The following is a 144179-nucleotide window of genomic DNA, read 5'->3' as shown; positions in this document are numbered from 1 at the left end:
CTGGCAGCTCGCGCCAGGTCTAGACAAGTGAAAGTTGCCTGATTGTGACGTATGGCGGAATTTACATGACACATAAATTAGCATTATAGTCTGCAATAGATACAGTGTCAAAAAGAAGATAAGAGGATAAAGACAGAGGTAAAGTGATGTAATTAATGAACAGTTTATCTAATTGCATAGTAGTAAGATACTATAATTTAATGGCAGTTATTTTTACCTTAAACTTTATGCTAGCAGTTGTTCTGAGTTCTCCAGAGGCCGCAGACAGAGTGATTTATATATATATGCAAAATAATCATGAACACAATGACGGGGTGAAATGGGCTGTGATGCATGGGGCACCAGGTAAAATCTTGCCTAGGGCAGCAAATTGGTCAGGGCCGGCCCTGCCTTTTTAAATGGTCTACGCTTAAAGGGTTACTTCAGGATTTAGCATTAAGCTTTGTATTAGTAGAAAACCTGTAGTATTTTCGAATTACCGTGCTTTCCACCCTCATATCCCCCTGAGACAAGAGATTTATGTATTTTTTGTCTGGAAAAAATCCTCCGATGACGCAAAAATCGTCATTTTGCGTCATCGGAGGATTTTCTGGTCAGAGGCTAAAGACTACAGCCAGTAGATGGCGTTGTTCCGCATGTTTTCAGCCCGCCCATAGAGGGTGGGATCTCACTCACAGAATGTACACAGTGTCAGCCGTCTTTCTTTGGAAGCTAAGCTAGTAGGCTCTTGTTCTGTGGAGAAAGCTGAGTAGTAGGAGAAAGCTGAGTAAGTAGGGGTAAACAACAACATCCTCCTTTTCCCGGACTTGCCCGGCGGGCGAGATCGTTCAAAATGTACGGGATTCAGCTTTTGCGTTCTGCAGTCGCCATTCCTTGTTTACATGCACATGCACCTTTTGTTTCAATCTAACTGAATTCATTCCGATTGGTGAATCTGAATGTAGTGTTTACATGAACGCTAAACAAGTGATCGGTTGACGTGCGTTTTACCATTGCTAAGAAAATTCCCGCTCCTCCGTGAGAGATGAGATACCCGGCGCGTCTCAGTAATGACGCCATCGGTCTCGCGCCGTTCTCCCGCGGCCGTCAGCCTCGTCCTGCTCGCCACAGTAAACATGATGAATGGCGACTGTAGAACGCAAAAGCCGAATCCCGGACATTTTGGCCCATCTCTAAATCACTGGCAAACTCATCACGTTGGCTAGCCTTGTTGTTTTCAACTACGCACTCTTACCGGTGGGCGTGGCCTCCTAAGGCAGCGAAGCAAGTGCATTCTGGGAGTTGTTGTCTTTCATCCACATAAGCCAAAAATGCATTTTCTGGCTTTTCTCAGTCTAGAAAGCTCCAAATTCAAAAATTTCTTCACATTTCTTCTACTTAAATGACCTATTTTAAATACACATTCATCTTCCCAGAGGTGAAGTATCCCTTTAACTGATGCTGTCTTTATTCTCACATAACAGTTCTAAAATTAGTTTAGAGCTTTTTTATACATCCACTTTATTTTCCAAGACAAGATTCTGACCATGAAATCAAAACAGACTTGTGATTTTATGACATTAATTTTAATTTATTCAGTTGTGTATTTTGTAATTTATTTCATTGATACAGAAGTAACATTAATTATTTGTGCATTTTACGTTTCTTTTTTGTCGGCATTGGAAACTCCAACAGCCTACCTTCATTTGAAAGACGCCCCATTTTTATTTTTGATAAGCTGCAGATTTTCTGCAGATAAGCTATTTTTCTCATCCATTTCAAATGAAGCCTTATTATAATATACATAATCAAATTTTGGGCCTTGCCTCATGCAGAAGTATAACAAGACAAATATTCTTGCCTGTAACACTAGAAAAGATATATACTGTGGCTGGTAGGATCTCCTCACTGTGATTCAGTATCCCTGGGAAGTAACAGATAAGATATGTTAGTACACAAGACACTCATTATCAGGTTTAATTTTACTAACAAGAACCACACACCATACAGACTATTTTTATTGAAAAAGAGAAAAACAATAAAGCATGTTGTGATTGAATAATATTTCCTATATCTATTTAAAGGAGAACTCCGGTCAATTTTAACATTGAGCTTGTAATAGCAATTTTTTAACCTTACTGAAAAACAGCATCAATAGGTGTAAGAAACATTCAAGAGGCAAAATTGTAATAAAGAGAAAAGGCTTTATTCTCTGAGGATTCTTTTCACAGACCGCAGCCACCCAGCCATGAAAAACAGACAATCCTAAAAACATAATAAAACTGAGACATTTTATACAGGTTTCTAACATCTTGACCACACCTACTTAGTTTTCTGTAACTTTCCAAAAGATACCCCCTATCTTCAACTGGCCTGGACTGGTTTTCTACCCCCCTGAGCAGGTCACACTGTTCTTTGTCCCTGAGAAGCCAAAAGGCCTTCATTTATGACCTAAATTACCTCCTGCTTCCCTCAGTTGCTAGAAACCCTCACAGAAACACATGATTAAATGGAATTAACAGTTTGGAAACAAATGAATATAAGAAATACTGAATTTTTCCACAACAAATTCCTCCTCTTTATCATTCTCTGATAAACAATACATAAAAATTCAGCCTTGTTTTCTAATTTAATCAAACCCATTTTACTATTAAACCCCCAAGAATATAATTACTTCAAGTCTTTACATCACAGTTATACCCTTCATATTTGATTTTCGTATACCTGATCACTCTTCTTTAAACTTGTAGGAAAAGAAAGGATTAAAAATGAAATAAGCTTACGCTGTTTTTGTAAGGATAGGCCCTTAATTTTGTAGCAAGCAAGTAAAGGTTTATATAAGGCCGGGCTAGGTGAACAAGCACTGTTATTGCACCCCCAACACTATAGATCGGATCCTCAGTCACCTCAATATAAACAAGAAATAGTGTAGTTATATTTAGTAGGAAAACAACACATCAGTTCAACACATATCAATTTCAGCAAACTATTACACAAAGAAAAAGAAAAAAGTAGATAAAAAATATCCCTCAATTCAAACCCTGTCCTTGTATGCCACCTCGTAACACGGATGGCTACTGTTTTTAACCCTCTTTACACATTATCATCGTCCTTAGAAAGAAAGAATTTAGAAAGTAAGAAAATCGGAAAATGAAAAAACACCCCCCAATTTACCACGTTACTGTAGCTTCCGCTACTTCCACCGTCTGCCTAATTTTGTCCATCCTTGGGATAAATTGAACAGACATTCCAGTACTCGTATTCACCCATGAATAACAAAATTATCAGAATAACACATACAATCATAACTCCTATACATTCAGCCCTTTCCATTAATCCACACCCATCTACATATTTCCTAACCGTATTTTGTTAACTTTTAATTCAATCGGGCAATGGTTTTACTTAGTAAGCTCTATTTAATACCCTATTTAATCAAATCTAACCAGAAGAGTTTTATGATTTTATCCATTCTACCCAATTTGGTTGTTAAAAAAAAATTAACTCTTACTTTTCCATTACAGACCGACTGTCTTTTTTTTTTTTTTTTATGACCGTACTTCACATCATTGAATAGATTTTATACTTTTCCTGAAAACATTTGCACCAATCAAATCATTAGATCTATATCAATACTAAGCCCTAGTTTGATTTAATCAAATAAAATCATCAACATCATCACAAAACAAATTATTCTGCTAAACTTAAACCATTAGTTGGTCCACATCCTCCTCCAGGTGTGTTGACCATCTCGTTCGCCCCATGGACATTCCGTCTTCACCAATATGACACTTTGCGTGCCGTAGAGAGGATTTACCATCGCTGGCAAGGGAGGGTACGTTACTAGCACGTCCTTGACCCCTCACTGTCCTTCGCGTCGGCGTGTGGGGTTGCTGAGGTTGGTTGGTGTAGTCTAAGGTCAGAGGCGTGGACCCAGGTGTCACCCTCTCCAACCATTTTCTGATCATTACAAGATTTTTCCTTATCCCGACCGCACCTCTACTGGAATTAACCATTTCCTGCCCGCTGTCACCTGTGAATGCAGACCCTAGCTATTTTGTTATTGACCGCTTGTCTAGCCGGTCGTCCCTTTTGGTGTGACCTGTTGAATCAACAGCCTGAAACATATTGTCACCAGATAATTTTGCTCACTGAATGGCACTGAAAAACCTGAAAGGAAAAAAAAACACTCAACCCACTTTGCTCATGTTAACAAAACAATATTTATACATTTGGAACAGAATCAGTTCTGTTCGACACAATCCATCCTGACATCCTGCAAAAGGAAAGTTTTAAGTTATGCGCTGCGCAAGGTGTGGCACCTCTCTGCCACAATAATAACCCAGTTTACTGGGCACAGTCTGCCCTCTATCAAAAGTCTGCATCCTCTGTAAAGAAAAACAAACGTCGAGGTTATTGTCAGATAGTAAAGTACACAGTTTCTTTTGTCTGCTGTGCTGCCGCATCCTTCGCTGCCGAATCTGCACACTTACAGACAGCAATTTTGTTACGGAGAAAAATGACTTCTTACAGGGCTTTTACCCAGTTAAACGCAGGGTCCTCCCAACATTTATTGTCCCACCTGTACGATGGCTTTCAGCAAATTTGAACCCCTTGGTATGGCAATTGTTACCATCCCCCTTTTGATGCATGATACACAACTCATGCATCAATTTAACAATGGTGTTTGGGTAAACAAAGTTTTCAACACTAACCCAAATGTTGTCCTTCAGCCAAATTTCCCCCAGACATCTTTCTCTGCCTCTGAAACAAAACATTACGTAAGCCACAATCTCATCTTCTTATCTAATAATTTGAAGGGCACAGGTCCTGAGTCTCACTGCTTTTCAGGCCTGTTATTTGGTCTCTTAAGTCAGTCATCTACAAACATTTTCCAATGTCAAAGTCATCAATTGTTTCTATCAGGTCAGGTCGTCGTGTACAGACTTGGTCAGTATCAGTCAAACAACATTCTCTCTCTGTTCACAATAATCTACAGAGCTTGATGACCAAATTTCTTTCAAATTTGTCATTTGCCTTAACCCATCTGTAATGATAAAACTCATTCCAGAGGTTAATGACACAATATACACACTATGGGGACAGAATAGCTTCCCTAAACTAACACATACCAAACATGAATCAACACTCATAAAACATACAATGCTGTCACCATCCAACACACACACATACCTGACTATGAACCGCTCATATTCTCATATTCATATCTTTGATTTTAACTCTAAACATATTTAAATAAGATTTTAAACTTCTCATTTTCCTGTAGCTTTTATCTAATTTTACATGGTCTCTTTACCAGTTTCAAAGACCGTTTGTTCATTATTCATTTTCTCTTAGAAAAGTCAGCTGGGTTGTTTTGGTTCATTATCATTATTTTGCTTCAGCTTGCTTTAGCATGCCGATAACAGAAAGACTGACAGAATACCATCCGTTCCTTCACTCAAGCAGTCTCTCTCACTATCATTAATAATCTTTTCAACAGCCTCCTAAGACTGTAATTTAGACAAAACATAATAATAAATTCATTACAATAACCTTTGACCATTAACCTTTATCCAGACTTTTCTTGAATCTACAAAAGCTGTCTTCACCTTTAGCCACCACCATGTCTAACGACCTTCAGGAGTTAAAACCATCTTATTGGCATATTATTTCAATATCAACACTTCCATAATTTTTTCCCTTGCCCATAAGGCAACCAGCATCATGTTCCTGATATAAATTAAGTTTTGTTACTGTCTCCACAACAAATAATGACAATCACCTCACGGTCTCAGCTGGCTCTTGAAAGCCCATTCCCATCAGCTCTTTATCTATAATCTCCATCAGGGTGTTGTCCCCTGGCATAGTTTCAAACACTTGTCAATATGAAAAACAAGCCATACAATGAATGCGGTTTCTGTTGAAGTGGTATAGAGTAACTCACATTTTCTGGGTCAGACTGCTGTAACCTCACAGCTCCATCTCCCCTTAATGATCTGCTGATGCTGGTGGCCTCTCCCAGTCATTCAGCGCCACTCTCATACCCAACTCACATAAAACACCGCCATTCTGCAGATACCCAGTGTCGGCGTGACCCTCTGTCTTAGGTTGACCTCTGGCCCTAGAGAATCTTACCCGTCTTTGAGTGATATCACTTCGTGCACACTGGTAACCGCTCTTCCCCATAACAGAATCTTTGACCATTTTCTTCAACATAATCAGTTCTGGAGCTTAGGAAAGGCACACTCAAGAGTCACCAGAGCCATTCGGACTGCCTAATAGTGTTAACACAGGGAGACAGGTTAATAACAGCAGTATTTAATCACCTAAAATCTTTTAAACATCTTCAAATCGGCAAAATCGCAATACTGAGATTATACTCAGTGAATTTAGTCATCACAACCGTCTATTCAGTGTACTGTTACATCTGTAGCCGGAGCCATCAGCCCTGTTTCATGGTGGAGGCTAAAATCAGACAAAGAAGTTACTGGTCCTAAACTAGTCAAAAATGTCACTTCTATCGTTTAAGACTTCTTTAAAGTCATTCAGTTTTACTTTTAAAACATTTACAAATTTCCCTTTAAATGTATGAAATCTGAACTGCCTTGTAGCATGATTTCTTTTAACATCCATGTCTATGGTTTTCAACTAAAACAATGTGCCTTGCACAGGCTCAGACAACAGCTTTCAGCTGACATTGAATGAGAGAGACTCTGAGGCATTCAGGACTGGTACACTGTACTCTCATAAACTTCTAAATCAAACTTTATCTACCATCTTTTAACTTTAGCCCAGCTTAAGGCACCTTTGCCAGAATTTACATGTATTTTCAAACAACCATATTTTACATTTGTCTTTTGCCCACATCAGGGAATTTAGACATTACATTACAAATTTCCTCTCAGATCGTGTCTCTGTCGCACTGGACGTCTCAGCCTCAGCGTCTCAGCTCCTAGTTCTTTCATGGTCAATACTATTCCTCCACGTTCAAAACACTAACAAACTGTTTGTTTAATCAGACACACATTTTACATTTAGCAACTGTTAATCCAGTAATACTGCTTCTACTTATTTGATCACATTTCATCTCAATTTTAGTTGTCAAGTTCTCAATTACTTTATTGTTTTGTTTGTTTTTTTCCCTAGGAGTTTATCAATCTCCAATTAGGATTCACACTAACTTTTGAGGCTGCTAGCACTCTCCGCTTTTGATACATTTTTTGCATTTATCATTGTAAATAATCTGTCAGATTAGTCTCTCTATATCATCTAAACCCTTTCAAAGTATTCCATTAAAAACACAATCATCCTTTTAGTTATCGGTACTTTTAAAATATTTTGCAACTCATTTGTTGGAGTCATTATTATCTGTAATTTTACATCAACCTGTATTCATCAATTCACTAGCTCTTTCCTTCAAAAGGATTCCCTTAAGACTTAAATCTTTCAACCTTCATTTAATCTTCAATCTTCAATCTTCTTACGACTTCCATCTATTAACTTTCCTTTAACTTTCTTTTCTCCCTTGCACGTTCTTTTCACTTTCTTTAGCACTGCGTTCACATTCTTAGTTCTTTCTCAGACGAAAACTTTAATATCGTCATTTAAATACTGTTCTACTTTCAAAAACCCACAGCCAATCACATCACTTTCTTTTCTGAGTGTCCATTTACAATTACGGGCTAAATGGCCCTGCTGACCACAATTAAAACACTCTCTTTACCTATAGTTTGATCATTGAGCTTGTAAACAGCTCCAACTTACTGCACACCCTTGAAGCAGTGCGTCCCAATCAGGAATGTAAACAGAGCCACTGATAAGCAGTTCTCTGTATTCTTTTACAGTCCACCAGTGTGGATTCAATCACAATAGCCAAATCATAATCTTCATCATTATTATTGGCAGCACATTAATTTTCATAAGTTGCAAAGAAAATCACTCAACATATTCTAAGGGGTTTTCACTAAACATTTTCTTTTTTTAACTTCACATTTCTTTGAAGTCAAAGCTTCAGAGCACAGCAGCTTACAGCGTTTGCTCTCTTCTGTCCTACTGTTTGTTTCAGGACTCTTCATAAAGTATAAACATTTGTACTATATGCCATCAATTTCATTAAAACTGTGTTGAAACATTATTCCTCTATCAAATGGTTAGGCTGCAGATTCAACTTAACGTTATCAATATTTTCTCAGTCCCACTTATCTCTGCTGTTTCACAAAAACCAAAATATCATATTACTCATCTCTCAATCCCTAAATCGCACAGGCAGCCATTATAGCTGCTTGCTCCTTCAACTCTTGTTATGAAAATTCTCTAGACATCACTATTTTACCATTCTGCTTAATAAAACTTTTGTTCATCTTTATATCATGTTAATCCCTGTTAATCATACTCAATGCCTTATTTTTATCTAAAAACTCACTTTTCATACCATTTTTAACTTAATTTGACTTAACAGGCGTTCATAAATTGTTCCATGAACTCTATCTTCCCCTACATGCTAGTTCCTTCTGCATCTGTTCTCTTTTATCTGCAATCCAACAATTCTCTGTTTATAATTTCCATCAGGAAAAACATTCTATCTTTCCCTATCTTCTTCAGTTCAACAAACTACTGTCTGTTCACAGTTTTACACACATGCTGAACACGACTACAACAACCTTTTTGTTAAACAATTATCCGTTTCTCAATTTCTTGCCTGCATTTCTGGCCGTAATTTTTCATTTGACACAAAATAGGTGTGTAAAAATGATCTAATTTACTGTTAGATGACCCCATTTTGGCTGAATCTCCTTTCTGGATTTCACTCTTTCGACACGTGTCTTACAGTATCTGTCAAACGTCTTCAACAGACCCGATTTTTCCTTCACCCAAAATCGGTCGGGTTTCAGCAAATATGCTGTGCTTTTGTAATTATGTTTTACTCAAAATCTTCCCATGAGCACTTTCTAGCGCTCGATTAATTCTGATTCACCTAATTAATCTGGCGTGGCTCTTACGTCCACCTTTACAAGATTTCCTCGGGCAAAACTAATTAATCAGCAACTGTGATTATCTGAATCACCTGTGGCACTCTTGTCCACCAACGAGCTAAGTGTGGTAGAAACCGGTCTGAATCTGTCAGATCAATTTCTCCCTCAAAAATTGTGATTATCTGAATCACCTCTCGCTCGTACCAAAAGCAAACTCAGCCAATATGGTTCACGTTTACTCACAATTATCATATTACACTCAACTTCAATAAAACAATTTGCCGTTTCTTACCCAGAGATGCTTTTCTGTTTTTCCCGCAATTGCCACGGATTCTTTTGACCCTGGTGGGAGTTCTTCCACTGGCCCTGAATGCGGGTATTGGCTCTCTCTCCCGTAACCTGTTGAGTTTCTATCTCAAACCGTCGAGGTATGAGACGGCCGCCTGGTGCTGCCGGGATTGCGCAATTTCCGTCAAACCCGCTCTCAGGACCAGGAGAAGAAGAGTCCGCACAGGATCCCACTTTCTGACACCAGTTGTAATAGCAATTTTTTAACCTTACTGAAAAACAGCATCAACAGGTGTAAGAAACATTCAAGAGGCAAAATTGTAATAAAGAGAAAAGGCTTTATTCTCTGAGGATTCTTTTCACAGACCGCAGCCACCCAGCCATGAAAAACAGACAATCCTAAAAACATAATAAAACTGAGACATTTTATACAGGTTTCTAACATCTTGACCACACCTACTTAGTTTTCTGTAACTTTCCAAAAGATACCCCCTATCTTCAACTGGCCTGGACTGGTTTTCTACCCCCCTGAGCAGGTCACACTGTTCTTTGTCCCTGAGAAGCCAAAAGGCCTTCATTTATGACCTAAATTACCTCCTGCTTCCCTCAGTTGCTAGAAACCCTCACAGAAACACATGATTAAATGGAATTAACAGTTTGGAAACAAATGAATATAAGAAATACTGAATTTTTCCACAACAAGCTCATTTTTTTTGTACATTTGGAGTGCTGTCAATACAGAGAACAACGGCAAAAATCGGTGTTGCCTACACCGTGTTATCCTCTTTTTAATATTTGCACCCTGTTGACTTCAATAGGGCAAGTTTTAAAACTGCTTTTAGCCTCTTAACATCCTTGATGTGTCATTACAAGTGCACAGGTCATGTGAGTGATTCCTTCAGAGTGAACACGGTGAATCTGACTGCAGTAGATATGAAAGATATGAATAAAAATGATGTTAATTCAGCCAGCGCTCATACCTGTATTTACATCCTGTTTTCGGTCGAAGTCCATAGTAGTCGATTGTCGAGTTCACGCGCATTGGTTTAGTTACCTATGATCACGTGCGTGAACTCGACAATCGATTACTATGGATATCGATTTTTATCGAAATTTTAAAAAGAGGATAACACGGTGTAGGCAACACCGATTTTTATCGTTGTTCTCTGTATTGACAGCACTCCAAATGTACAAAAAAATGAGCTCAATGTTAAAATTGACCGGAGTTCTCCTTTAATGATAAGCAATGTTAAAGGCAGTTGACAATGAAACATTCTGGTAACTTTACATTTCTTTTTCATTTTTCTAGCTTTACCTTTGTTTGTGGCTTATTTAGTGGATTTGTATAATTCTCTAAAAACATAGACTTAAACACAAATAACTATTGGTTGTTGGGATAAAACCACCAATGAATCATTTACATAGTTCAGTGCCACATTGACCAGTGTAGAGTCTTGGTTACAGGTGGCTTTGCAGGCAAATGCTGAGATACAGATGGAGATGATGAACTGAGGAATGGTGAACACCAGCATTATTCCAACGATCCGCAAACTAAAATACTACAAAACATTCAACAAAATGTATTGAGAAGCATGCATAATTTGACTTAATTATGAGAGTCCCACCAATCAGGATATATATTTAAGCAATAAGAAAAATAAAGCAATTAAGAAAAACATCTGCCATTATTCCAAACCTATATACACCTTTCTTTCTTCTGTGAACAGGACAAATTTTGAAGACTGTTTTACACACATTTACAATAAATGATAACTGAGGCATTCAAGCTTAAAAAAAGAAAAGACACAAACCAATAGATTTATTCTGAAGTTTAGGTTCCCTATCGATACGGTTCACTTGTATTGCATCACTAGAAAATGGGAAAACTCCTTTGCACTACTGTGCTCACAAGTCGGTTTTCTGAGGAAAACGGCTCCGCCCCTCGTTCTCCACTGTTCTCTCGCTCTCAGAGCCTGAGAGCCAGAAGCAATGGAGTCATGTGGTTGGGCTTACGGGACTAAGTGATGCTCACTCCGTTGATATCCCGAGTGACTCATTCTCCCTGCAGCAAGAGGATTCCCCAGTGCTTTCCTCCCGTGATAACCAGAACCCAGCCAATTCATTGGTAGCTTTAAATACAGAGGAGTGATCGGGCTCCATGTAGGACTCCGAATCTCTACCACCCCAGGAGCCACGTGATGTTAAGGGCCTGGCTTGAACATGTCGCTCAGTTTGGAGTGGTCGGCCCTGGAAATGGCAGCCCACAGCCGCTCAACGAATGATTTCCTGCAGACCCCCCCACCAGGAATCCACCCCAGCCGGTCATGATGCACGATAACGAGTTATGATCAATATATATATATGCCCAGTTCACATGTGTAACTTCCACACGATGCCACCCTACGGACAGAATGTGGCTTCTGCAGCATTCCCTTTCCACTGAAAGGGCACGCTTTCCAAGTGTTATCCAATTCTGTCTGAATGGGTCATTCGGAACAGCAGTTAAGACTTCCCTGGCCTAAGACCTGTCCCATCTTCCGCCCCAAGTTGCCCCAAGGTTAAGAAGGCTTGTGCTGGGCACTGGAATGTGGCAGCAATACGTCAAACATGACCGACTGAAAGGGAACGTCTCGGTTACGTATGTAAACCTCTTTCCCTGAAGGAGGGAACAGAGATGTACAGCTCTGAATAACCCACAACAACCACCACAAATTTCTCCTCCATCATTGCAGTCTCCGAAAGTTCCAAGCAAATGTAAACAGGAAGGGCCACCTCTCCAGTCAATCTGATTGGACAGTGGAAAAAAACGTGATCACATCGAGTTGATTTTTATTCAACTTTAGGCGCTCAGAGAGCTCCTACAAAAACGCGAGGTGCAGCAGGCGGCTAAAGTGTGAGGTGCTCGGGGCGCTGCCAATAGAAAACAATTAAAAAAGGCGCTCACTGCAAAATATGCGTTCTGCCTGATCGGGGCCAGAAAAAAGTCTTACTAGCATATGACAGTGAGTAAATGATGACAGAATTAAAAAAAAAAAAAAAAATTAAAAACAGATAAAAACACATTACACATGAATACAAAATATGAACTGTAATACCTCAGCATATAAACTTGGATCCATCATTGATATTATTCCTAATTGTAAGGACATCAGAAGAATGGCGAGTCCTGCAGTTATGGCACTGAACACATTCATTCCAAGAGAGGCTTTGACCTATACAAAGACAGAATGTACAAGTTTGAGACACTGAGGGTGTATATAATTTTTACACAAACAACAGATCATTAAAAAAGCTTGCAGAAACTCATAATTACTTTTAAGGAGGGTGTTACGTCCCAGGGTGTTCTAATATCATTTGTTGTGAGAGCCTGCTTGTGTTCCCTGTGTTGGGCTTTCCGTTTCTCTCCTTTATTCTCTTTCACTCAGTCATCAGCTGCAACTCGTGAGCATGCTTGAGACTGAGACGTGTGTGTGTGTGTGTGTGTGTGTGTGTGTGTGTGTGTGTGTGTGTGTGCCCTTGTTTATATTACATTGTGGGGACCAAATGTCCCCATAAGAATAGTAAAACCTGAGACCACCTACATTGTGGGGACCAGCCAGCGGTCCCCACTTTTCAAAAGGCTTATAAATCACACAGGATGAGTTGTTTTGAGAAAGTAAAAATGCAGAATGTTTCCTGTGATGGGTAGGTTTAGGGGCAGGGGCAGTGTAAGGGGATAGAATGTACAGTTTGTACGGTATAAAAACCATTACGTCTATGGAGAGTCCCCACAAAGATAGTGAACCAGACGTGTGTGTGTGTGTGTGTGTGTGTGTGTGTGTGTGTGTGTGTGTGTGTGGCCTATAACTTTGAGTTTGGAGTGGGACCTATATTTATTAGTTGTGTGTGTCACGGATGCATCAGCGTCAGCACCAGACCTCTACTCTCCGCCCACTCGTTCAGCATCCCCTGAGTTCTGATCACCTGCACCTGTCATCATCACCTGCCGTCAAACTCCTGTCACTGCACTCACTGTTTAAATACACCACCAGTTCCCTCATTCAGTTGTCAGGTCTCGTTGAGACAACATCAACATTCTGACTCACTCAAACTGAGACGAAGACTAAACCACTTCATCGAATCTTCAGTCTTCATCTGCCAGCCTTCTTCAGCCCGACTAACTTCTTCCGTATAACTTTCATCTACCAACCTGTAACAGATAAGAGACTTTGTCAGATTTAGTTCATCCATTGACTCATCCCTATTTATCCACTACTCGTCAACTTACCTGCCGTGACTGTTCCTTTGTGCAAATAAACACCCTTGCAAACTTTACCTGTTTGTGTTGTTCTGATTCCTAACAGAAGACCTGACCAACATGCACGAACCAACAGATCACGGCGAAGAGGAAGCTTCAGCCCCGATCCCGTTTGCCGATGTCTCTCACGCCATTCCAACACCATCCGCCATAAATTTTTCTTCATCTGCCTCTGTCAGTCCTATGGCCCGGCCAGCGCACTTCTCAGGCGAGGAGGGGGAGTGCAGTGGATTTCTCCTGCAATTCGAGCTCTACATGGAGATGAATGCTTCGCAATTTGTCTCAGAGAGAGCGAAGGTCGCTTTTTTCATCTCCCTTCTCACTGGACGTGCCCTACTCTGGGCGCGGGCGCTTTGGGATGCAAAAGGTATAGTAACTCAAACCCTCAATAATTTCATCGGCCATTTCCGGGAAGTGTTTTCTCCCGTCTCCAATTCACTGTCTATCCATGATCAATTATTTCGCTTACGACAAGGCAAAACCTCGGTTTCCTCGTATGCATTACAATTTCGCACCCTGGCAGCTTCCAGCGGATGGAATGAGCCGGCTCTGATTACGGCTTACCGTCAAGGTTTAGAGCCCGAGATTTGCTTACAGCTAACCATTCATGATGACATCATTGGTTTAGAAAATCTCATTCAACGTTCCATCCGTGTGGACCAACGCCGCACCGCTTGTCAGCTCGATCATCCTGCACTGCCTCCTCCTCGCCCTTCGACCATGGTCAGCCCTTCAGCACCTGAATCCATGCATATCAGCTCAATGCATATATCTTCTGTTGAACACCAGCGCCGTATTAACAACAACTTGTGTCTCTACTGTGGATCTGCTGGTCACCAGCTCATCTCCTGTCCAGTACGTCCCCCACGACCGGCGGTGAGTACAGTACGTCTTCATTCACCTATTTCACAAATAAAATACACTACTGTTCAGATCACTTACCTCCAACGATCTCTTTCAGCGCAAGCGTTAATTGACTCTGGGTCCGCTGGTAATTTTATCTCTCTCTCCACTCTTCAAAAACTTCAAACCTGCCGAAGACCCATTCCACAGACTCTTCTAGTTCAGTCCATCCTCGGTAAACCGCTCGCTCGTGGGAAGATTTGTCACAGCAGTCCCTCCATAACCATGAAAATCAGTTGTCTCCATCAAGAGGAATTGTCGTTTCTGGTGCTGGAGGGCTCTACGGCAGATATCATCCTGGGACGCCCGTGGCTGGAATTACATTCCCCGAACATCAGCTGGTCTACGGGAGAGGTTTGTCAATGGGGAAGTGACTGCTTTTCACACTGTCTGTCTCAGGTCAAGAAAATTCTTCACTCTTCTTCAGTCCCAGTCCAGGAAGTTCCTATGTGCTCTACCTCCATCGAAAGTCCAGCCACTGACAAACACCATGAAATCCCTGCCATCTACCGGGTGTTCCAGGATGTCTTCAATAAACAGCTGGCCACCAAACTTCCACCACATCGGCCATGGGACTGCGCGATCGACCTGCTGCCTGGGGCGGTCCTACCGCGTGTTAGATATATCCACTGTCCATCCCGGAACAGAAGGCCATGGAGGAGTATATTGAGGAGGCTCTCCGTCAAGACTACATCCGTCCATCTATGTCCCCTGCCGCTTCCAGTTTCTTTTTTGTAGGCAAGAAGGACGGAGGCTTGCGCCCCTGTATTGACTACTGGACCCTCAATAACTCCACGGTTAAATATCGGTATCCCCTTCATCTGGTTCCAGCCGCCCTGGAGCAACTCCGTGGTGCTCAGATCTTCACAAAATTGGATCTCTGCAGTGCCTACAATTTGGTAAGGATCAGAAAAGGAGACAAGTGGAAGACTGGGTTCATCACCCCTGCAGGCCACTACGAATATAGGGTCATGCCCTTCGGGTTGTCCAACGCTCCTGCAGTATTTCAGGGGTTCATGAACGAGATCTTCAGAGACTTCCTGCACCAATTTGTCATCATCTATATAGACGATATTCTCATATACTCTACCAACCTGTCTGAGCACCACCATCATGTCCAGTCTGTCCTTCAACGGCTACGTGAACACCAGCTGTATCTGAAACTGGAGAAATGTGAGTTTCATCAAAGAACTATCCACTTCCTGGGGTATGTGATCACTCCTCATGGGATCACCATGGACCAGAGGAAGGTGGATGTCGTCACCAACTGGCCACTACCCTCCAACATAAAGGAACTTCAACGTTTCTTCGCGAACTTCTACCGAAGATTCATTCAAGGTTACAGTTAGATCAGTGCACCCATCACCTCTCTTCTGAAAAAAGGGGCCAAGTCTCTGTCCTGGACCACCGAAGCCATCCACGCGTTTGAGAAACTGAAACTATCTTTTGGCTCCGCTCCTACCCTCGTCCATCCCAACCCTGATCTTCCATTTCTCGTCGAGGTGGACGCATCCTGCACCAGGGAAGGAGCGGTCCTATCACAGCGGCAGGGGAAGCCTCCTCGACTCCATCCATGTGCCTTCTTCTCCAAGAAGATGTCCCCGGTGGAGCAGAATTATGACATCGGCAACCGGGAACTTCTAGCGATCAAACTCGCGCTTGAGGAATGGAGACACTGGCTGGAGGGAGCTAAGCATCTTTTTGATGTCATTACCGATCACCGCAACCTGGAATACCTCCGTGATGCCAAAAGACTCAACACTCGTCAAGCACGCTGGTCACTCTTCTTCACAAGATTCAATTTCAAAGTAACTTATCGTCCTGGGGACAAGAATGTCAAAGCCAACTCCCTGTCTCGTCTGTACCAACTTGATACCATCACCTACACTCCGGAATCCATACTCCCTCCAGCCGTGATTGTCAGTCCTATCCAGTGGAGCATAGACGATCACATTACCGATGCCACCCGGACAGAACCTGCTCCGCCGGGAGGTCCTGAGGGACGGACTTACGTGCCCACTCGTCTGCATCTGTCCCTCATGGACTCTATCCATACATCTCCGGGCTCTGGACACCCAGGCAGCCAACAGACCCTCTCGCTTGTACAACAACGGTACTGGTGGCCCAATATGACCCAGGATGTCTCCCGGTATGTGAAGAGCTGCTCAGTCCATGGCCAAAGTCCCTCGACGCCTCCCAGAAGGTAAACTGGTACCACTCCCCATACCTACCAGGCCTTGGTCCCATCTGGGAGTAGATTTTTATCATGGACCTTCCTCCCTCTGACTCTCACACGTGTGTTCTGGTCGTCATTGATCGCTTTTCTAAAGTTTACAAGCTCATTCCTCTGCCAGGTCTTGCTACAGCCTTCGAGACAGCTGAAGCTCTATTCACTCAGATATTTCAACATTTCGGAATACCAGAAGATATTGTATCTGACCGGGGTCCACAATTCATCTCCAGGGAATGGAAAGCATTCTTCAACCTTCTGGGAGTCTCAGTCAGCCTAACGTTTGGATATCACCCCCAGTCCAACGGCCAGACTGAGCGGAAAATACAAGAGATCGGGAGATACCTGTGGTCATATTGCCATGATCATCAAGACTGCTGGAGCAGGTATCTACCCTGGGCCAAGTATGCACAAAACTCGCTTCAACAGTCCACCACGGGTCTCATGCCCTTTCAGTGCATACTCGGCTTCCAACCGTCCGTTTCCTTGGTCAGGTGAGCCATCCGATGTTCCAGCAGTCCACCATTGGTTCCAGGAAAGCGAGAGAGTCTGGGACTCAGCACACGTCCATCTGCAAAGGGCTGTTCGGAGACATAAGAGCCTGGCCGACGCAAGAAGATCTGCAACCCCGTTATACCAACCTGGGCAAAAGGTCTGGCTCTCAACCAGGGATATCCGTCTCCGACAGTCCTGCCGCAAGCTGAGTCCCAAGTACATCGGTCCGTTCGCGATACAGAGGCAGATCAACGAAGTTACCTGCCGGTTATCACTCCCCTCACACTATCGCATCTCACCTTCATTCCATGTCTCTCTGCTCAAACCTTACATTGATCCTCTCTTTCCTCCTTCCACAGGGTCTGGTGCTGATGACGTACCTCCTCCTCCTGTGGACCCTGCAGACGAGAACATCTATCGTGTCCTGGACATTCTCGACTCCCGACGACGGGGCAGCCAACTAGAATATCTTGTGGACTGGGAAGGTTTTGGCCCCGAGGAGAGATGCTGGGTTCACCGTGATGACATACTCGATCCTACACTCTTACAGGACTTTCACTCAGCTCATCCCAGTCGTCCGACGTCGAGAGGTCGTGGTCGTCCCCGTCGTCGGTCATTTCCGCCCTCAGGAGCTGGCCGTGGAGGAGGGGGTACTGTCACGGATGCATCAGCGTCAGCACCAGACCTCTACTCTCCGCCCACTCGTTCAGCATCCCCTGAGTTCTGATCACCTGCACCTGTCATCATCACCTGCCGTCAATCTCCTGTCACTGCACTCACTGTTTAAATACACCACCAGTTCCCTCATTCAGTTTTCAGGTCTCATTGAGACAACATCAACATTCTGACTCACCCAAACTGAGACAAAGACTAACTCGACACTACTCGTCAACTTACCTGCCGTGACTGTTCCTTTGTGCAAATAAACACCCTTGCAAACTTTACCTGTTTGTGTTGTTCTGATTCCTGACAGTGTGCCAGTAAAGGGTCCTAGTTTTGCTCACCAGTTTATCCTTTTGTGGGTAACTAAAAGATATTGTGTCATCCAGTATTAACTTTATTTTCTATTTTAACTTTACTTGTGGGTAATTAAAAGGTATTGTTTCACTTACAAAATTCAATTCAGTCAGGACCACTTCGCCAAGTATATAAATTTATTGCAATTATAGCATACATTTAGAGTTGGCGGTATGGTTCTGTTCTGGGCAAAACTCCTACACCTGTGCATGCAGCTATGCCTGGATAGAGCGGGGAGAGCAAGTCGAACCTCCCTGGGGTACAGAACAGAACTAGCATATGCTTACATAATTACAATTCTCAATTACATGAGTTGTGAAAATACAAAAACATGATAGAAAAGCTTGCAATGTATTGAACTGTGCAGGAAAAACAAAATAGGCAGAATGATTAAAGGTTCGGTTGGGTGGAGTTGGGGTTGGAGGAGGGAGTTTAAATGCGAGCAGTGATGCTATGGTGGAAATGCTGAAGGAATGGGAGTTTATATGTGCCGCAGTGATAGATGTCAACACTGGATTTGAACATGTCATGAACAGCTGGCTATCAGCTGATGCCAGCTTGGCTGACGTGGCCTGCCTGAACTAACGCAATGCTTGATTTCAGTCAGGGCCACATGGACATGTCATCATCATTATCAGCTCATCTACATCACCTGTGTTATGATAATCGGTGTTCATCTGTGTTAGTATTTAAGTTCCTTCAGTTCAGTCAGTCTTGGTCCGTTCTCTGTTGTATTTGGTCTGTCAACCTTCTGCCTGTCTGTGCCAGTTTGAGTTATATTATTGTAAGTAAACATTTTACACTGAAACTTTTTGACTCCTCATCTTCTTCTGCCTGCACCGCACCCTGACAGAAGAACGGACCACCCAAAATGGACGATAGGGTCAGAATGATCGTCCTAGCTCAGGAGAGCCTAAACTTTTTTTACTTTTGCCCTGGATTTTTGCAGCCTTGCCGTCACCAGCTCCCTCGACGACGAGAGCCTGTGCAGCTTGTTCATGATCGGGGCCACATTTAACCATCAAATCAACCTCCCAGACACCACCGGACTGGACTGGAGGGAGACTGTCATCCGGTGTCTGGAGAGCGTCGTGCCTCGATCTGGAACACAGCTAGACCCAGGGAATCCTGACGTCATGCCTGACCAGCCTGAGCCTGTTCACATCATGCCTGCCAAACCAGTGTCTCGTCCCGCCGAGACCGCCCGTCCAGAGTCTCGTCCTGTCGTCTTCATGTCTACCGAGCCTGAGCTTCTTCACATGTCCATCGAGCCTGAGCTTTACTTCACTTCATGTCTACCGAGCCTGAGTTTCGAGCCAGAGACAGAGACCAAGCCGAACTCGAATCTTCTGTCCCTGAACCTGAGTCTTCTGTCCGTGATTCTGTCTCCAAAAATCCCACCCAGCCTCCCTCTCCCACCTCCTCCCATCTACCACCTCTCAACCCTTCTTCCACCACTGCCTGTCAGCCCCTCAAGTCCTCTAACCACCTTCAGGGAGGTGGAGTCGCCATGGGTCTGTCGGCCTACAGCACCAGCCTGGTCGGACTCCTCGGGCTTCGCCTCGTCCCTTCGTCCCCCCAGCTCCGTTGGACTCCTCACTCCCGTCAGTTCCTCCTTGGTCCTCACTCCCTCTTTATCCACCGTACTCTTCTGTGTCCCCGCCTACACCTCAGTTGCCAGAGCCGGCGGCCCCGCCATATCCTGCCGGATCCTTAGCGTCGCCTGGACTCGTCGGCTCTCCGGCTCCACCCTGGTTTCCTCTCCCACCTGCTGCACACTCATCAGTCGGCCCCCTGGAGTCATCAGTCCTGCCTCCTCCATGGCTCCTCCCTCCGTCGTCTCTGCCCTGGCCGCCTGCAAAGCCTGCTCTACCCTGGTCTGCTCTTCGTCCTCCTCCTGAGTCCCCTCCCTCCCTCCGCAGTTGGTATATCTCTGACGCGAGGACGCGTTTACCGGGAGGGGGGAGTAATGTCACAGTTGTGTTCAGTTTAGTTTGTTTTCTTTGGAATTGTCTGCCTGTCTTCATATCACGTGTCATCATCATTATCAGCTCATCTACATCACCTGTGTTCTGTTAATCAGTGTTCATCTGTGTTAGTATTTAAGTTCCTTCAGTTCAGTCAGTCTTGGTTCATTCTCTGTTGTATTTGGTGTGTCAACCTTCTGCCTATCTGTACCAGTTTGAGTTATATTATTGTAAGAAAACATTTTGCATTGGAACTTTTTGACTCCTCATCTTGTTCTGCCTGCACCGCTCCCTGACAAAATCGTTATAAAAAAAAAGAGAGGTATACCTAGTGAATTAAAAGTTTCTTTCAGAATATTAATACATTGCTAGAGTTTAGATTTTGGATAGTCCACAAACAAGAAATCGTCTAACAAATGAAGCACGAAAGGCAGCTTATATTTATTTAAAAGAATCAAACAGAGCGCTTCCGATAAAGTATCGAAAATACGAAAATTTTACGCCATTGAACTCCGAAGAGGTGCCACTGAGATGGGTGAAGCAGCATGATTTAATGTGATTTTATTTTATGTTTTAATGAACTGAATGGCATGATCTACTGAAGCATAAAACAAAGAAAAATTGGGAAGAGGAATCAAATTGTTAATGCTAGGTACATGAATTTTGTCATGAGGAGCAGACAGATCTATTAGTAAACGTTTTTTCCCGGAATATTTCCTTGTAGCTACACCTAAAGGATTAATGCGAAAAACTGGAAAGTGGGAACTATTGAAAGGACCAATCAAATAACCTTTGTTTACCTCTTTTGCCAATTAACTATCAACTACTTCGGGCTCTTTAATGGTTGACTGAAGATTATTACAAAAGAACGATGTTTTTGGGAGAAGTGTTAAACCAGCCAAAAAAAACCTTGAATAAGTCCAGTTATCAAATACTGCACAAAACAGCGATTGGGATGCTTTCTCAAAGCTTTGTCAAGTTCAGGAACATTGACAGGTGTAGAAGGCTTTATTTTCTCTTTTTTGATATGTGCGTTCTTCGAGGACACACGGACTTGGGATGTCCGTCTCCGCAATAACTGCAAGTGTGAATAAATTTACAATTAGAAAACCTACACACAATTTTTGTTAAAGTTATGACACATTGGAGTATGAATCTCTGGGGTAACCTTTTCTGCTGCTTCATCTTTAGGTAAACGGCCTGCCGGAGTTTTAGCACTTATCGGGCACAGAGAAGGAGTATGCACAAAAGAACCACACAAGGAGCAAGACAAAGCACGATGACCGGTAAAATGTCTGCTTATCAAAGCCAAATCTACTACAGACCAGTCCATTCTTTGGTTGAACCGTTGAATGTACATAGCTGCCTTAACCACAGCCATTGGTCATTATCTTTTAACATGACAGATATGTCTCCGCTAACCCTAACCCTTTATCTTGGCTCTCTGAGCACAGCAGGGTTATTACCAGATTAATATCGTTACCTGCGAGGATCTGGGTGCGCAGCTGAGAAGAGATAGCAGCGGCTGGTGGAAAAACAGGGGCTCCGGTGGTGGACGCTGGGAGAACCGTGGCTAAGGATCTGCGCGGTAGAAGGTCAGCAGGTCCCATGATGAATGATGTGGAGGGAGCAGCATCTGCAGCAGCAACGGGAGCCATGGGAGCAGGCGGCGACGAAGTTGAGTGGAAAGAAAGCTGATTTTCCTTGGCTTGGATCCTAGCGTCTAAGCTGGTTAGGGAAAATGTAATGTTCTGAAGGGCTGACAGCACAGGATCCTCTGTAGACTCGAGTTGTGTGATGTTGTGAGAGCGCAAATGATTACTGATCGCTGATCGATTGCTCCTGTCTGCCTCGCTGCCTGCTGTGAGTGTGTTTGTTTGCTTCGGTGCTGTAAGCTCCGTCTTAGCCTTATATTTCTTTGTTTTGAACCATCATTTTACTACCATTTCTAGTTGTTTATACTACTACATTTTACCCAACATCTCAGATTAACCTGACATCGCTAGCTTTTGTTATTAGTACTACTAGCACAAAACGCTAGTAATTCGCTAGCCTGTTGACGCGCCACCCGTGCGCTCAGCTATTTTTATTTATTTATTTTTCTCTCGCGCGTCCGCGCTTTTGAGTTCATAAAAAGCTCAGGTGAGTAAGAATCAGTCAACAAACACGGTGAGTAATGTCTTGTCCTGTTATTGTCACCTGCACTTCATGTCACATGTTTAGTATAGCCTTCTCTGTCGGCAATATAGGATTTATATGTGATAAATGTAAGGAGACAGTTAGGTTGACAGAGAAGATTTCAGAATTAGAAACATGCATCCAAACTTTAATTGAGGATAGTAAGAGTGCTAGTGCTTTAGATGTTTTGGATGCGCATAGCATAGTGAACACTTTACATGAGTCGGTTCCGGCTGAAGTAGAGCCCGCACAGCCGGGCAAATGGGTGACGGTGAGGGATCGCTCTAGTCGCGGATCTAAAAACCACTCTTCCGTTCCGATTACCATAACAAATCGATTTGCCCCGCTCAGTGAAACACCCACTGAGAATGATTGTGCCCTAGTTATTGGCGATTCTATCACACGGAACGTGAAAATAGAGACACCAGCCACCATAGTCACATGTTTGCCGGGAGCCAGAGCGCCTGACATCAAAGCAAATTTAAAAGTGCTGGCTAATGCTAATCGTAAATTCTCTAAGATCATTATTCATGTCGGCACTAATGATGTTCGACTCCGCCAGACGGAGATCAGCAAAATTAATATTAAAGAGGTGTGTGAACTTGCAAGTACGATGTCAAGCACTGTAATTTGCTCTGGCTCCCTTCCTGTTCGCAGGAGTGATGAGATAGTTAGTAGATTGTGTTCGCTTAACGGTTGGCTGTCTAAGTGGTGTCCGCTTAATAATATAGAATTCATAGACAATTGGAAAAGTTTTTGGGGCAAACCTGACCTGTTGAAAAGAGATGGTATTCATCCCTCCTGGGATGGTGCTGCTCTTCTCTCTAGTAATATGGCTCATGGTCTTAGAGCTCAAACATGACAATCTGGGGCTCAGGTCAGGAAGCAGACAGACTGGCTAAACCGACCGTCTGCTAGCGGCCTCGTGTCACCAAGGTCAGATAAATCACATCACATAGAGCCTCTTTCACCTAGCTATCATCATATAGAGACTGTGTCTGTTCCCCGAACTTGGAAATCCAAAAAACGTTTAAACCCATCTAAGGTTAAAAATTTAATTGATGTTCAACAAATAAAAAACAGCTATAATACAGATGAGCAAATGCTAAAGCTTGGGTTGCTGAATATTCGATCGCTTACTTCAAAAGCATTCGTTGTTAACGATATGATTTCAGATAATAACCTAGATGTGCTGTGTTTGACAGAAACCTGGCTAAAACCAAACGATTACATTACTTTAAATGAATCAACCCCGCAAGATTACTGTTATAAACATGAGCCTCGTCTGAAACGCAAAGGGGGAGGAGTTGCTGTAATTTATAGTAATAGTTTCAAAACCACTAAGAAATCAAGTTTTAAATATAATTATTTTGAAGCATTGGTGCTTAATGTAAAAATATATAGTGTAAACGATAAATCACGTTTGAGATTTGTGCTGGCTACTGTATACAGGCCACCAGGGCACCATACAGACTTTATCAAAGAATTTGCGGACTTTCTATCAGAATTAATATTGACTGCAGATAAAGTACTAATTGTTGGTGATTTTAATATACAAATCGATAATGAAAAAGATGCATTGGGATTGGCATTTAAAGACATTGTAAATTCAATTGGAGTTAGACAACACGTGTCAGGACCTACTCATCGTCGTAATCATACTCTAGATCTAATATTATCACATGGAATAGATGTTGATGCCGTTGAAATTCTGCAGCAGAGCGATGACATCTCAGATCATTATCTAGTCTCGTGTAATTTGCATTTAGCCAAGGCTGCAAAGCCGACTCCGTGTTTCAAATATGTGAGACCTATCACTTCTGCCACTAAAGATTGCTTTATTAATAATCTTCCTGATCAGTTTCATCATCTCAGCATCCCGGATAGCTTAGAAGAACTCGATATTACAACAGAAACTTTTAACTCTCTCTTTTCCAGCACTTTAGACACAGTTGCTCCGTTGCGCTTAAAGAAGATTAAAGAAAATAGTCCAACGCCGTGGTACAACGAGCACACTCAGGCCCTTAAGAGAGCAGCCAGAAAAATGGAGCACAACTGGAAGAAAACAAAACTAGAGGTATTTCGCATTTCATGGAAGGAGAGCTCGATTGCTTACAGAGAGGCTTTAAAAGCTGCTAGATCTGCTTATTTTTCAACCCTATTAGAAGAAAATAAACATAATCCTAAGTATTTATTTGAAACGGTGGCTAAACTAACGAAAAATAAAGCTTCAAGCACCGAAGTTTCCAAGCAGCACAGCAGTAATGATTTTATGAACTTCTTCACTTATAAGATTGATAATATCAGGGACAAAATTATAACTATGCAACCGTCTACTACAGTATCGCATCAGGCAGTGCATTGTAGTCTCCCTGAGGAAAAATTTGATTCATTCGTTGCTATAGGAGAGGAAGAATTTACTAAACTCATTAAATCATCTAAATCTACAACATGTATGTTAGACCCTATACCAACTAAGCTACTGAAAGAGATGGTCATAGATCCTCTTCTTACTATCATTAATTCATCTTTGTCTCTAGGATACGTACCAAAAAACTTTAAGCTGGCTATGATTAAACCGCTTGTTAAAAAAACGCAACTTGATCCTGCAGAATTAGTCAATTACAGGCCGATCTCGAATCTACCTTTTCTGTCAAAGATATTAGAAAAGGCAGTATCTTCACAACTGTGTTCCTTTCTTGAAAGAAATGATATCTGTGAGGATTTCCAGTCCGGATTTAGACCGTACCATAGTACCGAGACAGCTCTCATTAGAGTCACAAATGATCTGCTCTTATCATCCGATCGTGGTTGTATCTCGCTATTAGTGTTACTCGATCTCAGTGCTGCATTTGACACTATTGACCACAACGTTCTTTTAAATAGATTAGAACATTATGTTGGCATTACGGGAAATGCACTAGCATGGTTTAAATCATACTTATCTGACCGTTATCAGTTTGTAGCAGTAAATTAAGAGATGTCTCATCGATCACAAGTTCAGTATGGCGTACCACAAGGCTCAGTACTAGGACCGCTGCTGTTCACTCTGTACATGCTACCATTAGGAGATATCATTAGGAAACATGGCATTAGCTTTCACTGTTATGCTGATGATACTCAGCTCTATATTTCTTCAAAACCTAACGAAACTTATCAATTCACAAAATTAACAGAATGCATAGCTGATATAAAAAATTGGATGACTCGTAATTTCCTACTTCTAAATTCTGAAAAAACAGAGTTTCTAATTATTGGACAAAAAACTTCCTCACGTAATAACCTAGAATACTGTCTAACACTTGACGGCTGCTCTGTTAAGTCTTCGTCGTCGGTTAGGAACCTGGGTGTGCTCTTTGATACCAATCTTTCATTTGAAAGTCACGTGTCTAGTATCTGTAAAACTGCATTTTTCCATCTTAAAAATATATCTAAATTACGCCATATGCTCTCATTGACAAATGCGGAACAATTAGTTCATGCGTTCATGACCTCAAGGCTAGATTATTGTAATGCCCTACTGGGTGGTTGCCCTGCACGCTTAATAAACAAACTACAGCTAGTTCAAAATGCAGCAGCTCGAGTTCTTACCAGAACCAGGAAGTATGACCATATTAGCCCAGTTCTGTCAAAACTGCACTGGCTCCCTATTAAACATCGCATCAATTTTAAAATATTGCTGATCACTTACAAAGCACTAAATGGTTTAGCTCCGCAGTACTTGAGCGAGCTCTTAAAGCATTATAGTCCTTCACGTCTATTGCGATCTCAAAATTCCGGCCAGTTATTAATACCTAGAATATTTAAGTCGACTGCTGGCGGTAGATCCTTTTCCTATTTAGCACCAAAACTCTGGAACAGTCTTCCTACCATTGTCCGGGAAGCAGACACACTCTGTCAGTTCAAAGCCAGATTAAAGACACATCTCTTTAACCTAGCATTCACATAATACATTATAGACTTCTATAATTTAATGTTAGGCTGCATAGATTAGGTCAGCCGGAACCGGGAACACTTCCCATAAATCCTGATGTACTCGTTACATCGTGAGAAGAATGGCATCTACGCGAATTTTAGTGTCTGTGTTTATCCCGAGGTTTTCCTGCAGCCTGCCGGATCCAGGCCGTATCCAGATCTGATGAAGGACCTTCGCCTGGACCGATGACAACGCAGTGCTGAAGTGCCAACTAGTCTCTCCCTATGGAGGATCCCACTACCACTCTACAGATAAGGCGTTGTCGGGAAAATTCGTTTCGCGTTCCTACCCCAAAGCAACAAAATAAAATAAAATTCTTTATCAAAATTTATAAGGAAAGACAAGTACTTTGTTTAGGCTTGGTCTGTAGGGAATTCCAAACCTGCGTATATTCTAACGCACATAACTATAGAACCCACTCTAAATGCGCATGTGAACGCCATCAGCGTTTCTCACAGGTTCGCGTTTAAAGTCTGTGTAGAGGGAATGGTGTCGTCTTAGCGGCTCCTAATTTAATAACACATGATCGTTGCGACGGAAGCAAATCAATCAAAACTAACTTTAGCTGGAAATAACTTAACTCTGCTGTAAAGCCAAAACAATCTCTGTTACCTTAAATTATACGCTTATCTCTGTAAAGCTGCTTTGAAACAATCTACATTGTTAAAAGCGCTATATAAATGAAGATGACTTGACTTGACTTGCCGGATCGTTCTGTCCTTTTCTTCGGAGCCGATGGGTTGGTGGAACGGGAGGAGTGCTTTCATTTGGCAGTGGCTTTCCTGGATCCGGATGGTGTTGGAGTCGATGGAGTTGCGGGTGTTCCTGGGATGTTTTCCAAGAAGAATTGAAAGAGTTCTTCGTGTCTGATTCCGAGAGGAGACTGGATGTTGTGGCTGTCCTATGTCATATGAAAGATATGTATAAAAATGATGTTAATTCAGCCAGCGCTCATACCTGTGTTTACATCCTGTTTTTCGGTAGAAGTCCAAAGTAGTTGATTGCCGAGTTCACGCGCATAGGTTTAGTTACCTATGATCACGCGCGTGAACTCGGCAATCGACTACTTTGGACTTATACCGAAAAACAGGATGTAAACACAGGTATGAGCGCTGGCTGAAATGACATCATTTTTATACATATCTTTCACATCTACTGCAGTCAGATTCACTCGTGTTCACTCTGAAGGAATCACTCACATTTTCTGTGCACTTGTAATGACACATCAAGGATGTTAAGAGGCTAAAAGCAGGTTTAAAACTTGCCCCATTGAAGTCAACAGGGTGCAAATTTTAAAAATAGAATAACTCGGTGTAGGCAACACCGATTTTTGTCGTTGTTCTCTGTATTGACAGCACTCCAAATGTACAAAAAAATGAGCTCAATGTTAAAATTGACCGGAGTTCTCCTTTAAAGGTAAAAAATTACAAATGAAATTAAATATAATGCAGTTTTCATTATAATAACAATTATTTAATGACACAACTAAAAATATAATAATGTAATATAGTGCACATATTTAGCAAAATACAAAAAAAATTCTAGTCAACTAAGGTGCTTGTCATTAAAAGGCTTTCCTGAGGTAAATGTAACGTTCTGTGCCATAGTTCTCCTGCTCTTTTAATGACCTCTTTCCGTGGTTGAAAACACTGTTTGATCGATATTATTTATGAGGCATATACCTTTCGGTAAGTTGTAACTTAAGGCTACTGTATCTTTAAATAAAAAGTAACAGATGATCGGTTTACTTAAACTGAGGCGCTACAGCGATCGGTCAAGTCACATTTACTAGCGCCAATACGGTATTTATTGTCTGAATTTCGTAATAAAATGGACAGAACCTGAGAGCTGAGAATTTTTTTCATATCAACAGTAACCTTCTCTGTCTAGTCTGTCGGACTCAGTGTCCTCTTTGCTCTGCTTGAGCAATCTTTCTCTGCGTGAGAAAATGGATGTGTGGCGTGAAAGCGTGTGAAAAGTGTCGATTGCGTCTCACACTGAATGCCTGAGAGTTGGCAGCCCTGATTAAGTGATGTGTACATACCACAGAAGGATGAAGTTTAATCTGCGCAGCAACAGACAGAGATCCAGCAATGATGAACTGAGAGAAAAAACAACACATTTCACAGTTCATTCTGGAAATTAAAAAGAGTGGCAAAAAATGTAAAAACATGAAATGAAACTCACAATGCAAGATCCCCAGTAGGTGATGCCACTATAGACAAGAATAGCAGGGTAATTGTAGTCATTGATGGTGAGTAGAACACCAAGAAAGAAGACCATCACTCAAATCATTACCTGGACAGTCTAAGGGCAGATATAGGTCAGGTGTTTCATTCATTATGGCATAACACACATGTGTGAATGAATGCACTGATCTAGAAGAAATTAAATACTCAGAAAATTCCTAAAATCATGTATTATTATAATGTATGTGGTATTAAGTAAATGCATTACCCCCAATGCCTTTGGTTGTAATTTCAAAAATCCTTCAAGAACTGTATTTTGATATTTTCCTTCGGCCTCCTGTCCATCAACAAACATAACGTTATCGTGTGTCACCTTTAGTCTGACGACTGTACCTTTGTCTATTGAGATGACCTCGCCGGTTTCCATTTTAGGACAAGTTCTGGATTTCACCTGTAATCAGCATGTTCATATCACTCTTGTTCAAGTTCAGTAAGAAATGTCAGCAAAGTACTTTCCATAGGAGAAATGATGACTAATTAAAGATAACAAAAATATCTGTGCTTCTCATAGCTAAATACATTTTTGACAACGATGCCTTTGTCCACACAAATCCCACAACATTTATAAGCAGTTTTTGGTACCAGACAATAAATGAGCAACAGCTTACACAAAAACAATCAAACAAGTTTTTTTTCATTACTGTATCAAAAATGGTAAATATCTAAAGGTCAAGGTCAAGGTCAGGTTTATTTCTATAGCACCTTAAAACAACATGAATGTTGACCAAAGTGCTTCACAATCTCAACACAGATGCACATACAGTTAAAACATAGCATATCAAATAATTCAAACCAAAAACACATAAAAGATAAAAAATAAGAGTAAGGACAAAAGCCTAGTAACGGCACAAAATAGTGCAATTATATGATCATTTCAAAAATGCATACAGCTTTTCGACGCATTTTAATAAGCTTGTGCAAAAAGGTACGTTTTAATCGATGTTTTAAAAACTTTTAATGTAGGGGAAGCTCTAATTGATAGTGGAAGTGTATTCCATAGTTTTGGAGCGTAAACTGAGAAAGACCTATCACCCTTTGTTTACAGACGGGTTTTTGGAACGTTTAATAATAACTTAGATGACGATCTAAGTGATCTCTGGGGAGAATATGAACTTAAAAGTTCAGATATATAACTAGGGGCGAGTCCATTTAGAGCTTTGAACACATAAGTTAAAACCTTAAAATCAATTCTCTGTTTAACAGGGCGCCAATGAAGAGAGGCCTGGATAGGTGCAATATGTTCCCTCTTTTTTGTCCCAGTAAGGAACCGAGCAGCAGCGTTTTGGACAATCTGCAATCATGAAATCGATGATTGGCTAATTCCAGCATACAATGCATTACAGTAATCGAGTCTTGTGGATATCAGAGCATGAATTACTATCTCTAAATCATTAAAAGTCAAAATATGCTTCAACTTACGAAGACACTTTAGTTGATAAAAGCTGGCCCTAACTACAGAATTTATTTGTTTGTCAAACTTCATCTCACAGTCAAAAATGACCCCTAGGTTTTTAACATAAGAGTTACTTTTTAACTGCGAGTTGTTTAAAAAAGCACTGTATTTGTTAATTTGAGTTTTGGAGCCAAACAGGATAACCTCCGTTTTATTTTCATTTAATTGGAGAAAGTTCTTGTCCATCCATTCTCTAATATCCTTTAAACAAGCTAATAAGGAAGAAACAGATTCATTTCCAAAATCTAGTGGTAAATAGAGTTGAGTATCATCTGCATAGATGTGATAGTTGATTTTATGATGCTCAAAAATCAAGCGCAATGGAAGCATGTAAAGAGAGAAAAGAATTGGACCCAGGATGGAGCCCTGAGGCACCCCACAAGCTATTGGTACTGAGGACGAAGAAAACTCTCCAATTTCAACAGATAAGCTCCTATTTAAAAGATAAGACTCAAACCACTGCAATGCATTGTCACGAATGCCGACCTCATAATTTAATCTCTGCAACAGAATAGAATGGTCCACAGTGTCGAAAGCTGCGCTTAAATCTAACAAAACAAGGACTGCACAGTTGCCAGAGTCAACTGAAATCAAAATATCGTTAGTCACTCTAAGTAAGGCAGATTCAGTACTGTGTTTAGCTTTGAAAGCAGACTGAAAAGGATCTGAGATGTTGTTTACAGTTAAGTACGGAGTCAATTGATTTAAAACGACTTTTTCTAAAACTTTTAATAAAAAGGGCAATTTTGAAATCGGCCTATAGTTATTGATTTCTAAAGAATCAAGGCTAGGTTTTTTTAACAAGGGGTGGATCACAGCATGTTTTAAACAAGATGGAACAGTGCTGCTATTCAAAGAGGCATTTATAATGTAAAGTACACTAGGTAAAACCACATCCAGTACCTCATTAAAAAGGACAGTGGGAATGATGTCCAGAGAGCAAGTAGTTAATTTCATTTTAGAAATCAAAGCCGACAAATCGGAGTATGATATAGTCTGAAAAGCAGACAGACTAGAGGAAGTCGGTAAATTATAACAACTTTCAGATGAAGATGGTAAAATCTGGGACCTAATGCCAGTTATCTTATCTATGAAGAAGCTACAAAACTTCTCACACAGATCAGCACTTGGAGCAAAACTGGATAAGATAGGAGGATTTAAGACAGAATGTAATGTGGAAAATAAAGACTTTGGACAATGAGAATTTTTTTCAATCAAATTTGAAAAATAATTTGCCCTTGATAATTTAACGGATATTGAGACAAACTAGCTTGCATAAGCTGATAGGAAATTTGCAGTTTATCCCGTTTCCATTTTCTTTCTGCCCTTCTACAATTTTTTCTTATAATTCTAATGTCTTCATTTAGCCAAGGTTGCTTATTTCGTTTTCTTTGTTTTACTTTTAGAGGAGCGACTTCATTCAACACCTCGGTACATGAAGCATTAAAATTTGCAACCAGATTCTCGACATCCATATCTTGAGCTGCCAAGTTTGTACGACCAGCTACCGAAGCTACAAACAAATCTTTAAAATTAGAAGCAGTAGCTGAGTTTAAGGAGCGTGCGAGAAAACTAGGTGGCTGGTATACAGAGCTGCAAGAGATAGGGAAATCACAGTCAAACACAACAGGCCAATGATCAGACAGACCAGTGTCGCTTATGTAAATGTCATTAATGAGGAAGCCAGAGGATAGCACAAGATCAAGTATATGACCTAACTTATGGGTTGGTCCGGATACTGATTGCTTAAGGTTAAAAGAGTCCATTAACTGTACAAACTCATTTACAAGTGGCTTAGTGGGACAACACAGATGTATATTGAAATCACCGACAATTAAGAGATTGTCGTTTCTCGTGACTATATCAGATAAGAATTCAGAGAAATCACTTAAGAAGGCACTTTTAGAATTCGGAGGTCTGTATATCACAGCAATGAGCAGAGAGCAAGGGGATTCAACTTTACATAGCATAGCTTCAAAACTGTCAAACATTACAGCTGGTATTCGCCTACACTTAAAACTGTTTTTAAAAATTACAGCAACTCCTCCACCCTTCTTTGACTTTCTAGGGCAGCTGAAAAAGCCACAATTTGTGGGAAGAAGTTCAGAGATAGGGCTCAAGTCATTTTCAGTCAGCCAAGTTTCAGTGATAAACATAAAGTCTAATTTATTTGATAAAAAAAAATCATTTAATAAAAATGTTTTGTTTACCACTGATCTAGCATTTATCAAAGCTGACTTTGTAAGCACTGTTTCTTTTGCTTTCACTTCCACAGGGAGCGAGGACAGCTTTGATAGAGACCGTAGATAATTAATGTCTGTACCCCGTCTGGGTGTTACCAGATGCCGGGTCCGTCTGACAGTCGACCATATAGTAGGTATAGAACCCGGTGTAGTAATAGTTGTTGTCCTGGACGAACGAGCTCCTCGATGAACATAACGTGAGCGGCGGATTATCCCAGACTCAACGCACGCTGAGTAAACATCAGGCAGCAGACGAAATTCCGAGCGATTGTTCATGATCAGTAAATCCGAACTTGAATATTTAAAACCCATGATGGTGACGTGGGATCGATAAGCACTGAAAAAACTTTCACTCTTCCAGGTGACGATTTGCCATAGGGCAGATAACAACGGCCAACGCACAACAGGCAAAAGCATAATTCAGTCACTCATCAGATCAAACCTGATTTAAATACCAGGATTTTTAATGCTCCGTTAGTCCGATGGAAATTGCAATGATAGTTCTTTATGTAGATCTTCTCAGAGCAAAAACAAACAGTAAAGATAACTATACCATGGGGTTTGATCCAGAGATTGTCCCTGGGTTTTAACTCAGCGTAGCTCCAGAAAACTTGCTGTCCTTTAATCCAGTGAAAAAGAAGGATCGGACAATAGCTCTTTTGTAGATCTTCACACAGCAGAAAAACAGCAGTGGAAATGACAAAAATACCCCAATAATACTAATTTCTTGAGGCAAGATTTTGTTTCGTTTCTTTCAAGAGCATAGCCGGAGAGCAGCGGCAGACAAAAACGCACGGCGTGCACTCAACTAAAAATCTAAAAAACAAAAGAATTGTTAACTGATAAATGGTTTTACCTGAAATGAGATTTGTTGATGTCTAGTGGCTCTTTTGATGAATCTTTGTGTGGACTCTGAAGAACAGAGAAGGAGGGACTTGCTTTAAATATAGAAAGGCTGCTTTCCTCTTATTTACATATAAGTGAAAAATAAACTACAATATCTTACGGCCATTGATGAAGGACAAACATATCTGTGTTTCTCTAGGCTAAATAGTAGAGAATACATTATTAACAAGAACTACAAGAATTAATGCAAATTCAACCAATTTCGTGCATGAGATGAAATTAAAGTTTGCAGGCAATAGTTTTAGTTATAGTATTAAACTACTGTATATAATACTGAATATGATGTATAAATGAATGACATCATACTATTTTAAACTGTTAAATATACACTATGTAATCAGTGACAGTGTGTACGCATCTGTGTCTAACACACACATTCTGTGTTTTCAGCAAAGCATATTATAAATATTTCCCCTAATTAGACATTATAAATGTCATTCTGGTCTGTTTTCTAAAACTAGTTAGAATAAAGAAAAATATTTATAAATGAAATCCAATTAAATAATTGTACATTTGGTTGCTGGTTGCATGCAGCATCTGTGGTTGATTCATATTTCCTTTTCAGTCTGCGGGCTGTGCCGTTGCTGTTTTGAGTAATGTGAGTTTGAGGTCTTAAAACCATTACTCTGTTTACTGAAACATTGGTCAGAGTCACTGCGAACGGATGATAAACTCATCTCAAACCACAAGCTGTCATGCACAGGGACAGCTTCTTCTTCACTGAACAGAAACTGGGTTTAATGGATATTAACCTTATAATTCTGATTCCAGACATCTCGAACATGCCTGGTCTTCAAATGAATGTTATAAATGACCACAAGATCAAGTGCTGTGTGTATGTGTGTGCGTGTGTGTGCGTGTGCGTGTGTGTCATTGACAGTAAAGCTCAATGTGATGGCCAAGGCCAAAATATTTCATTTGAATGTTTCTATTTTCTAGTTTTCTTGTTTTTATTTGTTTCAGGAGAAATGTATATGTTGTTTGCTTTGAGGGCTTAATACTTTTTTGCCTGATTGTTTATAAATTTCTATGTATTTATTGAGTTTCTTTAACTACCGGTGGCGCTGCTCTGCTTGTGACCTGGGCTCCTGCTCTCCTGCATCAGTCTGTTTGTACTCATTCTATTTTTATTTTTGTTTTATTTATTTTATTTTATTTTATTTTTGTGATTGTTCTGACGCTTGCATGTGTAACGGAGGCCAGCTAGTAGTTGCTGTGCGAGTAAACCTCACTCCTCTGATCTCAACAGGCGCTCTAGCGACAGACGCTAGAGGCTGCAGTCTTTAGCCTCCTTGTTAGAGCGCCTGACTCTCATGCCGGAGACCCGGGTTCGAGACCCGCACGGAGCGGGGTGTGAAGGACCCGGGTGAGAGGGGTTACACATGGCGATGAACATTCGACTCGTTTGTGAGCACTACCTTCAGCTCACGTCACGCACGCCGGCACCGCCCGCCCCTCAAACACACTAGATCGCGGGGTCTTCAAACTTAGCTGACTGACACTGCCAATATGCCAAAGTGGGCAAAATATAAAAAAAGTTACAGGAAAGAGTGGGAAAGAGATCCAGACTTAAAGTCATGGATTGCACCGGGTGCAGAAGAAGGAAAGGCACACCGCAAATACTGCAACGCTGATATCCGTTGCAGATCATGATCTCAAAGATCAGACAGCCTCCAAGAAGCATAAGGCGAGGTGCCAGCCAATGGTCAGACCATTACAGTGAGCAGAGTGGGCGAGTCCAGTAACCCTGACAGCAATGTCCAGAAACACAGAGAACTGCGGATAGCAACGCGTGCCATACGGCCATTAATGCTGTTGATGAAAATATTCAAAATATTCAAAATATGAAAATATTTTTTGTGTAGCCTAGAGTCGACACCCCTGTTCTATAATCAACGCGATTTTCATGTAATATTATTTATGAATATGTATGTTTCATTGAAATATTAAAGTGGGTTATTTTGTATGTTCATATATCCACTCAATGTTTTTATGTTACTGAATGCTTTTGTTCCAAGCAACTTTTATTAACAACAGACTCATTGAAAGCCTAAGTTGATCGCATTACTTTCCATAACATAAGCTTATAGTTTAATGGTAGAATAGTCTGACTGAGGTCAGTGTAGACTACTTTTGCGTTCATTTGATTGAATATTGTTTCTGAAATCGGATAGGCTAAGTCGAAAAATGGGTAATTTTAAAGCTTGTTAATGATTTTAATGTGTTTAAAGGAGAAACAAGCCAAAACAGTTTTGGGTGTTTTTTTTTGTGCATTCTCGTGGTTTTTGATGAGGTTTTGGGCTGGAAAACCTGGCTGGCATCTGGCAACCCTGGGTGTTCAATCGGGGAGAAACAGAGGGAGTTTGGTATCGTCATTGTTTGTGCGGCCTATGTCCCCCGAAGTGGAAATGCAGCGAGAGCAGAGTGTATCGCGGACTGTGTTCATCAACAATTACAGTGCTCACCAGATGCTCCTGTATTTATTTTAGGCGATTTGAACCACTGCAAGCTTTAACTGTTTTTGCCCGGGTTTGAACAATATATAAGATGTGGAACACGGAAGGACAGAGCCCAAGACAAGTGCTATGGAAACATACAAAAGTCTTACGAGGTCAGATCGAAACCACCACTGGCCAACTCTGGCCACAAGACCATCTGTTTCCTACATATAGGACTGTGCTAAAACATAGTAAACCATATGTGAAGGAAGTAACTGTATGGTCACAGAAGGATGTTTCCTTTGCTCAGACTGGGATGTCTTTGATGAGATGGATATTGATACGACTACAGAGACAATAACCGACTATATACATTTTTGTGTGGACAATGTAGTCACTAAAAATAATGTTATCATATATCCAAATAACAAATCGTATATCACTAAAGAACTTAAGAACTGTATTAACAGGAAAAAGGTTGCGTTTATAAACAAAGAAAATGCTGGGCTGAAAATTATAGAAAAAGAGCTTAATCTTCAGCTAAAGGAAGCGAGGGGACGACAGATGGATATTACTGAGCATCAGTTCTCCACTTCAAAATCTAAACAATTATGGAACACAATGAAGGCTGTTACTAATATGAAATCAAGTATTCCACATATACGTACAATTGATGATTTACAGAAGGCTAATGAACTGAATGACTTTTATCTTCGTTTCCAAACTTATGATTTCTCTGATAAATGTAAATGTGTTATAGGCTCTCTGACAGATGATACGGGCACTAGATTAGAGATAGTTCCCAGGTGAAATTACTGTTTCATCAGTTATGCACACAGAAATTGAAAGGACCTGATGGGATTTCTGCACGCCTTCTGAAAACTAGTGTTGTAGAACTTACTCCAGTGTGGTGTGCACTCTTTCAGCGTTCACTTCGCATAGAGTCCCTGCACTCGGGAAAAGATCTGTGATCACTCCAAGTCCAAAAAAGGCCCATCCGTCTGAGAATAATGATTATAGACCTGTAGCACTAAATCAAATGTAATGAAATGTTTTGAGAAATACATTATGTCTTTATTGAAAAGTGACGTAACCTCAACATTAGATCCATGGCAGTGTGCGTACACACAGGGCAGGAGTATGAATGATGCAGTAGGGTGTATTACCCATTTACTCTCTCTAAACATATGGAGGACTCAAAGGCATATGCACGTCTTCTTTTTATTGATTTAAGTTCAGCTTTTAACACTTTGCAACCATATTTATTACTGGAGAAATTGAAACAGATGGATGTAAATCCTTTTATTATAAAATGGGACTTTTCTTTTTTAACAGACAGAACCCAACAGTTTAAGGTCAATAAGATGATCTCTGACTCCCAATCTCCCAGTGCAGGAGTCCCGCAAGGGAAAGATTTGCTTTGATTATTCTGTACTTTGTTGTACTTTGTGTTTAACTTGGAAAAACCCAATAAACATAATGTTCAAAAAAAGGAGTCCCGCAAGGGTGTGTGAGCTTCCCAGTACACTTCACACTCTATACAAATGGATGTGTGAGCATGAGGAGATGATATTCGATCCAAAGTCAATTGGAGACCAAAGCCCTGTACATATTCATAACGGTCCAATACCACAAGTGTGCTCATGTAAATATCTGGGTGTTCATATTGATTGTTCTCTTACATGGCATGTTCATGTGGACAGTTTGTGCACTCGGTTACAACAAAGATGGTATTTTCTGAGAGAGCTCAGACTTTATGGGGTCAGTAGTAAAATTATGATGTTGTTTTATCAAGCTGTATTAGAGAATGTGATTGGATACAGAAACACCTCTGGTACTGTAATCCAGGCTTAGACGACTTATTCAAAGTGCAATGAAGATCATGGGCAGAATATAACCTTTTTATCTCCAGACCATGTTCGAGAAATCTATGCTGATCTACTTATGGACTTAAGTGCCTTCCTGGTGTCCTTACTCGGTGGAGTCGCACAGGTAGAGTCGATGGTCTTCACCCGAGTCGGTCTTCACCCGAGTCACCCGAGTCGATCTTCACACAAGGAGGCTGAACACGAGAGCTGAACGCTTCCGCAACAGCACGCAATGATATAATGCTTTCACCGCTGAGTGAGGACAGCTGTCTCGGCCCAGCAATTAGCACAGCAAACTGGGAGGAATCGAAACTGCTGTTGGACTTAAGTGTAATAAAATTCAAACTGCAATTCTTTTCAGACGCTGCTGTTACTTAAAGTAGGAACGCGTATAAATAAAATACAGATTTATGTGAAGGTAAAAATTTTAAATAAGTAGAGAATCGAAAATAGCCTTACTGACTCCATTAGTAAACTGAAACAACAGGAGAACTAGATATTAAGAAAAAACACTTGCGCGCTCTCGTCGTTTCCACAGACTGACCGCTTGTCCTTCATTTGGATGAGTTGATGAGTTGATTCTCAGTGAAACTGTCAAACTCTTCACAACTTCTAAACATTCTTTCATCGTGTGAGTCATCGCATGCCAAATGATCCATTCAGGGATCAACATCTGTCAGACATGTTATATTCCATACATATTTATGACATGGAATGATTGTAATGATTGTAATGTTGTAATGTAAATTGGTGAATGGCCTGCCGTTGTAATGAAACAGGAATCACACTCAGCTCTGAACAGCAGCAGCTGCATCAGTAATGGATAAATACATTTATATTTTTACAGTACATTTTTTTTCTATAAATCTCTTACATGTAAACTAAAATTCTTGTCATGGAAGGGCAATAGGAAGAAATGTAACTAAGATATGCACTGTATGTGTTAGAGAAAGACATAATAGAGTGTGTAAAAATGAACTGAGCATTATCAGTTGACATGTAACACATTGCTGCAAAAATGAATGTACTGTATAAATACAAATGTTCATTTTCTTTTTGTGAACTCCAGTGTTGACTTTTCTCAGTCAATTTTTACCTACTCTCTGAACCTGAATTTAGAGACAAAACTGACATTGGCCAATTTACTGACCCAATAGCTAGGTTTTGAAGCATGAATTAAATGCTTTGGGTAAGTTACTATGTTTTGCAGACATGCTATAGAGGTCTGATGTTACAGCAAACAGTTGTAACAATTGAGCTTACGGTTTAGAAAATGTTAAGACATAAAAACTGTATTAGTTACACCCTTACGAAAGAAAAGTATACTTCAAGTTCATTTTATGAAGTATACTTGAGTAATGTTCAAGTATATTTTTAAGTATACTTTATGTAGTAAGTATACTAATGTCAATATGTACTAGTAGTAAACTTGTAAGTGTACTATTTTAATACCGCTTGGGACTAAATTGGCCCACTTGAAGTATATAAAATTATATGTTTAAGTGTACTATAAGTGTAACAGTAGTAAACTTTAAGTGCACAACTAGTTCATAATTACGTTTCTCATTTGTACTGCAAGTGAACTTATGGGTATACTAGTAGTTCACTATTGTAATACTTGTAGCAACTTGAAGTATACTCTCAGTAAACTACTAGTTTAGTAGTTTTATACTACAAGTTTACTGAGAGTACACTAAAAGAAAACTTTCTAGTATACTTGCGGTATAAAACTACTAAAACTAGTAGTTTACTGAGGGTACACTAAAAGAGCAAAAATAATATATAAATGGTAAACTATTAGTATGATGTTAAGTTCACTTAAAGAAAACTTGTAGTATAAAACTACTAAACTAGTAGTTTTCTTTTAGTGTACTCTCAGTAAACTACTAGTTTAGTAGTTTTATACTACAAGTTTTCTTTAAATGAACTTAACATTATACTTATAGTTTACTATTTATATATAATTTTTGCAGTTGCAGTAGGCCTATACTACTATGTTCAAATGTTATTTTTTATACTTGAAAAATACCTTTAACTCTACTTTAATTTTAAAAACATTTTATTAGCTTGCATCCTTTTTATCAACACTTGAATGTCGGTAAGTTTCATAAAGAAAGGCAACATTTTAAACAAAATAGCTGAGAAAATCACATTTTTGTCAAAGACTACGCCTTGATCAGATTCAGAACGATGATCAAACACAGATGGAGTAGATCGAGTCCGACACCCCACAGCTTCAGTCGTTTTCTCTTCATGGGTTACGCTTCATTTCATTTGGAAACATTAAGCAGTTTTGATTTACAAGCTGTTTAATGTTTGATGATCACATTATTTTACATTTGAGTGAGCAATCTTCTATCACTTGTTTCAGCTTCTTCTTCTCCTGTATTTTGATCCATAGATTCTGTACTAGAAGATGTGTCATAGCGCCCCCTACTGTATACCAGTGAAAACATGGATATCTGGAAAATTCAGGCAATGGTGGGGAAAAGTTGAATTAAAGTAAATTCCTATGTACACCAGTGGACTAAAATCCAGATACGCAGAATTAGAAACATATCTTTTTTATATAAATATTTTAATCAATATTTTCAAACAAAGTTTCATAAGACTGTATATGAAAAACAATGTAAAAAAAGTATATTTAATAGGCTACTCGATCAAAAGAGTTAACACAACTACAAGTATACTTTGAATAATTAAACTTTTAAGTATATCTCGATCAAAAGATTGAGTACAAGTATAGGCCAAATATACTTGGACTTTTCTCTCAGTATAAGTCAAGTACACTTAAAGTGTATAGTATATTTTTGAGAAGTATATAAAATGTAGACTGAAAGTATGCTTTCTTCTTTTTAGTTGAAAAGTATACTAATAGAACAATTGAATAAACTTATTTTCCATGCTTATTTTATTTACTCTATAAGCTCTTCCACCCGAAAGTTTGTTACTATATAAACATGAACATGTTAGTTTATAAGGCAGTGTGTAATATTATGTTTTTAAAAAAGTATTTAATAAGCTACTCAATCAAAATAGAAAACACAAGCACAAGCCAAGAATACTTAGAATACTTAATTATACTTTTAAGTATATCTCGATCAACAAGTACAGGCCAAATATACTTAGACTTTTCTCTCAGTAGGCTATAAGTCAAGTATACTTAAGTGGAATTTGAAGTATATTTCTGAGAAGTACATAAAGTATATTTCTGAGAAGTATATAAAAAGTAGACTGAAGGTATTCTTTCTTATTTTTAGTTTAAAATAAGTATACTAATAGAACACTTGAATAAACTTCTTTTTCGTAAGGGCAGTTTCCCTTTCGTTTTTTCTTTTCCTCTTTTTCTCTTATGCTGCTTTATGACCAGTATATTAAAATAACTGTTGCAGTCAATAACACATGATTTGATGGATCTTCGACTGTCTCTTTGTGACGCAGACTCAGACTGATTAGGATCCATGTGCAGTTTTATTTAACAAAGGTGCAAGCTCAGTGTACAAACAGGCGTGGGTCAAAATACCAGGGCGAACAACAATATCAGAGACAGAACAACAAACGTGGTCAAAACTGGCAAAAGGTCAAGACAGGCAGCTAACAACAGAAGTGAGAGTCCAGGTGAAACAGAGATCAAGGGCAGGCAGAGAAGAGTCGTAAACGGTAATCCAAAGCAGGGTCCAAAAACAGGCAGAAGATACAATCAGAAGATAATGCTCAGAAATGCAGCCGGGGCAAACAAGACTTCGCAATTTGTGTATGAACAGACAGAGTTTAAATAGTCTGGTGATGAAGATCAGGTGTGCAGTAATCAGTCCCAGTATGTGGCTTCTTGGGAATTGTAGTTCAAAACCAACACTAATATTCAGGAGAGTGAGACCTCCGGTGGCCGACAGAGGATTCTTCACTGGCGTTCATGACAGAGCCCCCCCCCTGCGAGCGGCTCCTGACGCGAGAGCACATCCGACGTCGGGGTCTTCCTCGAGGTCGTGGGGCCGGTCTCTCCGGGTGGGTCCTATGAAATTCACAGATGAGATTGGGGTCGAGGATATCATCCGCATTGACCCAGGACCTCTCCTCCGGACCGTACCCCTCCCAGTCTACCAGATATTGGATCTGGCGTCCCCGACGTCTGGAATCTAGCAAATCTCGCACTTGAAATGCCTCCTCGCCATCCACGATCATGGGTAGGGGGCCTGAGTCACCGCCTTCCTCCTCCACCCTCGGACCACCGGCAGGTTTCAGCAGAGAGACATGGAAAGTTGGAGAAATACGATAAGTGGCTGGTAATTCAAGGCGGTATGACACAGGATTGATTTGTCTCAAAATTCTGAAAGGACCCACATACCTGGGACTGAGTTTCTTGCAGGGTAATCGAAGACGGAGGTCTCGGGTTGAAAGCCACACCCACTGTCCAGGAGTGTAGTTGGGACTGGGGCGACGATGGCGGTCAGCTTGCTCTTTACCCCTGTTTATGGCACGTTGTAAGTGGACATGCGCTTGGTTCCAAACCTCCTCACTTCGTTGAAACCAGTCGTTCACAGCAGGTACTTCGGACGGTTCTCCGGACCATGGGAAAAGTGGGGGTTGGAACCCCAGAACGCACTGAAAAGGTGTTAATTTTGTGGAGGGTTTGAGAATTGAGTTCTGTGCATATTCTGCCCAGGGAAGAAAGCGGCTCCAGTCGGACTGATTCTGCTGACAATAAATTCTGAGGAATTTGGTGAGCTCTTGGTTTAGTCGTTCCGTTTGTCCGTTGGATTGGGGGTGGTAACCTGAAGTGAGACTTATATTGACATTAAGTAATCGAAAGAAGGCTGTCCAAAACCTTGATGTGAACTGGGAACCCCTGTCGGAGACAATGTCTTCCGGAAGACCATAATAGCGAAATACAAAGTGGAAGAGGTGTTCTGCGGTTTCGAAGGCTGATGGGAGCTTAGACAGTGGTATTAGTCGACACGCTTTGGAGAAACGATCAATGACAGTTAGTATGGTGGTGTTACCCTGAGAGACTGGTAGATCGGTGACGAAGTCAATAGCGATGTGGGACCATGGTCGTTGTGGGATGGGTAGGGGTTGTAATAGTCCTGCTGGTAGTTGTCTGGGGGTCTTTGCTGCAGCGCAGGTGTGACAAGAGTTCACGAACTTGCTGGTGTCTGTCTGTAAAGTCTCCCACCAGAACCGGTTTCTTAATAGTCTAACTGTGGTAGTGATGCCTGGATGGCCAGAGCTTGTGGAGGAGTGCACCCAGTGGATTACCTTTTCTCGTAGTTCTAGGGGAACAAAGGTTCGATTGAGCGGACATTCCAGAGGTGGTGGGTTCTGTGCGTGAGCCTGAGTGATTTCGGACATGATGTCCCACTGGACTGGAGCTAGAATTAGAGAGGGTGCGATGATGGGGTCTGGAGAGGGATTTTGAGGAGTGGAGTCATATTGGCGGGATAATGAGTCAGCTTTGATGTTCTTTGATCCTGGATGATAAGTGATTGAAAAGTTAAACCGAGTGAAGAACAGGGCCCATCTGGCTTGTCTGGGACTTAGTCTTTTGGCTGAGCGTAGGTATTCCAGGTTGCGATGATCTGTTAATACCAGAAAGGAATGTCTGGCCCCCTCTAGCCAGTGACGCCATTCTTCAAGTGCTGCTTTCATAGCTAACAGTTCACGATTGCCCACATCATAATTCTGTTCAGCGGAGGAGAGTTTTCTTGAGTAATAGGCACATGGGAAGAGTTTGGGTGGATTACCTTGGCGTTGAGAGAGGATGGCTCCAATGCCAGTGTTGGATGCGTCAACTTCCACCACGAAAGGTATGTTGGGGTCAGGATGATGCAGAATGGGAGCAGAGGTAAACCGATTCTTTAGTTCATTGAAGGCTTGAATGGCGTCAGTAGCCCAGCGAAGCTTGGTGATTCCCCCTTTTACCATAGCAGTGAGCGGAGCGGCGACAGAGCTGAAATTTCTGATAAATCTTCTGTAGAAGTTGGCAAATCCCAAGAATCTTTGTAGTTCCTTTACTGTAGTAGGTTGAGGCCAATTTAGAACTGCTCGTACCTTTCCCTCGTCCATAGACACTCCTTCGGGACTGATGATGTAACCAAGGAAGGAAATTGAGGATTGATGGAACTCACACTTTTCCGCCTTGGCATACAGTTGGTGGTTGATGAGACGCTGCAAGACTGCCCGGACCTGCTTGATGTGTTCCTCCATGGTGTCTGAGTAGATCAAGATATCATCAATATATACGATTAGGCACTGGTTTAGCATGTCTCTGAATATGTCATTGATGAAAGATTGGAACACGGATGGACTATTGGACAGACCGAATGGCATAACGAGGTATTCGTAGTGCCCGCTACTGGTTGAGAACGCAGTTTTCCATTCATCCCCTTCTCGAATGCGTATGAGGTTGTAGGCGGAACGTAGATCGAGCTTAGTATAAAATTTGGCAGTTCTTAGTTGTTCCAAGGCTGTAGGAACCAGAGGCAATGGATATCTGAATTTGACCGTTATATCATTTAGACCACGATAATCAATGCAGGGACGAAGACCCCCATCCTTCTTTCCCACGAAGAAGAATCCCGCTGCTGCTGGTGAAGTGGATGGTCGAATGAAACCCTTAGCCAGTTCTTCTTCAATGTATGATTTCATTGCGTTAGCCTCTGGTTCGGATAATGGAAAGATTCTACCTCTAGGAGGTGTGGTATCAGGCAATAGTTCGATGGCACAGTCACTGGGTCGATGTGGTGGGAGTTGTGAGGCTTTGGTTTTACTGAATACCTCCATCAAGTCAGCATACTCAGGAGGTACATGTGGTGCTGTGTTGAGCTCATGGGTTGTGGTAGTAGTTTTTACCGGTATCAAGGTGGTTGGCTTCAGGCATTTGGAGTAGCAGGTGGGATCCCACCGTATGATTTGTTTTTCACGCCAGGAAATTTGTGGATTGTGGTCCTGCAGCCAGGGTAAACCAAGGATGATTGGGTTGTGTGGAGAGTGGATGACAAAGAGACGTGTTGTTTCAGTGTGTAGGTCTCCAACTTGTAGAATTAGGTCAGTGGTGGTGTATAGTACATGGCCAGTCCCCAGGGGGCGCCCGTCTAGTGCGGCCACTGCCAAAGGAGAGTCACAAGGGATTAGTGGTATCTTATACTGTCGAGCTAGACCTTCATCAATAAAGTTGCCTGCAGCCCCAGAGTCTAGTAAAGCCTGAGTGGTGATCGTTTCAGACTGACAGTTTATTTTAACTGGTAATTCAACACAATTATTGGTTTGTATGGCAGAAATCAGCACACTCACCCTGCGGTTGTATGTCTGAGAGGGTCGAGTCGGGCAGTCAGCTCTCAGATGTCCTGCTTGGCCACAGTATAGGCAAAGGTGGTTTCTGATGCGGCGTTCACGTTCCTCTGTGGAAAGATGAGTTCGCCCGATTTGCATGGGTTCAGAGTTGTCACTAGGTTGACTAATTTGGTTGAAAGAGCAAGTAGGTCGGTTTGGTCTCCGAGAGCGAAGAAGGTTGTCAACACGAATGGCAAGGTCAATGAATTGATCGAGGGTTCTTTCTTCATCCCGACATGCTAGTTCTGTCTGCAAATCAGAGTTTAATCCCTGGCGAAATAGCAGTTTTAATGTGTCCTCCACCCACGTAGTTTGTGCAGCGAGAGTGCGAAACGTCAGAGCAAATTCAGCTGCAGTATCTCTTCCCTGACGAAGTGCAAGTAGTTGTTCCCCAGGATTCCTTCCTCCTTCAGCATGTTCAAATACTTGTCTCAAACGTTGAATAAAGTTAGTGTAAGTGGCACGCTCTAGTCCTTGGTTGTCCCAGACTGCTGTTGCCCACTCCAGTGCTTTTCCTGTGAGCAAAGAACACACCAACGAAATCTTACTGTTATCCGTTGAGTAGAACGAGGGTTGTTGAGCCAGGAAGATAGAACACTGCATAAGGAAGCCTTTACATTTGGTTGGGGAGCCATCAAACTTCTCTGGAAAGGCTAAACGAGGATTAGCAGACTGTGCACTGTGAGGTATTTCAATCGGTTCCTGACTCGGTTGAGGCGTTGGAGCAGTGGGTGTAGGTGCAGGCTGATGGAGACTTTGTACGGCTTTCACCAACTCCTCAGTCATGGTGGTGAGTCGACTTAGTTGTTGATGGTGAATCGCCAGTTGATTCGCTTGGGCAGAAAGCTCGCTGAGAACTGCTGGATCTGTAGGTGGCGAAGTCTTCTGTGACGCAGACTCAGACTGATTAGGATCCATGTGCAGTTTTATTTAACAAAGGTGCAAGCTCAGTGTACAAACAGGCGTGGGTCAAAATACCAGGGCGAACAACAATATCAGAGACAGAACAACAAACGTGGTCAAAACTGGCAAAAGGTCAAGACAGGCAGCTAACAACAGAAGTGAGAGTCCAGGTGAAACAGAGATCAAGGGCAGGCAGAGAAGAGTCGTAAATGGTAATCCAAAGCAGGGTCCAAAAACAGGCAGAAGATACAATCAGAAGATAATGCTCAGAAATGCAGCCGGGGCAAACAAGACTTCGCAATTTGTGTATGAACAGACAGAGTTTAAATAGTCTGGTGATGAAGATCAGGTGTGCAGTAATCAGTCCCAGTATGTGGCTTCTTGGGAATTGTAGTTCAAAACCAACACTAATATTCAGGAGAGTGAGACCTCCGGTGGCCGACAGAGGATTCTTCACTGGCGTTCATGACACTCTTACACTTACCACTCAGCTTTAGAGCTACTGCCCCCAGATGGCACATTATAGATAACACTGATGTTTTCACCATGTTTACTGACTTTGTAGTAAAATAATAATAATAAATACTGTAACAAATCTTGCTGCGTTTCTCATTTATAGGGCATGTTGTTCATGCACACTCTGTTGCTGATGAAAGAAAACTGCATCATATATGTGTGTGTGTGTCATTCAGTGTTATATTTATAAATGTGCCTGAAACAAATGACTCAGCATTTATTTCTGATATAACTTACTGTTCACACAAGCGTTCTTCCTTTCTGCAACATACATTAATCTAAATGAAGGCTGAGAATCTTCATAAATTCTCATTGTAAACTCAAGGAAGAGAAGCACAGAGAACGGTTAACTGGTTTTATTAGTGGTTTTATTAACTGGCAGTGACACGACAGGTGAGCAGTACAGGTTCAGTACAGGATTTAAGTGAAATATAGCCTAAATATAGAGTTACGAAACTTAATTTTACACTTAACCAATATCAATTTGCTCTGGAACAAGAAATATATTAATAAGACCAAAGATTGCCTGTTTGATATACCCCAAAATTAATTATATCTCATGTTTAACCACAATCTACATAAGAGCCAGCAGCAAATTCCCGAAGGACTGGCATGATGACGCTGTTCTCTGTGGGTGCATGAGCAGAGATTTTTTTAATTTTTTTTTACATTAGCATCATTAGACATTGAATTCAGAAACTTCTCTAAAAAAAAATATATACTTTTTATACTTCTATAAAAAAAAGCGCACAATGAATTCTGGGGTAGGGTAGGGTAGAATCCATCTGTTGTACCTCTCATTTCACGTGAAACGAAGGACACATTTGGAGGAGCCATTGAATTGGGACGGCCTTCGCTGCACCATGACGCAATCTGCCTTTGAAGGATGCAGCCTCTGAATTAGGACACAGCTAACGAGTGTGACTGAGGTGTGTGCTTTTATACTGTGGTGATTGGCATGCTGATGAGTGGCAGTGCTGGTGATTAGTATTCTGGTGATTGGGATCCTAATGAGGGAGAGACGTGGAGCCTGGTCAATCTGTGACACTCATCAATGATCTAGTCAATTGTAAACACACACACACACACACACACACACACACACACATTGCTGACTGCATTAGCAGTATATAAAAGAGGAAAGCATTGTTCAGAAAGATGTACTGTATATGAAATTGTATATACCTGTCAGGACCAGGGACCAGAACTCAAACACAGACCAGAGTGTCAGTTCAATTAAAGGTGAATTTATTAACCACAAGTGTAAACAGAGGTAAGCTGAGCGGTGAATGTTCTCGTAGGACAGAGGGTTGGTGGTCCAGTTCCAGTTCCAGATCTGTGTCCTGAGGTACTGGTGAGAGATCTGAGTCCGAGGTAGTGATGTTACATAATGACACTGAAGCTTCAAAGCGTGTATCGCAGGGGTCTCCAACCTTTTTTCATTTGAGAGCTACTTTTTAAAAATGAAAGTGGACGAGAGCTACTCATGTAATACAATACTTAAATCTCTTAAATAATGTCTCATACCTCTTATATTAACAACTATCCAAACTGTTTTAGACCTAAAATAGTTTTTGTAGTCCTATAAATGTCACCCTTAAATGTCAGAGAAAAGAACAGAATCAGAGATTTAAAAAAATTATAGAAAATTGTACTTTGCATATTATACTGTAAAAACACATAATTATAGTTGATTTTATAGTGCATCATAACTAGAGATGAAATGGCATGAAAATTTCATTTCATGATTAGTGACCAAAATGATCACGGTTATCACAGAATCCTGTTCAAAAAGTACTAATACTGCACAATAAAATCAATTCACCAAGTTTTATGTCGAAAACCAGCTAATAACAAATAAACTTCATAATCAATATGCACTTTTTGTTTACATAAACATTAAAATAATAACATTAAAAATGATGGCCAGATTTTAAAGGAGTGTCTTGAAACATGTTATCTACTAACATGTACAAGTTCAAACAAAGTTTTGACAAAAAGAAAAACCTCGCATATTTCAGCCTTTAAATCGTTTTTATAAAAAGAATGAGTCAAAAAAGATAAATTACTGACATTTACAATGCACATTAGCTTATCTTTTATTATTAATAGTAAAATTCGGTCTGATTTCCCCGTGGCGTCTGTCGTTGTTATGCAACCAAGCACTGCGCTCTCCACAACGACAAAGAAGTTTTAAAAGCTAATGGATTTCCACCACAGAAAAACGCTTGCTGTTGCTCTGCCATTAGATTTATTTACGGAGAAGAAAAAAACACCCGTAGTTTGGGTGCACCCCCATCCTTCATGTTGACTCGCTGCGCCTGGAAAAAATGAGCGCGCCGCTTCAATTATTTGAAATAACCAACTTGAGTGCACAAAAGACGCGATATGTGAACGGAGCTACCTCCAATCAGGCCACGAGCAACTGGTAGCTCGCGAGCGACGTGTTAGAGACCCCTGGTGTATCTAGCGCAATTTCTCATGAAGCCAGAGCGCATATTTTTTTTAGAGAAACACGTGATCAACGAAAAACAAAGCCTCACTTTCGTTTCAGAATCTTTGAACCCAGACCACTACTCTAGAGGTTTTTGGAAGTTTAAGTCCTTTTACAAAAAATATTTTTTTATAAATAAGCCTGTTACATGATCATATATTCTGCCATTTAAACTGATCATATATTCTGCCATTTAAAATAATTAGGCTAAACCACCATTTGCTTGCATCAAGCAATTAACTCTGTTGGAATTTTTATAATTAGTATTAATATAGTTGTTACATTTAATTTACTGGCACACTTTAATATGTGAATTATATTATCTGAAAACTGAACATTTAGCATTGTCAGGCTTTTGTTTGTGCTTAATAGATAAAACAACGGCGCTGCGCACTCTGGTGAATGGCTGCTATAAATTTGACCAGTCACAAGATGGCGCTGTTTTCGACACTCTTGATGCTTTGAATCTTTTCCCGGAGCAATCAGGGGAAAGCCTCAGTGCTTCATGAGGCTTCATTTGCCCATCCCTAGTCCGAGGTTCAGGCTGGAGCTCTGCGATCAAGATAGGGAAAAACGAGTTAGCTCTCAATTCCCCAACAAAAGACAAAATACAGAAATTTCAGGATATAGGTCGGCTGACGTGTACTCGTACTGAATGGTACAACTATCCGGCGGGGACTGGAAAGTTGGTCTGGCTTTTATAAGAGAGTAGATAGCTTGATATGGAACAGGTGTGCTTGATTGACGTGATGAACCTCAGGTGAGAAGACAGGAGTTTGGAGAACTGGAGAAGACGCCCACCAGCGATCTCAAATCAGCCAGAGCCAGGATCACGACCAGGGGTTCATGACAATACCACAGAGAAGTGCACACACACACACGCAAAATGAATTGTATTTGCAGTGGTAAAAACATATTCTCCAAAAATAATTTTACGGGCTTTTCCCAAATCACGGAAGTGACGTCAATGTCCGGGTTAGCAGTAGCATTAGCCATCAGGCAAGTGTTATTTAAATAAACTCCTGATGTACTTACAAACTTTCCAATGCCAGAACCTATCTGTGCTACTGTAGAAGTTTGGTGCATTCTGGGCATTATTAGTGGGGTAATTTATGAGATACATCAGAGGATCCGTTAGCGCCTGCACTAAACCATCCGGCTGATATCTCTAAATAAGCTCTAACTAATAATGTTCGACCAAGGGGAAAAAGGCTTCTGGGGGGTGTTTGGCTCGAGGTCATGGTGCAAAGGAGACTCGGCTGATTTTACTCCGAACCATCCCTTTAAAGGGGAACTTGGCAACTATTTCAACTTAATAAATCCGTTTAGAAATCATATGGAAGGTTAAATAACCTGTTCTGGTGAGAATGGTGACGTTCCCCGCTCCCCCCAGCGTTCCCCAGCGGAAAACCAACCTTGCAACATGGGGACTAACGTCCCCGGTAAGTTGGAAATAGGAAGTCTCGTGAGAAGTGAGAACGAGTGAAAAACACAAACTGCTTTACGGAATTCAACATAAACACACACGCCATATGATACTGTGTATGATGTATTACCCACCTCGGTAGACATAGATCCACACGATAAAGTTGGCAGGCTCCCATAATGACAAATTCACATGAGCAGCGGTAGGAAGGGGGAGGAGGGTGTTTTTTACTACAGTGCTGTGAAATACACGGCCCACAGCTGTAGGGGGAGCTCGCTGAGAAAACACACGACAACAAAAGGGAAAATCAGTGAAGAAATAGCTAGAGTTGCCATGTTCCCCTTTAATACACATGTCTGTGATTGGCTACAATGCTCAACGCTGAAACAACACAAGCAGTTTCGTTTCTGAATAATATTGTGTCCTCCAGTGCCCGGACTCGACTGTACTCGGAAATTTTTCCGAGTCTAAAATGTCAGAGTGCGTGTCAAGTCCGAGTACAGATTCATCCGAGCACATAACAAGTCCGAGTTCTTTCAAAACTGGACTCGAGTCCGAGTTTGAGTACCCCAACTCTAGCTTTGGGCATTGTCGTTCCCAGAGCATCATTGACGCAGCATGAGTTCCCTCGAAAGGGAACCTCTCAGGTTACGACAGAAGGGATCGAGACGCTAGGTCTCTTTACCATTCTTTCTGGATCCCTGTGATTGACTTGCTTCGGCTAATTCAAACCTAACAGCGGTTATTCCAGATGTGCTTTTATCCTTTCCTGGTCGTGACGTCAGGATGGTTCACTCTCGCCATTGGACTAGTTGACACACGTGCTTCAGACGCAATCACGCGGGGCGTTCCCAAATCGCCATTGACGCAGCATCTCATTCCCTTCTCAGGGAACTAGGGTTCGTCGTAACCTGAGACGTTCTTTTGATATATTTCATGTTCAGATATTCATAAAACTCTTTGGGGCCTTGACATTTTTGTGGAAATTATAAAAAACACTGCCGATTACTGGCAATTTTGTGATGTGAAATGTACCTGTAATGACAATAAGTGGGGGTGGAGGGGGGAGACGTGATGTGATGTAGAGACTATTTCCAGTGCTTAATTTGTAAAGTGGGAGGTCCCGGAGCGCAGAGGGGGGGTGGATCCGGCGACTCAAAACCGGGGTTGGAGGTAACGGAACAAAAAAAAATAAAAAAAAAATAAAAAAAAATTACACTGCCTACGTAGATTCTCTGCAGGGACAGCGCCAGAGAATTTTTAACGCATGCTGAGTGGGTGCTAGATCATTGACGGGGGAGCTGCGCAAAACTTGGCCACTAAATATTTAATATTCAGTTATGTTAATGATCACAATTAAAGTTTTAATTTTATTAAATTGAACAAGCGCAACATTCAGCATTCAATCAAATAGGCCTATTCTAAAAGATGTAGGCTATTATTAATAATAATGTTATTTCAACACAATATCTCTTATTTCGAAATAATATGTGTGCGTGCATCTCTAAATCCGGTGACACGTGTATAGATTTTTATTAATAAACAAGTGTTTTCTCTAAAAGTGTCGACTCGGCTGCAAAGATGAAGTTGACGATCGCCATCTCCGTGTGAACGCGCTTATAGAGAGAAATGCACATAAATAAGCCTAATGGATTACATAATCAGAGAGTAGCCTTTTTCTTTTTTCGTTTTGAATTATTTCGTTTAAAGACATTTCAAGCTTTGAGTATTTGATGTTTTTGTCATGTCTGTGTGAGGCATACACTGAGTTTCGTTAAGTTAGGATGTGCTCTAGTTCACGTGCAATGCAAGTGAGCGCGCGGGCGCCTGCGTTATATTTGTTTCGTAGGCCTATTCATTAAATACAGGCAATTGGTTGATGAAAAATTTATTAAAATTAAGATACAATTTATACAAAACGAAATTCACTTTAAAGAAAGGGCTTTCTACAAAACAACTTGATGAAGTGGTCAAAATCATGTCTGACCCGCTCCATGTCTCATATTGCGCATACTTTTCATAAATCAACATAAATGGAAAAAAAAACATAATAATATTTTAACAAATATGAAACTAAATGCGCTTTTTTAATGGCTACAACAGTAAAGTAGGCCTATACATAGCGTCTCTATTTGTACAAATTTCTGCACATTAATTTAATTCTGAATTTTGCACACACAAGTTGAAAGGCATTTGTTCAAATCAAGTTCACGGATAATTGTGCGTGCATTTATTAATCATTATGATACTAAAATCCTAACAAATAGGCTATGTACAAAAAAACCAAGAACGCTTAATGTGGCTTAATGCAGAATGTCCCCTTATTATGTCGAAATAACGAGATATTATGTCGACACTAGGCTACTGTGTCCACCGTGGTCTCCTTTTTGATCAGCAGAAACGATTTTTGCTTGTTTGGGATCTGACTGGTCAGCGTATTTGAAAAAGTTTAAGCAAACTTTCCTGTCTTTTTGACATTTTTCCCCTGAGTGAAACGATCGAGGCTAACAGCAATCTCAACTCGTACAACAAGCGCGCAAGTCATGTGTCACAAACATTGAACACTACACAAACAGTAATTTTATTTTTTTTCATTTAGGCAATTAATTTTATGAGGTGCCGGATCCAATAAAAAAGGTTCCGGATCCAATGTCGGAGGTGCCGGAACATGTTCCGGCGTGTTCCGGCTCAAATTAAGCCCTGACTATTTCACACCAGAGTGACACCCCTGTCTTTCTGAGAAAGACTCTGTGGTTTATAGCAGCCTTTCTCAAAGTGGGTGCCGCGGCACACTGGGGGCACCTGACTGTGTCAGGGGTGCCGCCAAAAAATTACGTAAAGGCTAAAAAAAAAAACCCACAAATCATATATAAATATATTTGAATTTACATAAATACATTCTTCTTCTAACCCTTTCGCACGTACGATCACACCGGTGTGATCAGTCTAGGCTGGTCCCTGGAGCACCGGTGTGATTAGAACGGTCAGTGCATGACGTGATCAACTGCTAAATTCAAATGTGCTTTCGCGCGTTGGCTGGCGCTGAGCCAGAGACAGGCACGCTCAGAGCTGTCACAACTTTTCAGTGTTTTCATCCACATAATGTTTGTTTTAGGTTTCAGACATAAGTACTAAAAAAACAATACATTTAGAGTTTGTAAAATACACACTTATGTCAAAGGAAGAGGCAATAATAATCCTTTCCATTATAATTAGTTTTATTCATATCAGATACACATTGTGTAAGTAACTTTAAAGTTTACTCTATTCTTCTCCCAGTTCACCTGCCACTTACTTTTATGTATTTCGGGAGAAGTGGATGAATTCACTTGTTGTAAATCCAACAGATCCGATTCTCTGAACTGCGTCTGCGGCACAAACTAAGATGGCGGCGCCCATCGCGCATACAGCTCAACTAACGCGATCGTTATAATGGTGTTCAAAAAACAAAACACTTCCACTTGCAAATATTTGACAATCGGAATATCAGATATTTAATGCCATATCTAACAAATTTGTGAATATTTTGAATAAAAAAGGAAAAATGACATAAAAGCAGATCATCATTCATTCAGCTCTGTTGTTGCTGCGGTGTGTCACGTGACAAGCAATGACGCGTCACCATGGAAACCATAAAGTGACACATTCTAAATAACGGTCACCTTGAAAAACTCACGCTGATATTTTAAATGTACGTGTGAAAGGGTTAAACATATGAACGGATCAATAAAATTGTAAATTCATTTTAGATAAATATATATATAAAATTTGCATTTACATTTGGGTTATGCAGTGTTTTTAAATTATATTTTACACTGGGGCGCCTTGAGATTTTATGCACTTTTGAAAGGTGCCCTGACTGAAAAAAGTTTGAGAAAGGCTGGTTTATAGACACAGGATCAGATCAGTGAGTTAAGAGACAAGATGATGATTACATCATCAACAACACACAGCAGTCATCACCTGATCATGTACACACCTGTAACATGCTACTGTAGTCCATCTGAATTACAGTGGGTGTGGAAGTAAAAGAACAATATACAATCTTTAACATTTACTGGAAGTAAAGGTTTAAAAAAGGGTAAAGGTTTAGTTGTGGTCAGAGAATCTCATTTCCATCCCAGAGACAGTAAGGGTACAGTACAGTAGCTGTTGTCAGACAGCAGGGGGAGCGATTGTGCTTTACAGACGGAGGACAGAAGAGGAGATTATTGTGAAACAATGGCCCTGTTGTCTCAAATGCACTGCATAAACTGGTTCAAAACACTAATTATTCAAAACCAATATTAATGAAATGGTTAAAAAAACTGACTGAATCACATCAGCACTAATTCAAACAGAGATTGATTCTCAAATGTGCGGAAATGTTTATTTTAATGCAAGAATGTTCAGCTAGGCATTGAGACACATTTAGACATCAACACTCTTTATACAAACCTCAACAACAGTTACAATTAACAAAATATTCAGACAAACAGATAAACTCTGAACATCACAAAAAAGCTACGACACAGTCAACAAAAACAACAGCAAAAATAAAAGTAATGAGTAATAAAAGAAAATAGTGGGACATTTCAGCTGCATTATTTATACACACTGCAATGCATGCTGGGAGTCATGGATGAGTTTTGTCAAAGCCACTAGATGACAAGCCTGCAAAAGCGTAATGGCGAACACTAACACTGGCACACAGGGAAGGAGAGCAGAGGACGTTTGCTTTTAATGGATGTCGGTGGAGAAGAGGCTTCACTACACTGAACAAACCGCTTTTAAGAGGAAAAAGCTTAAGTAATCAACAACCTGTTCGCTAATCTTTTGTTAGTTTTACTCTAAACAATACTTTATTGGGAAATATATGTAGAACCTTTTAAGAGGAGGGAGTGTCGCGACAGGTAGGACTCGTTTACGGCATCACCACCAGCTAATGAGTAGTTAGTCTTTAATAATAGGTGTAGTGTAATTTTGAGTGATATTGAATATTGTCTAAAGAAAATAAAATCAATTTTCTTTCTTTGGCTTTCAGGTTTTACCAGTTATAATAAGACTTGACTGACTATTGCATTTAAAAAATAATTATTATTTAATTATAAATATTGTATTATATTGTTGTTTAATGAGATAAAATAAAGATGTGTTCTCTCTTTGACAAATGAATTTGATTGAATTGTAATGATTTATGACTGCTGTTTATGCCTAATAATGATAACGCCTTTTAATGAAGGCAATCAAATATAAAGATTTTAATAAATTAATGAATTCTTAATGAATTCTTTCTATGGGATCCAGGTTTCAACAATTAAATTACAATTATATTTTTAGTGACTCGTATCACTGTTATGTATGACCAATGAACAGATTGAAATCTAATCTTAAATATGTTTTACTTCAAGCTCTTGTTACCGCTCAGTAAAGCACAGTCCACAATCAACGCAGTCCTACTGTACCTTGACTAGCGATATAACACCAAATATACAACATTATTCACAAGACCAACATGCTTATAATCCACAAGAAACTGATTAACGCGAGCTGGAACTGACTGTCATTAAACTGCGTGCGCTGACATCACTGCCGTCACACGATAGGCTGAGGAGCGTCACATGATCAAAGTCAGCCATTACACTTTCTCCAATGGTAAGAGATACAGACCCTCTCGTCTCCCTAATATAATGCGGCGTTCCAGGCAGGTTTTTGAGCACGTAAATCACGACTTCAAACCACGACTCACGACTTTGTAGCGTTCCAGGCCAGTCACGCCAAACTACCTGAGCGCAAGGAATTGTGGTAGCTAGATGTAAACAAACCAGCATGGCGGACCTTACGGGGCTTATGCGCATTTGTAATAATTTCTGTCGCCAAAGGTGCTTACTCCTAGTTTATTTGAGGGAAACGGAGGAGGAAGAACGGCACATAAGGCAAGATAAGCTGTTATACCTCTTATTTTACTTTATTTGTATATTTGGAAATGTATTTGGTATTATTATATTATTATTAATTTGACTGCAACGTTATATTGTCCTAAAGTGTATTCTCACCGTGTACCGCCTGCAGAAACACTGCATCCGTCGGGGCTGCCGTTGTTGTTTTGTATGGTTTCGCGGGCTATGTGACGTCAGAGCTCGTAAGTGGGAGTACATCGATCTAGTACGAGTTCACGGGTGGGAAGTCACGGGTTTGACTGCCGTTCCAGTGCACTTTCATGGGTATAAGGTTGGAAAAACACGGGTTACAGGTTGCCTGGAACGCATAAGACCCTCTGGTTGTGTCCTAGAGGTTACCCAGCATGCACTGCAGCACGAAGCGTTATGTTGATCGTCACCATTGTTCAGATTCATACGCCGATTCTTCGTGTCTCTGTGTGTGTGAAACATACAGTCGCTAAACTTTCTAAACTAGGGATTATCAAATTCTGTTCACAGATTCTCAGAAGATCACAGAGAGTCACAGAGACATGAGCAAATGATCATTTAAACTGAAATAAACAATTATTAATTTACAAATTCATTGAAACTGTACATGTGTAAAATTAGGCTCAGTTTCTAGATTTTTTATATAATTATGTGAAAATTAGCAAAGTGACAAACTTCACTCTTGTTTATCGATCTGTTAAAGCAACATGAGAGTGTGTGTGTTGCTGAGTCATGTGATCATCACGGCCCAATCACAGCCAGCGTACTGATACTCAGATCAACAGCACTCTTACTCATGAGATATGGAGTAAATACTGGAAACATGATGAAAGCAGGAAGATCCAGATCTACAGGAGTGACGTTTACTGAATATTGACCGGTAAGATCCTCAGAGAGGAAGAACAACAACGGAAGAATGGAAAGAGTGTGTGAGTGAAGGTGGTTGTGAATGTGTGAAGATGTTTGTTAGTTACAGGATCAGAGAACGACACTGTTCCTCCGTCATAGTCCAGATTCACTCTCACACGATCAAGCTTCTGTTCAACAGGAAAACCAGAACCTGAAGACACTCGGTACCGCACACTCCAGACATCAGTGTTCAAGAAAACACGTCCCTTCCTCTGGTTTGATGCTGTAGTTACTCCAAGAGTCCAGACTCTACACTCCATAACCTCCACATCCCAGCAGTGTGTTCCTGAGTTAAAACCCTCTGAACCCAGAACACAGTAATAACAGTTAAATCTCTCTGGATTATCAGGAAGAAGTGGATTGTTCCCGCTGTTTCTCACACTGGTCAGATCATCAGACAGGACGAGAAGTGGATCTGCCGTGTTTGGATCCAGAATCACAGGAGCTGATGAGACACAATCAACAGAAGCTTTTATTCTGATCTTCATATAATGATCGACAGTGAACCCAACACAGATTATTATGAATTATGACACTTTGTACTAATTGATGTTGTATAGCGAATGTGAATGAAAGAATAATGTACTACAAGTTTGTGTCTGTCATTGTATTTCTATAAATGGCATTTTACATGTTCGTGACTTCTCGTCTGCAGCTTCAGATTCAGATACAGGTTTGGGACTGTTGTCTGCGAGAGCAAATCTCAACATTCAACCTCAGATTTTTATTTTACAGATTTTCACATTAGAACTGTGAGTGTAAATGTTCATGTACAAGTACAAATATTTATTGGACAAGTTCTCAAATTCACATCTACATGATCTCGAGTTCCCTTTCGAGGGAACTCGCGATGCGTCGATAACGCTTTGGGAACGCCCCCGGCGTGAATGCGTCTGAAGCATCTATGTCAACTAGTCCAATGGAATGAATGAAATGCGCGTCACGGGCGGGTGACGTCATGACCAGGAAGCTATAAAAGCGCATCCGGTGAAACCGGCTTTAGCTTCTGTTGCCTCAGCAAGCGATCTGTGTAACTCTGTCTGTCTTATTTACTGTTGTCTGTCTATTGAAATGGAAAAGCAAATGTTCAAGCTCTGTGTTCCTCCTTGCCCGCGTTATTTAACGGGTGGGGATACACACGAGCTTTGTGTCATTTGTTTGGGAGTGGAGCATGCGGTGTCAGCCTTCGAGGGGGCTGACTGCCAGCATTGCGAGCGGCTTCCTCTCCGCACGCTCCGCTCCCGGCTGTCACTTTTTGAGGAAAGTGGTCGGCCTCGCGATCCTCAGGGTGCGGGACCCGCGTCTGCCGAGGCAGCGCGGAGAATGCATTCCTGGGGATCGCAAAAGGATCTCTCAGAAGGGTTGGAGACGGGTCCGAGGACCTTATCTCCTTCCTGTCCTGGGGGATCCAGCGCTCTCTCCCCGGTGTCGGAAGCCCGCGCTGCGGCTTCTTCCGCCCGGGAAGAGAGCCCAATGCTTCAGTGCTCCAGCTCTGAGGAGTTGGATGTGCTGAGCATTGACAGTGAAAAAAGTAAAAGCACAATAAGGGAAGAGGATTCACAGTCCTCTTCTCCAGCGTATGAGGAGTTGGTGGATGTGATTACTCGTGCTGTTGAAAAGTTGAATATTGAATGGCCAGCCGAGAAAAGGGACGCTCGTCCTAAAAGCAAACTAGATGAGCGTTTCCTTCCATCTATTAAATCACTTCCACCACGAGGCCTTCCATTTTTTCCAGATCTGCACAGTGAGCTGTCCAGATCTTGGAATAAACCATATTCCTCTCGTCTCTATAGTCCCCATGTTCACGTTTATTCAGATATTAGGGGGCTGAGAGAATATGGTTATGGGTCGATGCCACAGGCTGAACAGACGCTCGCGAGCTATCTGTCGCCTGGTTCAGCATCGTCCCTGAAGGCCTCAGCTTTGCCCACAAAGCCTCTGAAAACTACATCATCTCTCGTGGGCAAAGCATATACGGCAGCAGGTCAGGCTGGAGCATGTCTACACACTATGGCAGTGCTCCAGGCTTATCAGGCTGATCTGCTGGGGGATTTGGACAGAAACGAGGGGGTGGGGCCCGATGAGGTTCGAGAACTTCGTCGGGCCACTGATTTGTCTCTCAGGGCTACTAAGGAGACCGCCAGAGCAATTGGGCGGTCTATGGCAGCCCTTGTAGCCACTGAGAGGCATCTTTGGTTAAATCTGGCAGAAATAAAAGAAAAAGATCGTGCTTTTCTGTTAGATGCACCTATTGATCCCTCTGGTCTCTTTGGTGAGGCTGTTAATTCGGTTGTGGAAAGATTCCAGGAGGCTAAGAAACAGTCAGAGGCATTTAAGAAATTTCTCCCTCGCCGTGTCCAACCCCCTGGGGCTGCTGGGCGTGAGCAGTCCCAGCCGTCAAGCTCCTCATACAGAGCACAACAGAAAGAGAGTGTTGCGTCTCGTGCTCCGCCACAAAAACACTGGAAACAGACGCAGCACTCTCAGCCGAAGCCTTCAAAGCAGAAGCCGGATCTGAGGACCGTCCTTCAGGCTAAGAAGGCTTCGGCTCAAAAGAAAAGGTCCTGACTCCTATGGAGTCAGACCCATGAGGGCAGCCCCACCCGGGGTGGAGCGGATCACACCTCAGCATACGGTGTCCGCTCCACCTCGGTGTCCTCAGGGAGCCATTCTGCCAACCCCGCACCCTTGGTCTCGGGGCGCAGTGGTTCCCAGCGATCGTCTGGTGCAATGTCAACTCGACATTGCGTCAGATATGAACCTTCTGAGGGGGGTTCAAAAACATTCAGTTCGGGTGGTTCCTGCCGATATGTTTCGGGCCCCCGGGCCGAGTGTCTCAATTACACCAGAGGCCAGCCTCGAGAGGCTGGTTCCCTTAGTAGATTTTCTGACAGAGTGGAAGAATCTGCCAAATATTTCTCAATGGGTCCTGCATATAGTAGAGAAAGGATACAGAATCCAGTTCGGTTTGCGTCCTCCTCGCTACAACGGGGTGGTGCCCACGCTGGTACACCCCGAGCAGGCTCTGGTGATGGAACAGGAGGTGAAAGCTCTTCTGGCGAAAGAAGCTATAGAGCAGGTGTTTTCACCCGACAGAGAATCGGGTTTTTACAGCCGCTATTTCATCGTTCCAAAAAAGGATGGGGGGTTGCGTCCCATTTTAGATCTTCGTCTGTTGAATCGTACAGTTCAAAAACTCAAGTTCAAGATGCTGACACTCAAACAGATCGTGACTCAAATCAGATCCGAGGACTGGTTTGTCACAATAGATATGAAAGACGCTTACTTCCATGTCTCCATCCTCCCTCAGCACAGGAAGTTCCTGAGGTTTTCTTTCGGGGGCAAAGAATACCAGTATCGGGTTCTTCCATTCGGTCTAGCTTTATCACCCCGCACATTCACGAAGTGCGTAGATGCAGCTCTGGCCCCGCTCAGGCTGCAGGGCATACGTATTCTGAATTACATAGACGACTGGCTGGTTCTAGCGGAATCAGAACAGTTAGCGGTTCGGCATCGAGATGTCGTCCTCGCACATATGCGGAAATTGGGGTTGAGGCTCAACGCCAAGAAGAGTGTGCTATCTCCATTACAGAGGACCACTTTTCTGGGTGTGGTATGGGATTCAGTCACGATGCGAGCCAATCTATCGCCCGTTCGTGTAGCTGCTATCCTAACAGCCATAAAAGAGCTAAAGCTAGGTCAGTCACGCACTGTGAAGCAGTTCGAGAGACTGTTAGGGCTCATGGCAGCGGCGTCCAACGTGATACCTTTTGGCCTGCTGTACATGAGACCTTTGCAGTGGTGGCTCAGGACCAGAGGGTTTTCCCCGAGGGGAAACCCGCTTCGTATGATCAAGGTCACGCGGCGGTGTCTCCGCGCTTTGGTTATATGGAAGAAACTTTGGTTCCTGTCCCAGGGTCCGGTGTTGGGAGCTCTTTGCCATCGAGTTGCTATCTCGACAGATGCTTCCCTCACCGGCTGGGGAGCGGTAATGGAAGGCCGCTCAGCTCAGGGTCTGTGGAGGAGTCATCATCTCTCTTGGCACATAAATTGCCTGGAGATGTTGGCTGTTTTCAACGCGTTGAGACATTTTCTCCCAGACCTGAGGGATCACCATGTGCTTGTCCGGACAGACAACACATCGGTGGTCTCTTATATAAATCGTCAGGGGGGTCTGCGGTCGCGTCCACTATGCAAGTTGGCACACCAGATCCTCCTATGGTCCCTGGGGAAGATACTCTCTCTGAGGGCAGTGTATATTCCAGGGGGCCAGAATATCGGAGCAGACGTCCTGTCGAGGCAGGAGCTGAGGCCAGGGGACTGGAGACTTCACCCCGAGGTGGTGGAGAAGATTTGGGAGTTTTACGGCAAGGCCGAAGTGGATCTGTTCGCGTCTCAGCATACGACGCACTGTCCACTCTGGTTCTCCCTTACCCACCCAGCCCCCCTGGGGCTGGATGCTATGGTGCAGACGTGGCCGAGGCTACGTCTGTACGCCTTTCCCCCTGTTGCTCTGCTCCCAGGAGTTCTGGAGAGAGTTCGTCAGCACGGAATAAGCCTATTGCTAGTAGCACCACGTTGGCCAAGTCGAATCTGGTTTGCGGACCTGATTCATCTACTAGACGGTCCTCCCTTGGAGTTACCGATCAGGAGAGACCTTCTGTCTCAGGCCGGGGGCACAATATTCCACCCCCGACCAGAGATTTGGAAACTTTGGGTTTGGCCTCTGAGGGGGCCCAACTCATAGAGAGTGGTCTTTCAACCGAGGTTGTTGAGACCATTCTAAGCTCCAGAGCTCCCGCTACGAGGAAATTGTACTCTTTGAAATGGAGAGTCTTCACTACTTGGTGTCACCAGCGTCAGTGGGACCCGGTTAACTGTTCAGTAAACACAGTACTGGAGTTTCTGCAGGATCGCTTTGCGTCAGGTTTATGTCCATCCACCTTAAAAGTATACGTGGCAGCCATTGCGGCCTTCCACGTCCCGGTGGGTGGTGTATCGTTGGGTCGAGACCCCCTGATTACTCGTTTCCTTCGTGGCACCCTGAGGCTAAGGCCTGTAACACGCACTAGGATGCCGGCTTGGGACTTGGCGTTGGTACTGGAGGGCCTATCGGGGGCTCCGTTTGAGCCCTTAGAGTCGGTCTCAGAGAAATTTCTGACTTTCAAGACTATTTGTCTTCTAGCCATTTCGTCCCTCAAGAGAGTCGGAGATCTTCAGGCCCTTTCGGTTTCTCCCACCTGCCTTGAATTCGCACCGGGAATGGTCAAGGCATTCTTGTATCCTAAACAGGGTTATGTCCCTAAGGTGCCAACCATTATTCCGAGGCCTATTGTGCTTCAGGCTTTCTGTCCTCCACCTTTTACTTCTCCGGGCCAGGAAAAGCTGAACTTGTTGTGTCCAGTGCGAGCATTGGATACTTATGTTCATCGGTCTTCTCCATGGAGGAAGTCCGATCAATTGTTTGTCTGTTTTGGATCATCCAAGAGAGGTTGTCCGGCTTCTAAGCAGACAGTTAGTAAGTGGATAGTCGAGGCTATTTCTCTTACCTATGAGTCCTCTGGCCAGCCCTGTCCTTTGGCGGTCAGAGCTCATTCCACTAGAAGTATGGCGGCCTCTAAAGCCTTAATATCTGGAGTGTCCCTCCAAGACGTTTGTGATGCGGCGGGTTGGTCTTCTCCGCTCACATTTGTCAGATTCTATAGCCTGGACCTGGATGCTGCCCCAGGGTCTCAGGTGCTCAGTGCTTAGTGTGGGTTTTTTGACAACAGGCTTACACGCAGGCATTTGGAATTCTGGCGGCTTGGGTATTCTCGTTCCCAAAGCGTTATCGACGCATCGCGAGTTCCCTCGAAAGGGAACGTCTCAGGTTACGACTGTAACCATAGTTCCCTGAGAAAGGGAACGAGACGATGCGTCGCCCTGCCATACTTCCTGCATTCCTGTAATCGACTTGCTTCGGCAAATTTCGAAGCTAAAGCCGGTTTCACCGGATGCGCTTTTATAGCTTCCTGGTCATGACGTCACCCGCCCGTGACGCGCATTTCATTCATTCCATTGGACTAGTTGACATAGATGCTTCAGACGCATTCACGCCGGGGGCGTTCCCAAAGCTTTATCGACGCATCGTCTCGTTCCCTTTCTCAGGGAACTATGGTTACAGTCGTAACCTGAGACGTTTTGCTGCTCTTTTACCTTCATACCTGCCGCCACCTACTGGTGGTTTAGTGTCATTATTTACAACATTTCTTATTTGCATATTCCAAAAATATTACAATCTCATAACATTATTTAATGCGGTTGTAATTTCACAGTGTGTAAATTATTTTATTTAACTGGTAACAGCCCTTTAGGGTCTTATTATTATAATTTAATAATTTAATCAAATTTAAGAATTTAAAATGAAAGATGAAGCATATATTTAAAACGATTAGAGGAAAAAATGCCCTTTATAAAGGTTAAAATATCATAAATATGCAGATTTAAATTTGTTGAAGCTGACTGAACACTGATGAGAATATTATATGTATATATAGTAGTATTATAAGTATATAAGTATAAGTATATTAGTATATAGGTAGTTTGGACACTACTATTTTTAATGTTTTTGAAAGAAGCCTTTTATGCTCATCAAGGCGGCATTTATTTGATCTAAAATACAGAACAAACATTGTGAAATATTACACAATTTGAAATAATTGTTTTCTATTATAATATACTTATAACCTTTGATTTTTTTTCAGGACTCTTAGTTAAAAAAAAAGACCAGCATCTATTTAAAATAGAAATATTTTCTACCAATAGCCTATACACTACCGTTCAAACGTTTGGGGTCAGTAATTTTTTCTTTCTTTCTTTCTTTCTTTCTTTCTTTCTTTCTTTCTTTCTTTTTTTTAAAGAAATTAATACTTTTATTCAGCAATGATGTGCTAAATTGATTTTTGTTTTAAAAAAGGTGACAGTAAAGACTTGTAAAATAAATTATATTTTAATTTAATGTTTTTTTATTTAACTTTTGATTGATCAATGAATCCTGAAAAAGTATCACAGGTTCAATAAAAAAAAAAAACAGTTTTTAACATTGATTATAAATCATCATATTAGAATGATTTCTGAAGAATCATGTGACACTGAAGACTGGAGTTATGGCTGTTGAAAATCCAGCTTTGCATCACAGAAATACATCTGATTTTTGATCAAATAAATGCAGGCTTGATGCGCATAAGAGACTTATAAAAATAGCCTATATACTTTAAAGGCACACTGTGAAACTTTTCAACCTTCATAATATATTTCCAAGACCCTTGTGATGGTACATGGACTTACAATAGGTTGAATGACGCGTCTGCCATAGCCTGACGGGGTCTGTATCGCTTTTACTGGCACTACGTAACTTCGGGGTTCGGGTAGTAACCCGAGCACAAAAAGAACTACAAAATTCGACTGCTTTACGGCATACGTCACTTCCCCCCCCCCACCCCACTTCCTCAAATTTGGACGTGAGCGTTTACTGTCTATGGACGTGAGATGCCAACCAGCGTTTGTTTTCGGCTTTCGTGCGTATGTTTTTGACATGGGGGCTGTTTACACCTGGCCACTTCATGCGTGTTCTCAGATGGGATAGCTATCTGATCGTGAAAAGACCAGGTGTAAATGCCCTCCGAAACGCATTCAAGACGGATTTGAATCCGATCGCTCAAACCACTTCAGGAGGAGATCTGAGACGCATTCCAGACGAAACTGGACAAGTGTAAATGCATCTGGTTGTTGAAACCACATATGTAAAGTGTACTCCTCCCAAAAATGCTAAAAAAATAACCGTGTGAGAGGCTACATGTTATAGCCAGATATGACGACGCTACTGGAACACGCATCACCGCAGATGAGAAGCTGAGCATCTAACGTTATTCATCAAGCCAACGTGCAAACTATCGCAAATCAAAGTGAAAGTAAGTCGCAGACGCTTAACACACAATCATCATCATTAAAAGTAGAGAAATGAAATTATCTTCCAGGGCTGTAACTTATGGGGCGCCGTTTGTAAAGCGGTTCACGCTGAAAATAACAGCAACATTTTGTCACATTTAACTTCAAACAATGTTTAAAAAACTGGTATGAATTTTTGACGGTCACTTTTTACCACATTTACAACAATATTTGTCAACTTAGAGATATTTTAAATAGTTAAATCTAAATATTAAATGTTACACCTAAATGTTAAATATTAAATCTAAATGCTAAATATAAATCTAAATGTTAAATCTAAATCTAAATGTTAAATCTAAATGTTAAATGTTAAATCTAAATCTAAATGTTAAATCTAAATGTTAAATCTAAATCTAAATGTTAAATCTAAATGTTAAATCTAAATGTTAAATCTAAATATTAAATCTAAATCTAAATGTTAAATCTAAATGTTAAATCTAAATTTTAAATGTTAAATCTAAATCTAAATGTTAAATCTAAATATTAAATCTAAATCTAAATGTTAAATCTAAATGTTAAATCTAAATCTAAATGTTAAATCTAAATGTTAAATCTAAATCTAAATCTAAATGTTGAATCTAAATCTACATGTTTTGGGTGAAACTAAATATTTAACTAATATGCAAATTCAAAATGCCGGAAGTGCCAAAATAAAAGCTCGAGGTGGTCAGTGTGTGTTTATAGCATGGTTTATAGTGTCAAATAACGAATAAAAACCATCTCATAATAATAACTATAATATAACGATAATAACTACCTAAAATAATAAACACGTTTGGAGAAACTGTAGCGTATCGTGATGACAGAGTGATGACATGACATTCAGTCAAAGTGAGCCCCCTAGTGGCTGGCTATTATGGCTACAGGTCATATGTCCTGCACTTTTCATAAAAGTGACACTAGCCTCTACTCTTCAAATACAGTTTCTCCAAACGTGTTTATTATTTTAGGTAGTTATTATCACGATAATCTATGTCCAAGAGTCCATTTCCTCGGATGAGATGGTTTTTATTCGTTATTTGACACTATAAACCATGCTATAAACACACACTGACCACCTCGAGCTTTTATTTTGGCACTTCCTGTTACCGGCATTTTGAATTTGCATATTAGTTAAATATTTAGTTTCACCCCAAACATTTAGATTCAACATTTAGATTTAGATTTAACATTTAGATTTAGATTTAGATTTAACATTTAGATTTAACATTTAGATTTAGATTCAACATTTAGATTTAGATTTAGATTTAACATGTAGATTTAACATTTAGATTTAGATTTAACATTTAGATTTAACATTTAGATTTAGATTCAACATTTAGATTTAGATTTAGATTTAACATGTAGATTTAACATTTAGATTTAGATTTAACATTTAAATTTAACATTTAGATTTAGATTTAATATTTAGATTTAACATTTAGATTTAGATTTAACATTTAACATTTAGATTTAGATTTAATATTTAGATTTAACATTTATATTTATATTTATATTTAACATTTAGATTTAGATTTAACATTTAGATTTAGATTTAGCATTTAGATTTAACATTTAACATTAAGGTGTAACATTTAATATTTAGATTTAGCTATTTAAAATATCTCTAAGTTGACAAATATTGTTGTAAATGTGGTAAAAAGTGACCGTCAAAAATTCATACCAGTTTTTTAAACATTGTTTGAAGTTAAATGTGACAAAATGTTGCTGTTATTTTCAGCGTGAACCGCTTTACAAACGGCGCCCCATAGTAACTGCTCTCTCTTATTGCGGTCTTTGATTTTGAAATTTTAGCTGATGATCAATAAAATGCAGCTCATATCTGTTGCTTTCGGTGACGTGCACTCCATTAAATCTGCATATAGCACGGGAATTGAAGATCGGATTTAAATCCGTTTCGCAAAAACACATTTATGTGACCAGGTGTAAAAGGAATTGTTTTGATAAATCAGATAGCTATCCGATCTGAGAAAACGCATGAAGTGGCCAGTAAATAAATCTCTTATTTGTAAACTTGTTTGCATTCTATGTTGTGTGTTGTTGTGCTTGCTTGTAGTAGGCTATGTATGTTTTTTATATGCTGTTCATTCATTTATTGCTGATAATTAGACCAGTCCAATAATTTCCACATATAGCTAGTTTTCTATTATCAGAGCTGTTAACAGACTTGCTAACAAACACTCGTTTCTCTTACGTGTTTTTTGCGTTATGTTTTATTGCCTAGCTTGCCTCACGAACTAGTTTGCCAGCTGAACTCAGGTGTTGTGAGGTGCATTTATCACGTAGTCCTGAGGGATATCAGATGACGCTGTTGACGTTGATTCTTGCGATTATCATGAGAACAGTTTTTAATATCTCACATAATTATCAGGACATAAATAAGCCTAACGAAGAGGTTGTAAATAGTGTAAACGAGCACAATTTGCAAACTATTATGATAAATTGCAATAATCATGTCTTCGGAGTCTATCTGTGCCTATTCCATGCCCGACGCAGGTACCGGTGTACAGGGTGGAGGGGTATTTACGACAGTGCAAGTATTCCATAGCGACTCTAGGGGTCGCTGTTTGACAAAAACACAATTCCTTCACAGTGTGCCTTTAAAGGGATAGTTCACCCAAAAATGAAAATTCTGTCATCATAGACTCACCCTCAAGTTGTTTCAAACCTGTATGAATTTCTTTTTTCTGCTGAACACAAAAGAAGATATTTTGAAAAATGTCTGTAACCAAACAGTTGACGTGTCCATTTACTTCCATAGTAGGAAAAAAAAAATACTATGGAAGTAAATGGACACATCAACTGAAAATTCCCGCTCCACTTCACATCGTCCAATGAAATTTGAACTTGTTGTGTCAGATGACGATTGGTCGGTGTATTATACATGACAAACAAGCTTCAGTGAATTATGTACTAATATTGTAAAATATGTGATATGTTGATTTTTAATAGAATCGATACACTACCTTTTATTATAGAAAAAAAAGTTTAAAAATTGCAGTTGAGTCATATAGGCCTACTCACTGAAAGAACCCTATCTGGCTCGAGAGCATCGGCTCCCAGCAGACTGTGGGATATACCTGCGTTTACACCAGTGCATTTTCATCTTTTACTGTCTATGTTTAAAACGCATACCCTTCGCTACGGTTGCGCCTGGTTCACACACACTACTCCAGAGTTTTAGACCCTCGAAACGGAGACTGACCTCTTCAGTCAAGACCGAAGCAAGACAGTCACACGCAAGTGGCGTAACCCATAGCAACGACACCCCAGACTGACAGAAATGTAAAAATAAACATGAATTTAGGCTACTTTAGTTTTGTACACATTGTCATGTTAATTATAATCAAATGCATTTTGTCTTATTGACCACAATACTATCATTGATATTTGTTAGAGAAGGGGACTTGTGATTAATTTTGAAAAAGGGCAGTATCTATCTATCTATCTATCTATCTATCTATCTATCTATCTATCTTCTATCTATCTATCTATCTATCTATCTATCTATCTATCTATCTATCTATCTGTCTATCTATCTGTCTGTCTGTCTTCTATTTATCTATCTATCTATCTATCTATCTATCTGTCTTCTATCTATCTATCTATCTATCTATCTATCTATCTATCTATCTATCTATCTATCTGTCTTCTATCTATCTATCTATCTATCTATCTGTCTTCTATCTATCTATCTATCTATCTGTCTTCTATCTATCTATCTATCTATCTATCTGTCTTCTATCTATCTATCTATCTATCTATCTATCTGTCTTCTATCTATCTATCTATCTATCTATCTATCTGTCTTCTATCTATCTATCTATTTATCTATCTATCTATCTATCTATCTATCTATCTATCTATCTATCTATCTATCTATCTGTCTTCTATCTATCTATCTATCTATCTATCTATCTATCTATCTATAGCCTATATATATCTATCTAATCTGTCTATCTGTCTGTCTTCTATCTATCTATCTATCTATCTATCTATCTATCTATCTATCTATCTATCTATTAGTGTGTGTCATGAAGGACCTTTAACTCTCCAGCTCAAATCTCCTGCAGTCAGACTCACTGTTTTGGACGATGTCCTGCATCTTCTTCCAGACTCTGAACGGCAGGTTGCCCAAGTATCGTGGCACATGAATCAAAGCTCCAGAAGCCATCTGTGGATCCGGCTGTGAGCTCTGGACTCTGGAAGAACATTCAGGAGTCAGAACTGCAGTGGCTTTGGATCAGAACCAGAGAGACCAGAGACAGGAGCAGATCACTCACCTTTCCATTGAGACTGGAAACTCCTGCAGAACAAACACACCATTTATCATCAACAACTCAATCAATCAACCAATGATCAACTAATGATCTGAAATCAGACCTTCAGAAAGCAGACGTCATTGGCTTTCATCATCTCCTCCATGTCTTTGATTGTGTGTGAAAGAGCTGAGATGTGTGTGTTCATCTCCTCCAGCTTCTCCTTCATCCTCTGCTTCTTCTGCTCCTCTTCCTCCCTCAGTGCAGTGACTGTAGCTTCTTCTTCATCTCTGAGAAACTGATGAAGCTTCTCAAACTGCTGTTTAATCTGACGCTCTGTGTGCTCAGCTTGAGACTGAAATCACATCACATTCACTTCAATCATCTCAATCGACACACATCAACACTTCACATCATTCATATCAGAGATAAACTCAGATACCCGACATAGAACGGATCCAGAAGCAGATTGATGCTCGTCATTTACAGAAATAATCAACTATAATCCATTATATTAAATCATAACTGTATACAGTGATACTATACATGACTCTTGATTCTGTTTCCTCACCTTGATGTGTTGAACTGTTTTCTCAAACTCTCCTTTCATTTTTTCTCTGTGTTTAAGTTTCTCTTGTAAGGTCTTCAGTGCTGTATTGAGCTCCTCCTAGAATTGAACAAAAAACACCAGATTACAGTGAAGAGTAGAAGAGAAGACAATACAGTGATATGATCATATAATGCTGTGAAAAATTATTTGCCCTCATCTTGATTGGGTTTTGTGCACATCTCATACTAAATTGATTCAGAAATTAAAACATAAAACAAAGGCAGCTTGAGTAAACACAAAGTACAGTTTGTAAAAGACTATGTTATTTATTGAAGCAAAAAGTTATCCAATACCAACAAGGCCAGCGTGAAAATGTATTTGCCCCTGTAGTTACTAATTCCTCAAATATATTACAGTAAATGTGTTTATACTGTGGTTCAGCTGGACTAAACACAACCAGTCCTGCTTAATCAAATCAACACTTAAATAGGACTTTGTCAACAGCAAAGTTGGTTAAAAGGTCTTAAAGTGCCTCTATTATGTTTTTTGAACATTCCCTTTCATGCAGTGTGTAATACGGCTGTTTGTGAATGTAAATGTTCTGCAAAGTTGTAAAGTGGAAAGTGCACGATAAATCAAGTTATTGTCTCCCAAAAGAAAGAATCGAGTCTGAACCTCCTAAACGAGTCGTCAGTAACTCCAGTCTCACTGCTGTGACCGGCATATGTAACAGTGTAACACATTTGCATACTTAACGCCTATGGTCTTCATTGGCTGCCGGCGAACAATGTCTTCTTTGCCCCGCCCTCAAAAGCTGTTCGTGTTTGTGTTCATGTTGTGTTCATGTCGAGAAGACCCTGTTTTCTGCTCTGCAACAGCAAACTCTCTTTGTAAACACTTCCAAAAGATGAGGATTAAAACTAAATCAGTGGTTAAAATGACCTCAGCGATACAACAGCAGTGTAACCTTCTGACGACTGCTTCTCAAATCTCTGTGAGAATGAGATTCACAAAACTCTTATCCATTTAAGATGGGACCGTACCCACTTTATTTGGACCAACTCCTCAGAATCACTAGCCTGACTACGTCAGACTTCGTACTTCCGCTCAATTTCATTTCGCTTCTGTCCTCAGTCTGAGACAGCGTAATAGCTTTCCGTTTTCCTCCGGCCTGAAAACAGCCGGGCCAATCAGCGAACAGAGGGCGGGCTGAGAGCCGTGACGTAGACGCTGATTGTACCGTGGATGCGTAGATTTACTTCACATAATCTGCAAAAGTCGATCACAGCCATGTTCACTCCGGTATTTCGCTCGATGGTTTAGTTTTTGCATCATACATGTGTTTACAGTGGAAGTTAGATGCGGCTGAGCATGCGCATAACACACGCCATAACCAAACGTTATGTGATTGGCTTACGGGTAACCAATGATTTTAAACTTCAGACAAGCGCCCCCCCCCCCCCCCCCCCCGCGAGAGAGAAAACACTTCTCTATTATGCCATTCCAGACTCTGTCTACGAAGCAAAGCGAAGTAGCAGAGTTTGGTATTACCAGGCTACAGAATCACAACCTGCAAGTATGAATAATTATTGATGTATATATTTTCTACTGGGTGTTCAGAATACATAGCTTTGTGTTTAATTTTGTGTAAGTTTCCGGCTAACTCACGTTATTACAGCCTTACTGAAATACTTATGCTAATTATGAAGCTAGAATTGTGTTTTTATTATATGCGAGAAAATAAATGATCTGAGAGAAAAAAAAAAGTTATCACACTGATAGCAAAATAGCATTTCATGAGAGAAAAAAGAATATTTGAGAGAAAAGTTTTTATACCAATAGCAAAAAATAATAATATTTGAGACTAAAAAAAAAGTTTTGAGAGAAAGTATTTTCTCATAGAACATAAAAAAATATAAATTTGAAATTTTTAAAATTATTTCTGAGAAAAGAATCTCTCTCAAAATACTTTGAAAAAAACTCAAATATATATTTTTTGCTATCAGTGTGAAAACATTTTCTCTAAAAAAAAAAGTGTTTCTCTCAAAACGCTTTTCTTTGCTCTCGATGCAATTTCTTGCTCTCGTGTCAGGATTCTGCTTTCACTGTGAAATTTTGCTTTCACTGTGAAAATTGTGTCATGGGCGGGGCCACGTTCCTATTGGCCAGTCGGGTGAGCATCGTCTTGTCTTGGGAGCCGAACTGAATCATTACACCATTGTTCGGTTCACTGGCATAGATGCCGCCTCTGCCTTAGTTGAGCACGGACACTCCAATGTTTGGGTAAGATCAGGGGCATAGGAGCAATTTTGAACCTGGGGGGGACAGTAAATGCTACGGGGCTTCGGGGGAATTTATATATATATATATATAAAGCACTTAAAAGCTCAAAATATGTTATCAGTATTTATTTCTGTATTTTAACTTCCACGTTTCCTTTCCTATGTTACGTCAGTGGCGGATACAGAACTTCATTAATAGGTGGGCCTGGTGAATATACGGAGGGGCAATATCAATATCAGATATATGTACAATAACATTACAATGTCCAGCAATCGATTTAAATAACTTTTTCTCTCAAACTTTTTTTTTTTCTCTCAGATCATTTATTTTCTCGCATGTAATAAAGACACAATTCTAGCTCCATACTAATCAGCTGTGGGCCACTATTACCTAAAACTGTGTCTATTAATGCAGATTGTCTGTCGTTCTTTCTACTTTGAGTAAAAATAAAGGATGGAGCAAGATTTGTTTTTACAAACTGTACTGTTACGATCAGTCATTCACGTTAGTGCTCAGTTAACTTATGCACTGTTATTGATACAGTTAATGATACAGTTCCTGCATGTGCACCGCAATAAATTACAAATATACACATACATTTGTTAATGCTGATGCTGAGTGTAACGCAGTTCGTTGTTATGGGAAGAAGGAGGCGGGAACCAGCGATTAAACAAACTTTAATAAAGAAATAAACCAATACAAGTTAAGTAAAGACAGCAGCCCCTCACGGACGACTGCTGTCACATATAACAAAATAAAACAACATAAATCCAGGCCTGGCCTCTCTCGTCCTTCACTGTCATTGCTCCTCCTTTATGCTTCCACTCCTCCGTGAGAAATACGAGACCGGTGCGTCACGCAGGTGTTGCTCGTCAGTAATCCCACGGCCCTCGGCCTCGTCCTGCTCGCCACAGTGAGGAATTACAGTTGCAACATCTCATAATGTACACCAACTGAGTAGCGTATCACTGAGAAACGCCCTGCTCGAGTCGTCCTTGCGATGGAGGTTCGGTAACTAGTTCTTTCAATGTTTCATCGACATGTGGGACAAGCATGTTAATTGGGTGTGTGAAAGACTTCACCAGAGATTGTATTTTTTACAAAGATTGTGGTTTTATGGAGTTGATAGGAAAATTATGTTCCTTTTTTATCAGTCAGTACTGGAAAGTGTGATCAGATATGGTCTGTCTACTTGGTACGGTTATCTTTCTGTAAAATCTAAATCAAAGATACTTTATATTGTTCGAACTTCGATGAAAATGATTGGACTGAAAGACTATCCCAGTATTCAGACTCTGTATGAGCAATGCACACTAAATGAGGCAAAAATGATTTTAAGCGACCCATCTCATGTACTCTACCGCTCTTATGAACTCCTTTCTCTTGTTTGGTGGGTGTGTCAGAACTGCAGTCCAATCAGCAGCAACATGTATATAAAGCACGCGGTATTAAAGTGAACTCGCACAATGGGTTCAAGGAAAGTAATTTACAAATGTGTTTGATGCAGCTCGGTATACGCAACAACTGAGGATATTAGAAGACATGTTTGTCGTAAGTTTTATTGTAAAAAATATGGGATATCAACATGATAATGTAGTTGTTTATATTTTTAGCTTCATTGCAAGTGTATGACATTTGGTATAGAAATAAACAATGGTAATTAAGTGCTTTTCCTAAAAATGAGAAAGAAAATACAGGGTATTAAAACAGTATGAACTACAAATAAAGTCAGTATCTGTGAGGCTAAATAGATGTGTTTTAGTCTGAATTAGGTAAGATGTGTGCTTCAGTTTCAGCAATCCCTTTTGTTCTGGGCAGCAAGTGCAGTAACTGTAACATCGGGCATATTCTGTAGTATTAAACACATATTTATACCGACTTCATTAGGCTCCGAAAATTCTTCACAAAGAACACAAAGAATGGCCTTCTCAGCTGCCATAGTTGCAACTCTTGCGTCATCAGAACAGTGTGTTCAACGCACCACCGTTTCTGTTTAAAAAGCGGTGTGCAACGTTTTGTCGGGGCTGAACGCAGCCCTGGCCAATCAGAGCAGAGTAGACCAATCACAACAGACTGTGCCATCTGGCCAATCAGAGCAGAGTAGACCAACCAAAACAGACTGGGCCATCTGGCCAATCAGAGCAGAGTAGACCAATCACAACAGACTGTGCCATCTGGCCAATCAGAGCAGAGTAGACCAACCAAAACAGACTGGGCCATCTGGCCAATCAGAGCAGAGTAGACCAACCAAAACAGACTGGGCCATCTGACCAATCAGAGCAGAGTAGACCAATCAAAACAGACTAGGCCATCTGACCAATCAGAGCAGAGTAGACCAATCAAAACAGACTAGGCCATCTGTCCAATCAGAGCAGAGTAGTCCAATCAAAACAGACTAGGCATCTGACCAATCAGAGCAGCGTAGACCAATCAAAACAGACTAGGCCATCTGACCAATCAGACCAGAGTAGACCAATCAAAACAGACTAGGCCATCTGTCCAATCAGAGCAGAGTAGTCCAATCAAAACAGACTAGGCATCTGACCAATCAGAGCAGCGTAGACCAATCAAAACAGACTAGGCCATCTGACCAATCAGAGCAGCGTAGACCAATCAAAACAGACTAGGCCATCTGACCAATCAGAGCAGAGTAGACCAATCAAAACAGACTGGGCCGTCTGGCCAATCAGAGCAGAGTACACCAATCACAACAGACTAGGCCATCTGTCCAATCAGAGCAGAGTAGACCAATCAAAACAGACTAGGCCATCTGTCCAATCAGAGCAGAGTAGACCAATCAAAACAGACTAGGCCATCTGACCAATCAGAGCAGAGTAGACCAATCAAAACAGACTAGGCCATCTGACCAATCAGAGCAGAGTAGACCAATCAAAACAGACTAAGCCATCTGACCAATCAGAGCAGAGTAGACCAATCAAAACAGACTAGGCCATCTGACCAATCAGAGCAGAGTAGACAAATCACAACAGACTAAGCCATCTGACCAATCAGAGCAGAGTAGACCAATCAAAACAGACTGGGTCATCTGACCAATCAGAGCAGAGTAGACCAATCACAACAGACTAAGCCTAAGGTCTTGCCCTCTATACAGATTGGCTAACCATCTTCTCCTATGGGCACAGAGGAACCTCTGCTCTGTGAGGGCGGTTCATGTGCCGGGCTCCTCGAGCCGAGGGAGCAGACATGTTGTCATGCGGTGGACTCCCCCGTCCCCCCACGCTCGAATGGAGACTCCACCCCCGAGCGGTCAAAGCAATATAGCTCTGAAGTGGCCTTTATGCCTTCCCTAATGTAGCCCTGCTTCCGCTGGTTATCAGTCGGATAAGGGAAGATTCATGTGCTGTTCTTCCAGTGGCACCACTCTGGCAGACCCAGCCCTGGTTCCCAGAATTAGTCCAGCTACTGTGATCAGCCACATGGCCCATACAGCTGAGGAGAGACCTTCTCTCCCAGCCAGGAGGGACAATCTGGCACCCCCAGCCGGAGTTGTGGGACCTGCATGTTTGGCCCCTCAACGGGAGCCGTCAGGCCGTCCCCAGGAAGTCATGAGAACACTCTCAGAGGCAAGCACCCCTTCCAAAAGGCACCTTTACTCCCAGAAATGGTCCATTTTCTCAAGCTAGTTTCCGCTGAATGCGATTCCTTGTCAGTTCTTATGTATCCGCAGGAGATGCTGGACAGTGAGTGTGTCCCCTCCATGCTCAAAGTTTATGTGGTGGCTAAAGCAGCACATCATGCCCCTGTAGCCGGCCAATCGATCGGGAAACACAACTCGTTAATGAATGAGGCATGAGGCATGTTCCTCAGGGGGGCTAGAAGGCTGATCCCGTCTCGGTCCCATCTTGGGACCTCTCCACAGTCCTTAGGGCACTTCAGGGCCCACCCTTTGAGACGCTCGAGTCAGCTGACCTCCAGTCCCTCTCGCTGAAGACTGCCCTCTTGATGGCTTTAGCATCAGTCAAACGATTGTTCGGTCCTAATGACAGTAAAGTGGTTCTTAAGCAGAAGAAAGGCTACATGCCAAAAGTGCTTTCCTGGACAGCAGAAATGAAATGCACCCTGGACAGCAGATAGCAAAGACAGAGCACAGAACCTTGTCCTGCCCAAACTTATCTCCTTGTCCCCTTGTTTGACTTCAACTCATCCCCCCTCTCCCTCCTCTTCTCCCTCCTCAAGTCACTGAAAGTTCATTAAGAATGTCTATTTAACACATATGGTGTATTTTGTGAATATGTTGTTTTTCCTTTACATGTTTGGTGTCATTTTAATGGTCGCAGTGCGATTGGTAAAATGGTCTTAATTTCATTGCAGTCATTGGTTTAATGAGAAAGATTGAGAACTTAGAAGAATCCTGTTTCTCCTCTCTGGCTGATATCTCTTTACGATATCTCCTGAAACCATGTGCTACCCCCCTGGGGTACATGGATTGGCCCAAACAACTCTAAACAACATTTGTATAACCCCTGTTGTTCTGGTCTGGTATTTAAGGTGAGGGGACAGAGCAATATTTGGGACTCTTTACCAGGATCATCCCCCATAGTGATGTTTCAGTGTTTTCCTGTTGGAAAGCCCTGACACATTACTGTGTCTTTGTCAGGAAAACATTACTTACTTTTAGGGTCATCTTTGAGTAAATGATGTCATGTATTTTCTGAATTGGCTTTTAATAATTTACTTCTGTAATTGGCATGATACATTTTTACATTTCCTGACAAATAAATGTTACATCTTGAATTATTCTGAAGTTTTAGAAATCATTCATTTTAGTAGATTAGTGTGTAGTCTGGTGTTTCCGCAAATCTTTGTCCAGGATAGATCAAACTGAAGGCACTTTGAATGGACCATGGGGCACATCTTAGGAAGACCTTCTGATTTCGGACTATCTCCTGACTTAGCATGTTGTATGCTGCAAATATTATAAAAATTACACCTATGGGTCTGCAGTGAGCGGCTGCATAGGGTAAAATACTTGCACTGCACCCTCTGACTATTTCAGGACTGGCTAGTTTGTGATCGTGAACGCACAGTCGCGACGTGACATCTCAAAGCGACACTAGGTCCGTAATGAACGAATAATTGACCTATGGCTACGCCACGCCCCCAAACGTGATGAGCCAATCACAGTGCGCATAGCTAACCCAATACACTCGTACATTCTTTGCTTCCACGTCCATTGAAATGCATTGCAGTTAGTCAGTTTTCATTCGTTTTTATCTGTTTTTTTCTTGTCATTTTAAGTTTAAAATGGTCAAACGGTGTGCATGGGGTACATTCCAACTCCAACACTAGGTATCCTGAGAGGCTGGGCGATGGTGTGTATTTTTTACCCTTTCCCAAGCCACATCTCAATCGAGATAAGTGTCTGCTCTGGATTCATTTATGCGGTAACTTAGACCACAACACAACTAAACGTGGATAAATTAAACAAGGATGTCTACATCTGTTCTAAGGTAGGCCTAAGTCAACAACGTATTTAAACGTTATCTTTAACATCTCTAAGGTAACGTTAGCCTAGCTTCTAACTGCGTTGCAGTTTGACAAGAGTACAGTTTGACAAAAGCACAATGTTGTGTTTTACACAAATATAATTAGGCTAAACACTTTGCAGTTTTAATGATGTCCTGTATGAACAAAATGGAGTAATTACACAAATAACGTTATGTTTTTATGTTTCCACTGTTCGATCGCGATCGCGCCCGCGCCTCTCTCTCTCTGACACACACACATGCTGCGTTCACACCAAACGCGAATAGAGCGTCAAATTTGCGCGTATCGCGTCTACTTCGCCGCTTGAACATTTTGAATCCATTTGCGCGTCCAAAGCGAATAGGACGCGTGTATAAAGCGAGCGTTTGAAGCGAAATAGCACCAAACTATAACGTTTACACACTGACATGTAACGTTAAATCTTTGTCTGGAGCTGAAGCTTTTCATCGACCTTCTCAAAATAAAATGAATATAACCCTCCAATGCATAGTTAAGGCCCTTTTGGTGACTTTGATGATATATAATCTTTCTGTCTCCAAAAATCATCAATTGCCTCCTGTGAAATGTCTCCTACTGTGACAGCTGCCATAGCGCCTGTTACCGAATGTTGACTGTTTGTCCGAGTGAGTGGAGGGGGCGTGGCTTAGCCATAGGTCAATTGAAAGTATGGGATAATCGGAATAATCAAAGATCTAAATTAATTCATAATCAATATTTATGATTATTTTCTAATCAGAAATACGATCTAAATTTGATTATCATTTGAAATTGGAGTCAGATTAAGCGTAGAGCTAAAGTAATACTAAAACTAAATTTGAATAAATTAAGTGAACTTCACTGGAGCGCTGAAAAGACATACACGCATTAAACCTTCGCCAGGCCGTTGGATTCCGTCATTGGGCCAATGGGTGGTCCTTACAGCCTGCCGTTGTAATGAAACAGGAATCACAATCAGCTCTGAACAGCAGCAGCTGCATCAGTAATGGATAAATACATTTGTATTTTTACAGTACATTTTTTTCTAGAAATCTCTTACATATAAACTAAAATTATTGTCATGGAAGGGCAATAGGAAGATATGTAACTAAGATATGCACTGTATGTGTTAGAAGAGTGTGTAAAAATGAACTGAGAATTATCAGTTGACATGTAACACATTGCTGCAAAAATGAATGTACTGTATAAATACAAATGTTCATTTTATTTTTGTGTACTACAGTGTTGACTTTTCCCAGTCAATTTTTACCTACTCTCTGAATCTGAATTTACAGACAAAACTGACATTGGCCAATTTACTGACCCAATAGCTAGGTTTTGAAGCATGAATTAAATGTTTTGGGTGAGAAACTACGTTTTGCAGACATGCTGTAGAGGTCTGATGTTACAGCAAACAGTTGTAACAATTGAGCTTACAGTTTAGAGAATGTTAAGACAGAAAAACTTTATTAGTTACAGTTTTCTTTTCTTTTCTTTTTTTCTTTTTCTCTTATACAGCGTTTATGACCAGTATATTCAAATAACTGTTGCAGTAAATAACACATGATTTGAAGGCTCTTGGAATGTCTCTTACACTAAAATTTATTTTTTATTAGGATAAACCCCTTGAGATGCATCATCTCGTTTTCAAGGGGGTCCTAAAATACATCACGACCATCACAAAAGAACAATAATAAAATAAACAAGAGTACAATTATACATATTGGACAAACAAATACATACAGAACCACAAACAAAAAAAAACAAAAAAACAAAAACAAAAAAAATAAAAATAATATTAACCGAAATATACCGAACTTTACAACCATTAGATCAAATTGGCAGAAATACATTTGAAATTGAATATATAAAGTATATATATATATGTATTTGGATCACAAAATAATAATACAATTTATTTAAATAATAAAAAAAAAAAGAAAAGAATTCACATTGTGTCAGCATCATACATTACAACAGCACTAACACTCAGCTTTAGAGCTACTGCCCCCAGATGGCACATTATAGATAACACTGATGTTTTCACCTTGTTTTCTGACTTTGTAGTAAAATTAAAATAAAAAATACTGTTACAAACCTTGCTGTGGTTCTCATTTATAGGGCATGTTGTTCACGCACACTCTGTTGCTGATGAAAGAAAACTGCATCATATATGTGTGTGTCATTCAGTGTTATATTTATAAATGTGCCTGAAACAAATGACTCAGCATTTATTTCTGATATAACTTACTGTTCACACAAGCATTCTTCCTTTCTGCAACATATATAATCTAAATGAAGGCTGAGGATCTGGTTTTCTTCATAAATTCTCATTGTTGCGAGTGGGTAAACTCAAGGAAGAGAAGCACAGAGAACGGTTAACTGGTTTTATTTGTAAGAGTAGCAGTGACACGACAGGTGAGCAGTACAGGTTCAGTACAGGATTTAAGTGAAATATAACCTAAGTATAGAGTTACGGAACTTAATTTTACCCTTAACCAATATCAGTTTGCTCTGGAACAAGTAATAGATTAATAAGACCAAAGATTGCCTGTTTGATGTACCCCAAATTAATTATATCTCATGTTTATCCACAACCCAGCCAACACTTTTATGTGGGGCCCATATGGGTTACAAATGGGCTACAGGGTGTGGGCATGGGCTCAAATGGGCATCTTATCTGGGGCCCACTTGGGTCAACTAAGTAGGTCCAACATGGGCAAACCCAGGTGGGCTCCCCATGTGGGACCTAGTTAGTCACTAATGGGAAATGAGTACATGGGTTGAAAATGGGCTACACTGGGGACTAATTCAGTTGCCAAGAAGAAGTGCAAACAGTCAATCCCAAAGGTTGATTACATGGGTAGATAGTACACAAATCCGATAGTACACACATTTGTGTACACTTGTGTACGCATTGTTAGTGAATGCTCCTATCTTGTCATCCCCAAATTTCAAGGCGCTTTTTAAACTAGCGGTGGATGCCAGTGAAAAGGGTGTTGGTGCAGTCCTTTTGCAGGATGATGATTGAGGGGTTGAACATCCAGTGTGTTTCTTTTCTAAAAAGTTTAATAACCATCAAAGAAACTTTTCGGTAATTGAGAAGGAAGCTTTGGCATTGATTTTGGCTATCCAACATTTTAAGGTTTATTTAGGCAGCGACATTCCAATTAAAGTGATGACTGATCATAATCCTTTAGTTTTTTTTTTACAGCAGAGTTGTACCACCAACCAGCGCTTGATGAGATGAGATGTTTGTTTCTGCAGTCATATCCTCTACAAATTCATCACATTGAAGGAAAGGAAAATGTTTTAGCTGACGCACTGTCTTGTGTGTAACATCTTGCTATGTTCCTGCCTGTGACCTCTGGTCCATTTCTAATTGTGGATTCTTTCATAAATGTGGCCTTTTGGGAGTGGTAAATTCCCACACTCAAAAAAATGCTGGGTTGTTTCTGTAAACAAATTGTTGGGTTGACTGTGCTGGGTCAGAATGATGGGTTGTTTGGGGTACTGTAAACACATTATTGGGTTGCTCATTCTGGGTCAAATGAGTTGTAAGGGGGTTATTCACAAATAAACAGCTGGTTGGGTTATTTTGACCCAGCAACTGGTTTATTCTTTGCGGAACTTTCTGGAACTTCACTTCAGACTTGAGGAGCACGCCACACGGGAGAAGGCAGTGTTTTATGGTAAGTTAATAATGTTTACCTATATTTTTTAAAAAGTTGTGGTAACAGCAAGCTAATTTCACTGTTCAACATACAGTCTTTGATATGGAAATGTGAGGGGTAACGTATTTATTCTGTGAAACCTAAATAGCCACAGCTAGCCGGTTCGATTTTTTGACAAAATGCCGTTTTTGTGTATAAAACAAGATGCTGGACGAGAGATTTATGCATGCAACTCTCTTTACTTTTCAGAAAAACCGGAACTCAACATTTTAGACCAAAACAGATGCAACCTCAACATGCAGCGAGGCGTTACCAAACGAACACAGATTAATTCGTCCTGAGTGGACATAACATTTTCCCCTCTCTGGGGGGTTCAACTATGAAAAGTAGACACAAAGTCCTTCAGGTAATTGGGCCTTGCCCTGGCGCGCACTGGCCGTGGAGAACACACAGCTGAAGGTGAGAAGAACAGTGGTGTGGAGGCTGGGGAAAAGGGCAGCGACAATTATGATGGGGGCACTGGGTGTGACAACGAGGAAGTATCTTCAGGCTGTGCGGATGCTTGTGGTATGGAGTCCTCCTGCTCCGCTCTGGGTGGCATTATGTCCCCGCTGTTCTCAGTTAACATTGCAGGAGGTGCTGGCACCTTCTGAAGGAAGATGGCGTGCCAGCGGGTGCCATCATCTAGGAGGTATGTGGCTGGTCCCAGTCGGCGGACCACTTGCTGTGGAGTGGACCAAAATTATGCCATCTTGTTTTCCCTGTGCGGTCGAGCTAACACCCAGTCTGCCACAGTGATATCTGGTACCCTGACCCTCTTTTTCTTGTCAAACCACTGTTTCATCCACTTCTGACGGCGGGTGACTGAGGCTTTGACTGGTGTGAGTGTGTTCTGCACTGCGGTGGGGCGGAGCCTGTCCAGTGGTAGGTGTAACTCCCTACCCAGCATGAGAGAGGCTGGGGAAACCTCTGTGGTTGAATGCTGGGTAGCACGGTAGTGTAGCAGTGTTAGACGTATGGCTTGTTTAAAGGAACAGCCCTGGGCCTGATGTGCTCTGATGCCATTTTTTAGGGATTGATGGAAGCGTTCCACCCCGCCGTTTGGAGTGTAAATCATACACTACGACCAAGAACCGCTGATAGTGGGGGGCACCGTGGATCTCGCCACATATGTCTAATTGCAGATGCTCCCATGGCTTTGAGGGCCAGCCCAGAGGTTGCAGGGGTGGCGGGGGTCGACGACCAGTCTTTCCACTTACAAGACATGCTGGGCATTCTTTAACAAGGGCCTCAATGTCTTTGTCTATGCCTGGCCACCACACCAGGTCGCGGCATAATCTCTGGAATAATTTACCTTTGTACATTAGGCAGGCACCTTCACTTGTTGTTTTTAAATTACATTTAAAAACATATTTGTATAGTACTGCATATAACACAGTATGAGAGTTACTTGTTAGGAGTTCTTTTTTTTAAGTGTGTGTTATAATTCATTATTGTATTTATTGCTTTTCATTGTGTTTTTATTTATTTTATTTTATTCTTTTTAGTTTTACTGTTTATTTTATATTGTATGTACAGCACTTTGGTGAACACCTGCTGTTTTAAAAAGGTGCTCTATAAATAAACTTTGATTTGATTTGATTTGATCTCTGTTTAAGTTTTACTATGCCAAGGTGGCCCTCATGTGCCATGGCCAGCACACAAGTGTCATTCCAACAAGAGAGCTCCTGCTTGACCCGAGAAAAGGCTAACAGCTCCTCTGGTAATTCCCTTGGCCATCCCTGACGAATGTAGGTGCAGAGCTGGGAGATGACTGGATCCTGTTCTGAGGCTACCTTCAGTTCTTGTAGAGTGACCGTGGACTGGAGCAGAGTGTGTAGCGTGAGAATAATCTCACTTTCGATGTGGTTGACGCTGGTGGGTGGGGCCTGGGCAGGAACTGACCGAGAGAGAAGGTCTGCAACGACATTATCCCGACCCGGGGTAAACTGTAGAGTGTAGTTGTATTGACGGAGGCGGTCATACCAACGATGCATTCTCAGCGGCTTGTGACCGGTGCCAGTAGAGGAGAGCAGAGCTGTCAAGGCCTGGTGGTCTGTTCTCAGCGTAAACTGGCGGCCATAAAGGTAGAGGTGCCATCTCTCGCAAGCCCACATAAAAGCGAGTGCCTCCCGCTCCCCAACTGAGTATCTTTGTTCGGTTTGGTTCAGAGCTCGGGAGGCAAATGCAACAGGCCTCTCCACGCCATTCTGTACTTGTGACATACAGCCCCTTTCGCCATGGCCGAGGCGTCACAGGTGACCAGGGTGTGACTGGATATGTCAAAATGTGCCAACACTGGAGGTGAGGTAAGTTGAGCTTTAAGAGTTTGCACTGCCTTGGTGCATTCTAACGACAAGACCCACGGCTCATCTCTCCGAAGCAGATGGCGCAGTGGGGCTGTTATGGCTGAATACTGAGGCATGAACTTCATGTAGTAGCCCGTCATGCCCAGGAATGAAGCGAGCTGGGCAGCCGAGGTCGGTTCGGGAACGGAGAGGATGGCCTCCACATTAGATTGAAGAGGAGAGATGCCCTCAGTGGAAAGTCAGAAGCCTACATATTCAATGGCCGGCACAGCAAAAACACATTTGCTGCCATTGAGGGTTAGACTGTGCTTGGCGAGGGCTTCGAACATACTCTGCAGGCGACTGTCATGGATAGCTGTAGTAGCACCATGTACCACCACATCATCAAGGTAAATAACAACACCTGGTATACCTGCCAGTACTAAGGTCATGACCTTTTGAAAGCAGGAGGGGGCGGAGCTGAGGCCAAACAGCATCCTCGTGTAGCGGAAAACACCAAGGTGTGTAACGAAGGCCCTCAGGTTTCTGCTTTCAGGGTGGAGGGGCACCTGGAGATAGCCCTCTCTGAGATCCAGTTTCGAAAAGACAGTGGAGCCGTGAAATTGTGCCGTGAGCTCCTCCGACGTGGGCAATGGGTATCTGTCTGGGATGACTGCTTTATTTACTGCGCGGAGGTCCACACAGACTCGCAGAGCCCCTGTGTTCTTTCTTACCACAAGCAAATTTGAAATCCATGGTGAAGCATCAACCGGCTCAATGATACCGGCATCCAGCAGCCTCTGTAGCTCAACAGATACTCCATCCCTCAGGGCCAGTGGAATACGGCGCAGTGGCTGGACGACTGGCGTCACCGAGGAGTCAATGAGGGGTTGATGGGCAAAAGCAGACAGACAGCCCAGCCCTTCAAACAGTGATGACCACTTCTGATGTGGTCCGGCAGCGACAGTCATAATGGCAGCCCCCCCTGTGTCAATGAGTGAAAATCCCAATGCCATGAACAGATCCAGCCCCATTAAATTCACCCCTCGTCGGGCCACATTGAAGACAAAGGAGGGCAAGACCCTAGTGCCATAGTGTCATGCCATAACAGGTCAATTTTTGAGTTACCATACCCATGTAGGACAGCAGTGGGCGTGGACAGTGGGCAGGAATGAAAGAACTTAGGGTATGTACTGTCATTCAGGAGGGAGACACTTGCACCTGTGTCTAGCAGCAGGGGAATACACACTGTGTTTATATTCACTGTACATGACTTGAATTGCATGGGCCCCGATGTTACATGGTGAATTATGGTGGGTGAACCACGGGGAGTGTGTCCATCCAATCTGGAGGGGGCAGAGCGGCACATTTTTGCAAAAGGATTTTTCCTGCCACAGTTACGGCATGTTTGGTCATTAGCTGGACAGTGCCAGGCTCTGGTGGCATGTGTGTTTGATCCACAGCTGACGCGGCCCTTGTTGTCTTGTGAGATGCATGACTGGGTCTGGGGCTGTGTCTGGTACATCCAAACCAGAGCTAGATGGCGCCTGCTGTTGCTGCTCATGTGACTGTGCTCTTATGCATACTGCGTGGCTTAATGATGAGTCTGTCCGTGTTAATTTGGCTGCACTTTCAATTTGGAATGCAATGGCAACAGCCTTCGCTAGTGTCAAGTCGTCTGATTCGAGTAGCAGCGTCTCCCTGATTTTAGCCTGTGTAGTGTGCTCAATCAGTTGATCGCATATCATCTCGTCTGTCAATGCGCCGAATTTACAATGGCTGGCTAAACCTTTTAGGTTGAAGACGTACTGATGGACGGACTCCCCTGGTAGTTGGTGTCATTGTCTAAACATAAACCGGCTCAAAAGAGCACTCTGTGGGGTAGCAAACTGGTCTTTTAAAAGTTTCACTGTCCCTGCATAGTCTGTATTTGTCCCGTTGCGAAGTGCGAGGAAAGGAGGTGGAGGAGGAAGAGAAAATTCAGCCATCCTCGTCGCCAATTGTTGTGTATAAAACAAGACGCTGGACGAGAGATTTATGCATGCAACTCTCTTTACTTTTCGGAAAAAACAGAACTCAACATTTTAGACCAAAACAGCTGCAACCTCAACATGCAGCGAGGCAATACCAAACGAAGATTAATTCGTCCTGAGCGGACATCACAGCTGCATCGTTAAATCCTTAATTGTAAACCAGCTAGGCCTATATCAGCAGCCTTTTTGAAATATGCAGTTTAAATTGTAAATTCATCACGTAATTATCGTATTCATTGTGGACGTTGTGTATTTAAAAGTGAGGAAAGCGTTTTGAATGAAATCCATACAAGCGCAGTATGTTTTTAGTCCCTCACAGGGCTCGCACGTAAAATCTGCGGGATATTAGTCTTGGCTAATGTAGCTAGTGAGTTGTGTGTGGAAAGTCTGCTGGCAAATTGTAGAAATACTCGTCAGAAGAAGCGACTGGGGTAAGTTCCAGCATAGTCTCCTCCTGCGTGTGTCTTCTGTAATGTCTGTCGGAACCAGGATCGTTCAGAAAAAATTTAACTGAGGAATAACATCGCGATACGCGCCGTCACATTGTGATCTGGTTAGTAGTGTAAAGGAATTTCCGCCTGGATTGTCATCAATGGACAGGTGCCAGTTTTGAGAAGAAAATTATTAAGAATGATTGTCAATATTTAAAACTTTAAAAATGTAGACATGATACCCTACCATGCATGTCATCTTTCATTTTATTGTGTAACATTATCTAAGCGTGGCGATCATCAGCGCTGTCGGTGCTGCCAGTCAGGAGATTAACAAGCAGCTTTGTTGGTTTGTGAGTTTTAATGTTAAAGACACTATCAACATTACAGTAATATTTAGATTTTTATTGCCTAAATGTTGACAATATTAGTCCAAAGTACTCTTTTATTACTATAATTCAGTTTGCAAATACTGAATTTAAATAGACATTTTGTTTGTTTGCCACATTTAGTCATATTTGGTAATGTTTGCAATCTTTTTTTTTTTAATACTTCCACAAAAAAAGCTTAACTTGCATTATAGTTATATTGCAACACTCTAAGTGATTGTGTGACCAACATGGTTGAATATTCACAAAATGAGATGACTGGAGCATTGCTGCATATTCTGTGCCTCAAGGATGAGACGAGGGGGACGTGTCAGGCCTTTGCCATTGTTCCAGGCCACACCATCAAGACCGAGTCTTTGCTGGAGGCTGTTCATCTTTGTTTCAAACCTATTTTTTTGTTTTTGATCTTAAATACACGGAGCAGTGTCTTCCCGTCTGGGAGTTTCTCCAGCATGCCTTGTATCAAATTAATGGAAAAGAGTCCTCCCATGTAAAATTTGAGGACAACTGTTGTTTCAGGCCCACGTGATATTTAGTCGCATTTTAAATGTTTGTTGCTGTTCTTAATAAATCAACACATCCTAATAAATTAAATCGTAATCGTATAAGTTCAAATGAGTTGCTTAATGACTTTTAAAGGTGCATTGTGTAATATTTATGAGGATCTGTTTACAGAAATACAATACATAACTATGTTTTCAGTGGTGTATAAAGACCTTACATAATGAACGTTATGTTTTTATTACCTTAGAAGTATACATTGTATAGGCCTAATTGTAATAATTGTATACAAAAAATGATTAAAGATTTTTTTTTTTTTTTTTTTTTTTTTTTGTTAAAAACAATTAAACGAGATTTAAATCAAATTTACAGTGGCCTCGGTTTATTGTATTACAGAGACAATAATTATTTTACATTCGTAATATAAAAAATATTTGTTACTAATTTTATTAAGGCAATGAGACACGAAATAACCCCGCATATAAGCAGGACTTAACCCAACAAGAGGGTTAATTCCACCCACTGGTTGGGTCAAATGAATGACCCAGAAATATGGGTTAAATGGTAAAACCCAGCACTTGGGTCAAACCAACCCAGCGCATGTTCTGTCCAATAGTGACCCAGCGGTGTGGTTAAGGTTGGGTTATTTTTTAACCCAGCAGTTTTTAGAGTGCATTTATGAGAAGGTACCTTTTTCTATTTTGATATAAATTGATTTGTTATTATTTATTTATTTTTATTAAATAATCCAGATTATTTAATGTCTTGTGGGAGGAGGGGTTACAGCCCTGCCCCTCTTTTTTTTTTTCTTTTTCTTTTTTTTACTTTAGTTTTTTTGTGAAAATTCTAGGACCGACTCCTCCTTGGTGGGCGGGATTACCCTAATGACCCTATACATTATTTGTTTAACTTTAAATAAATTAAATGTTCTCTATTGAAACCTATCTTGTGAAGTGTCCACTTTATGTTATGACTTTGAGCCGGGTCGTAACAAGCACACATGTACAACATACTCTGACTACACAAATACATTATGAAATTATTATGAAAAAAATAATAAAGAAAAATAATACAAAAAAAATAACATTCAACAGTAAATTTTTATTCTTCACCCCGCTATCACACCCTGGCAAGGCTGTAAACACTGTAGTGGAGAAGTTTCAGGAGGGTAAAAGACAAGCGGGGCGTTGAAACTGTGACTGGATTCATTGGTACAGACGTGGCCGATGCTTTACTTTTACAGTACTAGTTTACTGCTAATAGCACCGTACTGGCCGAGCCGGGGTTTGGTTCTCAGACCTAGTATCCCTCCTCAGCGGCTCTCACCTGGAGATTCCGGTCAGGAGGGACCTTCTATCTCAGGCAGGAGCAGTGGTTAAATTGGCTTTTGTAGGGAGGGGGAGCCCTTATTTACGGTGGTCATCATTAAAAATTAAAAAAAAAATTGTAATGCTAGATAGGCCTATATATAACCACCTTTTAGCATTTAATGTTTTGAGGTTAATTTTGAATTAGTCAGATGTTAGATAATTATATACTTTTTAAATATTTTATTTTTAAATATCAAATTGGTGTAAAAAAAAATATGAACATTTTAGTAACTAAGCAGAATTGTATTAGGTTTAGTAACAACAATTTATATTGTTTATATGGTACAATTTCTGATAAGCTACTTTTTTTATTGCTTGACACAAATTTTATGATTTCAATTCAGTTCAGTGCTTGTGATTTGATTCAATACTGACTAATTTGGATAAATATTAGGTAGGCTACACAAGATAGGCATTCATTTGTCTCAAGACCAAAAAAAAAAAAAAAAAAAAACCTCACCTAATCAGCCTAGACATATAATGCGTTTTTTAATTTTTATTATTATAACAACAACTGTATTTAACATTAGGCTTGTATTTAACAAATGTATGCGAGGGCAGGCGGCTGCAGTGAGAAGAGGAGTGAAAAAAGCGCAGTTAAGTTCTCTCTTCTCGTAGTGGATCTGACATCTGTGAGATCAAAGATGGATATCGCGGGATTCACGCTCGTGCACAGTGCTGCTAATAAACTGGATGTAATTTAAGTTCTGTTGCTTTTATATAAAAATAAATAAAATGAACAAGACACCCAAAGTACTTGTTACTGTATTTAATTCCATTCCAAATATCAATATTTTTTCTTTAATTCAGATTTTTTTTTTTTTTTTTTTTTTATAAAAATTAAATTGCATAAGCATAACCCAAAGAGATCGCACTGTCAGATAGTTTGGGAATATTCACACATAATATATACACATAAAACATGATATTAGAGTTTAAAAATCAAACATTTTAAAAGAGAACAATACATCACAGTTGTTTAAACCAATGAGCATTAAGCTGTGTCGTCAGCAAGTCGTTTCCCATCATGCTTTTGATCAGCACAGTCGGTGGAGAGCAACAGCGCTCGACTGCAGAATCCGACAGGTGCGGCTTGCACTCGCGAGAGATTTTTGACATACGTCAGCATGACGTCAGAGCAAAGCGGACCGCACTCGGACACATTAGGCTTGTTCGACTTCATGCAGCTCTGCGCAGACCGATCGGCGGCTGACTTGAAGCAGTGCATGCCGGTTAGAAATTTTGTCCGACTTGATACAGCGCCGACGCCACGTGACTCTGAAGTGTGCCATCAAAGTACAGCGAGAGCGATTGGAGAGTAGCCGGAGAACTCAGCCAGCGCGGCTTCTCAAGAGCGGCTGCACGAGGGCTGATGACGACACAGCTGTTCCACGATTGGCCGGATTCACTGCATGACAACGATCACGTGTGTTTCGTGTTTATTCAAACACCTTTAGTTCCTCTAAAGCTCTCAAATCAGTTTTTTTATAACAGTAAACACTCTTTTCATGTAGTTGCAATGTTATTGTGTCATGTTTATCAAATTAAAACTGATTAAAAAACGTAGACTCCACTTCATTGATAGTAGCTTATGTTGAACTTTATTCTTGTTCAAACAGACGCTGTATGAAGCAGTACATAAAGTGCTGAATGAAAATGTCTCTGAAACATCTGTGTATTATTTGGCAAATATTGCATTTATTTCACTTCAGCTGTGGTAAAGTATGCAAACACCACGTGAGCGGTCACCACGGGAACCAGAAAGTGTCCGACTTCACGGCTACTCTCGCCGATCGGGTGCATCCAGCCGCAGCCGATGTCCAACACACCTATTACTAACCGGCATGCATCTCACACTGATCACCGGTGATCGGTTCTGCGCAGATTTTGCTCATCTCAAACAAGCCTTTTGTTCATTAGCTTGAGATCATCCGTTCACGTGACGCTATAGGGCCAGTTGTTCAAAGGTAAGCTAATCGGATTTTGGTTATAGGACTGGATCAAATCTTGAAAATGGGTTGTTCAAAAGGGAAAGAAGGAATCTGAAATCAGATTAGATCACGGAATCCAATCCTAGTTTTAATCTCGATCAAACCTTCAGTTTGTGTTGTTCAAAATTATGACTCTGTTATTATGAATTATGAATTGGATCTGTTGAAGACGTTTGACAGATCAGTGAGACACGTGTCAAGAGTTAAATCCAGAAAGGAGATTCAGCCAAAATGGGGTCATCTAACAGTAAATTAGACAATTTTTGCACACCTATTTTGTGTCAAATGAAAAATTACGGCCAGAAATGCATGCAAGAAATTGAGAAACGGAAAATTGTTTAACAAAGAGGTTGTTGTAGTCGTGGGAAAGTTGATTAAGTTATTATGGGAAAGTTGATTAAGTACCATGATTTTCCCAGGGAGGGAATGTTAAGTGTCACTAGGCTGACAGCGGTGAGAGACTCGATGGAAGAGGGAAGTGAAAAACAAAAGGTTGTGTGTGAGACGTGTGTGTGGATTGTAAGCAAACAATCGTGTACTGGTTAGATGAGGCAGAGTGAAAAGAAGGGAAAAGGATGCAGAAGGAACTAGCATGTAGGGAAAGCTGAGAAGAAATATAGTAAAATGTATGTTTTGAAAATAAAATTTATGGAACTATTTATGAACGCCTGTTAAGACAAATTAAGTGACAAAGATGAGGAATGAACAAAAGTTTTATTAAGCAGAAGGGGAACAATTATATTTTACTGGTAAAATAGTGATGTCTAGAGAATTTTCATAACAAGAGTTGAAGGAGCAAGCGTCAATAATGGCTGTCTGTGCAATTTAGGGATTGAGATATGTAATATGATATTTAGGTTTTTTTTGTGAAACAGCAGAGAAAACTAGAAAAATGTATTTCCGGGGGAACTGCAAAGTGTGCTTGCTCGGGTGCAGTGCACTAACGTTAGCAGGTAGTGGATAGATGCGAGATGCGAGAAAAAATGCGAGAATGCGAGAAAAAAGATGTAAAACTGTCTTTTATTTTCGAATTTAATTCCTCAATCAGTGCTGGACCGGCATTTTCTGTCTTCCGCTGAGCCCTGGCCGTAGACAGATCATATGTTTTACCCTGTCAATGCAGTGGCCTGCGTTGCGCTGATTTTATTCACACTATTGAGTGTAGGTGCAGCATTCTAACATTGAGTCATAATGAGCTGTTTGTGAAGAAATTATCCGCTTCCAAATTATGTCATTTTAATCACGAAATTGAAACATTAAAAAACAATTTGCTCTTTATGGTGTGCGCGTGATAGAGCGTGGCAGCAACGAACCATCAGCTTGCAGCGTAACAACATTGAATGCTCGGCCGAACAGCTGATCATAGCTGTACAGGGCGCCTTATTATTTTCCATCTCCATAAATATATCTAGTAGTAAAGCTAATGCAAGGGCTAGAAATCTATTAATCTTTTGCTGATACTTGCTTAGCTGTGTCTGAAACCGCTCACTCGTTCACTAATCCCGTATAGTGAATGGCAGTTGAGTGCACTACATCAGCAAAGAATTCGGACGCTGACATAATTATCACGCGCCAGAGAGCTCGGACAATTTGTCATAAACATTACCTACCCATCTTTAATATTTCCTTTTTTTAGCTGTATGAATTGTATGTAACAATTGTATTTTTCACGTTTATTGCGTTATTTGATTTAAAAAAAGATAATAAAAACACTTGCTTGTCATATTTATTTACTTTTTACATTTATATGTGAAAATAAAAGAGAACAAAACACTACACAACACATTTGTTTATTCAAATATAGATATAACGGTATATATAAATAAATAACCAGGCGTCTGGTCTTATAAATGATTGTTTTCTAACTCGCGTGCACCGTTGCCATGGTGACATTTTATTTTTCATTCGCGCTCTATCGCCTTATTGTGTTGGATTGTGGGAAATAGTGTCTCAGCAAGTGTACATCGTATGTACACTCGAATTCAGAGAGGATTGTGGGTAAAAGTAGTGAAGAATGTAGGGAATGATGTCGTTCACACAGAATTCGGACACCACTACAAAATGGCCGACACCCTAAATAGTGCACTATATAGTGGATAGGGAGCGATTTCAGACACAGCTCTTGTCATCATGGAGAGCGCAGTTCATGGTTGCATAGCAACGACAGACGCCACAGGAGAACAAGCGCTTGTGGAAAGGAGACAGCGGCGCGCTCGCGCTTTCCACTTGTTTTTACACATCTAATGTGCGTTCCATTCGACAGGGTCCATATGCAGTGTTCACTGCTCCCCTACTCCCTGAGCACGGTATATCAGTTGAAGTGGACTTCACTGACAATAACCACTCATTTGAAACGCCCAGCAAATGTCATCAAAGAAAGTCAACGACGGAGTCGCGCAGATTATGATATAACATAAATATATATAGGACTACATTCATATTTTAATTTTTATTATTATATTATATATTTACAATTATATTGCACTATTTTACAACTACCTAAAATAAAATCACTTTACTTCACAAACTAGCTAAGCAGGCTGCATTCACTGAGGTAAATTATAATCATCAAAAATAGTATATGTAATATTCACAACAATAACCGTTAAAAATACTGTCATTTGTATAACAATGGCGAAATGTATGAATACTTACACACATACATAAACTCCTCCATCGTTAGTTATGACCGTTCTGACTGGTGATGACGTGGTGCGCGAAATGACAGTTGGGTGATCATCGCTCTCCACTTCCTGTGAAGTGATGTATCGATGTTCCCTTATTCCCTAGGCCGTGCCCTTCGAACTGAACATGTTCGCTCCCTTCGGATTAGAATCTAACTTAAGATGACGGAAAACCCTGTGAAGTCCACTTCGCAGTCCACTTATGGTCAAATGGAACGCACCTGTTGATTGTTTGAGCATGTGACTGCGCGTTTCTCCTTGTTTTCTATTGTTATGCGCAGAGCGTGCGCACAAACACAGCCACAGACAATGAATTGTTTGTTCGGTTAGAGAAGAAGAGCATGATGTATTTTGTATAAAGTTTTTTTTTTTTTTTTTTGTTATTAACTGCTTTGAGAACTGGAAATGCACAATTCATGCATACAAATCTGTATATATTAATAAATACAGATGATTAAATTAGACCAATGCAAAAAACGAAATTCATGCCTGCATTTATTAAGACAAACCTAGTAAAAACGAATGCAGTATATACACTGACTTGGCAGCTCTGTGAAATGTAATACAACAGTGCCACCTACTGTCTAAATGCATTAACATTAAAAGTGTGAGGTGAACTCTTGCATAGACATAGGTATGGGTTTGTCTATTAGCAGTGATGTAGTGGTGCCTGGAGAAGTGGGTATACTCTTAATTTATGACCCCGATATTTTTTTTAAGCGTCCCAGCAAAGGATGAACGCTCTGTTATAAACAGTGACATGTAAGACTATCATCATAATGAAATTAATATTAGCCACAGAAGAGGTGAAGTTTTTCAATTAATACTGGCCCACAGACTATAGGAAGAGACAACTCAATAATTATGTATTTTGAGTGACTATTCCTTAGTCAATCCACACATGAAAATTGGACAACTAGTCTCTCACCTTGCAAATAATCTGCGCCAGTAATTTATTTAGTGAACTATTAGAATTAATAGAACTATTACTAATAGAACTATTAGAATAGTCTAAGAACTATTCTTAGAACAGCTGATTTGCAACAGATAGTGTAGGCCAGAGTGTGCCACCATTATAAGTTTACACTATCTGTTGCAAATCAGCTGTTCTAAGAGATAATTCACTCAAAATTTCAGAATTATTTTGTTGTCTCAATTCCTATAGTCTGTGGGCCAGTAAAAGTAAACTAATCTCTGACTGAAACACCATGCTTACCTCATTTTAAATATATCATATTAGATTTATTTCATATTTAGTTTATTTTAGCATTAACATATCATCATCATTCAAAAAATTCAACAATATAGTCAAAACAATGTTAAAACATAACAATATATATAACAAAAATATATACATTTTACAAATTTTTCATGAAAACCACAATGATGCAGGGTTTCTAAATAAGTGCTTATATTTTTGGCTCAAGGGACTTAACTTCAGTAGGTAAGTAGCGCAATTTCATAAATACGAAATAACAAATAACTGATTTTGAATTTATAGTCAGTGAAGGTTTTACAGTATATTCCAGACACACTTGCTCTCTGCAGGGGTTTTCACACTGCATTGTCTAGAACGCACAGAAGAGGCAGCACGGTGGCTCTTCAACCAGGTCCATGTATACTTTCTAGGATCAAACTTTGAAGTAGGGGGTCCGTTGATGTTAATCATCATTAAGTTTGATATGTTTGAGACCAGTAGGACAGCCCTTTTGTCTGTGCTTATATTGTTCATAAGGCTAAAGTTTCTCTCACACTCTGCTGTGCTGACAGGGAATGTTTTCATACAGTTAATGAGCGGTTTCAGGTCATTGGGCTCACTGTTGGGCTCTTCCAGTAGGTCCCGCATCCCATTCAGTGCTTGATCTGTGCACAAGTTAAATCGCTTGCACAGTCGCTTAACTTGTTCTTCACCATGGCGGATGCTGGGGTTTGATGGCCATTTACTCTGATCAAGGATGCTGAGGTCCTTGATGGTCTCATCTTCGAAAGACAAGCGTTGCTCAAGATTGTTCACAAGGCTTTGTAAGAACTGTCCTGGATTGATAGACTTGAGCTTTGTATTTCTTGTCAAGGCTATAGATCGATACACACCACTCTCTTTTGCTTCTAAAGCCTCACCATATTTCTCACCTGGACTCTCTTTAAATGAATGTATCACTCTGATTGTGCGTTTCAGCAGATGCTCTGCTCTGAGGAGAGTTATAGAACGAGCCTGAAGCTCCTGTGACAGGACACTTAGTTCATGGAGAGTGTCATACATGAGCCCAAGGTCACAAATAAATTCAGGACTTTGAACACGGTCCAATAAACCTCTGTACATTTGCTTCTCTGTATTGGACCTCCTCTCATCAGAACAAGCATTCTTAAAGTGCTGCACAAGAGCTCCCAGTGATGTCCAAACAGCATGAACAGTCCGAAAGCTACTGGCCACCCAGCGTACATCCAAGACTCTGCCAATGTGAAGAAGTTGTGAGCCTACTTCAGCTGCTGCATCTTTGAGTTCACGCTCATTTTTGTTTGACATACTATACAGAGAATATAGCTTGTGCATAAAAGCTTTAAAGTGATTGACCGAGTTTACCTCATCAATTGCATCTGACACAGCTAGTTCAAGTCTATGATTCATACAGTGCCATGCAAAAAGCTTTGGGAATCTCAAGGTCAACCTGGTTGCTACTCCTGATTTTTTTCCTAACATGACGCTAGCGCCATCAGTCACAAATGCTACCCAGTTTTCAAGAAGCCATTCTTCTGTAAAGCCAGCATTAGTTAAACAAGTGAGTAAAGCCTCTACTATGCCATCTGCTCTCTGATTGTCCAGTTCAACAAGCTCAAGGAATATGAATTCAGGGTTTTCTTCTTCTTGGACTGATGCTTTAACTGAAACTGTCATGACAGCTTTGTGACTTAAAGAAGAAGCCTCGTCAATTAGGACAGCTAACTTACTTGATGATGCTACTATGCTACTGATGATTTTGCTCTTCATCTCATTAGCAACATGTTTAATTATTTGTGTTGCACTGTAACGTGAATGAAGTATTGAGCCCATTTTTATACCATTCAATTCCTGCAGCTCAATGAGGCTCTCGTGGTCAGAAAAGGGTCTGTTCTTTTTGGCCAAATGGTAGGCTGTTCGAAACACAGCTTCGGTTTCCTTCATGTAGGACTCAGTCATAGCGTCCATCGCATTCTCAATGACCGCTTCTTTCTGTTGTTCTCTTATCTTCGCAGCTTGATTGTGCGCCTTAGACAAAGCATGTTTCCTCACCTTATTTCTCAAGACTGAGAGACTTGTCTCTCTACTTCCCTGGCCAGATGCTTGAATTTCAAAGTTCATCCATTCTTTAGAGAGAGATACACCTTGCTCCTTGACGATCCCAATGGAGTTCACACTGCTACAGACCAGGCACCCTGTGAAGCAGAAACAATGTAACTACTGTATTCATATTTGTATGTGTGTGGAATCCATTTCTCCCACATGCAAGCACACATATTGTATATTTCTGTGTTCACTGTTTTAGAAGCTGTCAAAACTAACAATCTACCTAAACTTACCCAATTTTTTGTTTTTGTATCCTAACCAAGGGTACTTGGATTTAAAATCTTCTTTTTGTTTGGCTGTCCACAGATCTGGGCAGTCATTATTGGAATCTACATTAAAAAAAAATAAAAAAAAACACAACAACATGAGTGATTGAATATGGGCTATAAATGTAACTATATAATACGTAATTAACATTTATATACATTTTATTTGGGGCTATAAATGTAACAAATGAAACAATTACTATAACATGAACATTACTAAATTGAGTTCATTGCCATGAGAATTTCAAACAGCAAAGGTAACTGTCAAAATAATGAAAGCATTCAAGTAATGCATATTATATTGAAAGCAGGCGCTCTTGTGGTGTGGGATGCATTTTCTTGGGCCAGACACACATTTTAAAAAAATAACATCTTAAGTGTTCAACTTCATCTTTCACTCTTAATGAAAATCCCCCTTTCACCCACAAGTGGTCACAAAATGGTTTAATTGTGTCACAAACTGTGACAATAGCATGCTTTTACATTCAGCAGTGGCATAACTGGGGTCCCTAAACATTTAACAGTCAGTTGCACGCAATGTGAAGAACTCTGAATTGGCATTTTATTGAGTCAACCAGAGTTTACAAACAATGCAAAATCTAAATTTATTTGTCACTGAATCATTCATTCAAGAGATTCGTTCAAAAACACTTAATCATTCAGTAATCAAACAAGTGACGACGTTTTTATGATTGAGTCATTGAATCATTCATTAAAATGTTAAAATTGAATTTAAAGGATAATTCCGGTATTTAGCCATTTGAGTCTCTTTTCTGGTTTGTTTTGGATGAACTAGAGTGGTGGACACAGAAATGTTGACGATGGGTCCTGTCTCGACTCTTTGACTCGTTTTGACCGCTTCAGAGTGGCTGGCTACGGGCATGCACAAACACAAACATGTCTTAACGTTCAAACAACCCTTAACGTTCGTTTTCAAAACTGTGCAACTCGCCGAGTGGTTAGTGGTGTTCGTTGATGATTCAAAACAAGTAGCGAAATACAGTTTCTGTCGTGTTTTATTTGGCATTTTGTAAAATCCCATTGATTTCTGCTGGAGGACTCATTGCTCGTTGATATTACTGCGCTTCAGACTCAAATATCGAGCGGAAGTTTATACGCGGTTGTGAGGTATCTGGAAAAAATAGTTCCACTATAGCAAATAACACGGATTGAAATCATACATTGCGCTGATATATTTGTTTTTAATCATCAACGAACACCACTAACCACTCGGTCGTGATTATCAACTTATGCAGAATTGCGCAGCTACTCCAACTGACTGTGTCTCCAATGACACGCACTGTTTTAAACAGTGATGGGCAAATGGTCATTTCGAGCCCTGATAAATGTTATTAACAAAATTTAAAAGGTCCTGCTATTAAAAATGCTCACCTTGGTTGACGTCTTCATTCGAAGTTGAAGTTGTAGTTGAAAAGTCAGCATCTCTGTCACTATCGGAATCATCTCTGACCGGGGTGGGGAACGGAGCGGTCGCGGGCGCTGTCGCATGGCTATCGTTAGCTGAGCTGCTGGCTAACAGCACCGATGTAGCGTTGCGAGGTTGTTTGTTACTCTGAAAACAAATTTTTGTTTGTGTAGTTCGCTTCATCTTACGTATTAATTCTTTAATTAAATATTCTAAAGCCCATGTTTAAAAATTGCATTGAGCGTTGGCAAAATTCCAGGGAGGGAGTGATTGTGCTCTGATCCAATCTGGCGTTGGGCATTGTCAGATTGACAGTACCCGCCTAGCCCAATAGCGTGCGTGCGTGCGCGTGGGGGAGGGGGGAATCAAGGGATCACTGCATCACTGTCTTTACTGGGTGTTTTTTTATTCACATGAGATTGGATTAGCTACTAAATGATGCGCATCCATAGGCGTAATTTGCGGGTGGGGCGGGTGGGACGGGTGGGACATGTCCCCACCACTTTTTGCTAAGGTCGATATTGTCCCCACCACTTTTGAAACATCTCGCGGCACGAATGTACCAATACAAATAAATAAAACATCTCCAGTTAACTAGCAGAGCATTCATTTAGTTCGTTTGTAAGAGGCAATCTACCGCTGAAATGTGTTGTTTTTGAAATCAAGTGGTCAAAGTGCTCGTTGCCGCTGCGATCAGTGGCGCTGTTCTCTTGTGGCTCGCGCACAGTCTTCACTCGGACGCGCGCTTCAATCCGTTGTGGAGACTCTCTATTCGTTCCGGTGAAATTACCAAACAAAATGCATACAAACGTATGCTTGCCTGATATACAACCACTGATAAACATAATCGGTTTTAATGAGAAGAAAAAAAAAAAACCTATACGAGTGTGGATTAGAACCCACAACCTCTGACATGCTTGGCAAAAATTCTACCACTGGACCATTTCAATATACACAAATTTGTTATGGATTTACTCACACCAACAATCAAACCTCATTAAACGACAAATTAAACCCATGCACTATTTCAATCGATTGCTGGACATCGTAATGTTATTGTACATACATCGATTTATGATTTAGCATTCATAACCCCCCCCCCCCCCCCCCCCCCCGTTTAAAAAAAAAACAAAAAAAAACGTCCCACCCACTTTTTAAAACAAAGTTACGCCACTGTGCGCATCAGAGGGGATTTAGGAGTGGGTATACGCAATGCCGACTGAAAAAGAAGTGGGTATACGCCGTATACCTGCGTATACCCTGCACTACACCACTGTCTATTAGCCTGAAATAAAACATTTTTTTTTAAAATTCAGATCTTGTGCTTCCTCACATTGGAGTCCCGAGTTCATGTATAAAGTTTGGTTTCGATACGTGACAGAGTTCCTGAGATATGGACGACTTCCTGTTTGGCGACTACGCCGCCGATTTCGTTTGGCTGTGACGGGCAAACGCTTCCGAATATCAAAAATCCTTCTAGTAACTTTTGTGAGGCTTGGTCCAAGGATCATGTACGTCCAGTTTCGTGAAGTTCGGACCAAATTTGTGACCTGTGAAACTTAAGTTTAGCTTTCTGTTCAATCCAATATTGCGGACAAACGATATGGACTCGTGATGTCATCTTCGCGAGCAACTTAATCCGGTACTGACCGTACGTTTTAAAGTTGGAACGGTGTCTCTGTCTCAAAGGGCCTAGGCGCAGGAGCTGGCCAAATAGCTGGGGGGGGGGGGGGGGGGGTTGCCAAATAATGTAAATTTTTTTTATTTTTTTTATTTTTTTTATCTTGTACATCCTCACATTGGTGTCTCGAGTTAATGTACAAAGTTTGGTTTCGATACGTGACAGCGTTCCTGAAATATGAACTACTTCCTGTTTTGGCGACTACGCCGCTGATTTCGTTTGGCTGTGACGGGCAAACGCTTCCGAAAATCAAAAATCCTTCTAGTAACTTTTGTGAGACTTGGTCCAAGGATCATGTACGTCCAGTTTCGTGAAGTTCGAACCAAATTTGTGACCTGTGAAACTTTAGTTTCGCTTTCTGTTCAATCCACTATGGCGGACAAACGACATGGACTCGTGATGTCATCTTCGCGAGCAACTTAATCCGGTACTGACCGTACGTTTTAAAGTTGGAACGGTGTCTCTGTCTCAAAGGGCCTAGGCGCAGGAGCTGGCCAAAATTTTTCTCCCGGGAATAATAATAAGAAGAAGAAGAAGAAGAAGAAGAAAACTTAAGAAGAACAATAAGTGTGCTGCTTTCAGCAAGCACACTTAATAATATTAAGTTGACTCTGCAGACTAACCATTTGATAGTGAGACAGAAGAGAGCAAATGCTGTAAGCAGCTGTGCTCTGAAGCTTTGACTTCAAAGAAATGTGAAGTTAAAAAAAAAAAAGAAAGAAAATGTTTAGTGAAAACCCCTTAGAATATGTTGAGTGATTTTCTTTGCAACTTATGGAAATTAATGTGCTGCCAATAATAATGATGAAGATTATGATTTGGCTATTGTGATTGAATCCACACTGGTGGACTGTAAAAGAATACAGAGAACTGCTTATCAGTGGCTCTGTTTACATTCCTGATTGGGACACACTGCTTCAAGGGTGTGCGGTAAGTTGGAGCCGTTTGCAAGCTCAATGATCAAACTATAGGTAAAGAGAGTGTTTTAATTGTGGTCAGCAGGGCCATTTAGCCCGTAATTGTAAATGGACACTCAGAAAAGAAAGGGATAATGTGAAAGTGACGTGTATTGTGGGTTTTGAAAGTAGAACAGTATTTAAATGACGATATTAAAGTTTTCGTCTGAGAAAGAACTAAGAATGTGAACGCAGTGCTAAAGAAAGTGAAAAGAACGTGCAAGTAAATAAGGGAGAAAAGAAAGTTAAAGGAAAGTTGATAGATGGAAGTTGTAAGAAGATTGAAGGTTAAAAGAAGGTTGAAAGATTTAAGTCTTAAGGGAATCCTTTTGAAGGAAAGATCTATAATAATATTTTTTATAAGTGAATTGATCAAATAAGCAGAAGCAGTATTACTGGATTAACAGTTGCTAAATGTAAAATGTAGAAAGGCATCTGATTAAACAAACAGCTTGTTAGTGTCTTGAACGTGGAGAAATGGTGTTGACCATGAAAGAACTAGAAGCTGATGTTTTGCTTTCAAAAGATAAGCTTATGATTGGCTGAAACAGGTTTGATTATCTGAATTTGGTGTGTGCTTGGCTGAACTGCCAGAGACACTTTTGTGAGAGATACAAATTTGTAATGTCTAAATTCCTTGATGTGGGCAAAAGACAAATATAAAAATGATGTTCATTTCTGGCAAAGATGCCTTACGCTGGGCTAGAGTTAAAAGATGGTAGATAAAGTTTGATTTTAGAAGTTTATGAAAGTGCAGTGTACCAGTCCTGAATGCCTCAGAGTCTCTCTCTAATTCAATGTCAGCTAAAAGCTGTTATCTGAGCATGTGTCATAATATAGTAAGGCACAGTGTTTTAGTTGAAAACCATAGACATAGAGATGTTAAAAGAAATCATGCTACAGGCAGTTCAGAATTTATACATTGAGAGGGCAAATGTTTTAAAAGTAAAACTGAATGACTTTAAAGAAGTCTTTAAGAAGAATAATGACCTTAAATGATAGAGGTTCAATTTTGACTAGGTTATTTTAGGCCCAGTAACTTCTTTGTCTGATTTTAGCCTCCACCATGAAACAGGGCTAATGGCTCCGGCTACAGATGTAACAGTACACTGAATAGACGGATGTGATTAAAGTTCACTGAGATTTTGCTGATTCGGACAGATTTAACAGATTTGTGTGATTAAATACTGCTGTCATTAACCTGTCTCCCTGTGTTAACACTATTAGGCAACCTGATGGCTCTGGTGACTCTTGAATGTGATTCCCCTAAGCTCCAGAAAACAACTGAGTCTGTTGAGGAGAACTGATTTCGTGACGGGAAAGAGCGGTTACCAGTGTGTACGAAGTAATTACTCAAGGACAGGTAAGACCCTCTGGCCAGAGGGCAACCTAAGACAGGGAATTACGCCACAAACACTGGGTATCTGCAGAATGGCGGTGTTTTATGTGAGATGGGTATGAGAGTGGCGCTGAATGACTGGGAGAGGCCACCAGCATCAGCAGATCATTAAGGGGAGATGGAGCTGTGAGGTTACAGCAGTCTGACCCAGAAATGTGAGTCCCTCTATACCACTTCACCAGAAACCGCATTCATTGCTGGCTTGTTTTTCATTGTGACAAGTGCAACTATGCCAGGGGACAACACCCTGATGGAGATTATAGATAAAGAGCTGATGGGAATGGGCTTTCAAGAGCCAGCTGAGACCGCGAGGTGATTGTCATTATTTGTTGTGGAGACAGTAACAAAACTTAATTTATGTCAGGAACATGATGATGGTTGCCTTATGGGCAAGGGAAAAAGGAAAATTATAGAAGTGTTGATATTGAAATAATATGCCTGTAAGATAGTTTTAACTCCTGAAGGTTGTTAGACATGTTGGTGGCTAAAGATGAAGACAGCTTTTGTAGATTCAAGAAAAGTCTGGATAAAGGTTAATGGTCAAAGGTTATTGTAATGAATTTATTATTATGTTTTGTCTAAATTACAGTCTTAGGAGGCTGTTGAAAAGATTATTAATGATAGTGAGAGAGACTGCTTGAGTGAAGGAACGGATGGTATTCTGTCAGTCTTTCTGTTATCGGCATGCTAAAGCAAGCTGAAGCAAAATAATGATAATGAACCAAAACAACCCAGCTGACTTTTCTAAGAGAAAATGAATAATGAACAAACGTGCTTTGAAACTGGTAAAGAGACCATGTAAAATTAGATAAAAGCTACAGGAAAATGAGAAGTTTAAAATCTTATTTAAAATTTAAATATGTTTAGAGTAAACACCAGAAGATATGAATATGAGTTCATAGTCAGGTGTCAGTGTGTGTGTTTGATGGTGACAGCATTGTTTTGTGAGAGTTAATTCATGTTTGGTATGTGTTAGTTTAGAGCAGCTATTCCATCTGAATAGTGTGTATATGGTGTCATTAACCTCTGGAATGAGTGTGGGTTGATATAAACGAAAATGTTATAGATTTGATGGCAACAACAAAGTGACACATTGGCTAAGTCAATATCAAATTATCCAGAGAGCCCTCACATTTATGATTATTGTGAACAAAGGAGGAGAATGTTGTTTGACTGACACTGACGATTAAGTCTGTACACCACGACCTGACCTGATAGAAACAATTGATGACTTTGACATTGAAAAATGTTTGTAGATGACTGACTTGAGAGACTAAATAAAAGGCCTGAAAAGCAGTAACTCAGGGCCAGTGCCCTTCAAATTATTAGATAAAAAGATGAGATTGTGGCTTACGTAATACTTTGTTTCAGAGGAAAAAAAAAAAAAAAAGATGTCTGGAGGAAATTTGGTTGAAGGACAACATTTGGGTTTAGTGCATCATGCATCAAAAGGGGGATGGTAACAATTGCCATACCAAGGGGTTCAAATTTGATGAATGCAATCGCACAGGTGGGACAATAAATGTTGGGAGGACACAGGGTTTAATTGGGAAAAGAAGCCATTCTTATGCCATTCTTATGCCTAACAAAATTGCTGTCTGTAAGTGTCAGTCAAAAAGGACTGTTTCAACAGGAAACGCCAGGGCAGATTCGGCAGCGAAGGCCGCGGCAGCACAGCAGACAAAAGAATGTGTACTTTACTATCTGACAATAACCTCGACATTTTGTTTTTCTTTACAGAGCATGCAGACTTTTGATACAGGGCAGAATGAAAGGCCACACCTTGCGCAGCGCATAACTTAAAACTTTCCTTTTGCAGGATGTCAGGATGGATTGTGTCGAACAGAACTGATTCTGTTCCAAATGTATAAATATTGTTTTGTTGACATGAGCAAAGTGGGTTGAGTGTGTTTCAGGGAAAACAAGGACCTTGAGTTCTATTCAGTGAGCAAAATTATCTGGTGACAATATGTTTCAGGCTGTTGATTCCACAGGTCACACCAAAAGGGACGACCGGCTAGACAAGCGGTCACTAACAAAATAGCTAGGGTCTGCATTGACAGGTCAAGTCAAGTCAAGTCATCTTCATTTATATAGCGCTTTTAACAATGTAGATTGCTTCAAAGCAGCTTTACAGAGATAAGCGTATAATTTAAGGTAACATAGATTGTTTCGGCTTTACAGCAGAGTTAAGTTATTTCCAGCTAAAGTTAGTTTTGATTGATTTGCTTCCGTCGCAACGATCATTTGTTATTAAATTAGGGGCCGCTAAGACGACACCATTCTCTCTACACAGACTTTAAACGCGAACCTGTGAGAAACGCTGATGGCGTTCACATGCGCATTTAGAATTGGTTCTATAGTTATGTGCATTTGAAAATACGCAGGTTTGGAATTCCCTACAAGCCAAGCCTAAACAAAGTACTTGTCTTTCCTTATAAATTTTGATAAAGAATTTTATTTTATTTTGTTGCTTTGGGGTAGGACCGCGAGACGAATTTTCCCGACAACGCTTTATCTGTAGAGTGGTAGTGGGATCCTCCATAGGGAGAGACTAGTTGGCACTTCAGCACTGCGTTGTCATCGGTCCAGGCGAAGGTCCTTCGTCAGATCTGGATACGGCCTGGATCCGGCAGGCTGCAGGAAAACCTCGGGATAAACACAGACACTAAAATTAGCGTAGATGCCGTTCTTCTCATGATGTAACAAGTACATCAGGATTTTTGGGAAGTGTTCCCGGTTCCGGCTGACCTAATCTATGCAGCCTAACATTAAATTATAGAAGTCTATAATGTATTATGTGAAAGCTAGGTCAAAGAGATGTGTCTTTAATCTGGCTTTGAACTGACAGAGTGTGTCTGCTTCCCGGACAATGGTAGGAAGACTGTTCCAGAGTTTTGGTGCTAAATAGGAAAAGGATCTTCCGCCAGCAGTCGATTTTGATATTCTAGGTATTATCAACTGGCCGGAATTTTGAGATCGCAATAGACGTGACGGACTATAATGCGTTAAGACAGGTGACAGCAGGCAGGAAATGGTACATTCCAGTGGAGGTGCAGTCGGGATCTAAGGGAAAATCCCGTAAGGATCGGGAAAATGGTTGGAGAGGGCGACACATGGGTCCAAGCCTCTCACCTAATACTACACCGACAAGCCTCAACCATCCCATAGAGCAGAGCACAAAGTGAGGGATCAAAGGCTCGTGCTAGTAACGGCCTCCCTTGCCAACGATGGAAAGCCCATTGCAACGGTTCGCAAAGAGTCACCCTGGTGAAGACGGAATGTCCATGGGGCGAACGAGATGATCAACACACCTGGAGGAGGATGTGGACCAACTAATGGTTTAAGTTTAGCAGAATAATTTGTTTTGTGATGATGTTGATGATTTTATTTGATTAAATCAAACTAGGGCTTAGTATTGATATAGATCTAATGATTTGATTGGTGCAAATGTTTTCAGGAAAAGTATCAAATCTATTCAATGATGTGAAGTACGGTCATAAACAAAAAAAGACAGTCGGTCTGCAATGGAAAAGTAAGAGTTAATTTTTAACAACCAAATTGGATAGAATGGATAAAATCATAAAACTCTTCTGTTTAGATTTGATTAAATAGGGTATTAAATAGAGCTTACTAAGTAAAACCATTGCCTGATTGAATTAAAAGTTAACAAAATGCGGTTAGGAAATATGTAGATGGGCGTGGATTAATGGAAAGGGCTGAATGTAGGCTATAGGAGTTATGATTGTATGTGTTATTCTGATAATTTAGTTATTCATGGGTGAATACTGGAATGTCTGTTCAATTGGCGAAAATGACAGCCTATCCCAAGGATGAACAAAATTAGGCAGACGGTGGAAGTAGCGGAAGCTACAGTAATGTGATAAAAATGGGGTTTTTTTTCATTTTCTTATTTTCTAACTTTCTTATTCTTTCTTTCTAAGGACGATGATAATGTGTTAAGAGGGTTAAAAGCAGCAGTCATCCGTGTCACGAGGTGGCGTACAAGGACAGGGTTTGAAAATGAGGGATTTTTTATCTACTTTTATCTACTATTTTTATGGCTCATTGAATTAACTAGGGGGGGTTGAATTGACGTGTTTTTTTTCTCCTACTAAATATAAACTACACTTTTTCTTGTTTATACTGAGATGACTGAGGGTCCGATCTATAGTGTTGGGGATGCAATAACAGTGCTTATTCGTCTAGCCCGGTTTCAGAATAAACCTTTATTTGCTTGCTACAAAATTAAGGGCCTATCCTTACAAAAACAGCCTAAGCTTATTTCATTTTTAATCCTTTCTTTTCCTACAAGTTTAAAGAAGAGTGATCAGTCATATGAAAATTTTGATTTTCATTGATTTACAGTGTTGATTTTCATTATTTTCATTATTAAGACATTGAAATGATCTTTGCTGGACTGTACATAGTCTGCCAACATATGACTAATGTGTGTGTGTTTTTAAACACTGGGAAACAGGTGAGACGTCAGGAGGAGGCAGATTGAAAAGGGGCCTCTGACCCCTAGGGTCAGAGGCCGTCCAATTTAGAACTTGTGAGTTTGTAAGAATAAACTCAGCAGGATTAGGTAACTAGCAGAGAAACCTTCCCTTGTTTAGATAAGGGCCTGTAAGCAGGAGACCTTGAAAGCAGTATAAAGGCTCCTCTGCCCTCCCTCTCGTCGTCGCACTTGTTTCACAGACTGTACTGGTGACTTCTGTGTGGCAACTGGGCCTTCTTGCAAGAATAAATACTTTTAAAATACAATTTGACTTCAGAAATGTCTCTTCCGCAGTGATAGTTGTTTAATGAATATTTTTGCCACAACACCGCGCCCTATCATTCTGCAGGCAGTCTGTCCTCCTCCTTTCAAGAATCAAGACCCGGAAAAGTTGAACCTTGTTAGTCCAGTCAGAGCATTGAATACTTATGTCCACAGAGCTGCCCTGTGAATGAAGTCTGATCAGCAGTTTGTCTGTTTTGGGTCACATAAGAAAGGGCTCCTTGCAACTAAACAGAATGTTAGCAAGTGGATAGTTGAGACTATCTCTCTTGCCTATGAAGATTCTGGCCAGCCATCACCTTTGGCCATTAGAGCTCATTAGTGAAATGGTAAAAAAATAAAAATAAAGTTGTAATAAAAATGAGTTAAACAGAGATTTATTTCTCAAATGTGACGTTTCTTTTAATGCAGTAATTTTCAACTAGGCATTGAGACACATTTAGACATCAACACTCTTTATACAAATCTCAACAACAGTTACAATTAACAAAATATTCAGATAAACAGATCAACTCTGAACATCACAAATAAAAGCTGCGACACAGTCAACAAAAACAACAGCAAAATGAAAGTAATGAAGAAGAAAAAAAGAAAATAGTGGGACATCTCAGCTGCATAATTTATACACACTGCAATGCATGCTGGGAGTCATGGATGAGTTTTGTCAAAGCCACTAGATGACAAGCCTGCAACAGCGTAATGGCTAACGCTAACACTGGCACACAGGGAAGGAGAGCAGAGGACGTTTGCTTGTAATGGATGTCGGTGGAGAAGAGACTTCACTACACTGAATAAACCGCTTTTGTGAGTAAAAAGCTTAAGTAAAAAACAACCTGTTCGCTAATCTTTTGTTAGATTTACAGTAAACAATACTTTAGTTGGGAATGATATGTAGATTTTACTATGATAAAAAGGTTATTTATTAAGAGGAGGGAATGTCGTGACAGGTAGGACTCGTTTACGGCGTTACCACCAGCTAATGAGCAGTTAGTCTTTAATAATAGGTGTAGAGTAATTTTGAGTGATATTGAATATTGTCTAAAGAAAATAAAATCAATATTTTCTTTCTTTGGCTTTCAGGTTTTACCAGTTATAATAAGACTTCAATGACTATGACTGCCATGCACTATGATGCTGATATATTGCATTTAAAAAATAATAATTATTTAATTATAAATATTGTATTATATTGTTGTTTAATGAGAAAATAAATAAAATAATGATTCATTCACTTTATAACAAATTAATTACACTTGAATTGTAATGATTTATGACTGCTGTGTATGCCTAATAATGATAACGCTTTTTAATGAAGGTAAAGAAAATATAAAGATTTTAATAAATTAATGTATTCTTTCTAATGGCTTCCAGGTTTCAACAATTAAATTACAATTACATTTTTAGTAGTATCACTGCTATGTATGACCAATGAACAGATTCAAATCAAATCTTATATGCTTAATTCTTAAAAAAAGAAAAAAAAAGAAAAAATGCTTAATATGGTTTCTATTTTTACCGCTCAGTAAAGCACAGTCCACAAACAATGCAATCCTACTGTACCTTTATTAGCGATAAAACCCCATATACATAAAAATTTATTCACAAGACCCACGTGCTAATAATCCACAAGAAACTGATTAACGTGAGCTGGAACTGACTGTCATTAAACTTTGAACTGCATGCGCTGACATCACTGCCGTCACACGATAGGCTGAGGAGCGTCACATGATCCAAGTTAGCCGTTACACTTTCTCCAATGGTAAGAGATACAGACCCTCTCATCTCCCTATAATGTTTATCGTTTACATCCATATACTTAAGTGAGCAAACAATCATTTAAACTGAAATATTCAATTAATTATTTACAAATTCATTGAAACTGTGCATGTGTAGAATTAGGCTCAGTTTCTAGAATTTTTTTTATATATATATAATTATGTGTAAGTTAGCAAAGTGACAAACTTCACTCGTTTATTGATCTGTTAAAGGGACACCAGGCAACTCTTGAGTGTTTTTTCTCTACGAAGCTCCCCCTAGTGTCTGGTAGTAAATGCTTTCAAACACTCTGTCGTAAAAACGAACTGTTGTCACCCCTCCCCCCTCGCCACGAGCAACCCAGCTGATCAGCTGTCAACCCAGCTGATCAGAGGAACCGGCTATTTCAAAGCCAGTTATGTCTACCGAGGCAAGTAAAGCAATACTTTCTTTCCAACTGATGGCGATTTATTTTATTTTATTGTGTTGTCATGCATACTAGTATTTTTACCGGGAACGAACGATATGAAAGAGGCGAACTGCTTTCGTGTTTGTTTGTTTTTGGGAGAGTGGGCATGAGCATAAAATATATATCGGAGGCTAATATTTGTCTAAAGTTATATTAGCAAGGTTCATCTAGTAGAATGACGGTTACCTTTGCCTGTCTAAGAAAACATCAGAACGTTTTTTCTAGCTCGATCCTGATATGTGCAACATGTTTATTGCCTATTATCAGACGCGTTGACTTAGTGACATAAAATAAAAGTGTAAGTTACACAAATAAAACCGACAGAGGAACGGCCACACAACTACAGAATACGTGTTTGCTAATGACAATGCCTAACATCAAAGTTATAGTATCTAGCGTAACGTTACTAGTAAGCCCCTAACAGACAGCGATCATAATAAAAACCTTTACAGACAATAGCAAACATCCTGAGGTCACAATTACTTGAAATTTAAATATTTTATTCCAAAGATACTTGCAACAGCAGCCAGGTCAGCATCCGTTTTGCAGGCTTCTGTTTCTCTCAGTTCTCACCATTCTGAAAAAGCCGGTCCGATATTTACTCGAGTCTGACTTATTGCTCGGTCAGTCTCCCGTTTCCTCTTTCGTTGGTCCTCCGACAATGATTTCCTAGCTTTCTGCTTCTTTTTTACAGGCTAAGCCATAACTAAATCTATCGTTGCCCTTTGCTTAGCTAGCCGGTGCTTGAATGTGGGCGTGTAATTACGTGTGCAGTGCCGTCAAGCAATTCGTTACATCGCGAGACCTGATATCACGCGATACTTCCTGACACCGACCCGCGTCCCAAAGTTGCAAGTGAGTTTTTTCCGCTCTCGGGCACCAGGGGGGTGCGAAACCACCACCATTCAACCCGAAATAAGTAATATAACCATTCCACTGACTCCGAAGCTGTTCAGTTAAGGTTAAAAAGTTACCTAGTGTCCCTTTAAAGCAACATGAGAGTGTGTGTGTTGCTGTAGTGCTGGATATCAGTCATGTGATCATCACGGCCCAATCACAGCCAGCGTACTGATACTCAGATCAACAGCACGCTTACTCATGAGATATGGGTTAAATATTGGAAACATGATGAAAGCAGGAAGATCCAGATCTACAGGAGTGACGTTTACTGACTATTGACCGGTAAGATCCTCAGAGAGGAAGAACTATAGAAGAATGGAAAGAGTGTGTGAGTGAAGGTGGTTGTGAATGTGTGTAGATGTGTGTTAGTTACAGGATCAGAGAACGACACTGTTCCTCCGTCATAGTCCAGATTCACTCTCACACGATCAAGCTTCTGTTTAATACGAAAACCAGAACGTGTAGTCCATCCGTACGTCACACTCCAGGCATCAGTCTTGAAGAAAATGTTTCCCTTCCTCTGGTTTGATGCTGTAGTTACTCCAAGACTCCAGACTGAACTCTCCATAACCTCCAAATCCCAGCAGTGTGTTCCTGAGTTAAAGCCCTCTGAACCCAGAACACAGGGAAGTAAGTTAAATCTTTCAGGATTATCAGGAAGAGTTTGTTTGTTCTCGCTGTTTCTCACACTGGTCAGATCATCAGACAGGACGAGACATGGATTTGCCGTGTTTGGATCCAGAATCACAGGAGCTGATGAGACACAATCAACAGATGCTTTTATTCTGATCTTCATATAATGATCAACAGTGAACCCAACACAGATTATTATGAATTATGACATTTTCCTCTGATCACTGTCAGTGCTGTTATTAGTTTCACACTCGTTTTATCATCAGCGTTTAACGGCATCAACTACAAACATTAAATATGGGATTCAGACATTTGTGTCCATCAAGAGAAACTGATACTTTGGGAAAGTTAAAATAATAAATCAATGAGATCTGTTGAGATTTCTGCTGTAGATGAAGAACTGTAAGTGTGTGTGTGATCTTCAGCAGCATCTGATCATCTTCATTTTATTGCCTCTTATAGTCTGTGTATCGTAGTTTATTCTTACTTTCTGTTGTGTTTGACTTACTAATTATTTTGGCTTGAGAAATTATTATTATTATGAGACTAAATTTTCTAATTGTTATTCCTCTTAACAAACTCCAAACTCTGCTCTGACTCTGACTTCTTTATCGTTCATAACTGATCAGATTTAGAGTTTCTTAAAAATGAGGATCAAAACTCATTGCCTGCTTTGACGGAATCTTCAAATGAGCCAAAACTGTTCAATCTCCAACTGACAAAAATTCACATTTAAACGAACAGAATCCCATCAGAACAGCATGTGGGCGGAGTCTCGCGGCAAGAGCACGGCACTCACAAGAAAATGGATAAGTAGCTACAGAGGGGAGAACAAGTATTTGAGACACTGCCGATTTTGAAGGTTTTCCCACTTACAAAGCATGTAAAAGTCTGTAATTTTTATCATAGGTACTCTTCAACTGTGAGTGACGGAATCTAAAACAAAAATCCAGAAAATCACATTGTATGATTTTTAAGTAATTATTTTGCATTTTATTGCATGACATAAGTATTTGATACATCATAAAAGCAGAACTTAATATTTGGTACAGAAACCTTTGTATGCGATTACAGAGATCATATGTTTCCTGTAGTTCTTGACCAGGTTTGCACACACTGCAGGGATTCTGGCCCACTCCTCCACACAGACCTTCTCCAGATCCTTCAGGTTTCGGGGCTGTCGCTGGGCAATACGGACTTTCAGCTCCTCCAAAGATCTTCTATTGGGTTCAGGTCTAGAGACTGGCTAGGCCACTCCAGGACCTTGAGATGCTTCTTACGGAGCCACTCCTTAGTTGCCCTGGCTGTGTGTTTCGGGTCGTTGTCATGCTGGAAGACCCAGCCACGACCCATCTTCAATGCTCTTACTGAGGGAAGGAGGTTGTTGGCCAAGATCTCGCGATACATGGCCTCATCCATCCTCCCCTCAATATGGTGCAGTCGCCCTGTGTCCCCTTTGCAGAGGAGCATCCCCAAAGAATGATGTTTCCACCTCCATGCTTCACGGTTGGGATGGTGTTCTTGGGGTTGTACTCATCCTTCTTCCTCCAAACACGGCGAGTGGAGTTTAGACCAGAAAGCTCTATTTTTGCCTCATCAGACCACATGACCTTCTCCCATTCCTCCTCTGGATCATCCAGATGGTCATTGGCAAACTTCAGACGGGCCTGGACATGCGCTGGCTTGAGCAGGGGGACCTTGCGTGCGCTGCAGGATTTTAATCCATCACGGCGTAGTGTGTTACTAATGGTTTTCTTTGAGACTGTGGTCCCAGCTCTCTTCAGGTGATTGACCAGGTCCTGCTGTGTAGTTCTGGGCTGATCCCTCACCTTCCTCATGATCATTGATGCCCCACGAGGTGAGATCTTGCATGGTGCCCCAGACCGAGGGAGATTGACCGTCATCTTGAACTTCTTCCATTTTCTAATAATTGCACCAACAGTTGCTGCCTTCTCACCAAGCTGCTTGCCTATTGTCCTGTAGCCCATCCCAGCCTTGTGCAGGTCTACAATTTTATCCCTGATGTCCTTACACAGCTCTCTGGTCTTGGCCATTGTGGAGAGGTTGGAGTCTGTTTGATTGAGTGTGTGGACAGGTGTCTTTTATACAGGTAACGAGTTCAAACAGGTGCAGTTAATACAGGTAATTAGTGGAGAACAGGAGGGCTTCTTAAAGAAAAACTAACAGGTCTGTGAGAACCGGAATTCTTACTCGTTGGTAGGTGATCAAATACTTATGTCATGCAATAAAATGCAAATTAATTATTATTAATTATTTTCCATTACCCACAGCATCCACTGTCGTTGTTACGAACTGCTCTGAGACACGAGGGTAGAGGATCCAAATGCGGCTTTTATTACAAAACAATATACAAAACTTCGCAGTGAGTGATGGGGTGAACCAGGCTTATATGGGGTGAACTAAACAAGAAGATGAGATACGGTCTCTGGATCGGCAGACGTGACGTGAACGGTCTCTGGATCGGCAGAAGGGACGTGAATAGTCTCTGGATCGGCAGGACTGACGTGAAGCTCTGGCTCGGCAGGACTGACGTGAAGCTCTGGCTCGGCAGGACTGACGTGAAGCTCTGGTTTGGCAGGGCTGACGTGAAGTAGCTCAGGCACGGCAGGGCTGACGTGAAGCTCCGGCTCAGTAGGGCTGACGTGAAGCTCTGGCTGAGGGGATACTGTGGGTTCACGGAGCTCCTCCTCTACCCCGCCCACAGTAAACGATGAGCCGCTCAACAAAAGGGCCAGGTTAATATACTGCTCTAAAGTCCCGTGAGGATCATGCAAGGGCATGAATGAACTGAACGGCTCGGATAGTCCTCCACGAAAAAATATCATTAGGCATAAATCATCCAAAAATGTTAAATGTGCCAGCTCAATAAAGGTCATGGAGTATTCCTCAATGGGACGGATTTCCTGACGGAGACGCATAATCTCGACTGCTGGATTCATGATGGCGAGTTCTCGGCTGCTGGATCTTGGTGAGGCGAAGTTTTCTGTTACGAACTGCTCTGAGACACGAGGGTAGAGGATCCAAATGCAGCTTTTATTAAAGGGGTTATCCAGAATCGTAATCCAACAAGCAGAGGGTCAAGCACAGGAAGACAGTCCAAACAAACAAACAAACAAACAAACAAAACAGGCAGGGGTCAGAGGCACAAGAGTAATCCACGGGACAGGCAAGCAATCCAAAAGACCAAGAGACAATAAAACCAGGGAAAACGCTCAGACGTGCAGTGCAACAACATACAAAACTTCGCAGTGAGTGATGGGGTGAACCAGGCTTATATGGGGTGAACTAAACAAGAAGATGAGATACAGGTGAACGTGATAATGAGTGCTGATGAGTCCAGGCAGAGAATGATGGGAGATGTAGTCTGTGAGTGAACATGAATGTCTGGTGTGGAGTGCCCTCTGGTGGCTCTCATGGGCACTCCAGCTGGTGACCATTACAGTCGTTTTGCTTTCTTTATAGAAATAAAAACCATTTACTTAAGTAAGATAACGGTTGCTTCAATTGTAAACTATTGTAAATGTCTGCTCTGCTCCTCCAGCACGAGTTGCACAGTTGCACACAGTGCAGCAAGAATCACAGTTCACTGATCACGTGACGATGGCGGAGGATTCGTTGCGTAACAGAGCCTAAGCGTACATGATAAATGTCTTATCTTGTAGAATGTGCGCTCAGCACCAGCACATCCTATACACAGAGTATGTGCGATCCTAAAGTGAAAGTAAAACATGAGCTACCTGATGCGCGCAAAATTCACACATAATTTATATTTCTATGTTCAATTTGTGGAAAGGAGTTCAATTATGAGGAGACACACAGCCTCACTCAGAAGTTCTGGAAGCTCATAATTCATGTACAGTAAGTTCTGAAGAGACTCGTGTGAAATCATACAGGAGAGAAGCCAGTCAGTGGAGTTTGTGGCAAATCCTTTTACAGTGCTTGTATATTGTTGTCTTTCAATGCATTTGATAATTCATACTCAGAAAGTTGAAACTCTGAAATGAAAGTCATTACAAGACAATTAGGTAAAACATTTCAAAATGCACCTGCAGACTACTTTTCCAATAATGGATTTTGTCATTGAGGATTTCTAAAAAATTCTGTGCAAAAATCGTTTCACGTTCTCGTGAGCTAAGTTTCTCGTTACACCCCTACTATCTATCTATCTATCTATCTATCTATCTATCAGTTTCTGTCATGAAGAACCTTTAACTCTCCAGCTCAAATCTCCTGCAGTCAGACTCACTGTTTTGGACGATGTCCTGCATCTTCTTCCAGACTCTGAACGGCAGGTTGCCCAAGTATCGTGGCACATGAATCAAAGCTCCAGAAGCCATCTGTGGATCCGGCTGTGAGCTCTGGACTCTGGAAGAACATTCAGGAGTCAGAACTGCAGTGGCTTTGGATCAGAACCAGAGAGACCAGAGACAGGAGCAGATCACTCACCTTTCCATTGAGACTGGAAACTCCTGCAGAACAAACACACCATTTATCATCAACAACTCAATCAATCAATCAACCAATGATCAACCAATGATCTGAGATCAGACCTTCAGAAAGCAGACGTCATTGGCTTTCATCATCTCCTCCATGTCTTTGATTGTGTGTGAAAGAGCTGAGATGTGTGTGTTCATCTCCTCCAGCTTCTCCTTCATCCTCTGCTTCTTCTGCTCCTCTTCCTCCCTCAGTGCAGTGACTGTAGCTTCTTCTTCATCTCTGAGAAACTGATGAAGCTTCTCAAACTGCTGTTTAATCTGACGCTCTGTGTGCTCAGCTTGAGACTGAAATCACATCACATTCACTTCAATCATCTCAATCGACACACATCAACACTTCACATCATTCATATCAGAGATAAACTCGGATACCCGACATATAACGGATCCAGAAGCAGATTGATGCTCGTCATTTACAGAAATAATCAACTGGAATCCATTATATTAAATATGTAAAATCATAACTATATACAGTGATGCTATACATGACTCTAGATTCTGTTTCCTCACCTTGATGTATTGAACTGTTTTCTCAAACTCTCCTTTCATTTTTTCATTGCGTTTAAGTTTCTTCTTTAAGGACTTCAGTGCTGTATTGAGCTCCTCCTAGAATTGAACAAAAATACATAAAACACCAGAATACAGTGAAGAGTAGAAGAGAAGACAATACAATGATATGATCATATAATGCTGTGAAAAAGTATTTGCCCCCATCCTGATTTCTTCTATTTTTTGTGTACATCTCATACTAAATTAATTCAGAAATTAAAACAAAGGCAGCTTGAGAAAACACAAAGCACAGTTTGTAAAAGACAATGTTATTTATTAAAGCAAAAAGTTATCCAATACCAACAAGGCCTGCGTGAAAATGTCTTTGCCCCTGCAGTTACTAATTCCTCAAATCTATTAAATTAGTGCTGGGCGGTATGAGCAAAAATCCATATCATGGTATTTTTTTAAATTATACCGGTTTCACGGTATATGGCGGTATTTTTTTGTTTTTCAAAGCATGAGTGGGTGTTAACTACATTTTATACTGATTGAGAGAGGAAATACTGCAGTAGATTGACTTAGAATGCTCTATTTTACTGTCATGAGTGAATATTGTAGAAAAGATCCACACTAGTATTAATACAGGTTTGCAAGGTGGTTTACAAAGAGGTGCAGGCAGGAAGTGCTTTAGGAGTGGTTACCCCGGTAATGGCTGTACACAAAGCAGTGCAGTGCTCATAAACGCTACTTTATCAGGAAAGATAAAGAAATATTCAATTGAAATAACATCAAAACTTTTCTAAAGACCATCAGTACACTTCAGATACATTCATATAAAACACCCGCACCGCGTTTTGACTTTGAAACGTGCAGTGCTCATGTTTATTCAATGTCAGTGCCAACCACAAATAGATTTTCCAAAAGGCTGTGTTGATATTGTGCACCAATGTATGGGAAATACTGTAATATAATTTGACAGCTATCAATTATAGTTTAACCCATCCATCTTTACCGTCATGCTTAGTAACACATACAGTGGTGCACACAGTGCAACAGTGAAAAGAGACCCTCTCAAACAGTGTCGTGCCGCGCCGCGCTCAGATCGTTGTTAAAGCGACATGCACTTTATACGTATTAAGGTATATTAAAAAATCATATTATAACAAAAATAAACACCAGTATTCGGAATGAACCGGTATACCGCCCAGCACTATATTAAATGTATTTATAATTTGGTTCAGCTGGACTAAACACGACCAGTCCTGATTACTGCAGCCCTATTCAATCAAATAAACCCTTAAATAGGACTTTTTCAACAGCATGAAGTTGGTTAAAAGGTCTTAAAGTGCCTCTATTATGTTTTTTCTAATGTTCCCTTTCATGCAGTGTTTAATATGGCTGGTTATAGATACTGCTTGCTACCTATGCTGCTGTCTACCCTGTAACACAACTAGCATTTTACACCTAGTACAAAAGGCGGGCCTTGGCTAGATGACTCTTGTAGTAAGAGGAGGCCAGTACAAGGAAAAACTAGATTTACAGGAATAAAATATCCTGATGGGCTCTAAGGAATCTACACTCAGTTACTGAGAGGCTCAATGCGAGAATGCTTAGCAGACCGCCACCATTTTCCTAGTTACTAAGCCTAAGCCAGATATTGAGGTGACCCCATGAGGGCTGACACACGAATATTATATGACTGAAGTTCAGAACTATAATCTCAAAACAACTCTCAAAGTGCGAGGAGACCTGCTGCACTAGTCTAAGTTGGCTATCAAGGTGGCCCGACGAGGGCCAAATGCTTGACTCTGTACTTCTATCTGGAGCTTCACAGAGCGGTAGCCTCAGTAGAATAACTCCCCCTTGGGAGGAAGCCATCTCACACAGAATGTCTGTTTGATGCTCAGATGAAAGGTGGCCTCACTAGAGAATTTTCCATATAATACAGCCAAGCTGTTCACTACTACAGATTGGCACTACACACTACATAAGCCTGCAACTCTAACATAAGAGGAGGCCTCTGGGAAGGGTATGCATAGTCTACCTATATATTAGAACTTCAAGGCAAGGCAAGGCAAGTTTATTTATATACAGTAGCACATTTCATACACAATGGTAATTCAAAGTGCTTTACATACTATTAAAAATAATCAGAAGAAATAAGAATATACAAAACAGTTTAAAATAAAGAAACGAGAAAGAACTAAAAATAATTAAAACAGTTTAGAATAAAGAACAGTTTAAAATAAAGAAACGAGAAAGAACTAAAAATAATTAAAACAGTTTAGAATAAAGACTAAAATAAGACACAGTATAAACAGTCGGACAAACAGTGACACAGTGCTCATTCATTAAATGCAAAGTTAAACAGAAGTGTTTTGAGTCTGGATTTGAATGTGACTAATGTAGGAGCACATCTGATCTCCTCTGGAAGCTGGTTCCAGCTGCGGCTGGCATAATAGCTAAAAGCAGACTCTCCTTGCTTAGAGTGAACCCTTGGAACTTCTAGCTGATGTGATCCTAATGATCTGAGTAATCTGTTGGGTTTGTATTCCGTGAGCATATCTGCAATGTATTGAGGTCCAAGGCCATTGAATGATTTATATACTAGTAATAATACTTTAAAATCAATCCTATAAGTAACTGGCAGCCAGTGTAATGACCTGAGTACTGGTGTGATATGATCATATTTTCTGGTTCTGCTAAGAATCCTGGCGGCAGCGTTCTGTATGAGCTGCAAATGTCTTATGGTCTTTTTGGGAAGGCCAGTGAGGAGTCCATTACAATAATCCACCCTGCTGGTGATGAAAGCATGCACTAGTTTTTCTAAGTCTTGACTGGAAAGACTTTCAGGACCCTCATTTTTTTTCACCATCCTATAAAAATCCTACCTAACACCCCATGATACTTTCTAATAGGGAACCGTGGTCTACTGTTCAACCTTAATAAAAACTCTCATAAAGGGAGGAGACCTACAGAGCTCAACTTGCTGCCCATAGAGCGATGGCCTAAACGACATTCACAAATGGAGGCCTATAGCCATACAAGCTCGAAAGAGTGCACTTACTACCAAACCCGATGCCAGACCCACAGACGGATTCCTACATTGAAGGAATAACATGGGTCCAGCCTCAGTGTTGATGCAAGAAGCGCTTGGGGTGAGGAAGTGCAGATTCGGACCGCAGTGTCATGCGGTCCAAATTTGACAGCAGATCAGCCTGGTATGCTTTCAACACTGCCATTGTGTGCAAGGCATCACCAGCCAGACCCGCCGCCGCGTATGCCCTGCCATTTGACTTTCTCTTTTTTTGGGCTTAAACTGGAGAGCTGGAGCGTTATGGCTGGAAAGAAAAACATTTGTCAAGTCTGCCACGAGCGGTCTCTTTCCTCACGAGTTCCAACAGCAGCTGAAGCCTTGCCGAAGCGCGTTACATAACACTCACAACTTATCATACGTGGGGCAGGGTGGCTGTGAGGGTTCGGGTTGTACATCCTCTTCACCCTCATCAGCCATCTCCTGCTCTCTTGGGCTGGTTGTTTTTATAGCCAGCAGAGCACTTGCTGCTGGATCAGAGAATATTCGGGGTTTTTTTGGGCAACACATCCTCATCCGGCATCTCACTCTCACGAGTCTCTGAGGGGCGTGAGAGATTTACAATTCTCTCCAACTCCTCAGCGAGCTCCCTCTGAAAAACCCTACGATTCTAGTCTCTGCTCTGCCTCAGCACAAGCCTGGTACAGATGTCTGTCCCTCTTCCCTCGAGAAGAGAACAGACGAGAGTGGAGTTTTCTCAAGGCAAAAACTCATAGTTGTCACAAGCAGATCCCTCAGGAACTGATTGTGAGTGCTCTGAGCCCAAACAATAAACACACAAGTTGTGTGTGTCATCAGGTTCAAATATCTTAGACACAGATGCACACACTTCCTGAAGCGTTTTTCACAAGCCATGATTACCTTTTTGAAGTTTCAGGTTGAAGCGTACAGACAAAACAGTCCCTGAAGATGAAAAATCTATTGACATGTTCTCCAGGCTCCCCTTATATACCTCTGGGTTGCACTAGTAGTGATGTCATAGGCTGTCACTGGCCAATAGGATTGCCGTGATTAGATAAGCGTTTCAGACAACGGTTCACGCGGAGGCGTTCCCCATAGCATCACGCAGTGCAAGTTCCCTTTCAAAAGGGAACTCTCTTTGTAAACACTTTCAAAGGATGAGGATTAAAATTAAATCAGTGGTTATCAGCAATACAACAGCAGTATAACCTTCTGACGACTGCTTCTCTGTGAGGTTTGAATGGGATTTACAAAACACTTGTCCATTAAAGATGGGACAGTACCCACTTTATTTTGGACCAACTCCTCAGAATCACAACCTGCAAGTATGAATAATTATTGATGTATATATTTTCTACGGGGTGTTCAGAATATGTAGCTTTGTGTTTAATATTGTTTAAGTTTCCAACTAACCAGCTAATTCACGTTATTACAGTCTAACTGAAATACTTCTGCTAATCAGCTGTGGGCCACTATTACCTAAAACTGTGTCTATTAATGCAGATTGTGGCGAGCAGGACAAGGACGAGGGCCGTGAGAGAACGGCACGAGGCCGATGACGTGATTGATAATGCAGCCTTAGGTCGGCTCGACTCTGGAGTTATGCCCGATCAAGTGACCATATCTCGGGAAGAAAGCAGAGTTAGGGCTCAATACTCCCGGCATAGGGGGCCCACTGGGTGACCCCTCCATCCAAAGCCCCAACTCGACTTAGGTCCCGAGTTTTGCCCGGTCAAAGCTGGACAGGAAGTGGTGGTATTTTGAGCCAGACGGTCCCTGGAGCTCAGGACTGTGGGCAATGTAGGGTCCTTATGGCACCTTTCCATGCCCGGAATCTCAAGCCTTAACCCCATGGGGTCGACAATCACGCCGGCGTGATTTGCTCGCTTTTTTTCTTATCAGTTCAAACGAGACTCCAAACACTTTGTTGACTTTGATCTTACAAAACAGTTTCATACATCAATCGATCCTGTTAAGTGTGTATTATTTTTGTGTATACTCACAATAAAAACAAAGTGTTGTGCTTTTTGCCAAATAAAGAAAAATAAACATGATGTGAGTTCTGCTTTCTCTCTGTCAGTGAAGTCAATTCTGAAACGCGTCCGAAAATGAACAATAACTCAGCAAATACTCAGTCAAACAGGCATACAGACACACAGGCATGAAGCTTGAATTCTCTTCTTTTAAATGAAGTAATTTTTATAAAAAACAAATATTCTCAGTTTATGTAATCTGTATGAAAAGAGAGAGATGTCAGTCGTTCTCATCTCAGCTCATTATTTTTAATGTGACCCCGCCCACGGAGAGCGCGCGCTATTCAAACGCAAATGACTGAGGCAATCCATGCAAACTGTGAACGCCCACATATCAGCTTGAGAAAACACACCAGCTTTATTCAGATCATTGTACTTGTTTACACCGTCTCGCGGCGCTGTGAGGAATAATACTATCGTAATAATAATAATGGAAAATGTACCTCAGATGTGCTGGTATTTCGAGGAGCAACGGATGAGGAATACAGTAGTAAGTTTTTTCATTCTCAAGTGAATCGCGTTTCTGTGTGTGAATGAATGAACGGCAGAGATGCGCTGTTTACCACAACTCGCAAAAAGACGGTTTAAATTTGAATCGCATTTCTGTGTGTGAATGAATGATCTGCTTTTAGCAAACTATTTTGCTATACTGAGTAAAAATCGACTGAAATATGTTGAAATAAAATGTATTTGTATAAGCAACGTATTAAACTGCAAATTAACATTTATATTTCTTATATAAACGAAAGACCTATGTTACAGACATATGAAAGACAACATTTCGTTGACTAGTTTTGGATAGATTATACATTTTTACTGTAAAATATCTGCCACCTCAAATAAGCTTTTGTTTGCCAATTTTTGCTCAAATGTTAAATATAGTATGTTTTGTCAAAAATAAAGTAATCAAATAATATGTTATTATGTGTTTGTTCCAATGTAGCCTAGGCTATATTCAAAGTAATGAATCCTTAACTTTGAAATATGTATAATAAAATGTATACTTTAGTTTTTACAAAGATAGATTACACTTGAATTGTTGTTGTAATTGTAACCTTTTTAATAAAAAAATATATTTACAAGGTAGATGTAAACAAACTATTAAAAGGTAAATATAAGCCTTTTCTTTAAATAATTTTTATTGTGTTTTATTAGTGACAAATTTGGGGAGAGGATACATAACTATACATAATTCCAAAACTGAAAATACAGTATGAGAATTAACTGCTTAATTACTAGACATGTTTTCCTTGGATATTATACAATTTGCAAGCACAATTTGTGAAAAAAAAATGAAAAAAAATGAGATGCTTCCAACTGTGAACCAATTTGGTAGAATATATATATATATATATATATATATACATATTGCTCTTGCATTCTTTCTTGTGGCTCAGTGACACACCTGAATGAATGGCTCATTAAGTATGCGGGCCCCATTGTCTCCTCAGGTGCGAACCACTAAATATGCATGATGGTGTTGGATCATTGACGCCCACTCGCATATTGCCTTTCCAAACAGAAAGTGTCTTGCAAAATTTAAATCAATGTATTGTTTTATGTGAATGATTAGGCAGGATGATTTTCAGATCATTTTGAAGAAAAAACTCTAGGCGACAAGATGCATTATTCAGAAGTCTTCTTGACACATATTTAGTATGTGTTTTGTGGCCTTATTTCAGAAACTTTAGTTTTTAGTTTTTTCAATAACCATGCATAAACATTATTCTCTCAAAAATACAAACATGTACATACATGTTGCTCACATATTATGGTAGCCCTGTTTGTGCTAAATAGAGTGTAATTACACCTTTGCCATTAATATGTTTATAAGCAACTGAAAAAAAGCACAAATGTCAGGGCATGTCAGAACATCTCAAGGACCCCAAAAACACCTTAGACCCCAGAGGGTTAACTCAGCTTGGCTCCCGAATTATGCCCGGTTATACATAAAGGACTTTAGGACAAAACGGGCTCTATCTCATTTGAATGAATGTGTATTTTGTAGGCCTATCTAAATATAGTTGTAAATTAAAGTAGTAAGTAAGGTAGGGTTAAAAGGTTAGTAAGGTAAAAGCACACAAAGAAATGTTATCATTAAACACTTTCAGAAAATTGATCAAAGTTTGCAATTAGAGGGACTCCTCATTGAAACACATAAGGTGGGCTTAAATGGTTCCACAGTGAGTAATGGTGAAAAAAGACAGTATAGTATTATAGTAATTTTCAATGTGCCCACATTGAGAAATGTTTTCATTCAAGGTTAGCTTGTGTTGGCTATAGTTTGCATGTTTTTTGTGACGCTGTACCATTTAAGCCCATCTTTAAAAAAAAGCTCATTTATGAAAATAATCTGTCAGGCCTTGGATATGTTTTTCACGTTTTCTTGGACTTTTCTGTTGGTTCTTCATCTACTTCACTGTTTAGTTCGTCTTAATCACTGTCTTCACCTGTTGAGTTCATTGTTATCTTCAACATTATTAGTTTAGTTCTAGCACCTGTGTTCAGTTAATTAACCCATCATCATTATGTTCTTCACCTGTTGTTTTGTCATCAGTGTGGTAATCATCTGTGTATTTAAGTTCCTGTTCTTGATTCAGTGTTCGTCGGTCAATGTTTGAGCATACGCTCTCTGTGTAGTACCATTTGTTGTATTTTGCCTTCTGGAAATTAAATCTTTGATTTAGTGGTAGTTATTCGTCTGCCTCCTTCATCTCCAATCCCACGCTTGACATAATCTTCTCTACAAAACAATTTATGATGTATTTATTTGTAAATTAATGTAAAATGAATCACAAAACATTGTTTGCAGTTTACATGCTTAATTCTTTGGCAGTCTAGCCTTTCTGTAAGGCTAATGGTTTGACCTAGAGATCAGCTTTGAACGCAAGCTAATAAAACTCATCTTTCCATTTAAAGGAAAATTATATAAAATGATAAAGTACTATTTGTTCATACACAAAAAACAATACATTTATCTCTTATTTGACATAATATCAATGTAGTTACCAAAGAAATGGCTGAAAATTGCAGAAATGTGTTGATTTCTGAAGGGTCCCGAAACACCAAAGTTTTGAGGTGACAGTGTGAGGTCCCGTGAGACAGCATGCACATGGGCGGGGCTAACTCAACATTGCAAAATGTGATTGGTATGCAATAAAAAATGCCAGGGAAGTAACAAATCACTGGATTGTTTAAAATTATGAGCAGCATAAAATATTATTTTCTCTTTTTTTTTTATTTGACTTCAGAGTTGAAAGTGGGCTTAAAGGATACATGGGCTTAATGGGTACACTTACCCTATATATATATATATATATATATATATATATATATATATATATATATATATAGTAGGAAAAAAAATACTATGGAAGTCAATGGGACCAGTTAACTGTTTGGTTACTGACATTTTTCAAAATATCTTCCTTTGTGTTCAGCAGAAGAAAGAAATTCATACAGGTTTGAAACAACTTGAGGGTGAGTATATGATGACAGAATTTTCATTTTAAAGTGAACTATCCCTTTAAACTTGAAAGAAATATACGATTTGACATTTATTGTGAGAATTATCGATATCGACTTATATAAGACAATTATCGTGATGTTTTTTGGCCATATCGCCCAGCCCTAAATGGCTAGTTCCCACTGAACTGTGCAAGAGCCATAGGACCTGGCACCGTAAGGAGAGGGGCACTAGCAGTTGCAGGACATTGGCCTCGCCATCGGGTGCCTGCCACTGATGGTAAAGCAGACCATCACGGAGAGTAAGGGTGGCCCACTGGGAGTAATAGGCTTTCACTTCCGGTCTGAGAGCCATTATCTCCTGCCACTCAGGCCGCTGACCTGCTACCATCCACTCGTGTAGTTTCTTTAGGGTGGGATCTGCTTCCTACTGCTGTTGCAACTCATAAGGTTCCAGGGGATCACAGGCCCCATCCTTACCATCAACCTGCCGCACCATAGCTTTGTCTGCCGCCTTTTCTCATTCTTCCTGCTTTGCTCACCTCACAGGGGGCGGAGGGACAGGGCATCCACGTTTCCATGCTGCTGGCCGGCCTGGTGCTGCACTTCGAAATTGTAGTCCTGGAAAATCTCCAACCACCGAGCCACCTGACCCTCTGGGTTTCAGAAGCTTATCAACCAGGTGATGGATGCCTGGTCTGTCTGCAGCCGGAACTTCTTTCCATACAAATAGGGCCGGAAGTGACGGAGTGCCAGCACCACTGCTAGCAGCTCTCGGCGGGTAACTGGGCCTGGCTGAAGTATGCAATGACATGTTCTCCATCTTCATCTTCCTGGGACAACACGGCAACAATACCAACATTACTGGAGTCGGTGTCAATGAGGAATGGCCGGCCTGGATCAGGGTATGCTAGCACTGGAGCCTCGGTCATTACTTCAAGCAAGAGGTTGAAGGCGGCCTCACATGCCTCCTCCCAGACGAAGAGTCTGCCCTTTTCCGTTAGCTGGTGCAGTGGGCTGGCGATGGTGGAGAAGTTCTGGACGAAGCGTCGGTAGTACGATGCCAGGCCCAAGAAGCTCCGCAGCTCTACAATGTTCTTTGGAACAAGCCACCCCTTCACTGCTGCTACTTTGGGCGAATCGGTGGCGACTACGGCAGCACTCACCACATGTCCCAGGAAGGTGGTTTCTCTCCTTAGTAAGTGCCACTTTTTTGGACTGAGTCATACCCAGATCTGCGGATAGCAGCAAAGACCACTTGGAGGTGTTGCAGTGCCCCCTCAAAGTCTGGTGCATCCAGATACACTACGCAACAGTGGCGAGAGACACCTGCCAGGACCTGCTCCATCAACCGGGAGAAAATGGCTGAAGCATTACAAAGGCCATACGGCATTACCCGGAACTGCCATAGCCCCTGGCCGATGGTGAAGGTGGTCTTTGGTTTGGCTTCTGAAGCTAACTCGACCTGCCAGTACCACGCGGGTGCTCGACTATTCTGCCCAGCTGCTTCCCCTCTCGTATGACCCGGGGGCACATCAACTATCCTTTGCCCCTCCTGTAGGGGAATGACTTCACCGATCTGAAGGGCCGTCCCTCCACCCGACCGCCCGCTCCTAGTTTCCCAGAGATGCAGGCTTGCGGGACAAAGGCACAGGGGTGGGACAATCACGAGCCACATGTCCCACCTCCCTGCAATGGTAACATGGGTCCCATCGAGTAGAATGCCCTTGCTGGTTCAGGGGCCATTCTCTGCTCTCATCTTGATATACGACATATCCTCTCAGCATCGTTGACGTCAGTATGCTCAGCCTGGCATACTCGGGCAGGAGGGTGATAAAAAGGGGCCACTGATTCCGCTAAAGATTCTGCTCAGTCTACCTCTGCCAATGCTTGAGCCAGTGTTCGTGGGGCAGATAGGCAAACATGCTCTCACATTTTCTCCGGAAGCAGGGCTTGCAGGAATGCGTGGAGAGCCAGCTCCTCCTGTGCAGCTGCTGCGCACTGCGAATACCCTCGCCGCACATAGAACCGCACATTCGCGTCCAAAGCACCCAAATTCTCCCCTTCTTTCCTCCATCTACCAGCCAGTTGTTCCTGTCTTCGCTCTGCTGTCTGCCATGCCCCAAACCACTGTTCAAGCACTCCCGTAAGAGTCTCATAGTTTCTCTGCTCTGCTGGTGTGAGATCAGGTAGCCCTTGTAATGCTGGCCCTTCCAGCGCCAATACCAGCTGACCCACTAAATCTTCCTTACTCCACCCGGCCCACCAGGCTGCCAGCTGTACTTGTGCAAAATAGAGCTCGGGTGGCACAGATCCATCGTACCTGGGCAACTTAACATGGACCCGCATTGACCCAGACTCAATTCTGTTCACCTCCTTTCCAGGCCGAATTTCCATGCTGCACCCACAATTCCAGTCATGGAAGAATGGCACTTTCTCAACATTTCAAAACCAGCATGTTCACTCTCATCATCCTCATCCTGACTCACTATCAACTTGCGCGGATTTCGCGCTCCCGACTCTTAAGAGACGATTGAGCCATCGTGGAATCAATCGTGGCACTCCCACCGGTGAGTAGTTTGTGCACCAATTCTTGAGTAAAAGGTGGCTAATTCGTACAAATTCGTACGACCTCACTCGTACAAATTCATACAATTTGTCTAAACCCACGTGATGGGTAGGTTTAGGGGCGGGGTCAGGGGTTGGTCATTCATACGAATTCATACGAATTGGGCAACTCGTACATTTTTTTACGATTTAGCAAAAAACACAAGAATTCGTACAAATGAGGTCGTATGAATTTGTACGAATTAGTCACCTCGTAAATTTCATATGAATTGCCTTTTGAAAAATATGCCCGAGTCTGAGAGTTTTGAATAAACTACCCGGCCCAATATAAAATGTGGGATCTTAAAATAAAGTGGGAGGTAAGTTTCGGCAATATTGTCTGGAATTGTAGGCTTGCATTGTTGCCACTACAAAAATAATGGATCGTTGACTTTACCAAACCACTTCATTATAATACAAGTCTTATAATAATTATTTAAAGGAGAACTCGGCAACTCTAGCGAACTCTAGTCACTTCTTCGCTGATTTTTCCTTTGTTGTCGCATGTTTTCCCCACGAGCTCCCCCTACAGCTGTGGGGGGGGCGTATATTTCACAACACGGTCGTAAAAAACTCACTTGCGGCGGCCTCCTCCCCCTCTCTACAGCTGCTCATGTGCGTTTGTTTTGATCGGAGCAAGCCAACTGTATCGTGTGGAGCTATGTCTACCGAGGTGGGTAATCTGGTAATACATGCGTGTGTGTTTATGTCGAATTGCCGTAAAGCAATTCGTGTTTCGCGCTCGTTCTCGCTTCTCACGAGACTTCCAATTTCTATCTTGCCGGGACGGTAGTCCCCAAGTTGCAAGGTTGGTTTTCCGCCTGGGAACGCTGGGGGGAGCGGGGAAAGTCACCAATATCACCAGAACAGGTTGTTTAACCATCCAAATGAATTCTAGACAGTTTTATTAAGTTAAAAAAGTTACCAAGTTCTCCTTTAACTAATTTTATTTGTAAATAGTCTTTGTCTTTGTAAATGTAAAAATACTGATATAGTCGGTGCTCCATGATTTTACAGTTTAAGTTTGCTTTCTTTTGTTGAATTATTGAAAAGACATTTGCTGCTGTTTGTCATGTTGTCGCTGAAAATACTCAAGGCAATGAGAAAGATTCATGTTATTGGGATAATTCATGTTTTAATAGGCAATTTATCTGCATCTACATTATTACATTAAATAAATTGTTAAATCATCACAACTAGCGGCAGTACCCATAAAAATCAAAACAATTTCCTTGGACTGAGCGGCCAGCGAAGTCGCGTCAGTAAGCAACCAGTCGTGATCACGTTCATTTGACTGCTTTATTTGGGAGAAACCCACCTAAAACATCAATAATACAAAATAATAGAGTCTTAAGAATATATTCATAATAATAAAATAATGTATTTCCATGCAGTGAGAGTGATGTGGAAGACTGCCAGCTGCCACCACCCACTGGCAGGTCACATGATCTGTCAGTGGGCTCCTGCCTGCCAGTTGAAGATTGAACCCCTATTTGTCTCTTCTCTTTTGGCTAAATACACTAGTTAGTACATGCAGGTGTGCTTGTGCTTTTGTTAACTAGCTTAAAAATATGGATATAATGTATATAATTATAAAATATAAGGCATATATTACATTAAATATTTCTCTATATATGTGTTTATAATGCATGAGTAAATATATCTGCAATACATTACACATGCAGAACCATATCTGATCACATATGTACCTATATATTATGAAGTGTATTACTGAATATAAAATTACATACATTATGATATATTAGTAAATATATTGTCACATATTTTTCAATATATGAAAAGCGGCAATTACTTATGTATTATTCAATATATTATAACATATTAACACAATATATTATTCTGTATATTTTCAAATATACTCTTATATCATTTAATATAATGATCATTCATATATTGTGAAATATATTTTATTTATGTGTGTGTGTGTGTGTTTGTGTGTGTTCACTACTCGCATACATGGCCTTTCACTTACGTGACAAGAGACATTTATCTTACCTTATATAATGAAACCGCTTCATCGATGGGTCTGAATTTATGATTGTCATGTTGTCGTGAAGTAAAGCACACTAAACACACAGGCTGTTTGTCCTCCAGACAGAAGAGTTTGAGTTTCTCACTGTGTAAACTGCAGATCTCCTCAGATCCTGATGAACGAGTCTCATTTCTCTCCTTCAGGAACGACTCACACAAGTTTTTTAACACAAGATTATATGGAGGATTGTCTCTTGAGGATCTTCTCATGCAGACAGGACACTCCTGAGTTTCCTTGGTTATCCAGAACTGTTGAAGACACTCTTTACAGAAACTGTGACTACATGATAAAAGAACAGGAGCCTTGAAGATTTCACAGCACACGGGACAAGAAAGCTCTTCAGCAGAGATATTTAGTGAAGCCATTTTCACCGTTTGAGCTCCAGCAACACAAACTTTACTTTCACTTTCTGAACGACAGGTTTAAAAGTTAATAACCTTGAGAATCACAACAATCTGCTGTCTGTTCAGAAACAAATGTCTCACAAATCCTTCTTGAAAGTGTCCGCTGCTTCTTTATTGCATTTGTCGAGAGAGAAGTGAGTCAGCATGTCAGAAAATAGAAATAAGTCAGTCTCTTCCTGGTAAGTGATGTAAGAGGGTGGAGTTCATGAGGGTGGAGTTTATGATCACCTTTGGTTCAAAGACCAACATCAGGATTTCTTCCAGTTAAATTTTAACAAAACTTGCATTGAAACTTTCTCAGGTATAATGCTACAAAACCTTGAATCAAACACTAAAGAACAGGAAAAAAAACAAACAAATACTGACAATAAAAATATAGTTGATTTACAATAAACTTGTTCATTTACAGGCTTGCTGGCAACCAACATTTACTGTAAATGTTTTGTTTTGTTTTTTACACTGTGGTATCATATTTTTATGTGGATAAAAGTACTTAAAATGTTATGTATATACTTAAATAAATTTATAAGGTTTGTGGTGGTCAACAATCAAATGTTGTGTCCTGGAGGAACAATGTCAGCAAACAACAGTGGGAGATTTTTCACAAGACACAACTGAACTGAATTGAAACCAGTGCCATTATCAGCACTCACCGAAATAACCTTTGTGGGATGCTTTTTAAGCTCTATAAAATCCACAATCAAGTAATACATGCTAAAAAGCAAATCCTGTTCTGATATAACATTTTGTGTGAAGAGAAGACCTTGCTTTATATCGAATGAGAAGTTATTGTAAACATGAAAATATTTCAATGTCTTAAAGTCCCCATGTAGTCAATAATTGTATCCCTTAAAACTCATCTTTGATCACCAAAATTACATATTTAAGGGTTTTTTCCTTGCAAAAAATATCTTCATGCCTTAAAATAGCTTGAATGTAACTCGACACCCTTGCCTCATTTAGTATGCGCGGTTCTATGAATATGCAAATGAGCCCCGCCTCCACTCACTCACTCAGCTCAGAGATCCACTGGTTGACGATCACACGTTGATCTGATTGGTTACAAGGTAGTTTGTGACGTCAGAAACACCAGCGATTTCAAAGTGTGTTTTTGAGACTGTCTTTGGTTCACTGCAGTTTTAAGGAGAAAATACTCAGCAATGGTGTTGACTAATCGGGCACAGCGTTAGTTCAGACAGGCCACGTAGGCATAGGCTGCGATCAGATGACGCGGTCAGCTGTCAAATTGCTCCAACCACTACCGTTCTCCTATTAGACCGGAAGGATATATATACGCGGCACTTCCGCCTGGGAAACATGCTTAAATTACTCGCAACCCCCCCACCCTCACCACTATAAGTATCAAGCATATTTCTGTGCACCTTTTGACTGTTGTCTTCTTTGTTTCAGATTATCAAGGCTTCCAAGTCCTAGAGCCACGGACATCATCGTGAGAGACACACCCTTCCTCATAGCAAGCTACAGCATAGACGTCCCGGACTTCACTGCTACGTCTACATGTTTAACCAAGGCTTAAAGACATTACTAAACTGTCTTAATCATCTGTGTATTGCTCAAGCTGATGGTTCCATAGGGGGGTTAATGCTAAAGCTACGTATGGCATTAATTATGGAACAAGAACCCCCATAAGGAACCATACCGCCAAAGATAAATTGTGTTCAATAAACTCAAGTAAACTTGCCAAAGTGGTCTTGTCTGAAATGAATTTACTCATGGTTTGTCTTAAAGCATATTAAAAACAGCACATAGACATATTAACAACATTAAAATCTGGATTTTCACCACAGGGGGACTTTCGGTCTCTTTCGATACGGTTCACTCGCATTACTCCTGTTTTCCCTAAATCCTGAATGATTTGTTCACGTCTGTGCCAGAGCACAAACAAATGCCATTTCAGACCACCGAAAAGGGTGGGGTTGGCTGCCTATATAAACCACAGAAATGCCAGGCCTTGTCAGAATCTTTCTCCTTCAGCACGAAGATCGCATTGCTCCGAAGGAGACTGAAGCCACATTTCTTGCTGTGGAACAGGCCTCACAGCAGAACGAAGGCGCTTCAGCAAGCTGACTCAGCAATCTCCCCTGCGGCCATCCGGCGACCACTAAAAGAACAAATTTAAGAGTTCAAAGTGGGGATCTTTTCACCCCCTCAAGAGGTTTCCGAAGCTGCTAGGCCTCATGGCAGCAGCTTCCTCGGTTATTCTGCTGAGCTTGCTCCACATGTGACCAATCCAGCTCTGGTCGAAAGGTCTTTTCCCACCCCATGCCTAGCACACAGGCCAACACACTCACAAGGTGTCCCGCAGCTGTGTCAGAGCTCTAGTCCCTTGAAAATCGCCCCATTTTTACCAAAATGGGATTACGCTGAGCTCAGTTGCCAGGAGGAAAGTAGTCGTGACAGCCGCCTCCAAGACAGGCCGGGGTGCCCTGCGCGATAGCAGAATATCTTTCGGCTCATGGGAGACCCGTATGTCGAATTGGCGCATCAACCGCCTGGAAATTATAGCGGTAATTTGGCCTTCAAGGAGTTCCAGCTGGAACTCAGGAGTCATCATGTCCTGGTCCACTCGGACGACAGGACGGTGGTTGCCTTCATAAAACACCACTGAGGTCTCAGGTCTCCGCCCTCTATGCAGATTGGCTAACCATCTTCTCCTATGGGCACAGAGGAACCTCAGCTCAGGAGGGGCGGTTCATGTGCCGGGCTCTTCGAACTGAGGGAGTAGACATGTTGTCATGCGGTGGACTCCCCCGCCCCCCATGCTCGAATGGAGACTCCACCCCCGAGCGGTCAAAACAATATAGCTCAGAAGTGGCCTTTGTGTCTTCCCTAATGTAGCCCTGCTTCCACAGGTCCTCAGCTGGATACTGGAAGTTTCATGTGCTGTTCTTCCAGTGGCACCACTCTGGCAGAACCAGCCCTGGTTCCCAGAATTAGTCCAGCTACTGTGAACAGCTCCATGGCCCATACAGCTGAGGAGAGACCTTCTCTCCCAGCCTTCTCTCCCAGCCAGGAGGGACAATCTGGCATCCCCAACCGGAGTTGTGGGACCTGCATGTTTGACCCCTCGACGGAAGCCGTAAGGCTTTGCCCAGAAAGTCATGAAAACACTCTCAGAGGCAAGCACCCCTTCCACAAGGCGCCTTTACTCCCAGAAATGGTCCATTTTCTCAAGCTAGATTCTGCTGAATGCGATTCCTTGTCAGTTCCCTTTTAGTCACTCACGTTCAACATATTCGTACGTTACGACTGATTGGGATCACGCTAGGGAGCCTGTCATCTTCGAGTATTGTAAAAACGAGCCAATCACATTGGTGTGCGTGAATTGCATCACACGCTCCGCCCCGCAGTGCGTATAAATACACGCAGCAGTTGTCTTTCGCTTCTGAGCCAATCGGTCTCGATGTCTCTGAAGAATACTGATGTTAACAAGGAGCGAGTGTGTCGCTGTGTTCTACAGCGTGAGTACAGCAGTGGATTGCTGTTGTTGATGGCTGGTTAGAGGGCGGAAAAATTAATGCTTCACTGTTTCAGTTCACTGTTCAGTGTTGAACAGGCACACAGGTCATTCCCTTGTGTGCTCCGGCACTGGTAATGGGTCCCATTTCCTGAAAGAGCTACACGGGTCCGTTTGGGTCTTTTTCAAGATGTCATTCCACCCATGCATTTCTGGATGCGATCGTGCCCTGTCCCCCCAAATGGACGGTCACAATAGTTGTATCACGTGTTTGTGGAAATTTATATATATATGGATATATATAGCTATACAACACGTTGAAGCAGCTTTTGTGGATAGATCATGTTCTCATTGCGAGAATATGACTATCGCGGTGTTGAGATCGAGACTCGCCTTCATGATTGAAGGTGGAGTCCCCATTACCACGCCCCACTACGGCGCCGTGTGGGATGGGTGATCAGAGGATCATAGTGAGGCTTCCCCGCCCGGTAACCAAACTCTGTGGGCCTCTCACTCCTCTATCACATCGCAGCCGGTGGAGCACCCCGTTGAGCGTGCTGGTCCCTCTGTAATGGACTGTAATTGGTTACCAGCTGTTTTATCCGGACAGGACGTCAGTTGCAGCATCGGAGGGTGAGTTGACCTCTGGAAATGATGACTCGGCTGTGCTATCTCCCTCTGGGAGTGTAATGTTGCCCAAGCCAGATCCAGAAACATCAGCTATGCTGAAACAGGCTGTCGGGCTCGAGTGGAATCCTCCACCGTGTCCCGAACAGTCTCGGTTGGTTGATTGGTGTCTCGGGACGGACCGCACTGGTTCTCAGCTCGCCGCCCCAGTGCCTTTCTTTCCCGAACTGCATGGAGAGCTTACCAGGTTGTGGACGGCACCTTTTTCTGCCAGAAACTGCCTGAATAGCTTTTCCCCCCTTCACTATCCTTGACGGAGGAGCGGTCTGTCGCGGCGTCCAGCAGCAGCTGCCTTTTGGATGGGGGATCCTCGTTTCCCCCCTAAGGCCTGTGAGTTCTCGTCCATTCTGATGGGCAGAGCTTACAAAGCCTGTGGGCAAGCCGCCTCCTCTAGCCTCCAGCCAGGCCTCAGCGTGGAGCCGGCCACAGTATGGGCGCCCAGCCCGCTCTAGGCGCTGCCAAGCCAGGTGGAGCATTCCTGAGCAGGCCACTCAGGGATGGAGGAGGATGCTCTTGGAGTTGGTCCGATCCACTCCCTCTCCCCGGAGGAGGGCCGGGCGGAGGCTTTGTTGTGTGTATGTGTCTGTTCCGCTGCTGGCTTACAAAAACAGCGGTGCCGGCGGTACCCACACTTCAAAGAAAGATGTCCCCCCCCCTCCTGAACTGTGCCTGTCATGTGTGCGGTCGTCGCTTCCTACTGACGAAGGATGCGATCAAGCCATTCCTCCAGCCAATATGAAGATAGGCTTCTAAAAATGGACTGTTCTTCATTGTACTCAAACTATAGTGAGTTGGACCATCAGGGGTTTTTGATTTCGGGCCCTTTTTCAAGATTCCGTTCAAGTTACAATCACAGTACATATTACTAATGCTCCATCCCCGTGAATGGTCTGCAGCGTGAGACCTGAAGGACGTATACTTCAGATCTCTTCCCTTCCGCAAACACAGGCCACCCTGTGGTCTTGCATTGAGGGGTCGAAGTCTCAGTACAAGTCCCTCCCTTCGAGTGCTACATAGCCAGTAGGGTCTTCAGCTGTCCAGGATTTTTTCAGGGCCGCACAGTTACATCTGTTGCAAACACCCTGATACTTCCTGACTCATTCCTCTGAGACTTCTCAGGGATGTGGCACCGTTGGCACCCGCATTGAACCTGAGAAATCCAGGTTCCGTTGCGGTGGTTCAGCTATCTACCTCTAAAAGGAATGTAGATACTATCACTTCTGCGAGAGCTCCCTCTAAAAATGAGGCTTGCTTACGATCTGAAGTGGAACCTGTTATTGTTGGTGTTCTTCTCATGGGAAGACCCCCGAGAGTGTTCGATCACTTCTGTGCTTCCTTTCTGCAGAAGATGGGTCGGAGCATGGTTGTTCCGCTCCACCCTCAATATGATGTTGCCCTTATATTAACGCACATCATGATGCAGCAGAGCTATAGGAAGTACGACTTGATCGTCAGGTTCCTGAGCGGTGCAAGGAGAAAGAATCTTCCTTGCGCCTCTTCTATGCCTTCTTGTGACCTGAGACCTCCCCTGAGCATTGCAGGCAGTTGAGTTAAAAATTCTGTTTTTAAAGAAACAGTTCTCCTGCTTGCATTTCCTGCAATGTTCGTGCCACACATTTTCGGTCAACAAATCGTGTCTGGATTCGGGCCGGCTAGCTCTCACAATCTGAGACCCCGGCCTGGATATGTGCCCAAGGTTCCTACCTCTCCCTTAAGACGGGACCAAGTGGTGAGCCTGCAAGCCTGCAAGACCCAGCCCTGGATTTTCTCTGTTCCTCTCACCTTGCGGTTTTTCAGGACAGAATGCAAAGTTACAGGACCTGTCCAGCTCTTGTCTGTTTCGGAAACAAGCAGAAGGGAAGGCGGTTTCCATGCAGAGGTTGGCCCAGTAAAAAATAAGTGTTTGCCATCATCTTGGTGAGTTTGCCTCGCTGACAGATTTAGAGCTGTGGGCTGGGCGACACCAGCACATTCGCTAGGAAAATAGCCTATGTGTCGATCCGGTTGTTTTCCGTGGGCTCCCTTCACCCGAAGCCAGCTTCACCGTTAGCCCGGTTTGAAGTGTCGGCTTGCTGCGCCATTCCCCTTCAATGGACTCCTTTTGCTCCAGTTGAATTCCCTTTTCCGAACCCTGTTGAGTTCCTCCTCACCCCTTCGGCATTGGACGTGGGGAGCATCCGATGCTAGGCCTATCACTTGTTTTGTTTTTTGTTTTTGTTTTTTAATAAATTTGTTTTTTTTTTTACTTTTTTTTTTAACTTTTTTTTTTATTGCATGAACAACATTTACAGAACATGAACAAAAAAATAAAATAAAATTACAAAAAAGTACATAAATAAAAATAAAGATGCCAGGGTTAAAGATACACAAACACACAATACAAAAATTTTATGAAAACAAAACTAAATAGACCAAACAAACAATAAAAGGCTTTGACATTTCACAAAATCTGAAAAGTATTCAACAAATACATGGTTTTAACAGCTTTTTTGTTTGTACTGTCCTTAATGGAAACCATATAATTTTCTAATTCTTTCAATAGCACAGAAAAAAAAGGTTTCTGATTAGTAAATTTACATCGATGAATATGAAACTTAACTAAAATAATCAAAAGATTAATAATATACTCTTCCTTTTCCAGACTCTTTTCATATGGGAAAAAACCAAATATAACATGTTCGTATAGCAAAAGAAAATTAAATCCAAATTTGTTATTTATAAATTTAGAAACTTCCCACCACAACCTTTTGGTGTATTGACAGTGCCAAAAAATATGAGGTACAGTTTCTGGTTGCAAATAACAAAATGAACAATTTACATCTATGTCTTTTTTAAATTTGGATAGAAAATGTTTAGCAGGATAAAATTTATGCAGTATCTTAAATGAAATTTCCTTGACCTTATTTGTAATCATATATTTATTAGGTAACAACCAGACCTTACTCCAATTAATATTTCCAATAAACCTTGACCAATAGGAAATGACATATGGTTTACTGACTAGCTCTTTTTGAAAAAGGGAGCGTATAGCCTTATTATTTTTGCTTGTCGAAAAAACAAACTTTACCACAAATCGTATCAACTAGATGCAATAAAGATATACGTTTAGAGTATGAAATACCTCTACATAAAGAGACAATACCCGAAGAGATAGCACCAATTACAGAGGCAAATTCTTTAGGGGAAACAGGGAAGTTGAAGTATGAAAGAAACTCATCATAAGTCATTAAATACCCTTGATAATTCAACAACTGTCCAACCACAAGAATGCCCTCATCAAACCAAGTTTTCAAAAATATACTCTTATGTTTGTACAAAATATTACCATTATTCCAGATGTAATAATGATGTGGGGAAAAATTATGCTTGTAAATTAACTTCCAAGCCAAAAGTGCTTGCCTATGAAAAGCTGACAGTTTAACAGGAAGTTTCTCGATTCTGTAATCACACATAAGCAAAAATGGAAGACCACCAAGTTTGTCAAAAACCGTTTTAGAAATTATATTCCACACCGAATCAGTGTTTTTTAGAAAATATTTCAACCAGTTAATTTTGAAAGTGTTATTTAAAATAGAAAAATCTAAATAATCAAGCCCACCATTTTTATATGAATTAACAACTACAGATTTTCTAATATAGTGTATACGGTTTTTCCACAAAAAATTCAGCATAATTTGATCGATTATCTTATTTATTTTATTATCCGAGTGTATTGAGGAAGCTACATAAGTAAGCCTAGAAATACCTTCCGCTTTAGCCAGCAGAACCCGATCTTTGAGAGACAAGTCTCTCTGCAACCAAATATTAAATCTATTCTTTACTTTTTTAATCACCGGGTCGAAATTTTGTGAGATTCTCTCCTTCTCATTTTTAACCATTACCATACCCAAATAAGTTGGAGCATCCTTTACAGGGATATTACAAATAGTTCTGGAATGGCAACTTTTTAAAGCAAATAGTTCACATTTTTGTAAATTAAGGCAAAGACCGGAGGCACTGGAAAAAATTTCAATGATCTTGACAGCTGATTGAATTTGATCAGTATTTTTCAGGAAAAGAGCTGTGTCATCCGCCAACTGACTTATCAGGACACTTCTCTCTTCAACTTGAATTCCTTTTAAATTGGATGATTGGATAAAATAACAAAACACCTGAGCAACAATAAGAAAAAGGTAAACAGAAACTGGGCAGCCTTGCCTAACTCCTCTTTGCAAATCAAATCTTTGAGTAGTGCCATTATTTAATTTCACAGAACTATTTCCCCCTGCATAAAGAGTTTTCATGGCATTACAGAAATAAGCCCCAAACCCAAAGTGTTCTAAACAGTAGAAAATAAAAGGATGCTCAACAGAATCGAAGGCTTTGAAAAAGTCTAAAAAAAGTATAAAGCTATCATCTTTTATAAGGTCAGAATAATCAATAAGATCAAAAATAAGTCTAATATTGTTATATATATGACGGTTTCTCATAAACCCAGATTGATTTTCATCAATAATGGAATCTAACACTAATTTGAATCTTTGGGCAAATACCTGAGCAAATATTTTATAGTCATTATTCAACAAACTAATGGGTCTCCAATTATCAATAAGCAACAAATCTTTCTTGGGCTTAGGAATCAAACAAATTATACCTTGCGTCATAGTTGTAGGAAGCTGTGAGCACTGTAAGCTTTCAGAGTATACTTCAAAAAGAAACGGGGCAAGAATCTCAGAAAACTGCTTATAGAACTCCGTAGTAATTCCATCATTACCGGGTGATTTATTACACTTTAAACGTTCAATAGCTTGCTTAATTTCCGTAATAGTTATTGGAAAATCACATAATTTTTGGTCCTCCTCAGTAATTGTTTTTACATTCTTAAGCTGTTTACAGAAAGAAGTCATACTATTCTCACTGAATTTAGAAGTGTATAAATTAGAGTAATAATTATAGCAAAAGCTAGAAATTGCTTCAACATTATCTGTAATAGATCCATTAATATTCATTTTAGAAATAGAATAGCCCTCGACTTTTCAAGATTAAAAAAATAAGCAGACATCTGCTCTCCATGCTCTAACCATTTTTGTCTTGATCGAATAAAAGCACCTTGTGCTCGCATTTTGTACATATTATCGAGCTCATTTTGCAGCTCTGTTAGACGCAATCTCTGTCCTTCTACCAGGTCCACCTCAGAAATGTTAGAAATAGCTAAGATTTCACTAACCACTTTCTCTTCCATAAGACGTTGTGATTTAACTAATGTGCTACTAGACTTCCTCAAATATTTTCCAATTTCAAATTTTAATTAAAGCTGCAAGCAGCGATGAAAGGGCCCTCGCACCCGTGCCGCCGCCACCTGGTGGCTTTAGGAAGACAGAGCATGGTTGGACAATGTGCATTTAAGGAGGTATATATAGTAGTTGCTAGCATGTTTAGTATGTTTTTAGCATGCTTAGTACACAATAGTTATGTGGTTAGTACTGCATTACTGTGTTAACCATGTCAGTTTCTGTTGCCAGTAGGTGGGGCTATGTCTATATCTGAATATCGCTATGTAGATGTGTTCGGTGCAGGACTTTTATCAAACATGTGGAGTTTGGGGCAGATTGGACATTGTATGCTTGAGTTACAACAACTTCCTTTAGCATTTCTAGCATGTTTTATGATGTTTATAGCATATTATATTAATTTTGGGGTAGATTGGACATTGCATGCCTGAGTTACAGCAAATTCATATTTAATTGCAGTAATAGGATGCTTTAACACTTAGCTAAGTATTTGATTGCATGTTTCTAGTATGTTGCTAACATGTTTAGCAGTTGGTGACACTTTTTTATATGTTATTAGGAGTCCAGAATAGTGTTAAACGTCACTTCCTGTTGCCAGCAGGCGGCGCTATGACTATATCTGAATATGAGCATGGACTTGTGTTCAGGAGATAACTATTATCAAACGTGTGAAGTTTGGGGTAGATTGGACATTGTATGCCTAAGTTACAACAACTTCCTTTAGCATTTCTAGCATGCTTTAGAACTTAGCTATGTGTTGCTAGCATGTTTCTTGCATGTTACATATTAAGTTTGGGGCAGATTGGACATTCCATGCCTGTGTTACAGCAAATTCCTATTTAATTGCAGCAATAGCATGCTTTATCACTTTGCTAAGTGTTTGCTAGCATGTTTCTAGTATGTTGTTAGCATGTTTAACACTTGCTGGCACTTTTTTATATGTTATCAGGAGTCCACAAGAGTGTTAAACATGTCACTTCCTGTTGCCAGCAGGTGGCGCTATGACTATAACTGAATATGAGCATGGTCATGTGTTCAGGACAGAACGCTTATCAAAAGTGTGAAGTTTGGGGCAGATTGGACATTCCATGCCTTAGTTACAGCAACTTCCTATTTAATTGCAGCAATAGCATGCTTTAGCACTTAGCTAAGTGTTTGCTAACATGTTTCTAGTATGTTGTTAGCATGTTTAGCACTTGCTGGCACTTTTTTATATGTTATCAGGAGTCCACAACAGTGTTTAACATGTCACTTCCTGTTGCCAGCAGGTGGCGCTATGACTGTAACTGAATATGAGCATGGTCATGTGTTCAGGACAGAATGCTTATCAAAAGTGTGAAGTTTGGCGCAGATTGGACATTGCCTTCTTGAGTAACAACAACATCCTGTTTCATTGAATTAGCATGCTTTAGCACTTAGCTAAGTATTGCTAGCATGTTTTAACATGTTTCTAGCATTTTTAGAAGTCAATGGCATTTTTAACATGTTGCTAGAACGGCATCAACTTGTTAAACATGACACTTCCTGTTACCAGTAGGTGGCGCTATTACTATACCTGAATATTCTCATGTAGATGTGTTCAGGCCATGACTCTTATCAAACATGTGAAGTTTGGGGCAGATTGGACATTCCGTGCCTGAATTACAGCAAATTCCTATTTAATTGCAGTAATAGCATGCTTTAACACTTAGCTAAGTGTTTGCTAGCATGTTTTAGCATGTTTCTAGTAAGTTGTTAGCATGTTTAGCACTTTCTGGCACTTTTTTATATGTTATCAGGAGTCCACAAGAGTGTTAAACATGTCACTTCCTGTTGCCAGCAGGTGGCGCTATGACTGTAACTGAATATGAGCATGGTCATGTGTTCAGGACAGAACGCTTATCAAAAGTGTGAAGTTTGGGGCAGATTGGACATTCCATGCCTTAGTTACAGCAACTTCCTATTTAATTGCAGCAATAGCATGCTTTAGCACTTAGCTAAGTGTTTGCTAACATGTTTCTAGTATGTTGTTAGCATGTTTAACACTTGCTGGCACTTTTTTATATGTTATCAGGAGTCCACAAGAGTGTTAAACATGTCACTTCTTGTTGCCAGCAGGTGGCGCTATGACTGTAACTGAATATGAGCATGGTCATGTGTTCAGGACAGAACGCTTATCAAAAGTGTGAAGTTTGGGGCAGATTGGACATTCCATGCCTGAGTTACAGCAACTTCCTGTTTCATGGCGAAACATCAAAATTTGTCAGGCCGCCGAGGACCCGCCCTTCGACGAAAACTCAAGATCTTCGCAATTTAACGTCGCAAAGGCCTTAAGATTACACTCACCAAATTTGAAGATGATCAGATTAAAACTGTAGGAGGAGTTCGTTAAAGTACGAGGCATGAAAATGGCAAAAAGTGCACAAAAATCAGAGAGGAAGTTGAAAATGGCTGACTTCCTGTTGTGTTTAGAGCTATGCTCCAAGAGACTTTTTTGTAGGTATTAGCTCCTTACACATATGTACCGAATTTCGTACACGTACGTGGAACACAGCGGGAGGCGCACTCCGTTGAACTTTTATAGGTGGCGCTATCGAGCCATTTTGCCCCGCCGAATTCTGAAACCTATATCAGATGTAAATTTTCGCCAGTTCTGACGCGTGTGCAAAGTTTCGTGAGTTTTCGAGCATGTTTAGGCCCTCAAAAATGCAATTAAATGCGGAGAAGAATAATAATAATAATTAAAGCTGCAAGCAGCGATGAAAGGGCCCTCGCACCCGTGCCATCAACACTCGGTGGCTTTAGGAAGGCAGAGCATGGTTGGGAAATGTACATTTAAGGAGGTATATATAGTAAGAGTATGTCAAAGTCAGTTACAAAATGTTTTGTATAATGGTGATAATAGCATGCTTCATGACTCAGCTAAGTGTTGCTAGCATGTTCAGTCTGTTTCTAGCATGCTTAGTACACAATAATTATGTGGTTAGTACTGCATTACTGTGTTAACCATGTCAGTTTCTGTTGCCAGTAGGTGGCGTTATGACTATAACTGAATATGAGCATGGATGTGTGTTCAGGACAGAACTCTTATCAAACATGTGAAGTTTGGTGCAAATTGGACATTGCCTTCTTGAGTAACAACAAAGTCATGTTTCATTGAATTAGCATTCTTTAGAACTTAGCTAAGCATTGTTAGCATGTTTTAACATGTTGCTAGAACGGCATCAACGTGTTAAACATGTCACTTCCTGTTGCCAGTTGGTGGCGCTATTACTATAACTGAACATTCTCATGTAGATGTGTTCAGGCCATGACTCTTATCAAAAGTGTGAAGTTTGGGGCAGATTGGACATTCCATGCCTGAGTTACAGCAAATTCCTATTTAATTGCAATAATAGCATGCTTTAGCACTTGGCTAAGAGTTTGCTAGCATGTTTTAGCATGTTTCTAGTATGTTGTTAGCATGTTTAACACTTGCTGGCACTTTTTTATATGTTATTAGGAGTCCACAACAGTGTTAAACATGTCACTTCCTGTTGCCAGCAGGTGGCGCTATGACTGTAACTGAATATAAGCATGGTCATGTGTTCAGGACAGAACGCTTATCAAAAGTGTGAAGTTTGGGGCAGATTGGACATTCCATGCCTGAGTTACAGCAAATTCATATTTAATTGCAGTAATATCATTCTTTAGCACTTAGCTAAGTGTTTGCTATTATGTTTTAGCATGTCTCTAGTATGTTGGTAGGATGTTTAGCACCTACTGGCATTTTTTTATATGTTATTAGGAGTCAAGAACAGTGTTAAACGTCACTTCCTGTTGCCAGCAGGTGGCGCTATGACTATAACTAAATATGAGCATGGACATGTGTTCAAGAGATAACTCTTATCAAACGTGTGACGTTTGGGGTAGATTGTACATTGCCTTCTTGAGTAACAACAAAGTCCTGTTTCATTGAATTAGCATGCTTTAGCACTTAGCTAAGTATTGCTAGCATGTTTTAATATGTTTCTAGCATGTTTAGAACTCAATGGCATTTTTAACATGTTGCTAGAACGGCATCAACGTGTTAAACATGTCACTTCCTGTTGCCAGTAGGTGGCGCTATTACTATAACTGAATTTGAGCATAGGCATGCGTTCAGGCCATGATTCTTATCAAACATGTGAAGTTTGGGGCAGATTGGACGTTCCATGCCTGAGTTACAGCAAATTCCTATTTAATTGCAGTAATAGCATGCTTTATCACTTAGCTAAGTGTTTGCTAGCATGTTTCTAGTATGTTGCTAACCTGTTTAGCACTTGCTGGCTCTTTTATATATGTTATTAGGAGACCACAACAGTGTTAAACATGTCACTTCCTGTTGACAGCAGGTGGCGCTATTACTATAACTGAATATTCTCATGTAGATGTGTTCAGGCCATGACTCTTATCAAACGTGTGAAGTTTGGGGCAGATTGGACATTCCATGCCTGTGTTACAGCAAATTCCTATTTAATTGCAGCAATAGCATGCTTTAGCACTTAGCTAAGTGTTTGCTAGCATGTTTTAGCATGTTTCTAGTATGTTGTTAGCATGTTTAGCACTTGCTGGCACTTTTTTTATATGTTTTTATATGTCCACAACAGTGTTTAACATGTCACTTCCTGTTGCCAGCAGGTGGCACTATGACTGTAACTGAATATGAGCATGGTCATGTGTTCAGGACAGAACGTTTATTAAAAGTGTGAAGTTTGGCGCATATTGGACATTGCCTTCTTGAGTAACAACAACATCCTGTTTCATTGAATTAGCATGCTTTAGCACTTAGCTAAGTATTGCTAGCATGTTTTAACATGTTTCTAGCATGTTTAGACCTCAATGGCATTTTTAACATGTTGCTAGAATGGCATCAACGTGTTAAACATGACACTTCCTGTTGCCAGTAGGTGGCGCTATTACTATAACTGAATATTATCATGTAGATGTGTTCAGGACAGAACGCTTATCAAAAGTGTGAAGTTTGGGGCAGATTGGACATTCCATGCCTGAGTTACAGCAAATTCCTATTTAATTGCAATAATAGCATGCTTTAGCACTTAGCTAAGAGTTTGCTAGCATGTTTTAGCATGCTTCTAGTATGTTGTTAGCATGTTTCGCACTTGCTGGCACTTTTTTATATGTTATTAGGAGTCCATAACAGTGTTAAACATGTCACTTCCTGTTGCCAGCAGGTGGCGCTATGACTATAACTGAATATGAGCATGGCCATGTGTTCAGGACAGAACTCTTATCAAACGTGTGAAGTTTGGGGGAGATTGGACATTCCATGCCTGAGTTACAGCAACTTCCTGTTTCATGGCGAAACATCGAAATTTGTAAGGCCGCCGAGGACCCGCCCTTCGACGAAAACTCAAGATCTTCGCAATTTAACGTCGCAAAGGCCTTAAGATTACACTCACCAAATTTGAAGATGATCAGATTAAAACTGTAGGAGGAGTTCGTTAAAGTACGAGGCCTGAAAATGGCAAAAACTGCACAAAAATCTGAGAGGAAGTTCAAAATGGCTGACTTCCTGTTGTGTTTAGGGCTATGCTCCAAGAGACTTTTTTGTAGGTATTAGGTCATTACACGTATGTACCGAATTTCGTGCACGTACG

The 144179-nt window shown here is 40.9% G+C and overlaps 2 protein-coding genes across 3 annotated transcripts; both read right to left on the bottom strand.

Moving 5' to 3' along the window:
* Positions 1-1774: 1774 nt before the first annotated feature.
* LOC307148197 (membrane-spanning 4-domains subfamily A member 4A-like) lies at positions 1775-28588 on the bottom strand (the record flags this gene model as incomplete). Its single annotated transcript, XM_079853552.1, has 5 exons — positions 1775-1903; positions 10664-10801; positions 12338-12454; positions 28350-28406; positions 28493-28588. The coding sequence occupies 5 exons, from the start codon at positions 28586-28588 to the stop codon at positions 1895-1897; spliced, it is 417 nt and encodes a 138-aa protein (XP_079709678.1). The 3' UTR covers positions 1775-1894.
* Positions 28589-56572: 27984 nt separating this feature from the next.
* On the bottom strand, positions 56573-129299 carry LOC307148340 (nuclear factor 7, ovary-like). Of its 2 annotated transcripts, none has more exons than XM_079853782.1 (6): positions 128686-129285; positions 69765-69860; positions 69318-69548; positions 69218-69240; positions 69018-69136; positions 56573-57393 (listed from the first exon to the last, which is right to left on the bottom strand). In XM_079853782.1, exons 1-6 carry the CDS (start codon positions 129085-129087, stop codon positions 56903-56905), a joined length of 1362 nt encoding a protein of 453 aa, XP_079709908.1. In that variant the 5' UTR covers positions 129088-129285; the 3' UTR covers positions 56573-56902. The 2 variants fall into 2 exon arrangements, with proteins under 2 accessions (XP_079709908.1, XP_079709907.1); XM_079853781.1 differs by lacking the exons at positions 56573-57393; positions 69018-69136; positions 69218-69240; positions 69318-69548; positions 69765-69860 and adding exons at positions 108111-110620; positions 114768-114886; positions 114968-114990; positions 115072-115302; positions 115528-115623 and having other exon boundaries at positions 128686-129299.
* Positions 129300-144179: the final 14880 nt, after the last annotated feature.

The sequence above is a fragment of the Squalius cephalus genome (assembly GCF_949319135.1).
Source record: "Squalius cephalus genome assembly, chromosome: 20".
NCBI lineage: Eukaryota > Metazoa > Chordata > Actinopteri > Cypriniformes > Leuciscidae > Squalius > Squalius cephalus.
Note: the sequence above shows the minus strand (reverse complement) of the source record. Positions and strands in the feature narration are given on the sequence as shown.

Bases quoted from the DNA above. Each gene is read 5' to 3' on its own strand.
- LOC307148340 (XM_079853782.1), bottom strand. From the start codon at position 129,087: ATGGCTTCACTAAATATCTCTGCTGAAGAGCTTTCTTGTCCCGTGTGC. The intron at 69,549-69,764 runs GTGAGGAAACAG...ATGTGATTTCAG, and splicing joins AAACAGTTCAACACATCAAG to TCTCAAGCTGAGCACACAGA. The intron at 69,137-69,217 runs GTGAGTGATCTG...ATGTTCTTCCAG, and splicing joins TTTCCAGTCTCAATGGAAAG to AGTCCAGAGCTCACAGCCGG.